Below are 144179 nucleotides of genomic sequence, written 5' to 3'. Positions count from 1 at the left end.
GGAAGAAACAAATTTAGATCTGTACGAAACCATCTTCAGAAGTAACAACCATGATTTTGAATGCACAAATAATGAAGTTTGATATATCGTAAGATGGGTTTTGGATTGCCAATCGAAATTTGATGCTTCGCTGAGAAACCCAGGGCTCCCGGGAACTGACTGGCAGTGTAAAATCTCAAAAATCATATGTGCTTGTCTTTCAAATCATGAGTTGGACATGCCCCAAAAATGGTTTCGATGCTATTCGAAGTTTGTCCGGCCCTGAGGGAATCAGGCTCGGGAACACTTCCGGATGTGGTAAATGTCAAACTCAACTCATATTAGCATGTCTTCAAAATCATGGAGTTTATATGTCGCAATGGGTTCGTGCTAATCAAATTTGTTCCTGAGGGATCAGGCTCCGGAAACTTCGATGTGGCCATGTCCAAAGTCTAAAAACCATCATCTATTGAGCTTGTCTTTCAAAATCATGGGTTTGATATAACGCAAGATGGGTTTCTGGTGCTAATCGAAATTGTCCACTTCCTGAGGGAACCAGCTGCTACGACGAGAGCAAAGTGTCCAGAACCCTCAAAACATGTGTCTAGTTGATATGTCAGAGGTTGGAATTTGCCGCTTTAAACACGACATCGCATGATGTGCAACTCACCATTAGGTATTTCAAACGGATGATTAGTCGCAATGTTTCGTGCTAATCAGATTTGACCGCTTCTCTGAGGAACCAGGCTCGGAACACTTACGGACGAGGGCCAATGTGTCCAAACCTTAAAAACGAACAGTGGGTAGTCTGTGACATAACCGCTAAGTGGACGTAGGACGACTGACCATGCCTTTAAGATACATAATATGTCCAAATTTCTCATCAAGATTTTGATAAATAATCGGCGTTGCATACCATTCCTTGGCAAAATCTTCTCATCAAAACACAGAAATCAAATCTACCTCGAACAAAAAATCATTAAAAAAATCGAAGTATCTGTCGGTCACGAAATATTAGGCCTGAAGTCAGTGGCAACCTTCCCACTGAAGGACTGCCTGAAATAACCCAAGTTGGCTAAGCAGGGATGTAGACGGTATCTCAGCCCCTTCCACTGAAGGGCCTTCTAATCCAGGATAGCGACTGAAGGAGAACATTATTTTTAACTCTTAGAGCCTTGAAAGGCTGTTCGTTTCGGCTAAGTGCAAGAAGTAGAAAAAACGATCTTTTCAAATAACCGCAATTTCTAGTGATGGTATAAAAAGACTGAATGCGAGCTAATGCACTTTTTCTTTTATACTGGGCTAAGTGTACCAGTTGGCTATATACAGTTGTCGCACTAGTGCTTTATATGCGTGAAATGACCAATCAAATCACGCAAACCAAGTTCAATCGATAAAGCATATTCATATGATACGATAATACCTTTGATTTCCTCCCAAAGCAAAGCATAATTGTAAAAATTGATTTTGTAATTTTTGACGTCCGACCAGTTGTGTGCATAGTGGTCCCTATTTGGCCAGTCCAAGAAAACAATGGGATTTGCCAAATAAGAAACAAAATTAAGAATATCCCAACTGGTGATACGTTCTAGTTATTATGGATTAATCAATTTGAGGATAATAACAAATTTTATTGTGGTTTTCACAGCTGTACTAAGGAACAGAAAGTAAAATCTTTCGCTTGATATATAAAGTCCACCCACATGCCTTTTACTTATAAAAAATGTTGCATTCTATGTAGCGGAACAATTGGTACACCCAATCTACTTAATTTTGAATCTTTCTCTGCTTCCCACTAAGGGCCAATCAGCTAGTGTCTTCGTATCCCGCTTTCTCTCCAGCCAAAGCGTATCATCATCAACGCGTTCGAGAAGCTTCTTCTTTTATGCTTGTTGCTCGCTGCTGGCGTCTATTTCTTAACGGACTTTCGCAAGAGCTTGAGAATTGCAGTTCAGGTGGAAGGAGGGTGTTCTTTCTCTGAGACAACATTGTTAGAATAGAAGGAAGGAAACACACCGGGCATGGATTTCGGGTGATAAGATTTAGAATTCATAACATGGACGATCATTCAGTCACGTTCGCTTTGTGCGGTCAGTATCAAACATTTTTTTCTACATATTTTTTTTATCAATGTCAAAATCCAACATGATGAAAAATCGATTGATAGTTTATTAACGTTTGACTATATCGGTGGTTTTTATCCAAATGAAGATTATGTGAAGATTTGACTCTTATGAATCTTTAAAGAGCGTGTCAATTATCCACTGTTAGTTTAACGTCATTTTCAGAAACACGTACAAAATTTTATCTCTAGAATATTGGATTTGGCACAGGATTCAATTTCAGGTTGTTACGATCTAAGCTGGATTTCACGATTTTCACAGGTTTTACGGTGGTTTCTTGGATTCGGCGCGGATTTACATAACGATTTTAGGAATTTTGTGTGGATTTTAGTTTTAGGAGTATTTAAACAAATGAAATTCTATATCTAAGGGACGTTTATTTGAAAATTAGTTTTATGTCTATCCTAGATTGGCTTTATTTCGTTAGCAAATGTTTTCGAGAACAAAAATTAACTTTTGTAGTTATTTACTAACATCAATTTCGGATATTACAAACCCTGTTTGAATTCTATGGTTACACTCTTTGAGCATTGATTAAACAAATGTTAGAGTGAGAGGGCGCCACTTGTTGTCATTTTTAAAGCCATTCTGGAAGCATGGCGCATTCAAGCATGTTTGATTTGAAGGACATGCAACATCTCGTCTTTTAAGTGCTTCCACGCAGAAATTTTTGTTTGTAGTTTTGAAAAAAAAAAATTGTTGGAAATTTTTGATTATTTCCGAAGAGTTTTTGCAGAGAATCCCGAAATTCGCAAATTACGTTGCGATTTCTTCTAGAAAGTTTATTTAGTCTATGAGTCATCAAACTTTGAAAAATCTGAAAATTTAACAACAGATTTTTCGGACGTTTTTCAGCAGGAGTTTTTGTCTTTATTAGGAGACTTTTAGCCGAGGCTGGCTCGATCGTCATCAACTTTTCAGCAGTTGGTTGGTGACTACCAATTCTTTGAGAATTTCCGCCGAGTTTCGAGAATTCATTAGGTGTCCACACAGGTTTCCGAAAATTTCCCCAGTTTTATTTGACGAATTCCACAAAATGTATGAAAAAATGAAATTCCGCATAATATTACGGGAGAACCTTTTGCAAAAATGGAGAATTTCACAGATGTTCACGAGAAAGCTACCGCAGACATTGGCGACTTTAGAAATTCAAAGTGACCATAATCAAATGAGAGTTAAGTTATATCAACTCTCTTTTTCCTTAATCCTTCTATTTCAATTTTGTACAAACATGTGTAACGTTAAAGTTAAAACAATACTTAAATCAGTAATATTATAAAAATCGAACTCGAAAAAGACGTTCACAAAATTGTTGGTAATGTTCAGCGTAATGTAAACATTGATATTTAACGGTATTTGCTAGAATTTAGGTTTTGGGTCCTCGGTTTGGCGCAGAATTGGATTTTCATGTCGCGCGGAAATCGTGGATTTGATTTTAGTGTCGCGGAATCATTTCAGGATCTCCGTAACAGCCCTGCTTTCTATCGAAGGGAATTAAAGCTTTGATATTGATCTCACATTGGCTCTCTGAAGAACCGTTTGTTTTTGGACATACATGCTGCATCATGCTGGCTTTTCTTCAGCCTGCCTCGAGCTCATCACCGATGCCGGCCGGTCTCGCTCGACTCTGCTGCTGCTGCGGTATCTGCTCTGCATTGCTGCTTATGAGGTCTCAGAGTTGGACTGCTGCTGTACAGCTAGGTTCGGCTGATGATGGTGGCTTGATGACTTCATTCCCTAAACGGTGTAGTCTGTTCGAATCGATGATGCAGTTGCTTCGCTTGTCCCGTCAGAATGAAAGGAAAAGTAGTAGTAAAAGTAGTAAAATTCTTCTTTATTGTTTCATTTTCTGTTCTACCAATTATTTTTCATGTACAGTGCTCGAGCCGGCTTGGTCTCCAACTTCAATTTTAAATTTTTATGTTTACATTGTTATTTAAGTGATTATATGATATATCATGACGGCGGCGCGCTGGAGGAGGGCTGGTGTGTTTTTTTAATTTGATAACCTAACACTATGTAACTTAATATTTACAAATCCGAAATTTGATTAACCTAGATTGGAACTAGCCACTAATTGGAGCCTGATCCGAATGCAAGCAACGGACTCCTTAAACTTTTTTTACACTCACCAAAGCGTTCATGTAAGGTTTTATTCCGGCCACGGACTCGGATGTTCTTGTCCTGGAGGTAGTGGAGGATCATCCTCAGGAATTTGTTTTGGACCCGTTGAAGTTTGAGGTGTGGGTTTTAGCGCAACTCTCCCAGACCGGCATGCCATATTCGATCCTGGGAGGATGAGTGCTTGTAGACAGCAACTATTTTTCAGGGACAATGACGACCGGCGGCTTGATCGAAAGGGCAGATAGTTTCATAAGACGTTACACTTTGTCACCGTTTATTCAACCTGTTGCCCTGAAAATAAACTGCTGTCGAGGGTCAGCCGGTAGTGTAAGCCTCATTGGCCCATTCCACGAGTCGTGCCATTGAGGGATGATTTTACGGTCCCCAGGCGGAAAAGTTTGGGATTTGGAGTGGGGGAGAAATGACGACCTGGAGTCTTCGCCGCGTTGATACAGATCTTCCAGCTGGTGAGGGGGGTACTCTGTCAGGCATCTCAGGCCCGTTGGAGTTTTGCGCTACTAGCGCTCTTGATCACTCTCCGTCTGGGTGAGACGATGGATGTGTCATCTGCCGACAGAGACAGAATGCCGCCTTCTGGAGGTTCTGGCAGCTCGGGGTGAAAGATTAAAATGGGCTGAGGTATGCACCTGGAGGAACGCTCGACGATGTTGTGCGTAGCCATTATTGCTCTAGTGGGATCAAAGGTGGAATGGGCCGAGGCTTGGATTTTAGAATTTTAGTCATTTTCCAGAATCGGCTTAGCATAATCTGGGAGAAGTGCGGATCTTATTCGAGAAGTCGTTATTTTTGAGGTCCACCATTCTGGCTCTTGATATTTTGTGGATTCGATTGCAGCGTGCCTTAAGCTCAGACAGTCCAGTACGCTGAAAACTGCCTGCGAGTGGACATTCCGCAAATCGAATCAAATCTTTGGTGAGTGTATCGATGTTTAAGGAGTTGCTTACCTGCCGAGCCGTCGGTACGTGTTGCTCTCCGGGCCGCCGTGATCGCCTCCTCGATAGCGCCAGCTGGCGGCGGTCGATACTTTCCGGCGTCTCCGGACGCACCTCGTAAGTCGACGGTGTTATCGACGCACTGCTGGAAACGCTGCCAGTTCACTCGGTGGTAGTTCCGCTGTAACTGCTGGTGCTGATTGACCGAGGGAGCCCAGTTCCGCCACCACCGGATAGTGATCCGAACTGAGCTCCCTGGTATACAACCGGCTGCGAGACGTGGTCACCAGGGTTTGTTACGTAGAGGTCGAGCGTTGCGTGGGCACCGGACCGACTCAGCTGAGTCGGGGAATCCGGGCCCAGGATCGTGTAGTGGCCTTCCTCCATGTCGTTGCTCCAGATGGTGCTGCTTCGATTGCTGCGACTGTTGCCCCAGGTTTGATGTTTGGCATTCAAGTCGCCGGCAATGGATATACTGGCCTTGCTCTCCGCGTCAGCTTGACGATGTCCCTCCGAAGGGCAGCCGATGATCCATCGCCGGCTTTGGCTTGCGTTGGACAGTACGCCGCGATGAGCGCGATAGTGCCGACCGAAGTGGTGATTTCGACACCGATGGCCTCAATGACACTGAGCTGGAAACTTGGAAGCAGACGACAGTTGATGTTGTAGCGAAGAGCGATGGCCACACCACCTCCCCTGGTCGGCCGGTCGAGTCGCACGATGCGGAAGTCCGGGATGTTGATGTTCACCTCCGGTTTTAGGTGCGTTTCGGTGATGAACGCCACGTCTATTTCCCTTCTCCTCAAGGAAATCCTTCAGCTCGGATTGTTTTGCTCTTTAGCGAGCAAAGCGTTCCAGCTGACCAGGCCCACCCTAGCAGCCATTTTCAATGATGAACATGCCAAGTGTGAAGACCTTGGTCGAATCGGGAGCCTTTGCAGCCGCGCAGTCGAGTGGCGAGCTGCGCGAAGATCGGCATCAGCTGCTCCGGAGTGTACAGCGGGGCAGATTCTTCCGGTGGGACGGCTTCGTTCTCCGACTGCCGACGGAACCCAGGAGGAGGGAAGCGGGGGCCATTCGCTGGTGGATGGTGCCGACGATGCTGGAGCTTGGACCGATGCAGCTGCCGCTGCCAGTCGCTTGTGCGGCTGTAGCGGTGGGAGTATTGGAATCACACGACGGGGAGCCGGGATAACTGGAAAATTCACCTCGTTGATTACAGGAACACGGTTCTTCTTCGGAATGGTCCTGGTGGAAGCCTTCTTCCGGATTTCCAGGAACTCGGCTCGCTTTGGGCAGCCCTTTGTGGTGGCCCGATGTTTGTCGCCACAGTTGGCGCACTTGGGATCGGCCACCTCCAATTTGTCGCACTCGTCAGGCGGATGGGGTTCGCCACACTTGTTGCAGCGCGGCTTCATGTGGCAGTTTCTGGTGCCGTGCCCGAAATTGAAGCAGTTGGTGCATTGCGTGACATCGCGGTGCACTGGCCGATATCGCTCCCAGTCAACGACGGTGTAATTTATAACGCCAACCAGCTTCAGGTCCTTCCAGGTAGTGGAGCCGTGCTCCAGATGGATCAGGTAATGCTGGTCGCGATATTTCCTCGCCTTGTCGTGACGAGCGATCTTGTGGACGGCTACTGGCTTCAGTCCGCAACTTTCAAGCTCTGCTTGGAGCTCTTCCTCCTTCATGTCGTGAAGTCCTCGCAGCAAAGCCTGAGCGGCTTCTGTGCCGGGGTGGTCATAGCGAGTGTAGTACTCATACTTGTGGACCCTCGAGGAACTCCACGACGGATTGATGATGGTCCCTGTTGGCCGGCATCACTTTCACGCCCTCGCTGCAGAGCCGAAAAGTACATTTCAGCCCCTTAGCGATCAGCTGGCGAATTTTTGGGCGTAAATCTGGCGGATCGCCCTTCACAAACACGGGCGGGCACTTCTCCTTCCGCTCCGGTTGCACCTGCGGCAGCTGCGATTGCTGCTTCTTTCCCTCTTTTCGGCGGATTGCCGGCGTCATCAAGCGGCAACGGCGAGAACACGTTGCTCTGCAAAAGCTGCGTTTGAGGGGTTACCTGCGCCTTCCAAGAGCAGTGCGCTTAGGCACTTTTCCAGCGACCGAATCGGCCACCGAGTCTCCCATGACGGGTCCGGGAGAAAATAACGCCAACGCGACAAGCGAAAACGTAAACAGCGAAAGAACGAGAAAAAACACTTCGAAAAAATGCGCGAGCAAAAAACACGTCCGTACGTGTTGCTGTCTCGAACTGGAATGATGGCCGACCAGGGGAGGGAAACAGTTTTCTTATAATCAATAAAGATAGCTCATTAGTCCCGCCTCTTTGTTGTCCGGTATGAGTGCAAATATTGTGTAACCGTAACGCTCGCCAAAGGGGCGTGGCTACAGGTTTAACTTGATTGATTACAAGAAATCAGCTCTTCCGCGCGCGCGAGCCATTTCGTTCGGGATGTCGCGAAAAGCAGTCCCACCATCGGCATCGGCGGAACTCCTACTGGAAATCTTAATCTCAATGATGGTGTGGGCTGTGCTGTCGTCGTCATCAACATCAGCGCTCAAATTAAATTTTCTTGTCTGAAGTACTAACGATGGGCTACCATCAATGAAAGTGGTTCTTAAGGAGCGTCCACAAATTACGCAATGCTAAGAGGGGCAGGGGGTGTTGGGCGAGGGGTGACGCCCAATACATATTTTTTAGCTGCTTCATGCTACAAAAGTGTGCCATAGGTAGGTGGGGGGTTGAAAATGCCCAATTTTTGCGTTACGTAATTAATGGATCTTCCCTAAGGTGACTCGGGGAGGCACTACACACCGTGTTATTTTTCCTTTCTTTTGTCTCTTTCTAACATTGTCACCTCGTAATTTTGGAGTGGCGTATTTCGGTTTTAATTTGTTTGATGTAACTGTAAATGTATCAGCATGTAGATTGCAAGTAAGCACGCGCCGGTGATACTTTTTCAAAATCATATTTGTTGCAGAAAAAAAAATTAAGCATTTATGATAATCAATAGTATCAAAAGAATTGGAAAATTGCTGAAGGGTTTCCGAATCGATTGATAAGCAAATGTCGAAAATCCATAGAAAGATAAAGTCGCTATTAGCGTTTGAAATCTATCCTAATTTTTGTGACGGTCCCGAATTTGGAAATTTCCGTTTTACACCCTGTATCTTAGTCTTCCCCTTAGATGTAGTTTAAGTTGCAAAAATCTGCAGCAAACATCAATACTGACGCCATACAATTTTCTTCAGTCATAATGCGAATCAATTCTTTGTGTGGTCTCCTTCCGATACTTGCTTGGGATTCAATTATCAGACGTTGGCGTTGCGCTTTGAATAAAGTTCATTTCGGAACCGATTTCTTTTTGAATCATCAACAGGAAAAATACAAAGTTAGAGTCTCGCGGGAAAATTTCATGTTGTGCCGACAATATCCGAAACGTTGCAAACGCCACATAAGTGAATAAATTGCTGTAGCAATCTTCTGCTGACAGCCTATGCTCGGATCGGCACTAATGCTATGATTCCGCTACCGATGCCAAACAATTATGCTTTGTTCTATGAAGAAAGTTCGTCTAATATCAACATTTTCAATCACTAAAATCATATAACTCTGAATTACGCTAGAAAATTTCACCGAAGAATTTTCTAGTTCCTAACGGTTTCACTTTAGGAAAATTATTTCAACTTAACCTTCCTCCCAAATATAATGATGGTCCTGAAAAGAACCAATTAATTGCCACTTATGTGCCTTATCAGCAGCCACTGAGCTGCGCGACCGCCATCCGATGATTCGGCTCAACGAACGCCGTCGATTGCCAGATCCGCCGAAGATGGGACACGGATGAAAATGATGTGCTGCTGCTTCCACGACCGCCAGCACCACCGGCCGAAAAAAATTCATCCGCACCACCACACCGCTGAGACAGCCGTTGTCACTGGGACCGCCATGGTCCGCTCACCGTGACATCCAGAATGAAAATGACGCGCGCACGTAGTAGTGTAGTAAAATTCTTCTTTATTTACACATTTTTTGTTTTACAATTATTTTTAACATGTACAGTGATCGGCCGGCTTGGCCCTCCAACTTCAATTTTAATTATTATTATTATTATTATTTATATGTTTCTACTTAATTTTTAAAATATAATGTATCATGACGGCCTTCAGGAGGCGCTGTGTTTTTTAAAATTTGATAACCTAACTACTATGTACACTAATATTTACAATAAAAATTTGATAACCTAGATTGGAACTAGCGCCCTAAGCGCTTCTTGGTCCGAGTGCAAGCAACGGACCCTAAACTTTTCTTTACACTCACCAAAGCGTTCATGTAAGGTTTTTATTCCGGCCAGACGGTGAACCTCGGATGTTCTTGTCCTGGGAGGGGTGTTGAGGATCATCCTCAGGAATTTGTTTTGGACCCGTTGAAGTTTGAGGTGGTGGGTTTTAGCGCAGCTCTCCCAGACCGGCATGCCATATTCGATCACAGGGAGGATGATTTGCTTATAGACAGCAAGCTTATTTTTCAGGGACAATGACGACCGGCGGTTGATCAAAGGGTACAGTAGTTTCAACAAGACGTTACACTTTGTCACCGTTTTGTCAACCTGTTGCCTGAAAATAAGCTTGCTGTCGAGGGTCAAGCCAAGGTAGTCGGCCTCATTGGCCCATTCCACAGTCGTGCCATTGAGGATGATTTTACAGTCCCCAGGCGGAACAAGTTTAGGGATTTGGAGTGGGGAAAATAATGACCTGGGTCTTCGCCGCGTTGATACAGATCTTCCAGCTGGTGAGGTACCTCAGAGGGCATCCAGGCCTCAAGTTGGAGTTTTGCCACTAGCGCTCTGATCACTCTACCGTTGTAGACGATGGAGGTGTCATCTGCGAACAGAGACAGAATGCCGCCTTCTGGAGGTTCTGGCATGTCGGAGGTGAAACAGATTGAAAAGCAGGGGCCCGAGGATACTACTCCTGGGGACGCCTGCGACGATGTTGTGCGCATTGAACTCGCTCCGCTGATTGAGACCCGGAATGTCCTTGCCGACAGGTAATTGTTGATGATTTTGACCAGGTAGCTGGGAAGATTGTAGCGTTGTAGTTTGTACACCAGGCCATCATGCCATACATTGTCAAATGCCTTCTCGACATCGAGTAAGGCCATGGCGGATGTTTTTGAGACAAACTTGTTCCGTCTGAGGACGTTGGTAACTCGAGTCAGTTGGTGTACAGTTGACCGACCGCGACGGAAACCAAAACTGTTCCTCGTGCAAGATGTTGAGATTTTCGGCAGACCCAAGTAACTGATGATGAATACCTTGTTCGAATAGCTTGGATACCCCTGAGAGAAGGCTGCTGGGTCGATACCTTTTGGGGGAGGAAGGATCCTTCCCAGGCTTCCGGATGGGGATGACTTTCGCTGACTTCCAGGACGATGGGGAAGTAGCTGAGCCGGAGACACTGATTGAAAGATCAGCGAGAGGTGCTCAAAGAACGGCGCACTCATGTGTTTGAGCTCGAGATTCAGGATGCTATCGAAGCCTGGGGCCTTCATGTTCTTCGACGATTTGATATAGGCCGTCAATTCGTCAGCTGAGATCTCCAACTCCTACGAGAAGTCGTTGGGAATCAAATGGATGTTGTTAGCATGCTCGTTGACGGCTGCTTCGTGTGGACTGACGATGTTCTGCCCAAGATTGTGTGAACTGACGAAGTGACGACCTATTTCAGCGACCTTCTGCAGGAGTTATCAAGCTGATCCTTAGAGCCATTATTGTCTAGCGGGATCAAAGGTGGAATGGGCCGAGGCTTGGATTTTAGAATTTTGGCCATTTTCCAGAACGGCTTAGCAAAATCTGGGAGAGTGCGGATCTTATTCGAGAAGTCGTTATTTTTGAGGTCCACCATTCTGGCCTTGATATTTTGAGATTCGATTGCAGCGTGCCTTAATCTCAGGCAGCCCAGTACGCTGAAACTGCCTGCGAGTGACATTCCGCAATCGAATCAAATCTTTGGTGAGTGTATCAATGTTTAAGGAGTTGCTTACCTGCCGAGCCGTCGGGACATGCTGCTCTCTGGCCACCGAGATTGCCTCTTCGATGGCGCACAGTTGGCGGTCGATACTTTCCGGCGTCTCCGGACGCACCTCGTAATCGACGGTGTTATCGACGCACTGCTTGAACCGCTGCCAATTCACTCGGTGATAGTTCCGCCGTAACTGCTGGTGACGATTGACCGAGGAGCCCAGTTCCGCCACCACCGGATAGTGATCCGAACTGAGCTCCTGGTATACAACCGGCTGCGAGACGTGGTCACTCAGGTTTGTTATGTAGAGGTCGAGGGTTGCGTGGACACCGGACCGACTCCGGAGGGGGGGGGGGGAATCCGGGCTCAAGATCGTGTAGTGACCTACCTCCATATCGTTGCTCTAGATCGTTGCCGTTTCGATTGCCGCGACTGTTGCCCCAGGCTTGATGCTTGGCATTCAAGTCGCCGGCAATGATATACTGGCCTTTGCCTCCGCGTCAGCTTGACGATGTCCCTCCGAAGGGCAGCCGATGATCCATCGCCGGCTTTGGCTTGCGTTGGACAGTACGCCGCGATGAGCGCGATCAAAGCCGACCGAAGTGGTGATTTCGACACCGATGGCCTCGATGACACTGAGCTGGAAGCTTGGAAGCAGACGACAGTTGATGTTGTAGCGAAGAGCGATGGCCACACCACCTCCCTGGTCGGCCGGTCCAGTCGCACGATGCGGAAGTCCGGGATGTTGACGTTCACCTCCGGTTTTAGGTGCGTTTCGGTGATGAACGTCACGTCTATTTCCTTCTCCTCAAGGTAATCCTTCAGCTCGATTGTTTTGCTCTTTAGCGAGCAAGCGTTCCAGTTGACCAGGCCCACCCTAGCAGCCATTTTCAATGATGAACATGCCAAGTGTGAATACCTGGTCGAATCGGGTTTTGCAGCCGCGCAGTCGAGTGGCGAGCTGCGCGAAGATCGGCATCAGTTGCTCCGGAGTGTACAGCGGGGCAGATTCCTCCGGTGGGACGGCTTCGTTCTCCGACTGCCGACGAAACCCAGGAGGAGGGAGCGGGGGCCATTCGCTGGTGGATGGTGCCGACGATGTTGGAGCTTGGACCGATGCAGCTGCCGCTGCCAGTCGCTTGTGCGGCTGTAGCGGTGGGAGTATTGGAATCACACGACGGGGAGCAGGGATGGCTGGATAGTTCACCTCGTTGATTACAGGAACACGGTTCTTCTTCGGCATGGTCCTGGTGGAAGCCTTCTTCCGGATTTCCAGGAACTCGGCTCGCTTTGGGCAGCCCTTTGTGGTGGCCCGATGTTTGTCGCCACAGTTGGCGCACTTGGGATCGGCCACCTCCATTTTGTCGCACTCGTCAGTCGGATGGGGTTCGCCACACTTGTTGCAGCGCGGCTTCATGCGGCAGTTCCTGGTGCCGTGCCCGGAAATTGAAGCAGTTGGTGCATTGCGTGACATCGCGGTGCACTGGCCGATATCGCTCCCAGTCAACGACGGTGTAATTTATAACGCCAACCAGCTTCAGGTCCTTCCAGGTAGTGGAGCCGTGCTCCAGATGGATCAGGTAAAGCTGGTCGCGATATTTCCTCGCCTTGTCGTGACGAGCGATCTTGTGGACGGCTACTGGCTTCAGTCCGCAACTTTCAAGCTCTGCTTGAGCTCTTCCTCCTTCATGTCGTGAAGTCCTCGCAGCAAAGCCTTGAGCGGCTTCGTGCCGGGGTGGTCATGAGTGTAGTACTCATACTTGTGGACCTCGAGGCACTCCACGACGGATTGATGATGGTCCCGGTTGGCCGGCATCACTTTCACGCCCTCGCTGCAGAGCCGAAAAGTACATTTCAGCCCCTTAGCGATCAGCTGGCGAATTTCTGGCGTAAATCCGGCGGATCGCCCTTCACAAACACGGGCGGGCACTTCTCCTTCAGCTCCGGTTGCACAGCTGCGATTGCTGCTTCTTCCTCTTTTTCGGCGGATTGCCGGCGTCATCAAGCGGCAACGGCGAGAACACGTTGCTCTGCAAAAGCTGCTTGGAGGGGTTACCCGCGCCTCCAAGAGCAGTGCGCTTAGGCACTTTTCCAGCGACCGAATCGGCCACCGAGTCTCCCATGACGGGTCCGGGAGAAAATAACGCCAACGCGACAAGCGAAAACGTAAACAGCGAACGAACGAGAAAAAACACTTCGAAAAAATGCGCGAGCAAAAAACACGTCCGTACGTGTTGCTGTCTCGAACTGGAATGATCTTGACGCGCGCACGCGAAACATGGGGCTTTTTATACACAGGGAAAACGAAGCAGTGGATCAAAAGGCCCGTACCTTACTGCAATCTGATGTCCGTGTTGGGGATTTATGAACGGAATTGAATTTTTCACCCGGTTTGGAAAGAAACAACATTTTCAATAGTTTAACGTTTATAATCAATAGTATCAATATAATTGGCAAATTGCTGGAGAGTTTCTGAATCGATTGATAAGCAAATGTCGAAAATCCATCGAAAGATAGAGACGCTATTAGCGTTTGAAATCTATCCTAATTTCGTGACGGTCTCGAATTTGGAAATTTCGGTTTTACACCCTGTATCTGAGTCTTCCCCTTAGACGTAGTTTACGTCAAAAAACGAATAGGGGAAACCGCCAAATGTTGAACGGCTAATTTTGTCGCCTATTGTTGAACTCCCATAAGAAATGCACGTGCGTTCAACAATAGGCGAAGAAATTAGCCGTTCAACATTTGGCGAATTACCCTATTGAATTTAGTTACAGGCAATCGGAGAAAAAAGACACACAATAACAGGGAACAGACGTTATCTTTGTTTAAATCCTCGATAAACAATTTGTATTGCTTATTATGAAAAACAGGAGAGAAAATCTTCAATATACTGAGCTGGGTGTAATGAATTACTTTGCCTAAAAGATAAAACCATATTCTACGAATATCATGAGATATTATATACCAAAATGATGCCTTATTTTTGCACGTTTAACTGGTTTAACTGGCGAGTCTCGATCCGAGCCGGACAAAACAACACGTTTCACGAACAAAGTTAAACTGCTCTTCACGGAGATTGGTAAATACACCTGCATAATTAAAAACGGTTTGCTGTGTTGTTGTCACTATTCACATGAAATAAACGATATTGTTACGATTTACATTACCATTGGTTTACAATGTTATTATATGTTTACCCGAAAACAGTATTATACATAATTGTTAATCTTCAATATCATATGCAATAATTTTAAAGCATATTGCATCTTTACAATTTCTTATGGTCCATCATGACAAAGGAAACGATAGATAACTGTAAATGACTTACAATTAATATTGTAACAATATGGAATATAGCTTTGAAATAATCATGTATTGTTCAAGTCTAGCTTGCTACTTCACACTGCCGTGAAAATTAATATCTCCCAATGATAAAAATGCAATAATCGTTGGAGTTCTGTGATGAGTGTGTGTTTATTTTTTATAAAACGAAAATAAAAAAGTTTTCCGTGTGTTTGATTTCTGAGGCCTGATATCTCGCTTAACTTTTCAAAAGGTCCTAAGTAACATTTTTTTCATGAATTAATTTGAGTACTGCAATCAAAAGCTTTCATGTTTTTCTGTTGTTTGCGCTATTCAAATTAAATCATGAAAAAAATGTTACTTAGGTCCTTTGAAAAGATTAAGCGAGATATATTTACTGATGGTTGGATTAGTTAGTTTTGATTGTGATTTGTGTTAAAAATATAATAGTTCTGCATTAAAAACAAAGGTTAGTCATAAAATTTATTCATATCAAATTGAATTGAATTGAAATAATCAAAATACATATATGTATTTAATATCTATTTTCAGTTTCTCCGCACATATCGGCAGCTCAGATTTTCAAACCAAGGAATTGTTTAATGGCTGATTATTGGTATGTACTACGAGCATTATTCAATGCTTTAAGTTTTTAAGCTTTTATAAAGGTAGGTAGCTTTTATTTAAGTAGTTTTTCTTTTGCATTTTTGCAGTTACCGATGCGGCTTCTCCCTATATTCAACACCCGTTATGAGCTTCTGTACCGAGAAAATAAAGTGAAGTTTTTCGATTTTTGTGTAAAAGTGAAATATGTGTATTATCTAATGCAAACATTCGGCAATATTTCAAAGTGGCTCTTATCAATAAACAGAAATGAAATATAACTGTTGTGTTTGTTATTTATGAAGCTAGAAAATAACCAATTATGCTCGTTCAACTAGTGAAGATACGGGATACGGTGCGTGGTTTTTGGTTCATATCGTTCTACTGTTTTTAAACTGCATACCATACTGTTTTTGTCCGAAAAAACATATTATACCTGAACAGTAACACATACTGTGTAGCGAAAAAAATGTATTGAAAAATTTCCTGTTTTGTATGTTAATTATACTTAACCGCCTATTACTCATATGGTACAATTGCCAATAACAGCATGACATATTGTGAAAACGGTATATGGTGATGTTAGTTTATCATACATATGAACAACAAACAGAATAGTGAGTTTAATATAATTTACTGTTATGACCTATCTGTGAAATGGTCCAATTATGGTTCAAGATTATGCGGGACATTTTATGGTTTAAAATCACCCACATTTAGAAGCTATATGAAGCTGTCAAAAAAGTGAGGGATTTTGAAATTTGCTAAATGGGTGGAAAATACCCACCTTGAGACAGCGCTGTTTTGAGCAGCATATGGGTGTTATTCACTCGTTTACGGTTGAAAAAATACTTAGCCGTTTTTTTAAAACTTATGCAGTCAGAGTTAAGAATAATTAAATAGAATAAATACGTAATTAACGAGGTAATTAATTAACCAATTAATTTCAAATAAAGCGTTTAAGTTAGTGCTTATTTCCAACTAATTGTTCGCCTGAATCTGCCGTTGTCGACAAGCTTGAAGGCAAGTGTTTTTGAATCTCATCCAAATATGTAGTCTGATACCAAATATTACTATATAGATAAAATTAAATTTAAACTTTCCGTAGATTATACCATTCCGGACCAGTTTTTTCAACGGCATCACAACCCATCAGGAAACAAGAATGATGACGGAATGCAACTGGATATCAAAAGACATCAAACTGAATTACCAGCATCCAGTCCAGAAGGGCTTGAAGAGTCAGCGGTTTTAGTAAAGAGATGTTTTCCATTAGCTAATTTAGAACTTAAATATGTATATTTTACTATTATGAAATGATAAATAAATTACGTTTTGTGTTATGAAATTTAAATATATCGATTCAATATTTGGTACACCTCAGAACCTCAGAACCGCTAAATCATTTGGCCAAATGGGTATTTTTCACCCATATGGATCGATTTTGCTTTGGAGAAAGTGGGTAAAAAGTAAACATCACTTTTGACGTACAAACCTCCTACCCACTTATGGGTAAAGGCTGGGACGGGACTTGCAAAGAGGAAAAAATGTAACTTCAGCTGCTGCCAGTCAACTGCTGTCACTGAACTGTCAGGTGCAGCCAGCACCTTTTGAGTGAAAGTATTGGTATCCCAAATAAAATATTCCGCATTATTTTTGTTTTACGAAGACTTTTTACTTTAACTAGTATTCCAAACCATCCGTTTAGCTTGTTAATAATCAGTAATAAACCTGTGTTTTGTTCCCGGTATAAAAATCCTTATGAAAATGAATTTACTAATTCGTTAATTGGATACACTTTTATTGTGCTCAGAAGGGTCCACTTGGGGCTTAGGTGGAATAGTCAAGTAAACAAAGTTGAAGCTCGATGGTCAACTGTGATGAAAAGAAGAACAAGTGTCAAAACAAGAGAAAAGAAGCAGCGTCTTTGCAGGTCTCGTCTCAGGGTAAAGGCTCTTTACTCACCTTATGGGTTAGTCCAGTTATCTCCAAGATGGGTGAAAAAACACCCATTTCTGGGTCTTCCCATTTCTCCGTCTGCAGCAGCAGCAGTGCATGCAGTATGCAGATCCAAATAGAAACAACGATCGATGGAAACACTAGATCTGCAAACTAAAATTACAGAAAGTGACTGCTCATGCACTCTGCACTGAACTGAAACTGAATTGACCCTCATGAGAAGTCAAGCCCTAACTGAACGCGGGTAAAAAAAAGTAAACAATGCTCTCATATATTGGTACGTTGACGGTGCACTCATCCCGTGTCGTCACCCAGTTCGTTTACTTTCCCATCTTCTTTCTGAAATCGTAAAATCCCAGCGATTGGGCAATATTTGATTGAATTCGAAATTTCCACACGGGAAGAAAACAATTTTTTTTTTGATAATCGTTTCAATAATCGAGGGCAAATAATCGATTATGTAGATTATTAAACACCGTTTAATCGATTCAATATCGCTCGATTTTTTTAGCAACTAATCGATTAATCGATTAATCGATCGATAATCGGACATCTCTAGTCGCAAATTAATCGATTATTTGTTGTGATAATCGATAAATTTTTAAATCGATTACTTCCCAACGATTAATCGATTCAGTAATCGACAAGAATCGAGAGTAATTGATTAATCTGGATTTTACGACAACTATTAGATTTCGATTACTTCAATTAATCGATTCATCGTTATGATAATTGATTAATTTTGCTTCGATTACTACTCAACGATGAATCAATTCAATAATCGTTCAGAATCGAGAGTAATCGATTAGTTACTAATCGATTAATCGAGATTTTACGACATCTCTAAGCATCGGCGGAGTTGCTGAGCAAATTTTATTCCAAATACATATGGGATATTGGAAAAATCGGTTCTTTTCAGGGCTTCCATTCTATACAAAGGAAGATTGAGGCGAGGCGAACTTTTTTCAAAGTGCAAATTATCCGCTTTGAGACGCCATAAAGTTGCCTGGCGTCCGTAGCAGAATCACGAGCGCGCGTCGGAGGGAGATGCTACAAATATGTATTCGCATGGATGGCTTCAGTGGCAGTCAAGTTTAATTCTTTCAAGATTCTTATTTGCTTTTGTTATTCCAGCCTATGGCGTGGGTCGTGTGGTCGTTAGTGATTCGAAATATGCATTATTGGGAATTAATCGATTCTTCTCGTGGACACCATTTTAAACATAGGGAGATTGAGGCGAGACGAATTTGTTCAAAGTACGACGTCGTAGCAGAATTACGTTGCCGTTCGTAGCAGAACAACGAGCGCGTATTGTAGAGAGCTGCTGCAAACATGTATTCTTGCACTGCACTGGCACTAGATTCTTCATTTCACCAAACTGTTTTACGTAGTTTACGTCGGGCGGTCGTGTCTTGTACACAACCCTTATGATTTTTCGTACTTTTAAAGGAACTTTTGGTTACTTGGGATGGCACGGTAGACTTTCATTCATAATTTACAATTCGAATATAAGATTCTATATATTTCATCTATTAGATAAGTATTTTTTCAATTTTTGACGTAAACTACGTCTAAGGGGAAGACTCGGATACAGGGTGACAAATGAAAATTTCCAAATTCGAGACCGTCACGAAATCATGTAAGATTTCAAACGTTAATAACTCCTTTATCTTTCAATGGATTTTCGAGATTTTATTATCAATCCAATCGGAAACTCTCCAGCAATTTTTAAAGCCCATTGGAACTATTGATTATCCATGTAAAAACATTGAAAATTCTAATTCTTTACCAACCCAGTAAACTTTCAGAGTTTCGTTACGATCGCCGTCTGGTGCCGTTGGTTCTTGTGCTCTACTTTTGTGCGGTGATTCGCACAAAAGTATAACAATAGAACCAGAGTAATGACCGCGGTCGGAGCAAAAAGTAGGGTAAAATGCCCAATAGTGGACCCCTAGTAGCGGAATTTTGCTTTTCCTGTCATAAGGAGTAGAAATTTTCAACATATTAATTCTTCTTGATATCGAACAATAAGCTCTGCATCTCCTCTTCTCGATACATACATAAAACACTCAAATACGCGACGTTATTTGTTAAAAATAACATTTTAAATTCTGACTGAATTTGCCATATAGTAGACCCCCTTGGGGTTCCATAATAGGAAATTGCTTCCCTATAGTCGACACTTCATTTGATTTTCATGTCCCGTTTCAGGACGTTCTTCTTCCTATTATGGACCCTCCAAAATATTCCTATAATGGACACTCTCGTGTTTATTTTTATAGAATTGTAAAAATCATCTAATTTTACTTTCCATAGCATTTCCAATGCATGTAATCAAATCATAGGACTGTAAGGTAGGTTCTCCTGATGGAATTTCATAGGAAAATGTTGACATTGTGCTGTAATAATGCAAAATGGCTGGAGGGTCCACTATTGGTTAGGGTCCACTATTGGGCATTTTACCCTAGTGTTTATGAAAAAGTACTACAGATGCTGGACATGTTGATGTAAGCAAGAGGTGATCATTAAAATTGATTATAAACTATAAGCAAGATTATTTTACTATTTAGGCAGCACCCCTTAAAATAACACTTCAAAAGTCACACAACAGTCGGAGAAAGTAAAGGCATCATCACCACTGCGGAATAATAAATTTGGGGTTTTTAAATGAAAATTTTAAATTGTCATATCCATCCATTTTCATATATTGAATTACGCTAAATTTGTTCGAAACATAAATGAATTGGTGTGCAATCGATCATGATTTGCGAAAAAACTACACACACTTTACCAAAACGAACCTCGCTACCTCCCGACCCCATATATCCAACGATGGTTACTCGTGGAAGTGCAGATAACTCGTCGGCTTCTATTAATGCAAGTATCACGTCAACATATTCCTACCCATTCATTAATTGGTTCGCATTCGGACACGGGCGGCGCCGGTATTACTTAAATTTGGGTCACCGTGTGTACACATTGAAGGTTATATTATTCTCAAATATCATCTGTTGGTTATCTTTGTAATTACATCTGGCCTGGCAGAAACAGAGTAACAACCGTGGCAGTCAATCATGCTCATAAGATTAGTTCAAATTTTGAATTTTTCGCTCCCCTATGCATAAACGGTGGCATCAGTTGTCTTTATAGAACTTTCCTAATTTTTAGCAGATTTGGTTGTAATTTTACTTAGCACACGCGATTTGAAGTATGAGAATTACTATGAATGGAAAACCGTTTTGCAATGTTGCTCATTAATATATAAAAATATATGAGTACGTTGGCAACACAGAAAATTTAGCGAGTGAATATATCGTTTTTGTAGCGAAACAATTTGCTGCTTGCAACAAAAATTATTAAGTAAATACTAAATCGTGGAAATTGAATTGAGCACGTAAAAGAATAACATATCAATAATGAGCATTTCTGTTTTCATTCACACTTAATTTTTTTCACCGATCTCGGCTGTGCGATTCTCGGTTTAAGTTCGTTTGCTGGAATATCAGCTGAATGGACGTATGATTACGGCGGCTTCTTCGAGTGCCGCAGTAAACAAATGACTTTTTCAGCTGAGTTATCAGCAAAAAGTCAGGAACCGAGTGGTCGGCTGTGCGGATCTCGGCAAAAGAATAAAAAAATGCCGAGCTGAACTGAGTGTGTTATATCTTTTCTTACGAAATCGATCGGTTCTCAACAACAACCGTCTAGCAGATTAGGAAATATTCTTCGATGTCTTCGGGCTGATTATATTTAGGGGGAGATCCTCCAGTGCCGGACACATAAGCCATTTGACAAAAAAACTCTAACTATCCGGATTATGTTTCCTATTATACCTTATACATAAAATATAACCATTGATGATTCATACAAGCTATATTTGATCCTTTTGAACACGTTTTACGTCGATGAATTTTGGAGAATAATTTCACGGTTTAGAAAAAATATCTCCTAGTACCGGACACTATAGTATCAAATGTGCAAATATTGTTCAAATGTGACTATGTTCCTGTTACATGAGTAAAGACATCATTCAGAATAATCATATTTTTACGTGCTTCAAGCTGTAAATTTTAAAAATTGTTAGTAGACCAAATTCAAATCCAAATTCTCACCTTTTGAATGTGTTCTTTCAATTTTAATTTCTGTGGCTTTCCCAGCAAGAAGAAACAATTGAATTGAAGTAAGTGTAACAAAACAGTTGTAAAAAATGGCTATGAAAAATCTCAATGTCTGAACACTACAATTACATGGTAGATGTACCAAATCATCATCATTATTTAAAATATGGCTAATATGGACCATCTTCCTTCACATAATCAGAATGCATTAGATTGATTTTAATATTGTTGGTTAAAACCATTTAAGGGAACATCCATAAGCTACGTAACGCTTAGAGGGGGGAGGGGGTTGCCCAAAATGTGACAATCCATTCAAAAAAATTAGCTGCTGCATACAAAAAGTATGAAAATGGCCAGTTTTTGCGTTACGTAATTAATGGATCTTCCCTAAAATAACGCGAAACATCAAAATTTTAAGCATTTTTATTCAATTTCAAATTTTGTACAAAGCTTACCAAAAAGCCTTTTCAATAGCTTCCTTTTGTACTTAATAAGTTGAAGGAGGGAGCTCTGCAAGTATCGTTTAAAGAAGTGTCAGGTATTGGGAGGTGTCGTGCGCTGGGAGATCTCCCACTAAATAGTTAATGAGCCGCCTCACAAAACGATCTTTCACATACGGGGCGATTTCCATACAAACTTCAAACTGATCGTACTCAGTTAAATTACAACCAACTCAAATGAAAATTTAGGAGGTTCATCAAAACAGCAAATGTTATCGTTCACTATAGGGGAGCGAAAAAAACAAAATTTTAATCACTCTAAGCTCTAAGCAAATAAATTATTATCTTATGATCTGCTTTACGTAGTTTATGTCGGGCGGTCGTATCTTGTATATAACCCTTCTGATTTTTAATTAAAACCGATAGCGCCTCAATTGTTAAACATGTTTTGACGCCCTTGGAAGAATAACTTACAATCCCTTTTTTGCCGTGATTCGCACAATGTCAATATTGAACGATTTTCATTTTCTTTCAGAAACAAGCCAAATTGCATAATCAGATTACGCCATTTATGATAATAAACTGTAATAAAGCCTGACATCACATGAAAAACTTCGTTATCTGGGTAGGCTAAAAAATTAGGCCATATTAAGGATTCCACATTTCTCAGTTATTATTTGAAAGCTTTTCTATGCCCGCCAATTGCTTGGATATGTATCTTATGTGGCTAGTACATTGGGCCCAGGGCAAATAAGTTTGAAAGTTTGAAAAAATTAACAGCAAGTTGTAGATAGCTGACATAGGACTCTTATGCGATTAGAAGCATTATTGCTTTTATTCATCATTGTTAATTATTACAGATGGTTTTTATGGAACACTAAATGCAAACGTTGCAAGTCGAGAGATAACGCTGCAGCTATCGGAAACCGTTGGTGAGTGTTTTGTGACAGCCCGGTCAGCTACGATCGTGGATCTGGCTATCAGCGATACGGTGCTGCAGAGTACTGATGTGCACATAAAATGTGATCAACTTGAGGTTGATCCTGAATTTCCGAAGACCTATCCGCCCATTCGAACGAAACGGGTCAGGTAAGTTTTGGTAAGAAAGGTTCAGACAATAAACTGACTATAGATGCTACAGGAAGAGTAACGATGAAGAAAATGTCCTGGGCAGATTCTTTGGGATTTTCACTCAAATTAGACGAATGAGATACATATTTATTGTTAATTAATTAGCTAATTAAACATATTTAAAATTGAAGTATGTATGTATTATCATTATAATCCGAATTTTCATTCATACGGAAACGTTAATTGTACCGTGATGCGCCCTAATTTCGCGCGCGCCCTAACTTCGCGCATTATAAAATCATTTATTTTTTCAATTTTTAGGTACCAGTCAAAATTGAAAAATCTGGAGGATTACAAAATATCATTGTTGTTGAATGTTTTTCACGAAAGAATTTGAAAAACAAACTTGGTTTAGTACACCAAATACAATTATTTCAATTTGATCCTCCTCCTCCGAAGCGTACGTACTATCGAAGCAAAAAATAGCGAACAAAATTTTTTTTTTGCCTTTCTATTTATTTAATGAGTGGTGTAATGTCTATAAAACCGCTCGGAAGCCAGAATTTTGATAGAAGGCTCTGTATTCTAAGCAAATTTACATTTGTTATAGTACACAACGGACCAGCATGACTAAGATTTTTCTTGAAATGGTGCCTACATGTAGCATTGAGCAAAATTATCGTCCTTGCAAATGTGAGACTATTGTTTTTAAGAAATATTGTTATTAATGCTTCGGAACATCCATAAATTACGTGATATTCGTAACGTTTTAAGGATATGTTACACATCATGCATAATTATGCATGTAACTACAAAAAGTGACGATTGGGGATGGATCACAACATTTTTACGTGACGTATTTTATGGATTCCACCTATAGATTTTATGTAAATGAAAAGCTTTAAGGTTGTCCTTAACTGTCACCGTCGTTGTGATTCTATTGGCTCTATTGACGCTTCCTTACCAAAGCAAGAAACTGTTAGCTATAGCAACAAACACATCGCGTCGATTTGGAGGAATCTTCATTATGATTCGTAATTTTATACATAAGTACATTACACTAAGATTAGTATAAAGATAACAAAAAAACTGATTTCTAACTTTCTAAGTTATATTAATTTTCTTGTATGTAGAATCGTTTATGCCTTTCTCGTACAACAATATGTAACGAAAAGGCTATAAACTCCAAAAACGATTTTTTTAGTAGGAGGCCTGGAGGGTCGACTTTTATATACTTGATCGGTATCAGCTTGATGAATTGAGGTGGTGTCTGTCGATAAAGCATTTAAATCTAAATCATTGGATGTTGATCTACTGAACTAGTTGAACTAGCGTGGATCTCTGGCCAAAAAGTGCGACGTGGGATAATTTTTGGCAACATGGCCACTATTCAACACATTCTCGGCCATACATAAAGATACTTTTTCTGAAAATGCTGGTTTGTTCTTCAGGAAACGAAAGAATTACTCCAAGAACACCCCCTGAAATTCTACTAGAATTTTTCCGTATTTTGGTTCGAAATTATTTCAAAACTTTATTTGAATTTTTTTTTGACATTCATAAATATTTTCCTCTGAAAATTCATTAAAAAAAACTTCTTATTTTCAAATTTCTCCTAGATTTGTTTCAGATATTCTTCTAGGATTTTTTTTTCCGAGGATATCTCCAGGAAATCCATAGGTAAATCCATCAAGATTTTTCGAAACTCAAACTAAAACCAAAAAAACCATCGCGATTTTTTGACGTAGGACTTACGTCTCTCTTTACTATACCGGGTGTCAATTCAAAATTTCTAAATCGGCCGCGTTACGCTGTGTTGAAAGATTTCAAACGTTAATAGCTTTTACCCTAGTGAACAGATTTCTGCAGTTAACCCCTCAATCGACAGCTTTCAAGTATGCCTTTCATATTAATGCTTGATAATATCCGAAAACTTGTTTCAATAGGCCTAAAACTGTTTTCAAAGCATAGCATTGAATTCACGAAAACCTATAAATTATGGGTACCGCATCATTCTTGCACCATTCCATTACCACGTTCTGATTGGTGCAGACGTCAACGAATGAGCTCACGCTAGGTCTGCTAAGAAGGCATAAAATAGCGCAGCGCGAATTTTTCCTCTCAATCTGACCGAAAAAAGCAAAGCAATAACAGCATCGCATCGTCGGAATTTTTGAACGATTGCATCATCGTCTCAGCCACGCATTCGCAAACCGAAGCCTTTTTAATACCAAGGCAGAACCGTCAGCATTCTTAGGTCAGCATCATCGGCATTTTCAGCCCGGCATTGTCGAGAAGCCAACAGTAAGCACGGCACGGCGGTGTGTGACGATAGAGTGTCGACGACAACACTACTGATCAAGTTTTCTTGGCCGATGGCAGCAGCGGTTAAGCGTTTGGTATTCCTTCAGACATCGATTCATAATGTTTTAAATAATCATAAACTCCCAGTTGAACCGCTCAAGAGTCTAGCGTATTGTAGGGTCATGGGTTCGAGTCCCATCGAAAGGAAAGTGGTTACCTCCAATACATTTTCCAAATCAATATATTCCACATAACGTACATATTCACATATGGGTTTCATAACATTGTAAATTAACGTCCAAGTCAAGTGATTTAATCCCCGGAAATAAGCAATTAAATTTGATTGAACTGAACCTATAACAGCTCAAATATTAATAAACTATCAATCGATGTTTCATCAAATGTTGGATTTTTTGGCATTGATCAAGAAATATTTAGATAAACATTTGATACTGACCGCAAACAAAGCGAACGTGACTGAATGATCGTCCCATGTTACCAATTTTAAATCTTATAACCCGAAATCCCATGTCCGGGTGTTTTCTTCCATCTACTACTAACAATCTTGTCTCAGAAAAGAACACGTACTTCTCACCTGAACTGCAATTCTAAGCTCGCTTGCCCGGCTTATTGGCCTGTATCAAGCGAAAAGTCCCGTTAGGAAATAGACGCCAGCAGCGAGCAACAAGCGTAAAAAAGAAGAAGCCCTTCTCGAACGCGTTGATGATGATGACGCTTTGGCTGACAAAGAAGCGGGATACAAGACACTAGCTGATTGGCCCACCAATTGGGAAGCAGAGAAGATTCAAAATAAGGTATAAAAGAAAAGTTAATTCGCTCGCAGAGCATTCAGTCTTTTTATACCACCACTTGAAATTCGCGGTTATTTGAAAAGATCGTTTTCTTACTTTTTGGACTTAGCCGAAGCAAACAGCCTTTTTCAAGGCTTCTTCTTCTTCTTCTTATTGGAATTACATCCCCACACTGGAACAGAGTAGACTTGCAAATTAGTGTTCTTTTAGCACTTCCACAGTTCTTAACTGCGCGGATTCTATGCCAGGTTACCATTTTGCATTCGTATATCATGAGGCTAACCACGATGATACTTTTGTGCCCAGGGAAGTCGAGATGGTTTCCACTCCGAAAACTGCCTAGACCGGCACCGGGAATCGAACCCAGCCACCCTCAGCATGGTCTTGTTTTGTCGCCGTGCGTCTTACCTCACGGCTAAGGAGGGCCCCTTTTTCAAGGCTCTAACAGTTAAAAATAGTGTTCTCCTTCAGTCGCTATCGCACGGATTAAGAAGCCCTACATCCCCTGCTGGGCCAACTTGTGTCTTATTTCAGGCAGTTCTATAGTGGGAAGATTGCCACTGTCGAGGCTAATATTCCGTGACCGGACAGATACTTCCTGAATTGTTTTTGATGATTCTTGTTCGAGGTAGATTTGATTTCTGTGTAGGTTTGATGACAAGATTTTGCCAAGGAATGGTATGCAACGCCGATTATTTATCCAAAATAGTTGATGTGAGAAATTTGGACATATTATGTATCGTAAAGGCATGGTCAAGTCAAGTCCTACGTCCACTTAGCGGTTATGTCACAGACATTACCCACTGTTCGTTTTTTGAAGCAGTTTCTAGAACAAATCTAATACATTTCAATTCATGCGTTTTAATTCGCCATAATAATCATTAGGCGATAACAATACTTCCACCTTACCAACAAGCGTTTGTTTACTTTGCTCGATAGGTAGACGGTTTGACAGTTCAATAGGTAGATTTGGCTTCACTCTTTGCGTAACTCTATATATAATAGACTCTGATCCATGCGAATACATATTTGTAGCATCTCCCTCCGACGCGCGCTCGTGATTCTGCTACGGACGCCAGGCAGCTTTATGGCGTCTCCAAGCGGATAATTTGCACTTTGAAAAAAATTCACCTCGCCTCAATCTTCCTTTGTACAGAATGGAAGCCCTGAAAAGAACCGATATTTCCAATATCCCATATGTATTTGGAATAAAATTTGCTCAGCAACTCCGCCGAAGCTTAGAGATGTCGTAAAATCTCGATTAATCGATTAGTAACTAATCGATTACTCTCGATTCTTGACGATTATTGAATCGACTCATCGTTAAGTAGTAATCGAATCAAAATTAATCGATTATCATAACGATGAATCGATTAATTGAAGTAATCCAATTCTAATAGTTGTCGTAAAATCCCGATTAATCGATTACTCTCGATTCTTGTCGATTATTGAATCGATTAATCGTTGAGAAGTAATCGATTTCAAAATTAATCGATTATCACAACAAATAATCGATTAATCGAAGTAATCGATTAATTTGCGACATCTCTACCGATGCTGGGACCGCTCTCCGCGATATTTCAAATGAAATGCCACGCGCGCGGTAGTAGTAGTAGTAAAATTCTTCTTTATTTCATCATTTTCTGTTCTACAATTATTTTTTACATGTACAGTGCTCGGCCGGCTTGGCCCTCCAACTTCAATTTTAAATTTTCATGTTTATATTGTTATTTAAGTGTTAATATGATATATCATGACGGCCTTCAGGAGGCGCTGTGTTTTTTAAAATTTGATAACCTAACTACTATGTACACTAATATTTACAATAAAAAATTTGATAACCTAGATTGGAACTAGCGCCCTAATTGGAGCCTGATCCGAATGCAAGCAACGGACCCTAAACTTTTCTTTACACTCACCAAAGCGTTCATGTAAGGTTTTATTCCGGCCAGACGATGGACCTCGGATGTTCTTGTCCTGGGAGGGGTGTTGAGGATCATCCTCAGGAATTTGTTTTGGACCCGTTGAAGTTTGAGGTGGTGGGTTTTAGCGCAGCTCTCCCAGACCGGCATGCCATATTCGATCACAGGGAGGATGATTTGCTTGTAGACAGCAAGCTTATTTTTCAGGGACAATGACGACCGGCGGTTGATCAAAGGGTACAGTAGTTTCAACAAGACGTTACACTTTGTCACCGTTTTGTCAACCTGTTGCCTGAAAATAATCTTGCTGTCGAGGATCAAGCCAAGGTAGTCGGCCTCATTGGCCCATTCCACAGTCGTGCCATTGAGGATGATTTTACAGTCCCCAGGCGGAACAAGTTTAAGGGGATTTAGAGTGGAGGAAAATGATGACCTGGGTCTTCGCCGCGTTGATACAGATCTTCTAACTAGTGAGGTACTCTGTCTGGGCATCCAGGCTTCGTTGGAGTCTTGCCACTAGCGCTCTGATCACTCTACCGTGGTAGACGATGGATGTGTCATCTGCGAACAGAGACAGAGTGCCGCCTTCCGGTGGTTCGGGCATCGCGGAGGAGAACAGATTCGAAAGCAGGGCCCGAGGATACTGCCCTGAGAACGCCTGCGACGATGTTGTGCGCATTAGTAATCGCTCCGCTGATTGAGACCCGGAATGTCCTTGCCGACAGATAATTGTTGATAATTTTCACCAGGTAGCTGGGAAGATTGTAGCGTGGTAGTTTGTACACCAGGCCATCATGCCATACATTGTCAAATGCCTACTCGACATCGTGTAAGGCCATGGGGGATGTTTCGAGACAAACTTGTTCCGTCTGAGGACGTTGGTAACTCGAGTCAGTTGGTGTGATTGGTGCAGACGTCAGCGAATGAGCTCTCGCTAGGTCAGGAAGGCATAAAAAAGCGCAGCAAGATTTTTTTCCTCTCAATCTGACCCTGAGATCTGACAAGAACAGGCAAAGCAACCGCATCACCAGAACTTTTGAAGTGTTGCTCCATCGTCTCAGCTACGCAATCGCAAACTTAAGCTTTCTCAAGAGCAAGGCAGAATCGTCAGCATCATCGGCATTTTCGGTCCGGCATTGTCGAGGCCACCGCACAAAGGAGAAGCCTACCGGACAGTAAGCGCGGCTCGGCGGTGTGACGATAGACTGTCAATGACAACACTGATCAAGATGAATTATTGACAGTGGCTGATTTTCTACCCGCCACTTTCACAGCCAGGCGTTATCGTATATACGCAAATAGCCGGCATGAGTTAACCTCCAGAAATTGATATGGCGAAAGACATCTAACGCGGGTTTTCTCAAAATTAGGAACTTTTCATGAAAAACTATATGGTACCGGTTATGATGGATGGTGTTCGCTAGTACGCCTACCAAATATTTTTGACGTAGGACTTACGTCTCTCTTACTATACCGGATGTCATTTTAAAATATTCAAATCGACCGCGTTACGCTGTGTTGAAATAGCGTTCGCCTCAGTGGACGAATTTCTGCGGTAAGCCTCAATCGACAGATTTCAAGTATGCCTTTCATGTCCATGCTTGATAAGACCCGAAAAACTTGTTTCAATAGGCATGAAACTGTTTTCAATGAAAAACATTGAGATCAAGGGAACCTATAAATATGGGTACCGCATAATTCTTGCATCATTCCGTTACCGTGGAATGGTTACCACCTTGCATCATTACCTGATTGGTGCAGACACCAGCTAATGAGCAACCTGGGTCTGCCGAGAAGCCATAAAATAGCGCAACGCGATTTTTTCCTTTCATTCTGACCGGGACAAGCGAAGCAACCGCATCATTGATTGAACAGCACTTTTAATAGGAATGAAGTCTGCACCGACCGCTTTTTCGGCTCGTCACCATCGAAGCGACCATCATCATCCGAAACCTAGCCAGCACATCAGCAGTCCACCCTACAGACCCGACAAAGCAGCAATGCTGAGCAGAGTCGAGCCGAGACCGGCCGGCATCGGTGCTGAGCCGAGACAGTCTGAAGAAAAGCCACATGATGCAGCATGTATGTCCAAAAATCAAACGGTTCTTCAGAGAGCCAATAATAGAGATCAATATCAATGCTTTCAATACCCTTCGGGATAGAAATTGTACTTGGGTGCCAAATCCAATATTCTAGAGAGAAAATTTTATGCGTGATTTTCATAAATAGCGTCAAAACTAACAGTGGATAATTTTTCTGATTTAACCGCGAAGTGGACGAAGGACTTCGCTTGACCATGCCTTTAAAGATTCATAAGATGTCCAAATCTCTCACATAATCTTATTTGGATGAAGAAAACACCGATTACAGCTAAAACATTAATAAACTATCAATCGATTTTTCATCAAATGTTGGATTTTTTGGCATTGATCAAGAAATATTTAGATAAACATTGTTTGCTACTGACCGCACACAAAGCGAACGTGACTGAATGATCGTCCCATGTTACCAATTCTAAATCTTATCACCCGAAATCCCATGTCCGGGTGTTTCCTTCCATCTACTACTAACAATGTTGTCTCAGAAAAGAACACGTACTTCTCACCTGAACTGCAATTCTAAGCTCGCTTGCCCGGCTTATTGGCCTGTATCAAGCGAAAAGTCCCGTTAGGAAATAGCCGCCAGCAGCGAGCAACAAGCGTAAAAAAGAAGAAGCCCTTCTCGAACGCGTTGATGATGATGACGCTTTGGCTGACAAAGAAGCGGGATACAAGACACTAGCTGATTGGCCCACCAATTGGGAAGCAGAGAAGATTCAAAATAAGGTATAAAAGAAAAGTTAATTCGCTCGCAGAGCATTCAGTCTTTTTATACCACCACTTGAAATTCGCGGTTATTTGAAAAGATCGTTTTCTTACTTTTTGGACTTAGCCGAAGCAAACAGCCTTTTTCAAGGCTTCTTCTTCTTCTTCTTATTGGAATTACATCCCCACACTGGAACAGAGCCGCCTCGCAGCTTAGTGTTCATTAAGCACTTCCACAGTTGTTAACTGCGAGGATTCTAAGCCAAGTTACCATTTTTGCATTCGTATATCATGAGGCTAAACACGATGATACTTTTATGCCCAGGGAAGTCGCGATAATTTCCAATCCGAAAACTGCCTAGACCGGCACCGGGAATCGAACCCAGCCACCCTCAGCATGGTCTTGCTTTGTCACCGTGCATCTTACCTCACGGCTAAGGAGGGCCCCTTTTTCAAGGCTCTAACAGTTAAAAATAGTGTTCTCCTTCAGTCGCTATCGCACGGATTAGGAAGCCCTACATCCCCTGCTGGGCCAACTTGTGTCTTATTTCAGGCAGTTCTATAGTGGGAAGATTGCCACTGTCGAGGCTAATATTCCGTGACCGGACAGATACTTCCTGAATTGTTTTTGATGATTCTTGTTCGAGGTAGATTTGATTTCTGTGTAGGTTTGATGACAAGATTTTGCCAAGGAATGGTATGCAACGCCGATTATTTATCCAAAATAGTTGATGTGAGAAATTTGGACATATTATGTATCGTAAAGGCATGGTCAAGTCAAGTCCTACGTCCACTTAGCGGTTATGTCACAGACATTACCCACTGTTCGTTTTTCACGCAAAACTTCGTCTAAGGGGAAGACTCAGATACAGGGTTTAAAATGGAAATTTCCAAATTCGAGACTGTCACAAAAATTAGGATTTCAAACGCTAACAGCGTCTTTATCTTTCGATGGATTTTCGACATTTGCTTATCAATCGATTCGGAAACCCTTCAGCAATTTGCCAATTCTATTGATACTATTGATTATCATTAATGCTTAATTTTTTGACGTAAACTACGTCTAAGGGGAAGACTCTGATACAGGGTGTAAAACGGAAATTTCCAAATTCGAGACCGTCACGAAATTAGGATAGATTTCAAACGCTAATAGCTCCTTTATCTTTCTATGGATTTTCGAGATTTTATTATCAATCGAATCGGCAACTCTCCAGCAATTTTTTAAGCCTATTGGAACTATTAATTATCAACGTAAAAACATTAAAAAATCCAAATCTTTACCAAACCAGTAAAATTTTACGGTTTCGTTACGACCGCCGTCTGCGGTTGGTTTTTGCGCTCTACTTTTGTGCGGTGATTCGCACAAAAAGTACAAAATAGAACCAGAGCAATGACCGCGGTCGGAGCAAAAAAGTAGTGTTTATGAAAAAGTGCTACAGATGCTGGACATGTTCATGTTAGCAAGAGGTGAATATTAAAATTGATTATCAACGTTAAACAAGGTTACACTCTAACTGTTTTGACGGGAATTGAGTAAAATTTCTGTGGGATAGATAGATAGAGCAATGCGATTTTACTCAGTCACTGAGTAGGTGTAAGCTAGCGTGTATCCTACTATTTCGGCAGCATCCCTTTAAAATAACACTTCAAAAGCATTAATAGGCAATTAATCACTCTAAGTCGAATAACAATCGGAGAAAGGCATAATCACCACTGTGGAATAATAAATTTGGCGTTTTTAAATGAAAATTCTGAATTGTCATATCCAACCATTTTCATATATAGTAAGTTAGGCCAATTTATAACCGTTTCAAAAGGACCTCTTCGAATTTTTTAAGAAACACAGCGGCTTATGCGCCACCCCCAACGATTGAGGGACCACTGGTCGTGTGATGTTACGTTGCCCGACTAAGCTAATTTAGCATGAGTTTAATTCTCGGGGAGTTCTGAACGGTTGGAGAGTAATTGTAACGATGGCTATGATTTTGAATGAAATCCAACTGAAGCGGACGAAAACGAAAGAGTGAATCAATTCGCACGTGCTCAGAAAAACGAAGTGGAACGGAAAGAAAACGTAACCCGGGCGAACTAATATACCACAGGGCTCAGGTAGCATAAATGAATGTAGAAAGGTAAGTTTAGCTTAAATTCATTTTAATTATATTATGTTCTTTTTTCGTTAAACATAGTTGGGTGTCAGTGTGTGTGTTGTGTGTTGTGTGTTCATGGCCATGAGTGACATACCTGCGCAGGGTTTTAGCAAACGACGACTGCTGGTTCACCGGAGGTTCGCAGATTCATGCGATGATCTGCCGTCGCAGAGGCGGGACTAGGCCTATCTCCGGGGGGCACCAAGATGTTGGGCACCAGCGTCGTTAGGGCGTGCTCGAAAAAAAACCAACGGCCGATCTATAGTTGCGGGGGAGGACGTCGGCAACTCCAGTACGCTGCCCGATCGTACGTAAACCGCACGCAGGTAGGCCGGAGGATGTCTTCTCTACCCCGTTTGTCTGCCAGAAACTGGCGGGCCGGAACGAGCTGTCGCCACAGAAAACGCGCCACGCGGGCGGGAGCCGAATCAAGATGGCGGATGTCTAGATCCACGGATTCTAGGTCCAAACAAAAAACTCACAAGAGCAGAGTTTTCGCCACTTGTGGTATATATATAAACCGGAACTAAATAAATATGAAAAGCAAAAAAAAATAGTTTTAAATCACTTCACTTCGCTGGTTATATTAATTAGGAATTATTTTAGGCACTTTTAATTTTAATTTACTAGTATTACTTTAAATTTAATCACCTTGAATAAAAAAACGAAAAGGCTAGGAACCACGGTGACTAACTTCTGTACTCTAGCCGACGGATTTTGGAAATGAGCGAGAAGAATGGAATTGCAGTAAATGTCCAACAAAATCAAAAAATGTCAGTATTAATACTAACACACTTAAATTTATACGAGCCCAAAGTTTATTATTTCCACATTCATATGACATCTTTCCATAATCCGAGAACCTATCAAACTGATATTCAAGCTTAATTGGGAATGGTTCATGAAATAATATTTTATTGTGCTACAACTTAGTTATTTATTTTAGAGTTTTAAGTTTATTTGTGTTAATCAAAGAATATTACCTACAGACCCTAACAATATACAGACAACGTTACATCACAGCACGCTCTTTTATGAAAATTTGATCAATTTGAGATTAATCAAATTTTCATAACCCTATATTTAATAATTTCATGGAATATTGTCTAACCCAACATATAAATGCAATACCAATTGCTCCAATTTTTTTTGACACCAATACTGTAACATATAAATTTATAGTGAAGCGCAGCTGTCGGTAAATGACCGTACGATAAACAACATCTACTCTATTGGATAATAATCCAACGAAGTTGTAGATAGAAAAGACTTTAATAACACTGAAATGTAACGTTAACAAAGCCTGGTGTATATTACTCAACATCGATGTGTCTCGACCAATAGTACCTAAAACACCAGCTTCAAAATCAGCATTCAATCAACCTTATCAACATACGTGCCATTGACCAACTTGTTGACTTTCCGCTCTTTAACGTAAACAAACTTTAAATCATAACATTCTACCACATCAACATTGTGTTGACTAATACTATAAAATGTTACATACATATTGAATATATTGCGAAATATTTCAAAAACATCGCATGCCTACCGACAGCCATGCGTTCAGCCCTGCTGATGAAGTTGACAAATCAATGAACATATGTTCATTATTATGACAGAAGTAAAGTGAATTCAACATGGAAATGGACGAAGCGTGCTTTTCAACGGAGCTGTAGATTTCTTCGAAAAACTGTGGATTAACATATCAAAACCCGGGGAGTATACGATTAACTTGTTTGTTTTTATTCTACTAAATAATTTATTTTCTTTTTCAGATGGATAACCACCGAAAACAGACGAAAAACCTGCTTAACTTTGCTGTCATTATGCTCGAGATTGCGCTGAAAGATGGCAGTTTATGCAATGCTTACACCTTACGCACACCTACATCTACTAGTGAACACGTTATATTGAATTGTTTTCCTGTTTACCTACGCGCATCATACCTATGAATCAACGGAGTAATTACCTGAGTGGAGTTCATTCCGACCATTGAAATGATTATTTACACCTGATGTGATTATGTGAATTATGCTGTACTATTATGAATGAAAGTGAATTGTTTACTAATATAAGGTCTAAGAGTGAATTTATACAAGATTATTTACAAATACATGTAAACTAACATTTTAGTTTATATTCTGCCGTTTTGATTTCGTACGTGTTTTTATAGGTGTTTTTTTTCCTTTAGTAATTTTCATAGAGATAAATTCATAGCTTTTTCGCGTGTTTTATTTACATTTTTTTGAGAAAGGTTGCGTGATAGATGCCTAATCGTTTCCCTGAGCTATCTATCAATTCATAGCTATCTCCCAGTACTTTTGCAACTTCTGCTTCTGTGTATCTAGGAGCCAACTTGGCACAGAAATTCTTGCCTTTATCTGACAAGAACATGGTCTTTTTGAGAACTTTTTCCCCAACCTGATACCTCGGTGCGTTTGAATTGGATCTCAGGTTGTAATATTTTGCTTGTTTCATATACGCATCTTGTAAGTTTTTACGCACCTGTTCGTATAGACGGTTTCTATCCTCATCTGATAGTGTGTGAGATTGATTAGATTGGTTTAATGTTTCGTATTCTCGGCCATCAGAAATAATGTTCCGACCGAACGTGAGAAAATACGGAGTATGTTTTGTGGAATCATGGCTCGCATTTCTGATAGCATTGGCAATGCTATGAATGTTATCTGCCCAGGTCTTGTGATTTTCTTTAATTGTGGCTCGTATTGCCGCTGTTATCACCCGATTAACCCTTTCTGAGTTGTTGACCTGGGGGTGATATGCAGGCGTTAGCCAATGAGTTATCCCATAATGCGCCAACAAGTCTTTGAATAATTTTGAAGTGAATTGGCTGCCATTGTCCGTTAGCACTACTTGAGGTGTCCCGAACAGTAGGAAAATAGACTGTTCCAAAAATTTTACCAAAGACGAAGCTGTTGCTTGTGTGAATGGCTGTATTAAAACAAACTTTGTGAACACGTCTGTAACAACTAGAAGGCATGTGTTCCGCGCCTTACCAGACGGTGGGAATGGTCCTAAGTAGTCTAGTGTCAAGAATTGGAACGGGTGACTACAGTGCTGTTTTTGGGAACCCATAGGCGGCACATTATTGATATTGGTACTTTTAGAAGTTTTGCAAGGCATACATGTTTTACAAAACTTTTTAGTATCGAGAGACATTCCTGGCCAATAAGGGTCTGTTCACAAATTACGTAACGCAAAAATCCGAGTTTTAGACCCCCTCCCTCCCCCTTGTAACAAAAAGTAACATATTTAGTACCCCCTGCCTCCCCCATGTAACGCGTAACTGTGAAAATTTTAAAGACAGATTTGTTTTCCTTCACCGAAACATGTGGGTTTTGCTATTTTTCAACAGGTTTTAAGTGGTTGAGCTAAAATGCAACTGCTTTGAATGAAAACTCTCTGGGTTTCCTCTGTTGAGTTTGGCTTAGTTTGGAAGATCGAATCATGAAACACAATACCAATCAAAGTTCGACGTTCCCGAGGTCGTTCCATCAAATAATATAATCTGTAAAAATCGTGAATATTCTTCGCGATACAAAAAATTCTCGAAATGTAGCAACAATTTTTCGAACAAAAGTCAATGTCTTTAAGAATTTAAAAAAAAAAACATCAAAATATCCAGCTCTGAGCTAAAAAGTTAAAAACAACAAAGACTAACATGGGACAATTATGATTAGTATGGTTTTGAAGAGGATAGGTTGATTTATCGTATTTATCGTCTTGATCATGACAGTCAACATCATGACATGATCAGATCATTACATGTCAGCAATTACTTCAATAAGTGTTAAAAAATATTTGAAATATTTTTCGCGTTATGCGTAACATTTAGTAGTACCCACCCCTCCCCCACCTTTTAGTGTAACAAAGTATAACACAAGTTGGACCTCCCCCCTCCCCCCAAAAGCGTTACGTAATTTGTGAACAGACCCTAAAAGCGTTCTTTTAATTTAATTATAGTTTTTTCATAGCCCAGATGAGCTGGTTCGTGAGCTGCTTGGATAATGCCAATCCGGTTGTGTTTGGGCGGATAGTGCTTCCAAATGAATCGTTTATCTTCAATTTTCGAAGTGTTTTGAACTAATTTGTAGATATTATTTCCTACTATTTTGAAATCAGTGAAATTTCCTGGATTCTTTGTAATTTTATCGTGTAATATTGCATAATCGTCAACAATCTGAACAACTTCGATCCTCGAAAGACAATCAGCAAGGACGTTTTCCTTGCCCTTCCTATACACAATAGTGAAATCATATGATTGAAGTTTTAGAGACCAGCGCAGGAGCCTAGAGTTTCCATTCGCAGCCGTGATTGTGAACAACCAGGTAATACTTTTGCGTCGGTAACTACTTTGAAAGTTGTACCTTCTATGTAGTGTCGAAAGTTTTCGATAGCTAATAACACTGCCAAGCATTCTTTTTCTGTCGCAGCATACTTGCGTTGCGTGCTTGACAACTTTTTGCTAAAATAAGCAATAATTCGTTTATCTTCAGGGTGGTCTTGCAGCAATGCCGCCCCGACTGCAAGCTGGGATGCATCAGTCTCAATGACGAAAGGCAGATCGTATCGCGGGTTAGCGAGCACTGGCGAGGAAGTCAATACTGATTTCAGCTGTTCTAGTGCCTGGTCTGCTTCCTCTGTCCATTTAAATCTCTTTGATTTTTTAAGAAGGTCTGTTATTGGGGTTGTCAGATGACTGTAATTGTTAATAAACTTTTGATAAAAGCCCATTAGGCCCATGAGTCTACGAACATCTCTGATTGATTTGGGACGAGGATAGTTGAGGATTGGCTCTAATTTTGAACTATCGATGGCCAATCCGTTTTCAGTTAATAGGTATCCTAAATATTTTACTTGTCGTCTACAAAAACGACTTTTTTCAACGGATATTGTTAAGCCTGCTTTAGCTAATCGCTTGGCCACCTCTTTTAACAGACGGAAGTGGTCATCTAAGGTTTCTGTCGCTATAACGATGTCATCTAAATATATGAATACGTAAGGTTCCAAATCGAATCCCATAGCCTTATTCATTAATCGGCTCATAGTGAAGGGAGCGTTTTTAAGGCCGAAAGGGACAACTTTAAATCTGAAGAGCCCTTTTGGCGTTCGAAAAGCAGTATAGTTTTTAGAAGTTTCTTTCAATGGGACTTGGAAATATGCGTCCTTTAAATCGATAATACTAAAGTATTTGGCCTTTTGCAACCTGTGAAAATTTCGTTCATGTTGCGCATGGGGTAGGCATCTTTTTTGTAATAGAGTTAATCTTTTCTCGAATCGAGGCAGACACGAATTTTCCCATTTGGCTTTTTTACAGGTACTAACGGACTAGCAAATTCGCTAGTACATTCTTCGATTACGTCCAGTTTCTCATATCGTTCTAGTTCCTTTTCTATGTTCTCCCATACTTTAGGCGAGTATCTATACATCGGGAGGTCTCGCATTTTCGCGCCTTCTACAATTTCAATTTCATGTTCTATTAATTTTGTGCGACCTAGCTTATTCTCACTGGTCCACTGAAAGCCCTTTAGAGTTTCTATTAGTTGTTTTCTTTGTTCAGTACTTAATTCATGTTCTGTTTCTATATTGTCTATTCCTTGTTCTGGGTCAGCTGGCAAGTCTAGCGATGGAAGTTCTAATGACTCATCTTCTTCGGGTTTTGCCTTGTGAGTTATACCCGTTTCATTTTCAGTTAGTTCAAGTGCGCATATTTTTAGACAAATTTCGGGTTCTAAATTGTTGTCGGTTAATTCTGAATGGGAATCATGGCTAATAAAATTAATCATTGGCTGGCCGTTGACGTTCAACAAATCAATATCGGTCAATCCATTGTCGCACCTTATCATTGGCCTAATACCGAAAGCGTTCCAAAAATCCATACCCAATATTAAAGTTTTCGAAAGCTGGGGCACAATAATCGTTGGAATAACCTTTGTAATACCTGCAAAAGTATACGGTATGTTGGCATAACCAACGCATTCGTGTGTCGTATTGTCGGCGGTGCTTATTAAAACGGTTGCATTCAAGAGTTTAAGTCCATGCTTACGGATCAATTTAGTTGAATTCAATACACTTATGCTAGCTCCCGAGTCAAGTAAAGCCATGATAGGTGTATCTAATATTGCGACTCGAATTTTTGGGCATAAATTAGGGTTGACTTTAACAAGCATCGTTTCTTGATATTTTTGAAAATTATCAGAGTGTTTTGGGACCACTTGAATCGTTTGCGAGATGGACGGGCTCCCACTAGTGCATCCCGCATCTAGTTTAACGATTGTTGTTGTGTGTTTGGTAAGGTTTGAGTATTTGGCCGTGTTTGTGGGTGATTTCGTTCGCATGTTTTTGTAGTGCGACCGAGATTACCACACGCATAGCAGAAAATCAATTTAGCCTCGTTGCAGGTTCTCCAATGGTGTCCTGCTTTCTGGCAGTTCCAACATTTAACTGTGGACGTGTCAATTACTTGTGAATTTTGAGTGTTAGAAGAAGCGTTTGGTTTTTGAACATTGTTTGAAATTTTCAATTTCCTTTGAAGCGCATTTATGAAATAATCGTCTGTTGACGAATACTCATTCTCTGAACCGCCTTGAGCATCGATATTTTGGATTTCGTTTCGAGTGGTTTGGCCAGATCGATATAGATTTGGATCAGTTGCATCGATGCGATGATTAAGATCCAATAAGTGTTCCAGGTTTTTAACACGTGTGGTGGCCAACTTAGATTTATAATGGGGCCGCATATTCTCCCACACGATTTCGAAAACGGTTCGTGAAGAATGTGGGTGTTTAAGACATTGGTTCAACTTTTCTACTTCCGTAACGAATGCCACAAACGTTTCCCCTTTTTGGCGTAGCTCTCTCAATTGAGCGCGTATACCACGGTCACGGTTGGGATTTCAAACCTAAACTGAATTTCGTTTCAAAGGTTTCCATGTCCTACAATGGTCTTCTCTAGTGAACCACCAGTCACTTGCCTCACCTTTCAATTTATAATGTATTTTATCAAGCAATTCTCTTTTCCTACTCTTTCGTGTTTTGCTAGTTTTTAGCCCTATTCAAGAAATCCTCTACCTGCATAGATCTAGTGTCTCCGGTAAAAACGATATCCCAGTTTTCCACTCTCGATCTTGATGATCGATAATAGTTATCATAATCGTCCCTATAACGCCTTGGAGGCGTTATCGATCTACGAAAACGTCTGTATCTGTTTAATCTTCTGTGGTTGTCGTGTTCTGTGCTGCTATCACTTGTAGAAGCTGTGGAGCATTTACCCCTTGACCTATATGCTACTTCTCTGTGTTTATCTTTTCGTTCATGTTCCCACATTTCACTCTCATGCGAGTCAGAATTTTCAGCTGACGAATAAAATGTCCTAGTTTTATACAGCCGCTTTTCTCTTTCACTTGTTTGTTTCCTTTTTTTTGTCATGCTTATCAGCCCGTGTTTCTCCTTTTCTTTCCTCCTGTTTCTCCTTCTCGGACCTTTTTGATTTTTTTTCATTGTTTGTATCAGCTTCACTATCTTCATTCTCACATTTATTATCTATTGTTGGATCTGACCTCATGTTTCTATTATCTTCTTCTCTTCCTTTTCTCTCTTTCGGCCAAGTTCCTGTCCTACTTTTTCTTCTGTTTTTGATTTAAACATAAGTGTATTCAATTAGCATTTCCTTGTACTAGTGCTTTAGGGTTCGGATTTCTCCATGAATCCTTCAGTCCTTTGCTCCTTCTCCTAATCCTAGATCGAGATCTGTATCATCATTAAGATGCTCAGGGTCATAAGTTACCCTTTGCCTGTATGCTCTTAAAATTTCTTCGATCTGTTTACAACAGTCACTTTTTATTTCCTTTTCCTCCTCATCTGTAGCATTTGAATATGATAACCTAATTAAGTAGTGTCTAAGCCTAGAAACGATTCCATAATCGAATGATTCACGTAAACTTCTCTTTAGCGTTTTTAAAACATTTTCAAGATTAGTTGCTTCATCTTTAATTTTGAGACCGGTATCATACAGCTTCGGTTCTGTTCTTTCTGTTTTGTACGCGTACCTCAAAGCTCTTCTTTTATCCTCCAATTTAGCATCAACTTCAACATTCACATTTCGAAGCGTTATTTCGAAATTTAGCTCATCTTCTGTCAAATGATCAGCGTTAGGTAGAATGTAGAATCTTACCATTTTTGTTATCAGCCTATCAAATTATCAGCAAAAAATAAATAAACTCAGTTCAATCTATTTAATTCGAACTAACTGTTCTGGAATTCAAATAATAACAAAAAAAAAAAATCAAATCAAATAAACAAAATAAAGTAACGAAAATTCAATTCAACTTATTTTAACTTCAAATTCAAATTCAAATGATATAGATTATTATAAAAAGACTTAAATTTAGAATAAACTTTATAAAATAATAAGAAATATGACTGAAAAAATATTGAACGTATAGTAAAAAAAAAGAGTGGAAAGTGAAAGTTGTTTTAATTATGTTGGAAACTAATTTTAAATAAATTCAAGCAATTGGATTTTATTTTACGTGGGCGCCACTATAACCGTTTCAAAAGGACCTCTTAGAGTTTTTATGAAATACAGCGGCTTATGCGATTGAGGGACCACTGGTCGTGTGATGTAACGTTGCCCGACTAAGCTAATTTAGCATGAGTTTAATTCTCCGGGAGTTCTGCACGATTGGAGAGTAATTGTAACGATGGCTATGATTTTGAATAAAATCCAACTGAAGCGGACGAAAACGAAAGAGTGAATCAATTCGCACGTGCTCAGAAAAACGAAGTGGAACGGAAAGCAAACGTAACCCGGGCGAATTAATATACCACAGGGCTCAGGTAGCATAAATGAATGTAGAAAGGTAAGTTTAGCTTAAATTTATTTTAATTATATTATGTTTTTTTTTTGTTAAACATAGTTGTGTGTCAATGTGTGTGTTGCGTGTTGTGTGTTCATGGCCATGAGTGACATACCTGCGCGGGGTTTTAGAAAACGACGACTGCTGGTTCACTGGAGGTTCGCAGATTCATGCGATGATCTTCCGTCGCAGAGACGGGACTAGGCCTATCTCCGGGGCACCAAGATGTTGGTCACCAGCGTCGTTAGGGCGTGCTCGAAAAAAAAAAACCAACGGCCGATCTATAGTTGCGGGGGAGGACGTCGGCAACTCCAGTACGCTGCCCGATCGCAAGTGAACCGCACGCAGATAGGCCGGAGGATGTCTTCTCTACCCCGTTTCTCTGCCAGGAACTGGCGGGCCGGAACGAGCTGTCGCCACAGAAAACGCGCCACGCGGGCGGGAGCCGAATCAAGATGGCGGATGTCTAGATCCACGGATTCTAGGTCCAAACAAAAGCGCCTGTTGGACGCTATTGTCCAACGTTAAAAGAATTAAATAATATACTCAAATGAATTTTAAAAGCATTATTACCTTTTATAAAGAAGGAAAACTCACAAGAGCAGCGTTTTCGCCACTTGTGGTATATATATAAACCGGAACTAAATAAATATGAAAAGCAAAAAAAAATAGTTTTAAATCACTTCACTTCGCTGGTTATATTAATTAGGAATTATTTTAGGCACTTTTAATTTTAATTTACTAGTATTACTTTAAATTTAATCACCTTGAATAAAAAAACGAAAAGGCTAGGAACCACGGTGACTAACTTCTGTACTCTAGCCGACGGATTTTGGAAATGAGCGAGAAGAATGGAATTGCAGTAAATGTCCAACAAAAATCAAAAAAATGTCAGTATTAATACTAACACACTTAAATTTATACGAGTCCACAGTTTATTATTTTCAAATTCATATGCCATCTTTACATAATCCGAGAACTTATAAAAATGTTATTTAAGCTTAATTGGGAATGGTTCATGAAATAATATTTTATTGTGCTACAACTTAGTTATTTATTTTAGAGTTTTAAGTTTATTTGTGTTAATCAAAGAATATTACCTACAGACCCTAACAATATACAGACAACGTTACAAATTTTGTTACGCCAATCCCAATACGAATCGATTAGTGAGGAAATCTCGCAAATCGGTCATCCTCTTCGTGAGTTATATTGCTTCAAAGGAAGAATAGATAGAAGAAAAAAACACAAAATATGACTATTGACCATTGATGATTCATACAAAATATATTTGATCATTTGAACACGTTTTTCAACGATGAATTTTACGATTCAGAAAAATGTCTCCTAGTACCGGACACTATTGCATCATGTTCAAATGAACCGCTCAAGAGGAAATTTACATCTAACATTGTGAATGGATCTTTTCAGAACCACTAATATACTTAGTAAAGAGTTTTTCGCAATAGAATCTGAGGTGAACCGGTCAAGGGCCGAAAACCTCATTAATAAAGACAATAAAAAAGCAATAGAATCATTTTGAAAATGTAGTACAATCAACTAATTAGCGAGCGTTTGCGTGACAATTTTATTAATTCGCGTTCCTGGCGATGAATTGTTACAAAATTCTGTCCTCCTCGCTCACGACAAAAGAAAATGCGTTTCTTATTCCAAGATTTCAACAACAAATTTTGAAATTTCTCCATTAGAATTCCAAAATTGTCACTTTTTGAGTCTAAATATTTCAATTTAGAATTTGATTTATTTGTTGATGTGAATAGGTAAATAGCTACTGAATTTTGACTTAGGACTTACGTCTCTCTTTACTATACCGGGTGTCATTTCAAAATATTCAAATCGATCGCGTTACGCTGTGTTGAAAGATTTTAAACGTTAATCTCAGTTCGTCTCAGTGGACGAATTTCTGCGGTAGGCCCTCAATCGACAGATTTCAAGTACGTTTAATAGTTCATCAAATAGCAGCGCTGTTTATCGCGCTACCAAATTTGATCACCTGTCAGCTGCGCTACTGTTTTAGCAGCGCGTTTAGTAGCGATCGGTAAAGTGTCAAGTAATGATACTGCGCTGCCAAACGGCTTATACTGACCACGGCATCTTGTTCTAAGTTAATGTATTGAAACTGTATATTTTAATAACCAACGAGAAAAATTAATATTTTCTTTTCTCAATCCATTAATACTTCCAGTATAGGAAACGATACCCTGGCAGGATGAATTCTGTTGCTTATAGAGGCAATGAATATATGCCCCATTGGATGATTTATATTTGTACGTATCTTCTCACACGTTATGTGTATCGATAGTACAGTGGTGTAGTAACCGCTTCCCGTTTCAGAGGTCACGAGTTCGAATCCAGAGTATAGCGTTTTGCTTTTTTGACGTAAACTACGTCTAAGGGGAAGACTCTGATACAGGGTGTAAAACCGAAATTTCCAAATTCGAGACCGTCACGAAATTAGGATAGATTTCAAACGCTAATAGCGTCTTTATCTCTCGATGGATTTTCGACATTTGCTTATCAATCGATTCAGAAACTCTTCAGCAATTTGTTAATTCTATTGATACTATTGATTATCAACGTTAAACTATTGAAAATGTTGTTTCTTTCCAAACCGGGTGAAAAATTCAATTCCGTTCATAAATCCCCAACACGGACATCAGATTGCAGTAAGGTACGGGCCTTTTGATCCACTGCTTCGTTTTCCCTGTGTATAAAAAGCCCCGTGTTTCGCGTGCGCGCGTCATTTTCATTCTGGATTTCATGGAAAGCGGACCAGGGCGTTCAGCGGCGGTCCTAGCGACAACGGCTGTGCGAGACAGCAACACGTACGGACGTGTTTTTTGCTCGCGCTTTTTTTCGAAGTGTTTTTTCTCGTTCTTTCGCTGTTTACGTTTTCGCTTGTCGCGTTGGCGTTATTTTCTCCCGGACCCGTCATGGGAGACTCGGTGGCCGATTCGGTCGCTGGAAAAGTGCCTAAGCGCACTGCTCTTGGAGGCGCGGGTAACCCCTCCAAGCAGCTTTTGCAGAGCAACGTGTTCTCGCCGTTGCCGCTTGATGACGCCGGCAATCCGCCGAAAAAGAGGAAGAAGCAGCAATCGCAGCTGCCGCAGGTGCAACCGGAGCGGAAGGAGAAGTGCCCGCCCGTGTTTGTGAAGGGCGATCCGCCGGATTTACGCCCAAAAATTCGCCAGCTGATCGCTAAGGGGCTGAAATGTACTTTTCGGCTCTGCAGCGATGGCGTGAAAGTGATGCCGGCAAACAGGGACCATCATCAATCCTTTGTTGAGTTCCTCGAGGTCCACAAGTATGAGTACTACACTCATGACCACCCGGCACGAAGCCGCTCAAGGCTTTGCTGCGAGGACTTCACGACATGAAGGAGGAAGAGCTCCAAGCAGAGCTTGAAAGTTGCGGACTGAAGCCAGTAGCCGTCCACAAGATCGCTCGTCACGACAAGGCGAGGAAATATCGCGACCAGCTTTACCTGATCCATCTGGAGCACGGCTCCACTACCTGGAAGGACCTGAAGCTGGTTGGCGTTATAAATTACACCGTCGTTGACTGGGAGAGATATCGGCCAGTGCACCGCGATGTCACGCAATGCACCAACTGCTTCAATTTCGGGCACGGCACCAGAAACTGCCGCATGAAGCCGCGCTGCAACAAGTGTGGCGAACCCCATCCGACTGACGAGTGCGACAAAATGGAGGTGGCCGATCCCAAGTGCGCCAACTGTGGCGACAAACATCGGGCCACCACAAAGGGCTGCCCAAAGCGAGCCGAGTTCCTGGAAATCCGGAAGAAGGCTTCCACCAGGACCATTCCGAAGAAGAACCGTGTTCCTGTAATCAACGAGGTGAACTTTCCAGCCATCCCGGCTCCCCGTCGTGTGATTCCAATACTCCCACCGCTACAGCCGCACAAGCGACTGGCAGCGGCAGCTGCATCGGTCCAAGCTCCAGCATCGTCGGCACCATCCACCAGCGAATGGCCCCGCTTCCTCCTCCTGGGTTCCGTCGGCAGTCGGAGAACGAAGCCGTCCCACCGGAAGAATCTGCCCGCTGTACACTCCGGAGCAACTGATGCCGATCTTCGCGCAGCTCGCCACTCGACTGCGCGGCTGCAAACCCGATTCGACCAGGTCTTCACACTTGGCATGTTCATCATTGAAAATGGCTGCTAGCCTGGGCCTGGTCAACTGGAACGCTTGCTCGCTAAAGAGCAAAACAATCGAGCTGAAGGATTTCCTTGAGGAGAAGGAAATAGACGTGGCGTTCATCACCGAAACGCACCTAAAACCGGAGGTGAACATCAACATCCCGGACTTCCGCATCGTGCGACTCGACCGGCCGACCAGGGGAGGTGGTGTGGCCATCGCTCTTCGCTACAACATCAACTGTCGTCTGCTTCCAAGCTTCCAGCTCAGTGTCATCGAGGCCATCGGTGTCGAAATCACCACTTCGGTCGGCACAATCGCGCTCATCGCGGCGTACTGTCCAACACAAGCCAAAGCCGGCGATGGATCATCGGCTGCCCTTCCGAGGGACATCGTCAAGCTGACGCGGAGGCAAGGCCAGTATATCATTGCCGGCGACTTGAATGCCAAACATCAAGCCTGGGGCAACAGTCGCGGCAATCGAAACGGCACCATCTGGAGCAACGTCATGGAGGAAGGCCACTACACGATCCTGAGCCCGGATCCCCCACTCGGCTGAGTCGGTCCGGTGCCCACGCAACGCTCGATCTCTACGTAACAAACCTGAGTGACCACGTCTCGCAGCCGGTTGTATACCAGGAGCTCAGTTCGGATCACTATCCGGTGGTGGCGGAACTGGGCTCCTCGGTCAATCGGCACCAGCAGTTACGGCGGAACTACCACCGAGTGAACTGGCAGCGTTTCCAGCAGTGCGTCGATAACACCGTCGACTACGAGGTGCGTCCGGAGACGCCGGAAAGTATCGACCGCCAGCTGTGCGCTATCGAGGAGGCGATCACGGCGGCCCGAGAGCAACACGTACCGACGGCTCGGCAGGTAAGCAACTCCTTAAACATCGATACACTCACCAAAGATTTGATTCGATTGCGGAATGTCACTCGCAGGCAGTTTCAGCGTACTGGACTTCCTGAGCTTAAGGCACGCTGCAATCGAATCACAAAATTATCAAGGCCAGAATGGTGGACCTCAAAATAACGACTTCTCGAATAAGATCCGCACTCTCCCAGATTATGCTAAGCCGTTCTGGAAAATGACCAAAATTCTAAAATCCAAGCCTCGGCCCATTCCACCTTTGATCCCACTAGACAATAATGGCTCTAAGGATCGCTTGATAACTCCTGCAGAGAAGGTCGCTGAAATAGGTCGTCACTTCGTCAGCTCACACAATCTTGGACAGAACATCGTCAGTCCACACGAAGCAGCCGTCAACGAGCATGCTAACAACATCCATTTGATTCCCAACGACTTCTCGGAGGAGTTGGAGATCTCAGCTGAAGAATTGACGGCCTATATCAAATCGTCGAAGAACATGAAGGCCCCAGGCTTCGACAGCATCCTGAATCTCGAGCTCAAACACATGAGTGCTCCGTTCTTTGAGCACCTCTCGCTGATCTTTAATCATTGTCTCCGGCTTAGCTACTTCCCATCGTCCTGGAAGTCAGCGAAAGTCATCCCCATCCGGAAGCCTGGGAAGGATCCTTCCTCCCCCAAAAGTTATCGACCCATCAGCCTTCTCTCAGGGTTATCCAAGCTATTCGAAAAAGCTGTTCATCACCGGTTACTTGAGTCTGCCGAAAATCTCAACATCTTGCTCGAGGAACAGTTTGGTTTCCGACGCGGTCGGTCAACTGTACACCAACTGACCCGAGTTACCAACGTCCTCAGACGGAACAAGTTTGTCTCGAAAACATCCGCCATTGCCTTACTCGATGTCGAGAAGGCATTTGACAATGTATGGCATGATGGCCTGGTGTACAAACTACAACGCTACAATCTTCCCAGCTACCTGGTGAAAATCATCAACAATTACCTGTCGGCAAGGACATTCCGGGTCTCAATCAGCGGAGCGAGTTCCAATGCGCACAACATCGTTGCAGGCGTTCCCCAGGGCAGTATCCTCGGGCCCCTGCTTTTCAATCTGTTCACCTCCGACATGCCAGAACCTCCAGAAGGCGGCATTCTGTCTCTGTTCGCAGATGACACATCCATCGTCTACAACGGTAGAGTGATCAGAGCGCTAGTGGCAAAACTCCAACGAGGCCTGGATGCCCTGACAGAGTACCTCACCAGCTGGAAGATCTGTATCAACGCGGCGAAGACCCAGGTCATCATTTTCCCCCACTCTAAATCCCCTAAACATGCATGGGGGCCTGCAAAATCATCCTCAATGACACGACTGTGGAATGAACCAATGAGGCCGACTACCTTGGCTTGACCACGACAGCAAGTTCATTTTCAGGCAACAGGTTGACAAGACGGGTGACAAAGTGTAACGTCTTGTTGAAACTACTGTACCCTTTGATCAACCGCCGGTCGTCATTGTCCCTGAAAAATAAGCTTGCTGTCTACAAGCAAATCATCCTCCCTGTGATCGAATATGGCATGCCGGTCTGGGAGAGCTGCGCTAAAACCCACCACCTCAAACTTCAACGGGTCCAAAACAAATTCCTGAGGATGATCCTCAACACCCCTCCCAGGACAAGAACATCCGAGGTCCACCGTCTGGCCGGAATTAAAACCTTACATGAACGCTTTGGTGAGTGTAAAGAAAAGTTTAGGGTCCGTTGCTTGCATTCGGATCAGGCACCAATTAGGGCGCTAGTTCCAATCTAGGTTATCAAATTTTTTTTATTGTAAATATTAGTGTACATAGTAGTTAGGTTATCAAATTTTAAAAAACGAACAGTGGGTAATGTCTGTGACATAACCGCTAAGTGGACGTAGGACTTGACTTGACCATGCCTTTAAGATACATAATATGTCCAAATTTCTCACATCAACTATTTTGGATAAATAATCGGCGTTGCATACCATTCCTTGGCAAAATCTTCTCATCAAACCGACACAGAAATCAAATCTACCTCGAACAAAAATCATTAAAAAAATCGGGAAGTATCTGTCCGGTCACGAAATATTAGCCTCGACAGTCAGTGGCAACCTTCCCACTGAAGGACTGCCTGAAATAAACCACAAGTTGGCTAAGCAGGGGATGTAGACTGTATCTCAGCCCTTCCACTGAAGGGCCTTCTAATCCGTGCGATAGCGACTGAAGGAGAACATTATTTTTAACTCTTAGAGCCTTGAAAAAGGCTGTTCGTTTCGGCTAAGTGCAAGAAGTAAGAAAACGATCTTTTCAAATAACCGCGAATTTCTAGTGATGGTATAAAAAAGACTGAATGCTCTGCGAGCTAATGCACTTTTCTTTTATACTAGGACTTAATTTTGAATCTTCTCTGCTTCCCAATTGGTGGGCCAATCAGCTAGTGTCTTGTATCCCGCTTCTTTGTCAGCCAAAGCGTCATCATCATCAACGCGTTCGAGAAGGGCTTCTTCTTTTTATGCTTGTTGCTCGCTGCTGGCGTCTATTTCTTAACGGGACTTTTCGCTTAGCGAGCTTAGAATTGCAGTTCAGGTGGAAAGTAGGGTGTTCTTTTCTGAGACAACATTGTTAGTAGTAGAAGGAAGGAAACACCCGGGCATGGGATTTCGGGTGATAAGATTTAGAATTCATAACATGGGACGATCATTCAGTCACGTTCGCTTTGTGTGCGGTCAGTATCAAACAATGTTTTTCTACATATTTTTTTATCAATGTCAAAAAATCCAACATTTGATGAAAAATCGATTGATAGTTTATTAATGTTTGAGCTGTTATCGGTGGTTTTTATCCAAATAAGATTATGTGAAAGATTTGAACATCTTATGAATCTTTAAAGGCATGGTCAATTATCCACTGTTAGTTTTAACGCTATTTATGAAAACCACGCATAAAATTTTATCTCTAGAATATTGGATTTGGCACCCAAGTTCAATTTCAGGGTTGTTACGACTAAGCGGATTTCACGATTTTCACGGGTTTTACGGTTTTCGCGGATTCGGCGCGGATTTACATAACGATTTTAGGACTTTGTGCGGATTTAGTTTTAGGAGTATTTAAACAAATGAAATTCTATATCTAAGGACGTTTATTTGAAAATTAGTTTTATGTCTATCTAGATTGGCTTTATTCTCGTTAGCAAATGTTTTCGAGAACAAAATTAACTTTTGTAGTTATTTACTAACATCAATTTTCGGATATTAACAAACCCTGTTTGAATTCTATGGTTACACTCTTGAGCATTGATTAAACAAATGTTATGAGGAGAGGGGCGCCACTTGTTGTCATTTTTAAACCATTCTGAAGCATGGCGCATTCAAAACATGTTTGTTGAAGGACATGAACACTCGTCTTTTAAGTGCTTCCGCAAAAATTGTTTTGATGTTGATTTTGAAAAAAATTGTTGAAAATTTTTGAAAATGTTTTCCCGGAAGAGTTTTTGCAGAGAATCCCGAGAAATTCCCGCAAGAATTCACGTTGCGATTTCCTTCGAAGTTTATTTAGCTATGATCACAAGAATTTCTGTGAAAAATCCTGAAAATTTAACAACAGATTTTTCGGACGTTTTTCAGCAGGATTTTTTTTTTTGTCTTTATTAAGGAGACTTTTAGCCCGAGGCTGGCTCGATCGTCTCCAACTTTTCAGCAGTTGGTTGGTGACTACCAATTTCTGTTAGAATTTCCCAAGCGATTTCTGTAGGAATTAATTAGGGGTGTCCACATACAGTTTCCGAAAATTTCCTGCATGTTGTTTTTGAGGAATTCACAAAAATGTATGAAAAAATGAAATTCCGCATAAATTTACGGGGAACCTTTTGCAAAAATGGAGAAATTTCCACAGATGTTCACGGAGAAACACCCGCAGACAATTTTGGAGCGACTTCTTCAGAAATTCCAAGACGGACCATCTAGATGAGTTGTTATATCAACTGCTTTTTCCTTAATCCTATTTTCAATTTTGTACAAACATGTGTAACGTTGAAGTTAAAACATATACTTCAAATCAGTAATATTATAAAAACGAACTCGAAAAAACGAACAGTGGGTAATGTCTGTGACATAACCGCTAAGTGGACGTAGGACTTGACTTGACCATGCCTTTACGATACATAATATGTCCAAATTTCTCACATCAACTATTTTGGATAAATAATCGGCGTTGCATACCATTCCTTGGCAAAATCTTGTCATCAAACCTACACAGAAATCAAATCTACCTCGAACAAGAATCATCAAAAACAATTCAGGAAGTATCTGTCCGGTCACGGAATATTAGCCTCGACAGTGGCAATCTTCCCACTATAGAACTGCCTGAAATAAGACACAAGTTGGCCCAGCAGGGGATGTAGGGCTTCTTAATCCGTGCGATAGCGACTGAAGGAGGACACTATTTTTAACTGTTAGAGCCTTGAAAAGGGGCCCTCCTTAGCTGTGAGGTAAGACGCACGGCGACAAAGCAAGACCATGCTGAGGGTGGCTGGGTTCGATTCCCGGTGCCGGTCTAGGCAGTTTTCGGATTGGAAATTATCTCGACTTCCCTGGGCATAAAAGTATCATCGTGTTTAGCCTCATGATATACGAATGCAAAAATGGTAACCTGGCTTAGAATCCTCGCAGTTAACAACTGTGGAAGTGCTTAATGAACACTAAGCTGCGAGGCGGCTCTGTTCCAGTGTGGGGATGTAATTCCAATAAGAAGAAGAAGAAGAAGCCTTGGAAAAGGCTGTTTGCTTCGGCTAAGTCCAAAAAGTAAGAAAACGATCTTTTCAAATAACCGCGAATTTCAAGTGGTGGTATAAAAAGACTGAATGCTCTGCGAGCGAATTAACTTTTCTTTTATACCTTATTTTGAATCTTCTCTGCTTCCCAATTGGTGGGCCAATCAGCTAGTGTCTTGTATCCCGCTTCTTTGTCAGCCAAAGCGTCATCATCATCAACGCGTTCGAGAAGGGCTTCTTCTTTTTTACGCTTGTTGCTCGCTGCTGGCGTCTATTTCCTAACGGGACTTTTCGCTTGATACAGGCCAATAAGCCGGGCAAGCGAGCTTAGAATTGCAGTTCAGGTGAGAAGTACGTGTTCTTTTCTGAGACAACATTGTTAGTAGTAGATGGAAGGAAACACCCGGACATGGGATTTCGGGTGATAAGATTTAAAATTGGTAACATGGGACGATCATTCAGTCACGTTCGCTTTGTGTGCGGTCAGTATCAAACAATGTTTATCTAAATATTTCTTGATCAATGCCAAAAAATCCAACATTTGATGAAACATCGATTGATAGTTTATTAATATTTGAGCTGTTATAGGTTCAGTTCAATCAAATTTAATTGCTTATTTCCGGGGATTAAATCACTTGACTTGGACGTTAATTTACAATGTTATGAAACTCATATGTGAATATGTACGTTATGTGGAATATATTGATTTGGAAAATGTATTGGAGGTAACCACTTTCCTTTCGATGGGACTCGAACCCATGACCCTACAGTACGCTAGACTCTTGAGCGGTTCAACTGGGAGTTTATGATTATTTAAAACATTATGAATCGATGTCTGAAGGAATACCAAACGCTTAACCGCTGCTGCCATCGGCCAAGAAAACTTGATCAGTAGTGTTGTCGTCGACACTCTATCGTCACACACCGCCGTGCCGCGCTTACTGTTGGCTTCTCGACAATGCCGGGCTGAAAATGCCGATGATGCTGACCTAAGAATGCTGACGGTTCTGCCTTGGTATTAAAAAGGCTTCGGTTTGCGAATGCGTGGCTGAGACGATGATGCAATCGTTCAAAAATTCCGACGATGCGATGCTGTTATTGCTTTGCTTTTTTCGGTCAGATTGAGAGGAAAAATTCGCGCTGCGCTATTTTATGCCTTCTTAGCAGACCTAGCGTGAGCTCATTCGTTGACGTCTGCACCAATCAGAACGTGGTAATGGAATGGTGCAAGAATGATGCGGTACCCATATTTATAGGTTTTCGTGAATTCAATGCTATGCTTTGAAAACAGTTTTAGGCCTATTGAAACAAGTTTTCGGATATTATCAAGCATTAATATGAAAGGCATACTTGAAAGCTGTCGATTGAGGGGTTAACTGCAGAAATCTGTTCACTAGGGTAAAAGCTATTAACGTTTGAAATCTTTCAACACAGCGTAACGCGGCCGATTTAGAAATTTTGAATTGACACCCGGTATAGTAAAGAGAGACGTAAGTCCTACGTCAAAAAATCGCGATGGTTTTTTTGGTTTTAGTTTGAGTTTCGAAAAATCTTGATGGATTTACCTATGGATTTCCTGGAGATATCCTCGGAAAAAAAAATCCTAGAAGAATATCTGAAACAAATCTAGGAGAAATTTGAAAATAAGAAGTTTTTTTTAATGAATTTTCAGAGGAAAATATTTATGAATGTCAAAAAAAAATTCAAATAAAGTTTTGAAATAATTTCAAACCAAAATACGGAAAAATTCTAGTAGAATTTCAGGGGGTGTTCTTGGAGTAATTCTTTCGTTTCCTGAAGAACAAACCAGCATTTTCAGAAAAAGTATCTTTATGTATGGCCGAGAATGTGTTGAATAGTGGCCATGTTGCCAAAAATTATCCCACGTCGCACTTTTTGGCCAGAGATCCACGCTAGTTCAACTAGTTCAGTAGATCAACATCCAATGATTTAGATTTAAATGCTTTATCGACAGACACCACCTCAATTCATCAAGCTGATACCGATCAAGTATATAAAAGTCGACCCTCCAGGCCTCCTACTAAAAAAATCGTTTTTGGAGTTTATAGCCTTTTCGTTACATATTGTTGTACGAGAAAGGCATAAACGATTCTACATACAAGAAAATTAATATAACTTAGAAAGTTAGAAATCAGTTTTTTTGTTATCTTTATACTAATCTTAGTGTAATGTACTTATGTATAAAATTACGAATCATAATGAAGATTCCTCCAAATCGACGCGATGTGTTTGTTGCTATAGCTAACAGTTTCTTGCTTTGGTAAGGAAGCGTCAATAGAGCCAATAGAATCACAACGACGGTGACAGTTAAGGACAACCTTAAAGCTTTTCATTTACATAAAATCTATAGGTGGAATCCATAAAATACGTCACGTAAAAATGTTGTGATCCATCCCCAATCGTCACTTTTTGTAGTTACATGCATAATTATGCATGATGTGTAACATATCCTTAAAACGTTACGAATATCACGTAATTTATGGATGTTCCGAAGCATTAATAACAATATTTCTTAAAAACAATAGTCTCACATTTGCAAGGACGATAATTTTGCTCAATGCTACATGTAGGCACCATTTCAAGAAAAATCTTAGTCATGCTGGTCCGTTGTGTACTATAACAAATGTAAATTTGCTTAGAATACAGAGCCTTCTATCAAAATTCTGGCTTCCGAGCGGTTTTATAGACATTACACCACTCATTAAATAAATAGAAAGGCAAAAAAAAAATTTTGTTCGCTATTTTTTGCTTCGATAGTACGTACGCTTCGGAGGAGGAGGATCAAATTGAAATAATTGTATTTGGTGTACTAAACCAAGTTTGTTTTTCAAATTCTTTCGTCAAAAACATTCAACAACAATGATATTTTGTAACCTTCCAGATTTTTCAATTTTGACTGGTACCTAAAAATTAAAAAAAAATGATTTTATAATGCGCGAAGTTAGGGCGCGCGCGAAATTAGGGCGCATCACGGTACAATTAACGTTTCCGTATGAATGAAAATTCGGATTATAATGATAATACATACATACTTCAATTTTAAATATGTTTAATTAGCTAATTAATTAACAATAAATATGTATCTCATTCGTCTAATTTGAGTGAAAATCCCAAAGAATCTGCCCAGGACATTTTCTTCATCGTTACTCTTCCTGTAGCATCTATAGTCAGTTTATTGTCTGAACCTTTCTTACCAAAACTTACCTGACCCGTTTCGTTCGAATGGGCGGATAGGTCTTCCGGAAATTCAGGATCAACCTCAAGTTGATCACATTTTATGTGCACATCAGTACTCTGCAGCACCGTATCGCTGATAGCCAGATCCACGATCGTAGCTGACCGGGCTGTCACAAAACACTCACCAACGGTTTCCGATAGCTGCAGCGTTATCTCTCGACTTGCAACGTTTGCATTTAGTGTTCCATAAAAACCATCTGTAATAATTAACAATGATGAATAAAAGCAATAATGCTTCTAATCGCATAAGAGTCCTATGTCAGCTATCTACAACTTGCTGTTAATTTTTTCAAACTTTCAAACTTATTTGCCCTGGGCCCAATGTACTAGCCACATAAGATACATATCCAAGCAATTGGCGGGCATAGAAAAGCTTTCAAATAATAACTGAGAAATGTGGAATCCTTAATATGGCCTAATTTTTTAGCCTATCCAGATAACGAAGTTTTTCATGTGATGTCAGGCTTTATTACAGTTTATTATCATAAATGGCGTAATCTGATTATGCAATTTGGCTTGTTTCTGAAAGAAAATGAAAATCGTTCAATATTGACATTGTGCGAATCACGGCAAAAAAGGGATTGTAAGTTATTCTTCCAAGGGCGTCAAAACATGTTTAACAATTGAGGCGCTATCGGTTTTAATTAAAAATCAGAAGGGTTATATACAAGATACGACCGCCCGACATAAACTACGTAAAGCAGATCATAAGATAATAATTTATTTGCTTAGAGCTTAGAGTGATTAAAATTTTGATTTTTTCGCTCCCCTATGCTTGAACGATAACATTTGCTGTTTTGATGAACCTCCTAAATTTTCATTTGAGTTGGTTGTAATTTAACTGAGTACGATCAGTTTGAAGTTTGTATGGAAATCGCCCCGTATGTGAAAGATCGTTTCGTGAGGCGGCTCATTAACTATTTAGTGGGAGATCTCCCAGCGCACGACACCTCCCAATACCGGACACTTCTTAAAACGATACTTGCAGAGCTCCCTCCTTCAACTTATTAAGTACAAAAGGAAGCTATTGAAAAGGCTTTTAACGGCATGGGATATCAGATCTTCATGTGGTAAGCTTTGTACAAAATTTGAAATTGAATAAAAATGCTTAAAATTTTGATGTTTCGCGTTATTTTAGGGAAGATCCATTAATTACGTAACGCAAAAACTGGCCATTTTCATACTTTTTGTATGCAGCAGCTAATTTTTTTGAATGGATTGTCACATTTTGGGCAACCCCCTCCCCCCTCTAAGCGTTACGTAGCTTATGGATGTTCCCTTAAATGGTTTTAACCAACAATATTAAAATCAATCTAATGCATTCTGATTATGTGAAGATGGTCCATATTAGCCATATTTTAAATAATGATGATGATTTGGTACATCTACCATGTAATTGTAGTGTTCAGACATTGAAATTTTTCATAGCCATTTTTTACAACTGTTTTGTTACACTTACTTCAATTCAATTGTTTCTTCTTGCTGGGAAAGCCACAGAAATTAAAATTGAAGAACACATTCAAAAAGGTGAGAATTTGGATTTGAATTTGGTCTACTAACAATTTTTAAATTTACAGCTTGAAGCACGTAAAAATATGATTATTCTGAATGATGTCTTTACTCATGTAACAGGAACATAGTCACATTTGAACAATATTTGCACATTTGATACTATAGTGTCCGGTACTAGGAGATATTTTTCTAAACCGTGAAATTATTCTCCAAAATTCATCGACGTAAAACGTGTTCAAAGGATCAAATATAGCTTGTATGAATCATCAATGGTTATATTTTATGTATAAGGTATAAAAGGAAACATAATCCGGATAGTTAGAGTTTTTTGTCAAATGGCTTATGTGTCCGGCACTGGAGGATCCCCCCTAAATATAATCAGCCCGAAGACATCGAAGAATATTTCCTAATCTGCTAGACGGTTGTTGTTGAGAACCGATCGATTTCGTAAGAAAAGATATAACACACTCAGTTCAGCTCGGCATTTTTTTATTCTTTTGCCGAGATCCGCACAGCCGACCACTCGGTTCCTGACTTTTTGCTGATAACTCAGCTGAAAAAGTCATTTGTTTACTGCGGCACTCGAAGAAGCCGCCGTAATCATACGTCCATTCAGCTGATATTCCAGCAAACGAACTTAAACCGAGAATCGCACAGCCGAGATCGGTGAAAAAAATTAAGTGTGAATGAAAACAGAAATGCTCATTATTGATATGTTATTCTTTTACGTGCTCAATTCAATTTCCACGATTTAGTATTTACTTAATAATTTTTGTTGCAAGCAGCAAATTGTTTCGCTACAAAAACGATATATTCACTCGCTAAATTTTCTGTGTTGCCAACGTACTCATATATTTTTATATATTAATGAGCAACATTGCAAAACGGTTTTCCATTCATAGTAATTCTCATACTTCAAATCGCGTGTGCTAAGTAAAATTACAACCAAATCTGCTAAAAATTAGGAAAGTTCTATAAAGACAACTGATGCCACCGTTTATGCATAGGGAGCGAAAAATTCAAAATTTGAACTAATCTTATGAGCATGATTGACTGCCACGGTTGTTACTCTGTTTCTGCCAGGCCAGATGTAATTACAAAGATAACCAACAGATGATATTTGAGAATAATATAACCTTCAATGTGTACACACGGGTGACCCAAATTTAAGTAATACCGGCGCCGCCAGTGTCCGAATGCGAACCAATTAATGAATGGGTAGGAATATGTTGACGTGATACTTGCATTAATAGAAGCCGACGAGTTATCTGCACTTCCACGAGTAACCATCGTTGGATATATGGGGTCGGGAGGTAGCGAGGTTCGTTTTGGTAAAGTGTGTGTAGTTTTTCGCAAATCATGATCGATTGCACACCAATTCATTTATGTTTCGAACAAATTTAGCGTAATTCAATATATGAAAATGGATGGACATGACAATTTAAAATTTTCATTTAAAACCCCAAATTTATTATTCCGCAGTGGTGATGATGCCTTTACTTTCTCCGACTGTTGTGTGACTTTTGAAGTGTTATTTTAAAGGGGTGCTGCCTAAATAGTAAAGTAATCTTGCTTATAGTTTATAATCAATTTTAATATTCACCTCTTGCTTACATGAACATGTTCAGCATCTGTAGCCCTTTTTATAAACACTAGGGTAAAATGCCCAATAGTGGACCCCTAACCAATAGTGGACCCTCCAGCCATTTTTGCATTATTACAGCACAATGTCAACATTTTCCTATGAAATTCCATCGGGAGAACCTACCTTACAGTCCTATGATTTGATTACATGCATTGGAAATGCTATGGAAAGTAAAATTAGATGCTTTTTACAATTATATAAAAAATAAACACGAGAGTGTCCATTATAGGAATATTTTGGAGGGTCCATAATAGGAAGAAGAACGTCCCGAAACGGGACATGAAAATCAAATGAAGTGTCGACTATAGGGAAGCAATTTCCTATTATGGACCCCCAAGGGGTCTACTATAGGACGAATTCAGTTAGACTTTAAAATGATAATTTTGACGAATAACGTCGTGTATTTGGGTGTTTTATGTATGTATCGAGAAGAGGAGATGCAGAGCTTATTGTTCGATATCAAGAAGAATTAATATGTTGAAAATTTCTACTCCTTATGACAGGAAAAGCAAAATTCCGCTACTAGGGGGTCCACTATTGGGCATTTTACCCTACTTTTTTGCTCCGACCGCGGTCATTGCTCTGGTTCTATTGTTGTACTTTTTGTGCGAATCACCGCACAAAAGTAGAGCACAAGAACCAACGGCACCAGACGGCGATCGTAACGAAACTCTGAAAGTTTACTGGGTTGGTAAAGAATTAGAATTTTCAATGTTTTTACATGGATAATCAATAGTTCCAATGGGCTTTAAAAATTGCTGGAGAGTTTCCGATTGGATTGATAATAAAATCTCGAAAATCCATTGAAAGATAAAGGAGTTATTAACGTTTGAAATCTTACATGATTTCGTGACGGTCTCGAATTTGGAAATTTTCATTTGTCACCCTGTATCCGAGTCTTCCCCTTAGACGTAGTTTACGTCAAAAATTGAAAAAATACTTATCTAATAGATGAAATATATAGAATCTTATATTCGAATTGTAAATTATGAATGAAAGTCTACCGTGCCATCCCAAGTAACCAAAAGTTCCTTTAAAAGTACGAAAATCATAAGGGTTGTGTACAAGACACGACCGCCCGACGTAAACTACGTAAAACAGTTTGGTGAAATGAAGAATCTAGTGCCAGTGCAGTGCAAGAATACATGTTTGCAGCAGCTCTCTACAATACGCGCTCGTTGTTCTGCTACGAACGGCAACGTAATTCTGCTACGACGTCGTACTTTGAACAAATTCGTCTCGCCTCAATCTCCCTATGTTTAAAATGGTGTCCACGAGAAGAATCGATTAATTCCCAATAATGCATATTTCGAATCACTAACGACCACACGACCCACGCCATAGGCTGGAATAACAAAAGCAAATAAGAATCTTGAAAGAATTAAACTTGACTGCCACTGAAGCCATCCATGCGAATACATATTTGTAGCATCTCCCTCCGACGCGCGCTCGTGATTCTGCTACGGATGCCAGGCAACTTTATGGCGTCTCAAAGCGGATAATTTGCACTTTGAAAAAAGTTCGTCTCGCCTCAATCTTCCTTTGTATAGAATGGAAGCCCTGAAAAGAACCGATTTTTCCAATATCCCATATGTATTTGGAATAAAATTTGCTCAGCAACTCCGCCGATGCTTAGAGATGTCGTAAAATCTCGATTAATCGATTAGTAACTAATCGATTACTCTCGATTCTGAACGATTATTGAATTGATTCATCGTTGAGTAGTAATCGAAGCAAAATTAATCAATTATCATAACGATGAATCGATTAATTGAAGTAATCGAAATCTAATAGTTGTCGTAAAATCCAGATTAATCAATTACTCTCGATTCTTGTCGATTACTGAATCGATTAATCGTTGGGAAGTAATCGATTTAAAAATTCATCGATTATCACAACAAATAATCGATTAATTTGCGACTAGAGATGTCCGATTATCGATCGATTAATCGATTAATCGATTAGTTGCTAAAAAAATCGAGCGATATTGAATCGATTAAACGGTGTTTAATAATCTACATAATCGATTATTTGCCCTCGATTATTGAAACGATTATCAAAAAAAAAAATTGTTTTCTTCCCGTGTGGAAATTTCGAATTCAATCAAATATTGCCCAATCGCTGGGATTTTACGATTTCAGAAAGAAGATGGGAAAGTAAACGAACTGGGTGACGACACGGGATGAGTGCACCGTCAACGTACCAATATATGAGAGCATTGTTTACTTTTTTTACCCGCGTTCAGTTAGGGCTTGACTTCTCATGAGGGTCAATTCAGTTTCAGTTCAGTGCAGAGTGCATGAGCAGTCACTTTCTGTAATTTTAGTTTGCAGATCTAGTGTTTCCGTCGATCGTTGTTTCTATTTGGATCTGCATACTGCATGCACTGCTGCTGCTGCAGACGGAGAAATGGGAAGACCCAGAAATGGGTGTTTTTTCACCCATCTTGGAGATAACTGGACTAACCCATAATATGAGTAAAAAGCCTTTACCCTGAGACAGAGACCTGCAAAGACGCTGCTTCTTTTCTCTTGTTTTGACACTTGTTCTTCTTTTCATCACAGTTGACCATCGAGCTTCAACTGTTTACTTGACTGTTCCACCTAAGCCCCAAGTGGACCCTTCTGAGCACAATAAAAGTGTATCCAATTAACGAATTAGTAAATTCATTTTCATAAGGATTTTTATACCGGGAACAAAACACAGGTTTATTACTGATTATTAACAAGCTAAACGGATGGTTTGGAATACTAGTTAAAGTAAAAAAGTCTTCGTAAAACAAAAATGATGCGGAATATTTTATTTGGGATACCAATACTTTCACTCAAAAAGGTGCTGGCTGCACCTGACAGTTCGTGACAGCAGTTGACTGGCAGCAGCTGAAGTTACATTTTTTCCTCTTTGCAAGTCCCGTCCCAGCCTTTACCCATAAGTGGGTAGGAGGTTTGTACGTCAAAAGTGATGTTTACTTTTTACCCACTTTCTCCAAAGCAAAATCGATCCATATGGGTGAAAAATACCCATTTGGCCAAATGATTTAGCGGTTCTGAGGTTCTGAGGTGTACCAAATATTGAATCGATATATTTAAATTTCATAACACAAAACGTAAGTTATTTATCATTTCATAATAGTAAAATATACATATTTAAGTTCTAAATTAGCTAATGGAAAACATCTCTTTACTAAAACCGCTGACTCTTCAAGCCCTTCTGGACTGGATGCTGGTAATTCAGTTTGATGTCTTTTGATATCCAGTTGCATTCCGTCATCATTCTTGTTTCCTGATGGGTTGTGATGCCGTTGAAAAAACTGGTCCGGAATGGTATAATCTACGGAAAGTTTAAATTTAATTTTATCTATATAGTAATATTTGGTATCAGACTACATATTTGGATGAGATTCAAAAACACTTGCCTTCAAGCTTGTCGACAACGGCAGATTCAGGCGAACAATTAGTTGGAAATAAGCACTAACTTAAACGCTTTATTTGAAATTAATTGGTTAATTAATTACCTCGTTAATTACGTATTTCATTTTCATTTATTTAGTTAACATCTAAACAGATAACACTGAATCAACAATTTGACGCCACAATGCACGGTTCGAGGCCGCATCTCTCCATCCTCGGATACGCCCCACGCTCGCCAAGTCGTTCTGCACCTGGTCTGCCCATCTCGCTCGCTGCGCTCCACGCCGTCTCGTACCTGCCGGATCCGAAGCGAACACCATCTTTGCAGGGTTGCTGTCCGGCATTCTTGCAACATGCCCTGCCCATCGTACCCTTCCGGCTTTAGCTACCTTCTGGATACTGGGTTCGCCGTAGAGTTGGGCGAGCTCATGGTTCATTCTTCGCCGCCACACACCGTCTTCTTGCACACCGCCAAAGATGGTCCTAAGCACCCGTCTCTCGAATACTCCGAGTGCTTGCAAGTCCTCCTCGAGCATTGTCCATGTTTCATGTCCGTAGAGGACAACCGGTCTTATAAGCGTCTTGTACATGACACATTTGGTGCGGTGGCGAATCTTTTTCGACCGCAGTTTCTTCTGGAGCCCGTAGTAGGCCCGACTTCCACAGATGATGCGCCTTCGTATTTCACGACTAACGTTGTTGTCAGCCGTTAGCAAGGATCCGAGGTAGACGAATTCCTCGACCACCTCGAAGGTATCCCCGTCTATCGTAACACTGCTTCCCAGGCGGGCCCTGTCGCGCTCGGTTCCGCCCACAAGCATGTACTTTGTCTTTGACGCATTCACCACCAGTCCAACTTTTGATGCTTCACGTTTCAGGCGGGTGTACAGTTCTGCCACCTTTGCAAATGTTCGGCCGACAATGTCCATGTCATCCGCGAAGCAAATAAATTGACTGGATCTGTTGAAAATCGTACCCCGGCTGTTACACCCGGCTCTCCGCATGACACCTTCTAGCGCAATGTTGAATAACAGGCACGAAAGTCCATCACCTTGTCTTAGTCCCCGGCGCGATTCGAACGAACTGGAGTGTTCGCCCGAAATCTTCACACAGTTTTTCACACCATCCACCGTTGCTTTGATCAGTCTGGTAAGCTTCCCAGGGAAGCTGTTCTCGTCCATAATTTTCCATAGCTCTACGCGGTCTATACTGTCGTATGCCGCCTTGAAATCAACGAACAGATGGTGCGTTGGGACCTGGTATTCACGGCATTTTTGAAGGATTTGCCGTACAGTAAAGATCTGGTCCGTTGTCGAGCGGCCGTCAACGAAGCCGGCTTGATAACTTCCCACGAACTCGTTCACTAATGGTGACAGACGACGGAAGATGATCTGGGATATCACTTTGTAGGCGGCATTAAGGATGGTGATCGCTCGAAAGTTCTCACACTCCAGCTTGTCGCCTTTCTTGTAGATGGGGCATATAACCCCTTCCTTCCACTCCTCCGGTAGCTGTTCGGTTTCCCAGATTCTGACTATCAGTTTGTGCAGGCAAGTGGCCAGCTTTTCCGGGCCCATCTTGATGAGCTCAGCTCCGATACCATCCTTACCAGCTGCTTTATTGGTCTTTAGCTGTTGAATGGCATCCTTAACTTCCCTCAAGGTGGGGGCTGGTTGGCTTCCATCGTCCGCTGAACTGACGTAGTCATCTCCTCCGCTGCCTTGACTTTCACTGCCTGTACTCTCAGCGCCATTCAGATGTTCCTCGTAGTGCTGCTTCCACCTTTCGATCACCACACGTTCGTCCGTCAAGATGCTCCCATCCTTATCCCGGCACATTTCGGCTCGCGGCACGAAGCCTTTGCGGGATGCGTTGAGCTTCTGATAGAACTTGCGTGTATCTTGAGAACGGCACAGCTGTTCCATCTCCTCGCACTCCGCTTCTTCCAGGCACTCCGCTTCTTCCAATTACGTATTTATTCTATTTAATTATTCTTAACTCTGACTGCATAAGTTTTAAAAAAACGGCTAAGTATTTTTTCAACCGTAAACGAGTGAATAACACCCATATGCTGCTCAAAACAGCGCTGTCTCAAGGTGGGTATTTTCCACCCATTTAGCAAATTTCAAAATCCCTCACTTTTTTGACAGCTTCATATAGCTTCTAAATGTGGGTGATTTTAAACCATAAAATGTCCCTGCATAATCTTGAACCATAATTGGACCATTTCACAGATAGGTCATAACAGTAAATTATATTAAACTCACTATTCTGTTTGTTGTTCATATGTATGATAAACTAACATCACCATATACCGTTTTCACAATATGTCATGCTGTTATTGGCAATTGTACCATATGAGTAATAGGCGGTTAAGTATAATTAACATACAAAACAGGAAATTTTTCAATACATTTTTTTCGCTACACAGTATGTGTTACTGTTCAAGTATAATATGTTTTTCGGACAAAAACAGTATGGTATGCAGTTTAAAAACAGTAGAACGATATGAACCAAAAACCACGCACCGTATCCCGTATCTTCACTAGTTGAACGAGCATAATTGGTTATTTTTCTAGCTTCATAAATAACAAACACAACAGTTATATTTCATTTCTGTTTATTGATAAGAGCCACTTTGAAATATTGCCGAATGTTTGCATTAGATAATACACATATTTCGCACACACAAAAATCGAAAAACTTCACTTTATTTTCTCGGTACAGAAGCTCATAACGGGTGTTGAATATAGGGAGAAGCCGCATCGGTAACTGCAAAAAATGCAAAAGAAAAACTACTTAAATAAAAGCTACCTACCTTTATAAAGCTTAAAAACTTAAAGCATTGAATAATGCTCGTAGTACATACCAATAATCAGCCATTAAACAATTCGCTTGGTTTGAAAATCTGAGCTGCCGATATGTGCGGAGAAACTGAAAATAGATATTAAATACATATATGTATTTTGATTATTTCAATTCAATTCAATTTGATATGAATAAATTTTATGACTAACCTTTGTTTTTAATGCAGAACTATTATATTTTTAACACAAATCACAATCAAAACTAACTAATCCAACCATCAGTAAATATATCTCGCTTAACTTTTCAAAAGGATCTAAGTAACATTTTTTTCATGATTTAATTTGAATAGCGCAAACAACAGAAAAACATGAAAGCTTTTGATTGCAGTACTCAAATTAATTCATGAAAAAAATGTTACTTAGGACCTTTTGAAAAGTTAAGCGAGATATCAGGCCTCAGAAATCAAACACACGGAAAACTTTTTTATTTTCGTTTTATAAAAAATAAACACACACTCATCACAGAACTCCAACGATTATTGCATTTTTATCATTGGGAGATATTAATTTTCACGGCAGTGTGAAGTAGCAAGCTAGACTTGAACAATACATGATTATTTCAAAGCTATATTCCATATTGTTACAATATTAATTGTAAGTCATTTACAGTTATCTATCGTTTCCTTTGTCATGATGGACCATAAGAAATTGTAAAGATGCAATATGCTTTAAAATTATTGCATATGATATTGAAGATTAACAATTATGTATAATAATTAATTATTTTAGAGCGTCTTAGGGGAAATGCTACAAGGTTAAAATACTATTATTCTTCCATTTACTTCCACTATTAACTTAATAGTGGAAGTAAATGGAAGAATAATAGTATTTTAATTATGTATAATACTGTTTTCGGGTAAACATATAATAACATTGTAAACCAATGGTAATGTAAATCGTAACAATATCGTTTATTTCATGTGAATAGTGACAACAACACAGCAAATCGTTTTCAATTATGCGGGGTGTATTTACCAATCTCCGTGAAGAGCAGTTTAACTTTGTTCGTGAAACGTGTTGTTTTGTCCGGCTCGGATCGAGACTCGCCAGTTAAACCAGTTAAACGTGCAAAAATAAGGCATCATTTTGGTATATAATATCTCATGATATTCGTAGAATATGGTTTTATCTTTTAGGCAAAGTAATTCATTACACCCAGCTCAGTATATTGAAGATTTTCTCTCCTGTTTTTCATAATAAGCAATACAAATTGTTTATCGAGGATTTAAACAAAGATAACGTCTGTTCCCTGTTATTGTGTGTCTTTTTTCTCCGATTGCCTGTAACTAAATTGAAATAGGGTAATTCGCCAAATGTTGAACGGCTAATTTCTTCGCCTATTGTTGAACGCACGTGCATTTCTTATGGGAGTTCAACAATAGGCGACAAAATTAGCCGTTCAACATTTGGCGGTTTCCCCTATTCGTTTTTTGACGTAAACTACGTCTAAGGGGAAGACTCAGATACAGGGTGTAAAACCGAAATTTCCAAATTCGAGACCGTCACGAAATTAGGATAGATTTCAAACGCTAATAGCGTCTCTATCTTTCGATGGATTTTCGACATTTGCTTATCAATCGATTCAGAAACTCTCCAGCAATTTGCCAATTATATTGATACTATTGATTATAAACGTTAAACTATTGAAAATGTTGTTTCTTTCCAAACCGGGTGAAAAATTCAATTCCGTTCATAAATCCCCAACACGGACATCAGATTGCAGTAAGGTACGGGCCTTTTGATCCACTGCTTCGTTTTCCCTGTGTATAAAAAGCCCCATGTTTCGCGTGCGCGCGTCAAGATCATTCCAGTTCGAGACAGCAACACGTACGGACGTGTTTTTTGCTCGCGCATTTTTTCGAAGTGTTTTTCTCGTTCGTTCGCTGTTTACGTTTTCGCTTGTCGCGTTGGCGTTATTTTCTCCCGGACCCGTCATGGGAGACTCGGTGGCCGATTCGGTCGCTGGAAAAGTGCCTAAGCGCACTGCTCTTGGAGGCGCAGGTAACCCCTCAAGCAGCTTTGCAGAGCAACGTGTTCTCGCCGTTACCGCTTGATGATGCCGACAATCCGCCGAAAAGAGGAAGAAGCAGCAATCGCAGCTGCCGCAGGTGCAACCGGAGCGGAAGGAGAAGTGCCCGCCCGTGTTTGTGAAGGGCGATCCGCCGGATTTACGCCCAAAAATTCGCCAGCTGATCGCTAAGGGGCTGAAATGTACTTTTCGGCTCTGCAGCGAGGGCGTGAAAGTGATGCCGGCCAACCGGGACCATCATCAATCCGTCGTGGAGTTCCTCGAGGTCCACAAGTATGAGTACTACACTCATGACCACCCCGGCACGAAGCCGCTCAAGGCTTTGCTGCGAGGACTTCACGACATGAAGGAGGAAGAGCTCCAAGCAGAGCTTGAAAGTTGCGGACTGAAGCCAGTAGCCGTCCACAAGATCGCTCGTCACGACAAGGCGAGGAAATATCGCGACCAGCTTTACCTGATCCATCTGGAGCACGGCTCCACTACCTGGAAGGACCTGAAGCTGGTTGGCGTTATAAATTACACCGTCGTTGACTGGGAGCGATATCGGCCAGTGCACCGCGATGTCACGCAATGCACCAACTGCTTCAATTTCGGGCACGGCACCAGGAACTGCCGCATGAAGCCGCGCTGCAACAAGTGTGGCGAACCCCATCCGACTGACGAGTGCGACAAAATGGAGGTGGCCGATCCCAAGTGCGCCAACTGTGGCGACAAACATCGGGCCACCACAAAGGGCTGCCCAAAGCGAGCCGAGTTCCTGGAAATCCGGAAGAAGGCTTCCACCAGGACCATGCCGAAGAAGAACCGTGTTCCTGTAATCAACGAGGTGAACTATCCAGCCATCCCTGCTCCCCGTCGTGTGATTCCAATACTCCCACCGCTACAGCCGCACAAGCGACTGGCAGCGGCAGCTGCATCGGTCCAAGCTCCAACATCGTCGGCACCATCCACCAGCGAATGGCCCCCGCTCCCTCCTCCTGGGTTTCGTCGGCAGTCGGAGAACGAAGCCGTCCCACCGGAGGAATCTGCCCCGCTGTACACTCCGGAGCAACTGATGCCGATCTTCGCGCAGCTCGCCACTCGACTGCGCGGCTGCAAAACCCGATTCGACCAGGTATTCACACTTGGCATGTTCATCATTGAAAATGGCTGCTAGGGTGGGCCTGGTCAACTGGAACGCTTGCTCGCTAAAGAGCAAAACAATCGAGCTGAAGGATTACCTTGAGGAGAAGGAAATAGACGTGACGTTCATCACCGAAACGCACCTAAAACCGGAGGTGAACGTCAACATCCCGGACTTCCGCATCGTGCGACTGGACCGGCCGACCAGGGGAGGTGGTGTGGCCATCGCTCTTCGCTACAACATCAACTGTCGTCTGCTTCCAAGCTTCCAGCTCAGTGTCATCGAGGCCATCGGTGTCGAAATCACCACTTCGGTCGGCACGATCGCGCTCATCGCGGCGTACTGTCCAACGCAAGCCAAAGCCGGCGATGGATCATCGGCTGCCCTTCGGAGGGACATCGTCAAGCTGACGCGGAGGCAAGGCCAGTATATCATTGCCGGCGACTTGAATGCCAAGCATCAAGCCTGGGGCAACAGTCGCGGCAATCGAAACGGCACCATCTGGAGCAACGACATGGAGGAAGGCCACTACACGATCTTGAGCCCGGATTCCCCACTCGGCTGAGTCGGTCCGGTGTCCACGCAACCCTCGACCTCTACATAACAAACCTGAGTGACCACGTCTCGCAGCCGGTTGTCTACCAGGAGCTCAGTTCGGATCACTATCCGGTGGTGGCGGAACTGGGCTCCTCGGTCAATCGGCACCAGCAGTTACGGCGGAACTATCACCGAGTGAACTGGCAGCGGTTCCAGCAGTGCGTCGATAACACCGTCGACTACGAGGTGCGTCCGGAGACGCCGGAAAGTATCGACCGCCAGCTGTGCGCCATCGAAGAGGCAATCTCGGTGGCCAGAGAGCAGCATGTCCCGACGGCTCGGCAGGTAAGCAACTCCTTAAACATCGATACACTCACCAAAGATTTGATTCGATTGCGGAATGTCACTCGCAGGCAGTTTCAGCGTACTGGACTGCCTGAGCTTAAGGCACGCTGCAATCGAATCTCAAAAATTATCAAGGCCAGAATGGTGGACCTCAAAAATAACGACTTCTCGAATAAGATCCGCACTCTCCCAGATTTTGCTAAGCCGTTCTGGAAAATGACCAAAATTCTAAAATCCAAGCCTCGGCCCATTCCACCTTTGATCCCGCTAGACAATAATGGCTCTAAGGATCGCTTCATAACTCCTGCAGAGAAGGTCGCTGAAATAGGTCGTCACTTCGTCAGTTCACACAATCTTGGGCAGAACATCGTCAGTCCACACGAAGCAGCCGTCAACGAGCATGCTAACAACATCCATTTGATTCCCAACGACTTCTCGGAGGAGTTGGAGATCTCAGCTGACGAATTGACGGCCTATATCAAATCGTCGAAGAACATGAAGGCCCCAGGCTTCGATAGCATCCTGAATCTCGAGCTCAAACACATGAGTGCGCCGTTCTTTGAGCACCTCTCGCTGATCTTCAATCAGTGTCTCCGGCTCAGCTACTTCCCATCGTCCTGGAAGTCAGCGAAAGTCATCCCCATCCGGAAGCCTGGGAAGGATCCTTCCTCCCCCAAAAGTTATCGACCCATCAGCCTTCTCTCAGGGGTATCCAAGCTATTCGAAAAAGCTATTCATCATCGGTTACTTGAGTCTGCCGAAAATCTCAACATCTTGCTCGAGGAACAGTTTGGTTTCCGACGCGGTCGGTCAACTGTACACCAACTGACTCGAGTTACCAACGTCCTCAGACGGAACAAGTTTGTCTCAAAAACATCCGCCATGGCCTTACTCGATGTCGAGAAGGCATTTGACAATGTATGGCATGATGGCCTGGTGTACAAACTACAACGCTACAATCTTCCCAGCTACCTGGTCAAAATCATCAACAATTACCTGTCGGCAAGGACATTCCGGGTCTCAATCAGCGGAGCGAGTTCCAATGCGCACAACATCGTCGCAGGCGTCCCCCAGGGTAGTATCCTCGGGCCCCTGCTTTTCAATCTGTTCACCTCCGACATGCCAGAACCTCCAGAAGGCGGCATTCTGTCTCTGTTCGCAGATGACACCTCCATCGTCTACAACGGTAGAGTGATCAGAGCGCTAGTGGCAAAACTCCAACGAGGCCTGGATGCCCTCACAGAGTACCTCACCAGCTGGAAGATCTGTATCAACGCGGCGAAGACCCAGGTCATTATTTTCCCCCACTCCAAATCCCCTAAACTTGTTCCGCCTGGGGACTGTAAAATCATCCTCAATGGCACGACTGTGGAATGGGCCAATGAGGCCGACTACCTTGGCTTGACCCTCGACAGCAAGCTTATTTTCAGGCAACAGGTTGACAAAACGGTGACAAAGTGTAACGTCTTGTTGAAACTACTGTACCCTTTGATCAACCGCCGGTCGTCATTGTCCCTGAAAAATAAGCTTGCTGTCTACAAGCAAATCATCCTCCTGTGATCGAATATGGCATGCCGGTCTGGGAGAGCTGCGCTAAAACCCACCACCTCAAACTTCAACGGGTCCAAAACAAATTCCTGAGGATGATCCTCAACACCCCTCCCAGGACAAGAACATCCGAGGTCCACCGTCTGGCCGGAATAAAAACCTTACATGAACGCTTTGGTGAGTGTAAAGAAAAGTTTAGGGTCCGTTGCTTGCATTCGGATCAGGCTCCAATTAGGGCGCTAGTTCCAATCTAGGTTATCAAATTTCTTATTGTAAATATTAGTGTACATAGTAGTTAGGTTATCAAATTTAAAAAAACACACCAGCGCCTCCTAAAGGCCGTCATGATATATCATATTAACACTTAAATAACAATATAAACATGAAAATTTAAAATTGAAGTTGGAGGGCCAAGCCGGCCGAGCACTGTACATGTAAAAAATAATTGTAGAACAGAAAATGAAACAATAAAGAAGAATTTTACTACTACTACCCTGGTCGGCCGGTCGAGTCGCACGATGCGGAAGTCCGGGATGTTGATGTTCACCTCCGGTTTTAGGTGCGTTTCGGTGATGAACGCCACGTCTATTTCCTTCTCCTCAAGGAAATCCTTCAGCTCGATTGTTTTGCTCTTTAGCGAGCAAGCGTTCCAGTTGACCAGGCCCACCCTAGCAGCCATTTTCAATGATGAACATGCCAAGTGTGAAGACCTGGTCGAATCGGGTTTTGCAGCCGCGCAGTCGAGTGGCGAGCTGCGCGAAGATCGGCATCAGTTGCTCCGGAGTGTACAGCGGGGCAGATTCCTCCGGTGGGACGGCTTCGTTCTCCGACTGCCGACGGAACCCAGGAGGAGGGAGCGGGGGCCATTCGCTGGTGGATGGTGCCGACGATGTTGGAGCTTGGACCGATGCAGCTGCCGCTGCCAGTCGCTTATGCGGCTGTAGCGGTGGGAGTATTGGAATCACACGACGGGGAGCAGGGATGGCTGGAAAGTTCACCTCGTTGATTACAGGAACACGGTTCTTCTTCGGCATGGTCCTGGTGGAAGCCTTCTTCCGGATTTCCAGGAACTCGGCTCGCTTTGGGCAGCCCTTTGTGGTGGCCCGATGTTTGTCGCCACAGTTGGCGCACTTGGGATCTGCCACCTCCATTTTGTCGCACTCGTCAGTCGGATGGGGTTCGCCACACTTGTTGCAGCGCGGCTTCATGCGGCAGTTCCTGGTGCCGTGCCCGAAATTGAAGCAGTTGGTGCATTGCGTTACATCGCGGTGCACTGGCCGATATCGCTCCCCAGTCAACGACGGTGTAATTTATAACGCCAACCAGCTTCAGGTCCTTCCAGGTAGTGGAGCCGTGCTCCAGATGGATCAGGTAAAGCTGGTCGCGATATTTCCTCGCCTTGTCGTGACGAGCGATCTTGTGGACGGCTACTGGCTTCAGTCCGCAACTTTCAAGCTCTGCTTGGAGCTCTTCCTCCTTCATGTCGTGAAGTCCTCGCAGCAAAGCCTTGAGCGGCTTCGTGCCGGGATGGTCATGAGTGTAGTACTCATACTTGTGGACCTCGAGGAACTCCACGACGGATTGATGATGGTCCCGGTTGGCCGGCATCACTTTCACGCCCTCGCTGCAGAGCCGAAAAGTACATTTCAGCCCCTTAGCGATCAGCTGGCGAATTTTTGGGCGTAAATCCGGCGGATCGCCCTTCACAAACACGGGCGGGCACTTCTCCTTCCGCTCCGGTTGCACCTGCGGCAGCTGCGATTTCTGCTTCTTCCTCTTTTTCGGCGAATTGCCGGCGTCATCAAGTGGCAACGGAGAGAACACGTTGCTCTGCAACGTTGCTCCGCTGCTTTGAGGGGTTACCCGCGCCTCCAAGAGCAGTGCGCTTAGGCACTTTTCCAGCGACCGAATCGGCCACCGAGTCTCCCATGACGGGTCCGGGAGAAAATAACGCCAACGCGACAAGCGAAAACGTAAACAGCGAACGAACGAGAAAAAACACTTCGAAAAAATGCGCGAGCAAAAAACACGTCCGTACGTGTTGCTGTCTCGAACTGGAATGATAGCGCATCCCGCGCGTAGTAGTAGTAAAAGTAGTAAAATTCTTCTTTATTGTTTCATTTTCTGTTCTACAATTATTTTTTACATGTACAGTGCTCGGCCGGCTTGGCCATCCAACTTCAATTTTAAATTTTTATTTTTACATTGTTATTTAAGTGTTAATATGATATATCATGACGGCCTTTAGGAGGCGCTGGTGTGTTTTTTAAAATTTGATAACCTAACTACTATGTACTCTAATATTTACAATAAGAAATTTGATAACCTAGATTGGAACTAGCGCCCTAATTGGAGCCTGATCCGAATGCAAGCAACGGACCCTAAACTTTTCTTTACACTCACCAAAGCGTTCATGTAAGGTTTTATTCCGGCCAGACGGTGGACCTCGGATGTTCTTGTCCTGGGAGGTGTTGAGGATCATCCTCAGGAATTTGTTTTGGACCCGTTGAAGTTTGAGGTGGTGGGTTTTAGCGCAGCTCTCCCAGACCGGCATGCCATATTCGATCACAGGGAGGATGATTTGCTTGTAGACAGCAAGCTTATTTTTCAGGGACAATGACGACCGGCGGTTGATCAAAGGGTACAGTAGTTTCAACAAGACGTTACACTTTGTCACCGTTGTGTCAACCTGCTGCCTGAAAATAAGCTTGCTGTCGAGGGTCAAGCCAAGGTAGTCGGCCTCATTGGCCCATTCCACAGTCGTGCCATTGAGGATGATTTTACAGTCCCCAGGCGGAACAAGTTTAGGGGATTTGGAGTGGGGGGAAAAGATGACCTGGGTCTTCGCCGCGTTGATACAGATCTTCCAGCTGGTGAGGTACTCTGTCAGGGCATCCAGGCCTCGTTGGAGTTTTGCCACTAGCGCTCTGATCACTCTACCGTTGTAGACGATGGATGTGTCATCTGCGAACAGAGACAGGATGCCGCCTTCTGGAGGTGCTGGCATGTCGGAGGTGAACAGATTGAAAAGCAGGGGCCGAGGATACTGCCCTGGGGAACGCCTGCGACGATGTTGTGCGCATTGGAACTCGCTCCGCTGATTGAGACCCGGAATGTCCTTGCCGACAGGTAATTGTTGATGATTTTCACCAGGTAGCTGGGAAGATTGTAGCGTTGTAGTTTGTACACCAGGCCATCATGCCATACATTGTCAAATGCCTTCTCGACATCGAGTAAGGCCATGGCGGATGTTTTCGAGACAAACTTGTTCCGTCTGAGGACGTTGGTAACTCGGGTCAGTTGGTGTACAGTTGACCGCCCGCGTCGGAAACCAAACTGTTCCTCGAGCAAGATGTTGAGATTTTCGGCAGACTCAAGTAACCGATGATGAATAGCTTTTTCGAATAGCTTGGATAACCCTGAGAGAAGGCTGATGGGTCGATAACTTTTGGGGGAGGAAGGATCCTTCCCAGGCTTCCGGATGGGGATGACTTTCGCTGACTTCCAGGACGATGGGAAGTAGCTGAGCCGGAGACACTGATTAAAGATCAGCGAGAGGTGCTCAAAGAACGGATCACTCATGTGTTTGAGCTCGAGATTCAGGATGCTGTCGAAGCCTGGGGCCTTCATGTTCTTCGACGATTTGATATAGGCCGTCAATTCGTCAGCTGAGATCTCCAACTCCTCCGAGAAGTCGTTGGGAATCAAATGGATGTTGTTAGCATGCTCGTTGACGGCTGCTTCGTGTGGACTGACGATGTTCTGCCCAAGATTGTGTGAGCTGACGAAGTGACGACCTATTTCAGCGACCTTCTCTGCAGGAGTTATCAAGCGATCCTTAGAGCCATTATTGTCTAGTGGGATCCAAGGTGGAATGGGCCGAGGCTTGGATTTTAGAATTTTGTTCATTTTCCAGAACGGCTTAGCATAATCTGGGAGAGTGCGGATCTTATTCGAGAAGTCGTTATTTTTGAGGTCCACCTTTCTGGCCTTGATAATTTTTGTGATTCGATTGCAGCGTGCCTTAAGCTCAGGCAGTCCAGTACGCTGAAACTGCCTGCGAGTGACATTCCGCAATCGAATCAAATCTTTGGTGAGTGTATCGATGTTTAAGGAGTTGCTTACCTGCCGAGCCGTCGGTACGTGTTGCTCTCGGGCCGCCGTGATCGCCTCCTCCATAGCGCACAGCTGGCGGTCGATACTTTCCGGCGTCTCCGGACGCACCTTGTAGTCGACGGTGTTATCGACGCACTGCTGGAAACGCTGCCAGTTCACTCGGTGATAGTTCCGCCGTAACTGCTGGTGCCGATTGACCGAGGAGCCCAGTTCCGCCACCACCGGATAGTGATCCGAACTGAGCTCCTGGTATACAACCGGCTGCGAGACGTGGTCACTCAGGTTTGTTACGTAGAGGTCGAGCGTTGCGTGGGCACCGGACCGACTCAGCCGAGTGGGGGAATCCGGGCTCAGGATCGTGTAGTGGCCTTCCTCCATGTCGTTGCTCCAGATGGTCCCGTTTCGATTGCCGCGACTGTTGCCCCAGGCTTGATGTTTGGCATTCAAGTCGCCGGCAATGATATATGTCCCTCCGAAGGGCAGCCGATGATCCATCGCCGGCTTTGGCTTGCGTTGGACAGTACGCCGCGATGAGCGCGATTGTGCCGACCGAAGTGGTGATTTCGACACCGATGGCCTCGATGACACTGAGCTGGAAGCTTGGAAGCAGACGACAGTTGATGTTGTAGCGAAGAGCGATGGCCACACCACCTCCCCTGGTCGGCCGGTCGAGTCGCACGATGCGGAAGTCCGGGATGTTGATGTTCACCTCCGGTTTTAGGTGCGTTTCGGTGATGAACGCCACGTCTATTTCCTTCTCCTCAAGGAAATCCTTCAGCTCGATTGTTTTGCTCTTTAGCGAGCAAGCGTTCCAGTTGACCAGGCCCAGGCTAGCAGCCATTTTCAATGATGAACATGCCAAGTGTGAAGACCTGGTCGAATCGGTTTTGCAGCCGCGCAGTCGAGTGGCGAGCTGCGCGAAGATCGGCATCAGTTGCTCCGGAGTGTACAGCGGGGCAGATTCTTCCGGTGGGACGGCTTCGTTCTCCGACTGCCGACGGAACCCAGGAGGAGGAAGCGGGGCCATTCGCTGGTGGATGGTGCCGACGATGCTGGAGCTTGGACCGATGCAGCTGCCGCTGCCAGTCGCTTGTGCGGCTGTAGCGGTGGGAGTATTGGAATCACACGACGGGGAGCCGGGATAGCTGGAAAGTTCACCTCGTTGATTACAGGAACACGGTTCTTCTTCGGAATGGTCCTAGTGGAAGCCTTCTTCCGGATTTCCAGGAACTCGGCTCGCTTTGGGCAGCCCTTTGTGGTGGCCCGATGTTTGTCGCCACAGTTGGCGCACTTGGGATCGGCCACCTCCATTTTGTCGCACTCGTCAGTCGGATGGGGTTCGCCACACTTGTTGCAGCGCGGCTTCATGCGGCAGTTCCTGGTGCCGTGCCCGAAATTGAAGCAGTTGGTGCATTGCGTGACATCGCGGTGCACTGGCCGATATCGCTCCCAGTCAACGACGGTGTAATTTATAACGCCAACCAGCTTCAGGTCCTTCCAGGTAGTGGAGCCGTGCGCCAGATGGATCAGGTAAAGCTGGTCGCGGTATTTCCTCGCCTTGTCGTGACGAGCGATCTTGTGGACGGCTACTGGCTTCAGTCCGCAACTTTCAAGCTCTGCTTGGAGCTCTTCCTCCTTCATGTCGTGAAGTCCTCGCAGCAAAGCCTTGAGCGGCTTCGTGCCGGGGTGGTCATGAGTGTAGTACTCATACTTGTGGACCTCGAGGAACTCCACGACGGATTGATGATGGTCCCTGTTGGCCGGCATCACTTTCACGCCCTCGCTGCAGAGCCGAAAAGTACATTTCAGCCCCTTAGCGATCAGCTGGCGAATTTTTGGGCGTAAATCCGGCGGATCGCCCTTCACAAACACGGGCGGGCACTTCTCCTTCCGCTCCGGTTGCACCTGCGGCAGCTGCGATTGCTGCTTCTTCCTCTTTTTCGGCGAATTGCCGGCGTCATCAAGCGGCAACGGCGAGAACACGTTGCTCTGCAAAAGCTGCTTGGAGGGGTTACCCGCGCCTCCAAGAGCAGTGCGCTTAGGCACTTTTCCAGCGACCGAATCGGCCACCGAGTCTCCCATGACGGGTCCGGGAGAAAATAACGCCAACGCGACAAGCGAAAACGTAAACAGCGAAAGAACGAGAAAAAACACTTCGAAAAAATGCGCGAGCAAAAAACACGTCCGTACGTGTTGCTGTCTCGAACTGGAATGATAGCGAGACGCGCGCACGCGAAACACGGGGCTTTTTATACACAGGGAAAACGAAGCAGTGGATCAAAAGAACCGTACCTTACTGCAATCTGATGTCCGTGTTAGGAATTTATGAACGGAATTGAATTTTTCACCCGGTTTGGAAAGAAACAACATTTTCAATAGTTTAACGTTGATAATCAATAGTATCAATTTAATGTGCAAATTGCTGGAGAGTTTCTGAATCGATTGATAAGCAAATGTCGAAAATCCATCGAAAGATAAAGACGCTATTAGCGTTTGAAATCTATCCAAATTTCGTGACGGTCTCGAATTTAGAAATTTTGGTTTTACACCATGTATCTGAGTCTTCCCCTTAGACGTAGTTTACGTCAAAATCGCGTTGCGCTATTTTATGGCTTCTCGGCAGACCCAGCGGCTGCTCATTCGCTGGTGTCTGCACCAATCAGAACGTGGTAATGGAATGATGCAAGAATTATGCGGTACCCATATTTATAGGTTTCCTTGAGCTCAATGTTTTTCATTGAAAACAGTTTCATGCCTATTGAAACAAGTTTTTCGGGTCTTATCAAGCATGGACATGAAAGGCATACTTGAAATCTGTCGATTGAGGGGCTTACCGCAGAAATTCGTCCACTGAGACGAACGCTATTAACGTTTAAAATCTTTCAACACAGCGTAACGCGGTCGATTTGAATATTTTAAAATGACATCCGGTATAGTAAAGAGAGACGTAAGTCCTACGTCAAAACGCGCAAGCAAAAAGCACGCCAGTACGCGCTGCTGTCACAGATTGTAATGACTCGCACACGTCACGCACTGCTTCTTTTATACACAAAGAAAATATTCCGGTGGACCCGAAGGCCCGTGACAAAACGCATTCTGATGTCCGTGTTAGGAATGCACAAAATTGGTTACATATGAATTTTTTACTGCCTTTGACAAGAATTGAATTTTTCAATAGTTTATCGTTGAAAATCTCAAATTTCAATGAAATATGCAAAATGGTGGAGAGTATCCGAGTCGATTGATATATAAATCTTAAAAATCCATCGAAAGATAAAAGCGCTAGTAACGTTCAAAATCTTCCCTTCCAGCGTAACGCTCTCGATTTCCAAAAATCTAAATGACACCCAGTATAGTGAAGAAAGACGTAAGTCCTACGTCAAAATTATCCACTGTTAGTTTTGACGCTATTTATGAAAATCACGCATAAAATTTTCTCTCTAGAATATTGGATTTGGCACCCAAGTACAATTTCTATCCCGAAGGGTATTGAAAGCATTGATATTGATCTCTATTATTGGCTCTCTGAAGAACCGTTTGATTTTTGGACATACATGCTGCATCATGTGGCTTTTCTTCAGACTGTCTCGGCTCAGCACCGATGCCGGCCGGTCTCGGCTCGACTCTGCTCAGCATTGCTGCTTTGTCGGGTCTGTAGGGTGGACTGCTGATGTGCTGGCTAGGTTTCGGATGATGATGGTCGCTTCGATGGTGACGAGCCGAAAAAGCGGTCGGTGCAGACTTCATTCCCTATTAAAAGTGCTGTTCAATCAATGATGCAGTTGCTTCGCTTGTCCCGGTCAGAATGAAAGGAAAAAATCGCGTTGCGCTATTTTATGGCTTCTCGGCAGACCCAGCGGCTGCTCATTCGCTGGTGTCTGCACCAATCAGAACGTGGTAATGGAATGATGCAAGAATTATGCGGTACCCATATTTATAGGTTTCCTTGAGCTCTATGTGTTTCATTGAAAACAGTTTCATGCCTATTGAAACAAGTTTTTCGGGTCTTATCAAGCATGGACATGAAAGGCATACTTGAAATCTGTCGATTGAGGGGCTTACCGCAGAAATTCGTCCACTGAGACGAACGCTATTAACGATTAAAATCTTTCAACACAGCGTAACGCGGTCGATTTGAATATTTGAAAATGACATCCGGTATAGTAAAGAGAGACGTAAGTCCTACGCCAAAAATATTTGGTAGGCGTACTAGCGAACACCATCCATCATAACCGGTACCATATAGTTTTTCATGAAAAGTTCCTAATTTTGAGAAAACCCGCGTTAGATGTCTTTCGCCATATCAATTTCTGGAGGTTAACTCATGCCGGCTATTTGCGTATATACGATAACGCCTGGCTGTGAAAGTGGCGTGTAGAAAATCAGCCACTGTCAATAATTCATCTTGATCAGTGTTGTCATTGACAGTCTATCGTCACACCGCCGAGCCGCGCTTACTGTCCGGTAGGCTTCTCCTTTGTGCGGTGGCCTCGACAATGCCAGACCGAAAATGCCGATGATGCTGACGATTCTGCCTTGCTCTTGAGAAAGCTTAAGTTTGCGATTGCGTAGCTGAGACGATGGAGCAACACTTCAAAAGTTCTGGTGATGCGGTTGCTTTGCCTGTTCTTGTCAGATCTCAGGGTCAGGTGGAGGGGAGAGATATCTTGCTGCGCTTTTTTATGCCTTCCTGACCTAGCGAGAGCTCATTCGCTGACGTCTGCACCAATCAGAGCGTGGCAATGGAATGATGCAAGAATGATGCGGTACTCATATTTATAGGTTCTCGTGAAGTCAATATTTTGCTTTGAAAACAGTTTTGGGCCTATTGAAACAAGTTTTTCGGGTCTTATCAAGCATGGACATGAAAGGCATACTTGAAATCTGTCGATTGAGGGGCTTACCGCAGAAATTTGTCCACTGAGACGAACGCTATTAACGTTTAAAATCTTTCAACACAGCGTAACGCGGTCGATTTGAATATTTCGAAATGACACCCGGTATAGTAAAGAGAGACGTAAGTCCTACGTCAAAAGAACCGATTAACATAATGTGCAATTCCAATCCCCAACAGCAAAAATGAAAATTTTAGTTGTCTGCTACTGATATCATCCATGCATTTATCCCTAATAGGAGCGCTGGGCGAAAAGGACCGTAACTTATAACAACCTGATGTCCGTGTTGGGGATGCAGGATTTTTAATTGGGTCTGAATTTTTTGCTGAATTTGGAAAGAATATAAATTTCCACTAGTCTAACGTTGATAATCAAAAGTTTCAATAAAATTTGCAAATTGGTGGAGAATTTCCGATGCGTTTGATATATAAACCTCAAAAATTCATCAAAAGATAAAGATAATATTATAAAATCGTACATGACTACGTGACGATCCCCAATTTTGAAATATCCATCTTACACCCTGTATCAGAGTAGTTCACGTCAAAATGCGATCACATTACCAATTTACCATTTATATGAATAAATTTACACCAGCTACTCCTTGTGACGCACGCATGTGATTGCACTTCCGACATCAAACTTCTGCATCGCCATGCGATTATATTTTGTGCTTTTGAGATGCAATTTTTGAGATTGAGATCCTTTAGATGCCATCTTTATGATTGAATTTTCGGATGTGTTTCGCTCTTTGTACATAATTACAAATAACAGCAACCAAATGATTGCTCGAATTTTACTTGCTGCTGACAATAACAACTGGATGATTTCCTACAAAAGTACAGACGTCATCGTTGCGTCCCATCGATGATTTTGTTTTTCAAACGAATTTACTCTCAGTCAAACCAACTTCCTCTCATGTAAAATTTATTGCCCTTAAAAGGACCGTTTGATCTGATCGATGATCGATCATACGGATTTCAAACCACTAGCTCAACAGAAGCTAGTGATCTTTCGATCGATTGTAAATGATCCGCCTTCCCAATCACAAACTGCAACAAAACCTAATAAGAATATTGAGAAGAATTTCACTTGGCTGCCACTGATGCCATTCATACGAATTCATATTGTATAGAATCTCTCCGGGGCGCACTCGTGATTTTGCTACGGACGGCAACATTATGGCGTCGCCAATTGGTTAATTTGCTCTTTGAATAATATTCGCCTCGCCTCTTCCTTTGTATAGAATGGTGGTCCTGAGAAGAACCGATTAATTCGCTCAGCAACTCCGCCGATGCTGGGACTGCTTTCCGCGACATTTCAAATGAAATGCACCCGCGCGCGGGCGGGAGAGCAGTTTTCTTATAATCAATAAAGATGGCCCATTAGTCCCACCTCTTTGTTGTCCGGTATGGCTGCGAATATTGTGTAATCGTCACACACTCACGAAAGGGGCGTGGCTACAGGTTCAACTTTATTGATTACAAGAAAGCAGCTCCTCCGCAGCTCCTCCGCAGCCGAAAGCAGCTCAGACCGTGGTACCACCTTCGGCATCGGCGGAGCTCCAACCGGAAATTTTATTCCCGGCGATGGTGTGGGTCGCGCGGTCGTCGTCATCAACAGCAGCGCTCAGATTAAATTTTCTTGTCTGAAGTACCTACTAACGATTGGCTACCACCAACGAAAGTAACTCTTAAGTCACAACTTGAGGCGAGATAAATTTTGATCAAAGTAAATCTTAATTGCTTGATGATAAAAGATTGTTTTCCGTCGGTAGTAGAATCACGAGAGCAAGATTCAGAGAAAGACTTATAATTTTAGTAGATAGTTATCCATACGAATACATTTTTGCAGCTTCTCCGTTTGACGCGCGCTCGTGATTCTACTACCGATGGCAACATTTTGCTGTCACCAAGCGATTATAATTTGCATTTTAGAAAAAAAATAGTCTCGGATTAAACTTCGCTTCCACAAAATTGTAATCTTTCGATTGATTGTTTATAATACAAATTCTTATTTCTAGCATCTCCCCCAGGGGCGCACTCGTGATTCTGCTGCGGACGGCAACATTATGGCGTCGCCAAATGGTTAATTTGATCTTTGAATAATTTTCGCCTCGCCTCTTCCTTTGAATAAAATGGTGGCCCTGAAAAGAACCGATAAATTTCAAATGATGCAACGATTCACACCACAAATGAAATGCATCGCGCGCGTTTTTTTTTTTTTTTTTTTTCGTTCAATCTCATATTTATTTTCATTCTTTAACATTTCTATTCATTTTACATTTTAATTGATTGCCTACGCTTACATCTTTAGTTCTATTTGCTGTTGATTTGTTATTGTTTCTACATTTTACTGTTTTACATTTTCAATGATATTATCACTGGTAGACTGTTATAATCCTTAACCTAATCTTAACTAACTAATACTACAGTGGAAACAATCCACGTATTGTTTCATACTCTGAAAGTCGCGATTTTTCTATAAATTTTTGTTTCGTGTGAATAAGTTGTTCTTCTATTGTTTTTACTTCTGCTATTTCATGAATAGTTGTTATTCTGGTAAACCTTGATAGGTTATAGATAAGTCTCAAAAATTTGTTCTGAATTATTTGAAGTTTTCTTTTGTGTGTTTTAGCACAGCAGTCCCATATGGGAGAACCGTACATTATTGCTTGTAATGCAATCTGGTTATAAACTGCTGCCTTGTTGATAATTGAAAGTTTTGAATTTCTGTTAATCAAGGGATTCAATTTTTAAAGTAAAATTTGACATTTTGTTCTAATTTTATCTATATGTCTGCGAAAGATGAGTTTCTCATCGAAAGTAAGTCCTAAATATACTACTTCTTTTTCCCATTAAACTGGATTGCCATTTATTGTTATTTGACAATTATTGGGCGGATTTAATCTTGGTGAGTTTTTATAAGGGAATAATATTGCCTGCGTTTTTGTATAGTTAATTTTGATTTTCCATGTCTGCATGTATGCCGTGTATGAATTTAGATAATTTTGTAATTTTTTGATAGTGCTTTTGGTGTTACGGCCTTTGGCCATTATTGAAGTGTCGTCTGCATACAAAGACATATGACAATCATCTGGAGGTTGTGGAACATCGGAGGTATAGATATTGTACAAAACAGGACCTAGTAAGCTCCCTTGCGGAACTCCTGCTGGGATTGAGAGAGTATGTGAGGGGACATTATTTATTACAACCCTAAAGCTCCTATCGGCAAGGTAATTTTGGATAATTTTAGTCAGGTATATTGGAAAGTTGTACCTATACAGTTTATAGAGAAGGCCTTCGTGCCACACGTTGTCGAAGGCCTTCTCTATGTCGAGTAGAACCATGACCGTGGATTTGGCTACCGTCTTATTTTTTTGGATAAATTGAGCAACACGTTGTAGTTGATGTGAGGTGGAGTGGTTTTTTCTAAAGCCAAATTGTTGATCTGGGATTATTCTATTATTACTAATGTGTTCTAGTAACCGATTTAGTATAAGTTTTTCAAATAATTTACTAATTGACGACAAGAGGCTGATCGGTCTGTAACTGGAAGGCGATGTGGGATCTTTCCCCGGTTTTTGTATAGGAATAACCTTGGCGCATTTCCATATGGACGGGAAGTACTGAACGTCCATACATTTATTTAGAATGCAGGTCAGGTGGGTCAAGGTACGGGTGCTGAGGTTTTGACGTAGGACTTACGTCTCTCTTTACTATACCGGGTGTTATTTCGAAATATTCAAATCGACCGCGTTACGCTGTGTTGAAAGATTTTAAACGTTAATAGCGTTCGTCTCAGTGGACATATTTCTGCGGTAAGCCCCTCAATCGACAGATTTCAAGTATGCCTTTCATGTCCATGCTTGATAAGACCCGAAAAACTTGTTTCAATAGGCCCAAAACTGTTTTCAAAGCAAAATATTGAATTCACGAGAACCTATAAATATGAGTACCGCATCATTCTTGCATCATTCCATGGCCACGCTCTGATTGGTGCAGACGTCAGCGAATGAGCTCTCGCTAGGTCAGGAAGGCATAAAAAAGCGCAGCAAGATTTTTTTCCTCTCAATCTGACCCTGAGATCTGACAAGAACAGGCAAAGCAACCGCATCACCAGAACTTTTGAAGTGTTGCTCCATCGTCTCAGCTACGCAATCGCAAACTTAAGCTTTCTCAAGAGCAAGGCAGAATCGTCAGCATCATCGGCATTTTCGGTCCGGCATTGTCGAGGCCACCGCACAAAGGAGAAGCCTACCGGACAGTAAGCGCGGCTCGGCGGTGTGACGATAGACTGTCAATGACAACACTGATCAAGATGAATTATTGACAGTGGCTGATTTTCTACCCGCCACTTTCACAGCCAGGCGTTATCGTATATACGCAAATAGCCGGCATGAGTTAACCTCCAGAAATTGATATGGCGAAAGACATCTAACGCGGGTTTTCTCAAAATTAGGAACTTTTCATGAAAAACTATATGGTACCGGTTATGATGGATGGTGTTCGCTAGTACGCCTACCAAATATTTTTGACGTAGGACTTACGTCTCTCTTTACTATACCGGATGTCATTTTAAAATATTCAAATCGACCGCGTTACGCTGTGTTGAAATAGCGTTCGCCTCAGTGGACGAATTTCTGCGGTAAGCCCCTCAATCGACAGATTTCAAGTATGCCTTTCATGTCCATGCTTGATAAGACCCGAAAAACTTGTTTCAATAGGCATGAAACTGTTTTCAATGAAAAACGAACAGTGGGTAATGTCTGTGACATAACCGCTAAGTGGACGTAGGACTTGACTTGACCATGCCTTTACGATACATAATATGTCCAAATTTCTCACATCAACTATTTTGGATAAATAATCGGCGTTGCATACCATTCCTTGGCAAAATCTTGTCATCAAACCTACACAGAAATCAAATCTACCTCGAACAAGAATCATCAAAAACAATTCAGGAAGTATCTGTCCGGTCACGGAATATTAGCCTCGACAGTGGCAATCTTCCCACTATAGAACTGCCTGAAATAAGACACAAGTTGGCCCAGCAGGGGATGTAGGGCTTCCTAATCCGTGCGATAGCGACTGAAGGAGGACACTATTTTTAACTGTTAGAGCCTTGAAAAAGGGGCCCTCCTTAGCCGTGAGGTAAGACGCACGGCGACAAAGCAAGACCATGCTGAGGGTGGCTGGGTTCGATTCCCGGTGCCGGTCTAGGCAGTTTTCGGATTGGAAATTATCTCGACTTCCCTGGGCATAAAAGTATCATCGTGTTTAGCCTCATGATATACGAATGCAAAAATGGTAACCTGGCTTAGAATCCTCGCAGTTAACAACTGTGGAAGTGCTTAATGAACACTAAGCTGCGAGGCGGCTCTGTTCCAGTGTGGGGATGTAATTCCAATAAGAAGAAGAAGAAGAAGCCTTGAAAAAGGCTGTTTGCTTCGGCTAAGTCCAAAAAGTAAGAAAACGATCTTTTCAAATAACCGCGAATTTCAAGTGGTGGTATAAAAAGACTGAATGCTCTGCGAGCGAATTAACTTTTCTTTTATACCTTATTTTGAATCTTCTCTGCTTCCCAATTGGTGGGCCAATCAGCTAGTGTCTTGTATCCCGCTTCTTTGTCAGCCAAAGCGTCATCATCATCAACGCGTTCGAGAAGGGCTTCTTCTTTTTTACGCTTGTTGCTCGCTGCTGGCGTCTATTTCCTAACGGGACTTTTCGCTTGATACAGGCCAATAAGCCGGGCAAGCGAGCTTAGAATTGCAGTTCAGGTGAGAAGTACGTGTTCTTTTCTGAGACAACATTGTTAGTAGTAGATGGAAGGAAACACCCGGACATGGGATTTCGGGTGATAAGATTTAGAATTTGTAACATGGGACGATCATTCAGTCACGTTCGCTTTGTGTGCGGTCAGTATCAAACAATGTTTATCTAAATATTTCTTGATCAATGCCAAAAATCCAACATTTGATGAAAAATCGATTGATAGTTTATTAATGTTTTAGCTGTAATCGGTGTTTTCTTTATCCAAATAAGATTATGTGAGAGATTTGGACATCTTATGAATCTTTAAAGGCATGGTCAAGCGAAGTCCTTCGTCCACTTCGCGGTTAAATCAGAAAAATTATCCACTGTTAGTTTTGACGCTATTTATGAAAATCACGCATAAAATTTTCTCTCTAGAATATTGGATTTGGCACCCAAGTACAATTTCTATCCCGAAGGGTATTGAAAGCATTGATATTGATCTCTATTATTGGCTCTCTGAAGAACCGTTTGATTTTGGACATACATGCTGCATCATGTGGCTTTTCTTCAGACTGTCTCGGCTCAGCACCGATGCCGGCCGGTCTCGGCTCGACTCTGCTCAGCATTGCTGCTTTGTCGGGTCTGTAGGGTGGACTGCTGATGTGCTGGCTAGGTTTCGGATGATGATGGTCGCTTCGATGGTGACGAGCCGAAAAAGCGGTCGGTGCAGACTTCATTCCCTATTAAAAGTGCTGTTCAATCAATGATGCAGTTGCTTCGCTTGTCCCGGTCAGAATGAAAGGAAAAAATCGCGTTCCGCTATTTTATGGCTTCTCGGCAGACCCAGCGGCTGCTCATTCGCTGGTGTCTGCACCAATCAGAACGTGGTAATGGAATGATGCAAGAATTATGCGGTACCCATATTTATAGGTTCCCTTGAGCTCAATGTTTTTCATTGAAAACAGTTTCATGCCTATTGAAACAAGTTTTTCGGGTCTTATCAAGCATGGACATGAAAGGCATACTTGAAATCTGTCGATTGAGGGGCTTACCGCAGAAATTCGTCCACTGAGGCGAACGCTATTTCAACACAGCGTAACGCGGTCGATTTGAATATTTTAAAATGACATCCGGTATAGTAAAGAGAGACGTAAGTCCTACGTCAAAAATATTTGGTAGGCGTACTAGCGAACACCATCCATCATAACCGGTACCATATAGTTTTTCATGAAAAGTTCCTAATTTTGAGAAAACCCGCGTTAGATGTCTTTCGCCATATCAATTTCTGGAGGTTAACTCATGCCGGCTATTTGCGTATATACGATAACGCCTGGCTGTGAAAGTGGCGGGTAGAAAATCAGCCACTGTCAATAATTCATCTTGATCAGTGTTGTCATTGACAGTCTATCGTCACACCGCCGAGCCGCGCTTACTGTCCGGTAGGCTTCTCCTTTGTGCGGTGGCCTCGACAATGCCGGACCGAAAATGCCGATGATGCTGACGATTCTGCCTTGCTCTTGAGAAAGCTTAAGTTTGCGATTGCGTAGCTGAGACGATGGAGCAACACTTCAAAAGTTCTGGTGATGCGGTTGCTTTGCCTGTTCTTGTCAGATCTCAGGGTCAGATTGAGAGGAAAAAATCTTGCTGCGCTTTTTTATGCCTTCCTGACCTAGCGAGAGCTCATTCGCTGACGTCTGCACCAATCAGAGCGTGGCCATGGAATGATGCAAGAATGATGCGGTACTCATATTTATAGGTTCTCGTGAATTCAATATTTTGCTTTGAAAACAGTTTTGGGCCTATTGAAACAAGTTTTTCGGGTCTTATCAAGCATGGACATGAAAGGCATACTTGAAATCTGTCGATTGAGGGGCTTACCGCAGAAATATGTCCACTGAGACGAACGCTATTAACGTTTAAAATCTTTCAACACAGCGTAACGCGGTCGATTTGAATATTTCGAAATAACACCCGGTATAGTAAAGAGAGACGTAAGTCCTACGTCAAAACATTGAGCTCAAGGGAACCTATAAATATGGGTACCGCATAATTCTTGCATCATTCCATTACCACGTTCTGATTGGTGCAGACACCAGCGAATGAGCAGCCGCTGGGTCTGCCGAGAAGCCATAAAATAGCGGAACGCGATTTTTTCCTTTCATTCTGACCGGGACAAGCGAAGCAACTGCATCATTGATTGAACAGCACTTTTAATAGGGAATGAAGTCTGCACCGACCGCTTTTTCGGCTCGTCACCATCGAAGCGACCATCATCATCCGAAACCTAGCCAGCACATCAGCAGTCCACCCTACAGACCCGACAAAGCAGCAATGCTGAGCAGAGTCGAGCCGAGACCGGCCGGCATCGGTGCTGAGCCGAGACAGTCTGAAGAAAAGCCACATGATGCAGCATGTATGTCCAAAAATCAAACGGTTCTTCAGAGAGCCAATAATAGAGATCAATATCAATGCTTTCAATACCCTTCGGATAGAAATTGTACTTGGGTGCCAAATCCAATATTCTAGAGAGAAAATTTTATGCGTGATTTTCATAAATAGCGTCAAAACTAACAGTGGATAATTTTTCTGATTTAACCGCGAAGTGGACGAAGGACTTCGCTTGACCATGCCTTTAAAGATTCATAAGATGTCCAAATCTCTCACATAATCTTATTTGGATAAAGAAAACACCGATTACAGCTAAAACATTAATAAACTATCAATCGATTTTTCATCAAATGCTGAATGACTTGGCATTGATCAAGAAATATTTAGATAAACATTGTTTGATACTGACCGCACACAAAGCGAACGTGACTGAATGATCGTCCCATGTTACAAATTCTAAATCTTATCACCCGAAATCCCATGTCCGGGTGTTTCCTTCCATCTACTACTAACAATGTTGTCTCAGAAAAGAACACGTACTTCTCACCTGAACTGCAATTCTAAGCTCGCTTGCCCGGCTTATTGGCCTGTATCAAGCGAAAAGTCCCGTTAGGAAATAGCCGCCAGCAGCGAGCAACAAGCGTAAAAAAGAAGAAGCCCTTCTCGAACGCGTTGATGATGATGACGCTTTGGCTGACAAAGAAGCGGGATACAAGACACTAGCTGATTGGCCCACCAATTGGGAAGCAGAGAAGATTCAAAATAAGGTATAAAAGAAAAGTTAATTCGCTCGCAGAGCATTCAGTCTTTTTATACCACCACTTGAAATTCGCGGTTATTTGAAAAGATCGTTTTCTTACTTTTTGGACTTAGCCGAAGCAAAACAGCCTTTTCAAGGCTTCTTCTTCTTCTTCTTATTGGAATTACCTCCCCACACTGGAACAGAGCCGCCTCGCAGCTTAGTGTTCATTAAGCACTTCCACAGTTGTTAACTGCGAGGATTCTAAGCCAGGTTACCATTTTTGCATTCGTATATCATGAGGCTAAACACGATGATACTTTTATGCCCAGGGAAGTCGAGATAATTTCCAATCCGAAAACTGCCTAGACCGGCACCGGGAATCGAACCCAGCCACCCTCAGCATGGTCTTGCTTTGTCGCCGTGCATCTTACCTCACGGCTAAGGAGGGCCCCTTTTTCAAGGCTCTAACAGTTAAAAATAGTGTTCTCCTTCAGTCGCTATCGCACGGATTAGGAAGCCCTACATCCCCTGCTGGGCCAACTTGTGTCTTATTTCAGGCAGTTCTATAGTGGGAAGATTGCCACTGTCGAGGCTAATATTCCGTGACCGGACAGATACTTCCTGAATTGTTTTTGATGATTCTTGTTCGAGGTAGATTTGATTTCTGTGTAGGTTTGATGACAAGATTTTGCCAAGGAATGGTATGCAACGCCGATTATTTATCCAAAATAGTTGATGTGAGAAATTTGGACATATTATGTATCGTAAAGGCATGGTCAAGTCAAGTCCTACGTCCACTTAGCGGTTATGTCACAGACATTACCCACTGTTCGTTTTTCAATACAAGGTTAAATATGGTATCGAACCCTGGGGCCTTCATATTTTTGGTATTTTTGAGAACTAACCGGACTTCGTCTAGAGTTATCTTCTTATTATTTGGGACATAGCACTGTGTATTTCTTAGTGTGATCATTGTTTCCTGCACTACTGTTTCCATGGGGCTGATTATGTTACTTCCTAATTTATGTGATGTTAAAAACTGTTGTGCAATGGCATCTGATTTTTCAGAGGGAGAAACCAGTAAGGTATCACTCACTTTAAGTGGAGGGATTTGTTGAGGTTTGGATTTTAAGATTTTTGTAAGTTTCCAGAAAGGATTGGAACGAGAGTCTAACTTATATAAATCTTGTAGGAACTTGTGGTTTTTAAGCCTAGTTATCCTATCACGGATCAAATCTGTCAGCTTTGCTGCGAGAATTTTGTCGTTGAGATTACCTGCCCGATGGAATCTCCTTTTGACTGTGTTTCGTTTGGAAATAAGGATCTTCGTTACTGCGTCAATTTCGATGGAGTTACTTACATTCGCAGGAACTTGGCGCATACATCTTCCTTCGGCAGTTGAGATGGCGGCTTGAAGATTCGCTAGTTCTCGATCGATGTCTTCGGTGGTTTCCAGGCGAGGCTGCGTATCGATGTATTGGTCGACACTGCGTTGAAACTCGATCCAGTTTACGTTGTGATAATCTTTTCTGCTTGGTCTCGTCCGGGGTGTCGATGAAGAATCGATTTGGATTACAACAGGGTAATGGTCCGAACTCAGTTCGTGGATGGTCACCGGGTCACCGATATGGGAAGCATTCGTCAGGAAAATATCGAGTGTCGAAGGTACGCCGGCTGGCGAGAAGAAAGTTGGGTCTTGGGGTGCATTGACAGTGTAGAGTCCCAGTTGCGAGTCATTGAAGAGTAGTTCCCCATTTCTGTTACGCCTGTGGTTCCACCAAGCCTCATGACGAGCATTCAGGTCACAACCGATGATGAACTTCTTTCTTATCCTCGTTAATTTTGCTAGATCTTCTTTGAAGTGTTTGCTAGTCCCGTTGGAGTTTGAACACTGCTTTGGGCAATAGGCTGCAATGATGAGTAGTGCGCCGTTGTTCGTTGTGATTTCGATTCCCAGCGCTTCGATGATGGTGGTCTTGTAATGCGGCTGGATGGTAAACTTGATGTTGTTTTTAACAGAGATCAGCACTCCACCCCCGTTCGATTGAGTGCGATCCAACCGGATGGTGACATAACCCGGAAGATTAAATTTCATACCAGGTTTTAGGTGGGTTTCAGTTGCTACTAAGATGTCAATGCTGTGACGCGTCATCAAGTCTAGCAGCTCGGTGTTTTTCCGCGCAATTGCACGGGCGTTCCAAAGGAGTGCTTTCAAATCATCAGTAGCCATAGGTCAGGACGAGATTACCAATCAAGCGGACTTGTTCCAATCGGGTGGAACATTGCTGAAGCTTGTCGCACATCTCATTCAGAATATGCTGCAGATCAGCAGCCGTGTAGAGGTGTGCCCAAGTAACACGGTTTGTCGTATGAAAGTAAAAAATACACGTTTCAAACATATAGGTTGATTCATGTTGGTATATAAACTTGTTTTATTACCTTTACACGACCGAAACAGCGCAAAAATTGTTCACATTTTCAACATCTTTCAGTCACAAGAAAGTAATCGTAATACACTCACAAGACTAAAGTTAAGTTTGAATTAAGTATTCAATAACATTTTCTCAACATGATGTGATCTGTCAAATCGAGTACTAAAAAAAGTTGTTGGCAATTTTTGCCAAGCAAATTGAACAATAAACAAAACCGAATGAAAATATGCATGCATAAAATCAACTACGAATTCCTATTTCTATAAAATTATTGGAGTTTGAATTTTGTGTCGATGCATGAGTTTGAAATTTATGCGACTCATGATTCATCGTGCAACTTTTCATTTTATTTCTTCCAAATTCAAGCGCCGTTGATTGGAGAAATATATGCGCTATACCAAAAACATATAATTTAGGAATTCAAATGTAAACACATGTTTGAGTTTGCGAAATAGCAATATGGCGTTTTCTCGATAAACGACAGAGTCGATAAAAAATATTCACAGCTGAGTTACGACAAGATGTTGAAATTGAGTCCATAATACTGATTTGAACTGAGCATACATCATAACTACACATCTTCTGTGTGAACAAATGTCAAAAAATGAAAATGTTATTTGTATGTTCGTGAAATCATCCTGACAACATGTTTTATGTCGTGAGAATGTAAAACAAAACATCTTGAAAAACCAAACAAATGTCAAAATATGGCATGTTATCAGTAAGTTGTGAGAATGTAGTCCAAAACATCTTTTAAGATCAAACAGATGTATGTTTGGCAAACACCTTTTCACAGCTTTTTTCAAACATAACATGTTTTCTATTTCATCTTTTTAACCGTCATACAACAAGTTTATAAGTTCTCCGCTAGAAAAGATGTTTTCGGTGTTACTTGGGTGGGGTGTCGTTGGGGGACCCGCTACCCAGCGGTGCAGCAACATGAGGCTGAGCTGTTCGCTGGAAACCCGGGGGAGGTCCAGACGAGGTAGGTCTCGAACTTTGTGCTTCTCTGGATGGAAGCGTTTGCCATACAGCCGGTGGGGCCTGCTGATTAGTGTTTTGAAGAAGCGCAGGAAAGTCTTCCAGATCGGGTGGCGCAGCTCGTTCTCTTCTTCTGCCGGGTTGGTTGGAGGAGGAGGCATGTTGTCTGATTTGTTTGCATTCAGCACGTTTCGGGCAAGTGCGATCCGACGAGCGATGTTTGCCACCGCAATTGACGCATTTGGCTTCAAAATCCACAGTGTCCTAGGAGGGGCAGGAGTCCGTTTGATGGTCTAGCGAACATAGGTTGCACCTAGCTCTGAGGCGACAGTTGCGTGTGCCGTGCCCAAAGTTCAGGCACCGTATGCATTGTGTGACGTCCTTATTCGCCCCACGATATGCTTCCCACGAAACGATGACGTCTAGGATCACACGAGCAGCCTTGAGTGCACCTAGTGTTACCGAGCCTTTGGGAAAGTGAACGAGATACAGGCAATCCCGGTATTCCACATCTTGGTTGTGTCGAGCCATAGGAAATACTGCCAGGGGCCGAAGCTTGTAGCGATATTCCAGGTCCGTCTTGATGTCATCCTTGTCAATGATGGGCAGACCGCGAACCACTGCCTTGAATGGCTTTTCCGACGGGATGTCGAAGGTGTAAAATTCCGCTTTGCATCTTTCCAGGTAATTTTTGGCTTTCTGATAGTCCTCTTTGGAGGCAAGGACCACCTTGATACCGACTCTGCAGAGTTTGTAAACAGCACTCACACTGATTGCTTTCATTGTTGCTTGGAGTTTGGCTAGGCCGACGGACTTTACCATCAGCGGGGGGATTTTTTCTGCAGTCAAGCGCTGCTGCTGTTGTTGTCCTTCTTCTTCTTCTTCGTTATCCGGTACATCAGCAAAATCACCGAGATCGCTGTCGTTGATTGCTGTGCCGCCGGTAGAGTACCGGTTGTTAGAAAGGATCGTGTTGAGGATGGATTGATTACCGTCTTTCCGAATTTTCTTCGCAGTTTTGAGGTCTGGTGTGCTGGCCGTGGTGTTGGCTGATTGATTGGCAGATGCCATCTTTTTTCGCCGGTGTGGCATTTTGCGACCGGCTGTTTCTTTCGCACGATGTTTTGCCACTACTTTTTCGCTCGCGTTCGTTTTTCCGTCACGATCAAACCGCGTCCGTCTCAGTTAAGGGACAAAAGTGAACTCCTAGCCCTAGCCATGCATCGCGCGCGGAGGAAAACAGTTTTCTTATAATCAATAAAGATAGCTCATTAGTCCCGCCTCTTTGTTGTCCGGTATGAGTGCAAATATTGTGTAACCGTAACGCTCGCCAAAGGGGCGTGGCTACAGGTTTAACTTGATTGATTACAAGAAATCAGCTCTTCCGCGCGCGCGAGCCAGGCGCTAGCAGACACGCAGCATCATCGTTTTCGCGTTTTGCATCGAGCGGACCTTTTTTTTCGAGTACAGTTTTCGCGTATACTTTTCGTTCGGTGATCGCAGTCGGCTAGAAATGCCTCGCCGACGCAAGAAGGCAGATTCGCTGCCAATTGACACAACAACCAGCACTCCTGAAGTGTCTGTTGCTAAAAAGCAACGAAAGCGAGATGAAGATCTCATCCTGGAATCGATTCTCTCAAACAACCGGTACAGCACCGGCGGAACAGCGATTAATGACAGCGATGTGGGCGATTTTGGTGAAGATCCAAATGAGCAGCAGCCACAACAACTTCAGCGTGTGATCAGCACAAAAATCCCTCCACTGATGGTGAAGTTGGTCAGCTTAGCCAAGCTGCAAGCCATGATGAAAACCATCGACATCAAGGCAGTGTATAAGCTCTGTCGTATCGGCATCAAAGTAGTCATCTCCTCCAAAGAGGACTACCTGAAAGCAAAGTCGCTCTTGAGCAAGAAAAGGTGGAATTTTTCACGTTTGACATGCCGTCGGAAAAGCCCTTCAAAGCGGTCATTCGTGGTCTGCCGGTTATGGATACCGACGAAGTGAAGGAGGACCTGGAACGTCGCTACAAGCTACATCCTCTGGCGGTGTTTCCAATGTCACGACACGACAAACAAAAAGAGTACCGGGACTGCCTGTACCTGGTCCATTTCAAGAAAGGTACAGTGACTCTTGGTGGCCTGAAAGCTGCTAAAGTTATCCTCGACATTATCATCTCCTGGGAAGCGTACCGTGGCGCCAACAGGGACGTTACCCAATGCATGCGATGTTTGCATTTTGGTCATGGAGCAAGGAACTGTGGTGTGAAACCGCGTTGCAGCGTATGCACCCAGCAGCATGAAACGAAGGAATGCCCCATTGAAGAGGTGGCGGAAGTGAAGTGTGCAAATTGCGGTGGGGTCACCGTGCGACCGATCGTTCATGTGCTAAACGTGAGGAGTACAAGCGCATTCGATCCCAAGCAGCAAGTCGGAATCAGCCTCGTCGTCGCCCCAACGGGGCTCGCTTGCTTCAACATGGAAAACTTTCCAAGTATTTCTCCAAACTCGGCTCAGTCAATCGATCGCCTCCCTGCACCAAGTGCTCCTCCTCCAGGACTCTCCTACCGGGATCAACTACGTCAGGACCCAACTGCCCAACAATCCAAAACGTGGCACCGAAATCGTTCCCAACCAACGGATGGTGATGACCCTCTTCTCACCCCAGAGCAACTACTACCTATCTTCAGGGAAATGTGGTCTCAATTACAACAGTGTCATACGCGTGCTGACCAAATACTTTGTCTTGGAGAATTCATCATTCGCCATGGCTAACGGAGTGAACTTGCTTCTCTGGAACGCCCACGCCGTCAAAGACAAGACCGTGGAACTGCTTGACCTAGTAATGCGAGAGGATATAGATGTTATTGTGCTAACTGAGACACATCTTAAGCCTGGAATCAACTTGTCTCTTCCTGGCTATTCTATCGTGAGATTGGATCGGATGCTTGCCAAAGGAGGAGGGTAGCCATCGCGATCAAACAACCAATCAAATTCTCGGCACTACCACACTTTCGAACAACAATAATAGAAGCAATTGGAATCGAACTGGAAACAACTAATGGACCTCTCCTGGTGATTGCTGCTTACTGCCCACATCAGTGCTATGAAGGTCAAGGCAAGGCACGTCAATTTAAAACGACTTGGTGAAGCTGACTCGTCACAACAGAAAGTTCATCATGGCATGTGACCTAAATGCAAAGCATGAAGCATGGCTCAACCACCGACGCAACAAGAATGGCAATCTACTATTCGACGAGTCGCAATTAGGATATTTTACAGTCTATGCTCCGAAAGATCCAACGTACCTATCGCCGGCGGGTGTCCCGTCCTATCTGGATATCTTCTTGACGAACGTGAACGTACCATCACCGATGACAATCAACGACCTAAGCTCCGACCACTTCCCTGTTAGCATACGGGTTGGTGGCGAAACCGTGTGTGGACAGCGCCGCACCAGGAAGGATTATCACCATGTCAACTGGATGGAGTTCCAACGTAGAGTCGACAGCCGAATCCAAACAGAATGGCCTCTGGAATCCAGGGACGACATCGACCGTGCGGTGGACAACCTGCAGCAAGCAATTACGACAGCGGAAGATGAATGCATCTCTAGAGTATCGATTGTAAGTAATCAGCTTCAATTAGATCCAGAAACGAAAAGTGTCATTAGAGCTAGGAACGTGTTTAGGCGACAATTCCAACGTACAGGAGATTTGTCAAAAAAGTATAAGATGAACTACCTAACCAAAATCATTGCTTTCCATGTTCAGCAAATCAAAAATGACAAGTTCAACAAAGATATTCAGAAGATGAGCCCATTTGCAAAACCTTTCTGGAAAGTAGCTAAGATCCTAAAGACTAAAACACACCAAGTACCACCCCTTAAGTGCAACGACAATCTACTAGTTTCTTCTAGCGAAAAGTCAAATACAATCGCGTCGCATTTTATGAAATCACACTTGTTAGGCAGCAACATGGATAGTCCTATGGAGCAGCCGGTCTCAGATACACTTTCCACCTTGCGCAATACTCCATGCTATGTCCCTGAAAATAAAAGATCCAAGTTGAAGAAGTCACCGCCGCTCTCAAAGGTGCCAAAATATGAAAGCTCCAGGATTTGACTCAATATTCAACTTGGTTCTTAAAACCTGAGTATAACCGCTCTGACCCAAATCACAAAAGTCTTCAACTGTTGTCTCAATCTCAACTATTTCCCATCCTGCTGGAAGGTGGCAAAGGTCGTTCCGATACTGAAACCTGGGAAAGATCCCAGCAGCCCCACCAGCTACAGACCTATCAGCCTTCTGTCGTCGCTTAGCAAGCTGTTAGAAAAGCTCATACTCAACCGTGTCCAAGACCATGTCCTAAATAATGATATATTGCTACAGGAACAATTCGGGTTTCGCAAGGGACACTCGACGTCTCATCAACTATATCGTAACCAGCATAATCAAACGAAACAAATCAGTCGCAAAGTCCACTGTCATGGGTCTCCTTGACGTAGAGAAGGCCTTTGACAATGTGTGGCATGATGGGCTTGTATTTAAACTTTATCGTTATAATTTTCCGAACTATCTTATAAAAATAATACAAAACTACTTAAACGAAAGACAATTTCGGGTGTCCCTCTGTGGTGCGCTATCGGACAGCTTTCCGATCCCAGCTGGTGTACCGCAGGGTAGCTTGCTTGGCCCAATCCTGTACAGCATATATACTTCTGACGTCCCCCAGCTTCCAGAGGGCTGCTACTTGTCATTGTTTGCTGACGATACTGGCATAATGGTGAAGCATCGTATTACAAAATGTGCAGTACGGAAGCTCCAAGAGTGCCTAGACTCATTCCAACGTTACGCGTCACTGTGGAAAATAAAACTAAATGCAGCTAAGACCCAGGTTATAGTCTTCCCCTACAATCGTTCCCCAAGGCTACTTCCCCCTGAAAATTGTAAAATAGTCATGGATGGTTCTCCACTTGAATGGTCTGCTGAAGTTGTGTATCTGGGACTTACGCTTGATAAGAAGCTTCTCTTTAGTTCTCATGTAGAGAAAACTAAAACGAAATGTAACAAATTAGTAAGAGCCCTTATCAATCGAAGATCACAACTTTGTTTAAAAACTAAATTAGCCATCTGCAAACAAATAATAGCCCCAGTGATAGAATATGCAATGCCGGTATGGCAAACAACCGCAATGTGTCATAGAAAATCTCTTCAAGTTATACAAAACAAAGCTTTAAGAATGATTCTCAATGTGCCATTTAATGTTAGAAATACGGTGGTACATGAGCTAGCAGGTGTTCAGACAATCGATCAAAAAATAGAAACAGTATTTCAGAAATTTAAGGAAAAGGGGTTACAATCAGAACATGTAATGATCAGAACACTATTCCAGCAAAATTAGGTTAAGTTAGTATTAAGATGTAGTTAGATAGTAGTTAGGAAAAATCCAAAATCAATATTTGCAATTTAAAGCAAGCAAAAATAATGTTTCTGGATCCTATGGAAATGAAAGCTAAACAATTTCTAGAAAAAGGTCAAAGCTGAAATGTCGAAGAACAACATCACTTAAAATGTAAATCATACAAAAATGTAAAAAGAACATGAAATAAAGTATATTGAACGTAAAAAAAAAAAAAAAAAAAAAAAACGCGCGCGAGCCATTTCGTTCGGGATGTCGCGAAAAGCAGTCCCACCATCGGCATCGGCGGAACTCCTACCGGAAATCTTAATCTCACCGATGGTGTGGGCCGTGCGGTCGTCATCAACATCAGCGCTCAAATTAAATTTTCTTGTCTGAAGTACTAACGATGGGCTACCATCAATGAAAGTGGTTCTTAAGGAGCGTCCACAAATTACGCAATGCTAAGAGGGGCAGGGGGGGGGGGGTGTTGGGCGAAGTGTGACGACCCATACATAATTTTTAGATGCTTCATACAAAAAGTGTGCCATAGGTAGGTGGGGGGGGGGGTTGAAAATGCCCATTTTTTGCGTTACGTAATTAATGGATCTTCCCTAAGGTGACTCGGGGAGGCACTACACACCGTGTTATTTTTCCTTTCTTTTGTCTCTTTCTAACATTGTCACCTCGTAATTTTGGAGTGGCGTATTTCGGTTTTCATTTGTTTGATGTAACTGTAAATGTATCAGCATGTAGATTGCAAGTAAGCACGCGCCGGTGATACTTTTTCAAAATCATATTTGTTGCAGAAAAAAAAATTAAGCATTTATGATAATCAATAGTATCAAAAGAATTGGAAAATTGCTGAAGGGTTTCCGAATCGATTGATAAGCAAATGTCGAAAATCCATAGAAAGATAAAGTCGCTATTAGCGTTTGAAATCTATCCTAGTTTTTGTGACGGTCCCGAATTTGGAAATTTCCGTTTTACACCCTGTATCTTAGTCTTCCCCTTAGATGTAGTTTAAGTCAAAAATCTGCAGCAAACATCAATACTGACGCCATACAATTTTCTTCAGTCATAATGCGAATCAATTCTTTGCATGGTCTCCTTCCGATACTTGCTTGGGATTCAATTACCGACGTTAGCGTTGCGCTTTGAATAAAGTTCATCTCGGAACCGATTTCTTTTTCAATCATCAACAGAAAAAATACAAAGTTAGAGTCTCGCGGGAAAATTTCATGTTGTGCCGACAACATCCAAATCGTTGCAAACGCCACATTAGTGAATAAATTGCTGTAGCAATCTTCCGCTGACAGCCTATGCTCGGACCGGCACTAATGCTATGATTCCGCTACCAATGCCAAACAGTTATGCTTTGTTCTATGAAGAAAGTTCGTCTAATATCAACATTTTCAATCACTAAAATCATATAACTCTGAATTACGCTAGAAAATTTCACCGAAGAATTTTCTAGTTCCTAACGGTTTCACTTTAGGAAAATTATTTCAACTTAACCTTCCTCCCAAATATAATGATGGTCCTGAAAAGAACCAATTAATTGCCACTTATGTGCCTTATCAGCAGCCACTGAGCTGCGCGACCGCCATCCGATGATTCGGCTCAACGAACGCCGTCGATTGCCAGATCCGCCGAAGATGGGACACGGATGAAAATGATGTGCTGCTGCTTCCACGACCGCCAGCACCACCGGCCGAAAAAAATTCATCCGCACCACCACACCGCTGAGACAGCCGTTGTCACTGGGACCGCCATGGTCCGCTCACCATGACATCCAGAATGAAATGACGCGCGCACGCGAAACATGGGCTTTTTATACACAGGAAAAACGAAGCAGTGGATCAAAAGGCCCGTACCTGCTACAATCTGATGTCCGTGTTGAGATTTAGGAACGGAATTGAATTTTTCACCCGGTTTGGAAAGAAACAACATTTTCAATAGTTTAACGTTTATAATCAATAGTATCAATATAATTGGCAAATTGCTGGAGAGTTTCTGAATCGATTGATAAGCAAATGTCGAAAATCCATCGAAAGATAGAGACGCTATTAGCGTTTGAAATCTATCCTAATTTCGTGACGGTCTCGAATTTGGAAATTTCGGTTTTACACCCTGTATCTGAGTCTTCCCCTTAGACGTAGTTTACGTCAAAAACATCGATTCGGCAGTATCGATATTTTTCCGAAAAACGCTCATTCCTAATTTCAAATGAAATGCCACGCGCGCGGGGGAAAGCAGTTTTCTTATAATCAATAAAGATGGCCCATTAGTCCCGCCTCTTTGTTGTCCGGTATGACTGCAAATATTGTGTACCCGTCACACACTTACTAAAGGGGCGTGACTACAGATTTAACTTTATTGATTACAAGAAAGCAGCTCTTCCGCGCGCGCGAGCCATTTCGCTCGAGATGTCGCGAAAAGCAGATCGTAGTCCCACGGCTTCGGCGGAGCTGCTACCGGAAATTTCATTCTCATCGATGGTGTGGTTCATGCGGTCGTTCGCGCTCAGATTAAATTTTCTTGTCTGAAGTACTAATGATTGGCTACCATCAGAGAAAGTAGCTCTTAAGTCACAACTTGAGGCGAGATGAATTTTGCTCAAAGTAAAACTTAACTGCTTGGTGATGGCAGATTGCTTTCCATCGGTAGCAGAATCACAAGCGCGCGTTATAAAAAGACGCTGACGATAATTATTCGCGTGGATAGCAGTAACAGTCAAGTGAAATTTCCCATCAAGATTATAATTCTAGTAGGTAGCCTGCTACTTGTTTAAGGATTTATTTCCATCCATACGAATACATATTTGCAGCTTCTCCTTCTGACGCGCGCTCGGACCGGCAGTAATGCTATGATTCCGCTACCGATACCAAACAATTATGCTTTGTTATATGAAAAAAGTTCGTCTTATATCAACTTTCTCAATCACTTAATGTTCAAAATTAAATCCAAAAAATTTTCTAGTTCCTAGCGGTTGCACTATAGACAGATTATTTCAACTTAACCTTCCTCCCAAACATAATGGTGCTTCTGAAAAGATCCGATTCATTCCCAATTATATGCCTCACCAACAAAAACTACTGGACTGCGCGACAGCCATCTGATGATTCGGCTCTACGCACGCCGTTAATTGCCAGATCCAAAAATGCTGCTTGTAACACGGATGTGAAGATGTACTGCTGTTGCCACGACCGCCACCACTATCGAACGAAAAATTTTCATCCGCACAGCCGTTGTCGCTAGGACCGCCGCTGAACGCCCTGGTCCGCTTTCCATGAAATCCAGAATGAAAATGACGCGCGCACGCGAAACACAGGAAAAACGAAGCAGTGGATCAAAAGGCCCGTACCTTACTGCAATCGGATGTCCGTGTTGGGGATTTATGAACGGGATTGATTATTTTTGAATTTTTCACCCGGCTGGGAAAGAAATAATATTTTCAATAGTTTGCCGTTGACAATGAATAGTTTTAACACAGACAAACAGACATAACACTCGTCAAATTTGCATGGTTCACTGATTTACTGGTCAATTCAAATAATTATTAGTTGGCCAATCGATCACTCGTGGCGCGTGCATCGTTTTTGCTCGAGTTTGACGTTTGCTCACTACCGCCATCTGGTTCGTGATTTGCCCAACTAACTGAAATCAACAGATGTCGTTAGTGTTTGAACGACGATGATTTTGATGAGTAAATGTTCAATGTGTTATGTCTGTTTGTCTGTGGTTTTAATACAATTAGCAAATTGGTGGAAAGTTTCCGAATCTATTAATAACAAAATTTCAAAAATCCGTCGAAAGATAAAGTCACCATTACCGTTTGAAATCTTACATGATTTCGTGACGGTCCCCAATTTGGAAATTTTCATTTTGCACCCTGTATCAGAGGCTTCCCCTTAGACGTAGTTAATGTCAAAATGCGCGAACAAAAAACACGTCCGTGGTATTGCAAGCTGTCTCGAACTGGAATGGGCCACGCGCGCGCGGAGAGCAGTTTTCTTATAATCAATAAAGATGGCTCATTAGTCCCGCCTCTTTGTTGTTCGGTATGACTGCAAATATTGTGTAACCGTCACACACCCCCCAAAGGGGCGTGGCAAAAGATTCAACTTTATTGATTACAAGAAAGCAGCTCTTCCGCGCGCGCGAGCCATTTCGTTCGAGATGTCGCGGAGAGCAGACCGTGGTACCACCTTCGGCATCGGCGAAGCTCCTACCCCTACCGGAAATTTTATTCCCGGCGATGGTGTGGGTCGAATGGGTGAAAATGCCCAATTTTTGCGTTACGTAATTAAAGGATCTTCCCTTAAGGTGACTCGGGGAGGCACTACACACCGTGTTATTTTTCCTATCTTTTGTCTCTTTCTAACATTGTCACCTCGTAATTTTGGAGTGGCGTATTTCGGTTTTCAGTTGTTTGATGTAACTGTAAATGTATCAGCATGTAGAGTGCGAGTAAGCACGCGCCGGTGATACTTTTTTTAACTTGTTATATTTGTTAATTGTTTGATATGTCTTTCGCAATACTGTTATGCCTGAAATGCTTATCGTCAGATCCCAACACGACCACAAGGCTGAAGAGAGATCGCCATATAGGCAATTAACTTTGAAATGTACTGATCTCGAGTGGCGATCTCTTCGCTTGTGTGGTCGTGTTGGGATCTGACGACCAAACTGGTACAACCTCACACAACCCTACTTCATTGAGCGCCGTTGCTGATGAAGCAAGTGTGTAGGAGCCGGACAATACTAAATACTAATCCTACTTGGTTGACATGATGTGTACAAAATACATTTGAGAGAGTTAGTTCTGAAATGTATTTGAGAGATCGGCTGGTACCTGGTGCTGGGAATTTGGTTTCATCAGTACCCGCTAAGTTGCGGTGGACGACGGAGGTCCTTCTTAGCTTAGTCGGGTAAGCACCTCTCATGCTAACCGGGGACGCTCGATCAAACCCCACCGAAGGGGCGGTTACCCTCCAACACCTTTTCCGAACTAAATCTATCACATGTTGTACATATGCATAATCAAGTTTCAGACCTAGTAATTAATTTCCACCCGGGTGGCTTAATACCCGGCATATAGGCAATTAACTTTGAATGTACTGATCTCGAGTGGCGATCTCTCTTCGCTTGTGTGGTCGTGTTGGGATCTGACGACCAAACTGGCACAACCTCACACAACCCTACTTCATTGAGCGCCGTTGCTGATGAAGCAAGTGTGTAGGAGCCGGACAATACTAAATACTCATCCTACTTGGTTGACATGATGTGTACAAAAATACATTTGAGAGAGTTAGTTCTGAAAATGTATTGCGAGAGATCGGCTGGTACCTGGTGCTGGGAATTTGGTTTCATCAGTACCCGCTAAGCTGCGGTGGACGACGGAGGTCCTTCGTAGCTTAGTAGGGAAAGCACCTGTCATGCGAACTGGGGTCGTGGGATCAAACCCCACCGAAGGGGCGGTTACCCTCCAATACCTTTTCCGAACTAAATCTATCACATGTTGTACATATGCATAATCAAGTTTCAGACATAGTAATCATATTTGTTGTAGAAAAAAAAATAAGCATTAATGATAATCAATAGTATCAATAGAATTGGCAAACATCAATACTGACGCCATACATTTTTTTCAGTCATAATGCGAATCAATTGTTTGTATGGTCTCCTTCCGATACTTGCTTGGGATTCAACTACCGACGTTAGCGTTGCGCTTTGAATAAAGTTCATCTCGGAACCGATTTCTTTTTCAACCAACAGGAAAAATACAAAATTAGTCTCGCGGGAAAATTTCATGTTGTGCCGACAACATCCAAATCGTTGCAAACGCCACATTAGTGAATAAATTGCTGTAGCAATCTTCCGATGACAGTCTATGCTCGGACCGGCACTAATGCTATGATTCCGCTACCGATGCCAAACAATTATGCTTTGTTCTATGAAGACAGTTCGTCTAATATCAACATTCTCAATCACTAAAATCATACAACTCCGAATTACGCTAGAAAATTTCACCGAAGAATTTTACAGTTCCTAACGGTTGCACTTTATGAAAATTATTTCAACTTAACCTTCCTCCCAAATATAATGATGGTCCTGAAAAGAACCGATTTGCCGAATTGCCACTTATGTACCGTATCCAGCAGCCACTGGGCTGCGCGACCGCCATCCGATGATTCGGCTCAACGAACGCCGTCGACTGCCAGATCCGCCGAAGATGGGACACGAATGTAAATGATGTGCTGCTGCTTCCACGACCGCCACCACCACCGACCGAAAAAATTTCATCCGCACCACCACCGCTGAAACAGCCGTTGTCACTGGGACCGCTTCTAGACGCCCTGGTCCACTCGCCGTGACATCCAGAATGAAAATGACGCGCGCACGTAGTAGTAAAATTCTTCTTTATTTAAAACATGTTTTGTTCTACAATCATTTTTATACATGTACAGTGATCGGCCGGCTTGGCCCTCCAACTTCAATTTCAATTATTGTTATTATTATTATTATTATTATGCTATTACTTAATTTTTAAAATATAATGTATCATGACGGCCTTTAGGAGGCGCTGGTGTGTTTTTTTAAAATTTGATAACCTAACTACTATGTACACTAATATTTACAATAAAAAAATTTGATAACCTAGATTGGAACTAGCGCCCTAATTGGTGCCTGATCCGAATGCAAGCAACGGACCCTAAACTTTTCTTTACACTCACCAAAGCGTTCATGTAAGGTTTTATTCCGGCCAGACGGTGGACCTCGGATGTTCTTGTCCTGGGAGGTGTTGAGGATCATCCTCAGGAATTTGTTTTGGACCCGTTGAAGTTTGAGGTGGTGGGTTTTAGCGCAGCTCTCCCAGACCGGCATGCCATATTCGATCACAGGGAGGATGATTTGCTTGTAGACAGCAAGCTTATTTTTCAGGGACAATGACGACCGGCGGTTGATCAAAGGGTACAGTAGTTTCAACAAGACGTTACACTTTGTCACCGTTTTGTCAACCTGCTGCCTGAAAATAAGCTTGCTGTCGAGGGTCAAGCCAAGGTAGTCGGCCTCATTGGCCCATTCCACAGTCGTGCCATTGAGGATGATTTTACAGTCCCCAGGCGGAACAAGTTTAGGGATTTGGAGTGGGGAAAATGATGACCTGGGTCTTCGCCGCGTTGATACAGATCTTCCAGCTGGTGAGGTACTCTGTCAGGGCATCCAGGCCTCGTTGGAGTTTTGCCACTAGCGCTTTGATCACTCTACCGTTGTAGACGATGGAGGTGTCATCTGCGAACAGAGACAGAATGCCGCCTTCTGGAGGTTCTGGCATGTCGGAGGTGAACAGATTGAAAAGCAGGGGCCGAGGATACTGCCCTGGAGACGCCTGTGATGATGTTGTGTACATTGGAACTTGCTCCGCTGATTGAGACCCGGAATGTCCTTGCCGACAGGTAATTGTTGATGATATTCACCAGGTAGCTGGGAAGATTGTAGCGTTGTAGTTTGTACACCAGGCCATTATGCCATATATTGTCGAATGCCTTCTCAAAATCGAGTAAGGCCATGGCGGATGTTTTGGAGGCAAACTTGTTCCGTTTGAGGACGTTGATAACTTGAGTCACTTGATGTATGCTTGACCGACCGCGTCGGAAACCAAACTGTTCTTCGAGCAAGATTTTCGGCAGACTCAAGTAACCGGTGATGAATAGCTTTTTCGAATAACTTGGATAACCCTGATAGAAGGCTTGATGGAACGATAACTTTTGGGGTAGGAAGGATCCTTCCCAAGCTTACGGATGGTGATGACTTTGGCTGACTTCAGGACGATTGGAGTAGCTGAGCCGGAGACAATGATTAAAGATCAGCGAAATATCCTCGAAGAACGGAGCACTCAAGTGTTTGAGCTCGAGAATCAGAATGTTATCGAAGCCTGGGGCCTTCATGTTTTTCGACGATGTGATATAGGCCGTCATTTCGCCAGCTGAGATCTCCAACTCCTCCGAGAAGTCGTTGGGAATCAAATGGATGTTGTTAGCATGCTCGTTGACGGCTGCTTCGTGTGGACTGACGATGTTCTGTCCAAGATTGTGTGAGCTGACGAAGTGACGACCTATTTCAGCGACCTTCTCTGCAGGAGTTATCAAGCGATCCTTAGAGCCATTATTGTCTAGTGGGATCAAAGGTGGAATGGGCCGAGGCTTGGATTTTAGAATTTTGGTCATTTTCCAGAACGGCTTAGCATAATCTGGGAGAGTGCGGATCTTATTCGAGAAGTCGTTATTTTGAGGTCCACCATTCTGGCCTTGATAATTTTGTGATTCGATTGCAGCGTGCCTTAAGCTCAGGCAGTCCAGTACGCTGAAACTGCCTGCGAGTGACATTCCGCAATCGAATCAAATCTTTGGTGAGTGTATCGATGTTTAAGGAGTTGCTTACCTGCCGAGCCGTCGGTACGTGTTGCTCTCGGGCCGCCGTGATCGCCTCCTCGATAGCGCACAGCTGGCGGTCGATACTTTCCGGCGTCTCCGGACGCACCTCGTAGTCGACGGTGTTATCGACGCACTGCTGGAAACGCTGCCAGTTCACTCGGTGGTAGTTCCGCCGTAACTGCTGGTGCCGATTGACCGAGGAGCCCAGTTCCGCCACCACCGGATAGTGATCCGAACTGAGCTCCTGGTATACAACCGGCTGCGAGACGTGGTCACTCAGGTTTGTTACGTAGAGGTCGAGCGTTGCGTGGGCACCGGACCGACTCAGCCGAGTGGGGAATCCGGGCTCAGGATCGTGTAGTGGCCTTCCTCCATGTCGTTGCTCCAGATGGTGCCGTTTCGATTGCCGCGACTGTTGCCCCAGGCTTGATGTTTGGCATTCAAGTCGCCGGCAATGATATACTGGCCTTGCCTCCGCGTCAGCTTGACGATGTCCCTCCGAAGGGCAGCCGATGATCCATCGCCGGCTTTGGCTTGCGTTGGACAGTACGCCGCGATGAGCGCGATTGTGCCGACCGAAGTGGTGATTTCGACACCGATGGCCTCAATGACACTGAGCTGGAAACTTGGAAGCAGACGACAGTTGATGTTGTAGCGAAGAGCGATGGCCACACCACCTCCCTGGTCGGCCGGTCGAGTCGCACGATGCGGAAGTCCGGGATGCTGATGTTCACCTCCGATTTTAAATGCGTTTCGGTGATAAACGCCACGTCTATTTCCGCAAGAAAATCCTTCAGCTCGATCGTTTTACTCTTGAGCGTTCCAGTTGACCAGGGCCACCCTAGCAGCAATTTTTAATGATGAACATGCCAAGTGTGAAGACCTGGTCGAATCGGTTTTGCAGCCGCGCAGTCGAGTGGCGAGCTGCGCGAAGATCGGCATCAGTTGCTCCGGAGTGTACAGCGGGCAGATTCTTCCGGTGGGACGGCTTCGTTCTCCGACTGCCGACGGAACCCAGGAGGAGGAAGCGGGGCCATTCGCTGGTGGATGGTGCCGACGATGCTGGAGCTTGGACCGATGCAGCTGCCGCTGCCAGTCGCTTGTGCGGCTGTAGCGGTGGGAGTATTGGAATCACACGACGGGGAGCCGGGATAGCTGGAAAGTTCACCTCGTTGATTACAGGAACACGGTTCTTCTTCGGAATGGTCCTGGTGGAAGCCTTCTTCCGGATTTCCAGGAACTCGGCTCGCTTTGGGCAGCCCTTTGTGGTGGCCTGATGTTTGTCGCCACAGTTGGCGCACTTGGGATCGGCCACCTCCATTTTGTCGCACTCGTCAGTCGGATGGGGTTCGCCACACTTGTTGCAGCGCGGCTTCATGCGGCAGTTCCTGGTGCCGTGCCCGAAATTGAAGCAGTTGGTGCATTGCGTGACATCGCGGTGCACTGGCCGATATCGCTCCCAGTCAACGACGGTGTAATTTATAACGCCAACCAGCTTCAGGTCCTTCCAGGTAGTGGAACCGTGCTCCAGATGGATCAGGTAAAGCTGGTCGCGATATTTCCTCGCCTTGTCGTGACGAGCGATCTTGTGGACGGCTACTGGCTTCAGTCCGCAACTTTCAAGCTCTGCTTGGAGCTCTTCCTCCTTCATGTCGTGAAGTCCTCGCAGCAAGGCCTTGAGCGGCTTCGTGCCGGGGTGGTCATGAGTGTAGTACTCATACTTGTGGACCTCGAGGAACTCCACGACGGATTGATGATGGTCCCTGCTGGCCGGCATCACTTTCACGCCCTTGCTGCAGAGCCGAAAAGTACATTTCAGCCCCTTAGCGATCAGCTGGCGAATTTTCGGTCGTAAATCCGGCGGATCGCCCTTCACAAACACGGGCGGGCACTTCTCCTTCAGCTCCGGTTGCACCTGCGGCAGCTGCGATTGCTGCTTCTTCCTCTTTTCGGCGGATTGCCGGCGTCATCAAGCGGCAACGGCGAGAACACGTTGCTCTGCAAAAGCTGCTTGGAGGGTTACCCGCGCCTCCAAGAGCAGTGCGCTTAGGCACTTTTCCAGCGACCGAATCGGCCACCGAGTCTCCCATGACGGGTCCGGGAGAAAATAACGCCAACGCGACAAGCGAAAACGTAAACAGCGAAAGAACGAGAAAAAACACTTCGAAAAAATGCGCGAGCAAAAAACACGTCCGTACGTGTTGCTGTCTCGAACTGGAATGCATGTGCGTGTGTGCGTGGCCACACGCGCGCGGGAGAGCAGTTTTCTTATAATCAATAAAGATGGCTAATTAGTCCCGCCTCTTTGTTGTCCGGTATGACGGCAAATATTGTGTAACCGTCACACACCCCCCAAAGGGGCGTGGCTACAGGTTCAACTTTATTGATTACAAGAAAGCAGCTCTTCCGCGCGCGCGAGCCATTTCGTTCGAGATGTCGCGGAGAGCAGACCGTGGTACCACCTTCGGCATCGGCGGAGCTCCTACCGGAAATTTTATTCCCGGCGATAGTGTGGGTCGCGCGGTCGTCGTCATTAACATTAGCAGCGCTCAGTTTAAATTTTCTTGTATGATGTAGGAGGAATGACGGCTTTGGCAGGTTTTGTTCTATTATTGTCAGGGGGGTTTTTGTTGACCAAATTTTATGAAATTTGGCCACAATATTCTTTGATATGCTATGATATGATATTTGATATGAAGTACTAACGATCGGCTACCATCAATGAAAGTGGCTATTGGGAGCGTCCACAAATTACGTAACGCAACGCTAAAAGAGGGGAGGGGGGGTTGGGCGAAGTGTGACGACCCATACATATTTTTTAGATGCTCCATACAAAAAGTGCGACATAGGGGGGAGGGGGGGGGGCTGAAAATGCCTAATTTTTGTGTTACGTAATTAAAGGATCTTCCCTTAAGATGAATCGGGGAGGCACTACACACCGTGTTATTGACGTAAACTACGTCTAAGGGGAAGACTCAGATACAGGGTGTAAAACCGAAATTTCCAAATTCGAGACCGTCACGAAATTAGGATAGATTTCAAACGCTAATAGCGTCTCTATCTTTCGATGGATTTTCGACATTTGCTTATCAATCGATTCAGAAACTCTCCAGCAATTTGCCAATTCTATTGATACTATTGATTATCAACGTCAAACTATTGAAAATGTTGTTACTTTCCAAACCGGGGGAAAAATTCAATTCCGTTCATAAATCCCCAACACGGACATCAGATTGCAGTAAGGTACGGGCCTTTTGATCCACTGCTTCGTTTTCCCTGTGTATAAAAAGCCCCATGTTTCGCGTGCGCGCGTCATTTTCATTCTGGATGTCACGGTGAGCGGACCATGGCGGTCCCAGTGACAACGGCTGTCTCAGCGGTGTGGTGGTGCGGATGATTTTTTTTCGGCCGGTGGTGCTGGCGGTCGTGGAAGCAGCAGCACATCATTTTCATCCGTGTCCCATCTTCGGCGGATCTGGCAATCGACGGCGTTCGTTGAGCCGAATCATCGGATGGCGGTCGCGCAGCTCAGTGGCTGCTGATAAGGCACATAAGTGGCAATTAATTGGTTCTTTTCAGGACCATCATTATATTTGGGAGGAAGGTTAAGTTGAAATAATTTTCCTAAAGTGCAACCGTTAGGAACTGGAAAATTCTTCGGTGAAATTTTCTAGCGTAATTCAGAGTTATATGATTTTAGTGATTGAAAATGTTGATATTAGACGAACTTTCTTCATAGAACAAAGCATAACTGTTTGGCATCGGTAGCGGAATCATAGCATTAGTGCCGGTCCGAGCATAGGCTGTCAGCGGAAGATTGCTACAGCAATTTATTCACTAATGTGGCGTTTGCAACGATTTGGATGTTGTCGGCACAACATGAAATTTTCCCGCGAGACTCTAACTTTGTATTTTTTCTGTTGATGATTGAAAAAGAAATCGGTTCCGAGATGAACTTTATTCAAAGGGCAACGCTAACGTCGGTAGTTGAATCCCAAGCAAGTATCGGAAGGAGACCATGCAAAGAATTGATTCGCACTATGACTGAAGAAAATTGTATGGCGTCAGTATTGATGTTTGCTGCAGATTTTTGACTTAAACTACATCTAAGGGGAAGACTAAGATGCAGGGTGTAAAACGGAAATTTCCAAATTCGGGACCGTCACAAAAACTAGGATAGATTTCAAACGCTAATAGCGACTTTATCTTTCTATGGATTTTCGACATTTGCTTATCAATCGATTCGGAAACCCTTCAGCAATTTTCCAATTCTTTTGATACTATTGATTATCATAAATGCTTAATTTTTTTTTCTGCAACAAATATGATTTTGAAAAAGTATCACCGGCGCGTGCTTACTTGCAATCTACATGCTGATACATTTACAGTTACATCAAACAAATGAAAACCGAAATACGCCACTCCAAAATTACGAGGTGACAATGTTAGAAAGAGACAAAGATAGGAAAAATAACACGGTGTGTAGTGCCTCCCCGGGTCACCTTAGGAAGATCCATTAATTACGTAACGCAAAAATTGGGCATTTTCAACCCCCCCCCCACCTCCCCATTGCACAACTTTTGTATGAAGCATCTAAAAATTATGTATGGGTCGTCACACTTCGCCCAACACCCCCCCCCTGCCCCTCTTAGCATTGCGTAATTTGTGGACGCTCCTTAAGAACCACTTTCATTGATGGTAGCCCATCGTTAGTACTTCAGACAAGAAAATTTAATTTGAGCGCTGATGTTGATGACGACGACCGCACGGCCCACACCATCGGTGAGATTAAGATTTCCGGTAGGAGTTCCGCCGATGCCGATGGTGGGACTGCTTTTCGCGACATCCCGAACGAAATGGCTCGCGCGCGCGGAAGAGCTGATTTCTTGTAATCAATCAAGTTAAACCTGTAGCCACGCCCTTTGGCGAGCGTTACGGTTACACAATATTTGCACTCATACCGGACAACAAAGAGGCGGGACTAATGAGCTATCTTTATTGATTATAAGAAAACTGTTTTCCTCCGCGCGCGATGCATTTCATTTGTGGTGTGAATCGTTGCATCATTTGAAATTTATCGGTTCTTTTCAGGGCCACCATTTTATTCAAAGGAAGAGGCGAGGCGAAAATTATTCAAAGATCAAATTAACCATTTGGCGACGCCATAATGTTGCCGTCCGCAGCAGAATCACGAGTGCGCCCTGGGGGGAGATGCTAGAAACATGTATTTGTATTATAAACAATCAATCGAAAGATTACAATTTTGTGGAAGCGAAGTTAAATCCGAGACTATTTTTTCTAAAATGCAAATTATAATCGCTTGGTGACAGCAAAATGTTGCCATCGGTAGTAGAATCACGAGCGCGCGTCAAACGGAGAAGCTGCAAAAATGTATTCGTATGGATAACTATCTACTAAAATTATAAGTCTTTCTCTGAATCTTGCTCTCGTGATTCTACTACCGACGGAAAACAATCTTTTATCATCAAGCAATTAAGATTTACTTTGATCAAAATTTATCTCGCCTCAAGTTGGGACTTAAGAGTTACTTTCGTTGGTGGTAGCCAATCGTTAGTAGGTACTTCAGACAAGAAAATTTAATCTGAGCGCTGCTGTTGATGACGACGACCGCGCGACCCACACCATCGCCGGGAATAAAATTTCCGGTTGGAGCTCCGCCGATGCCGAAGGTGGTACCACGGTCTGCTCTCCGCGACATCTCGAACGAAATGGCTCGCGCGCGGAGGAGCTGCTTTCTTGTAATCAATAAAGCTGAACCTGTAGCCACGCCCTTTCGTGAGTGTGTGACGATTACACAATATTCGCAGCCATACCGGACAACAAAGAGGTGGGACTAATGGGCCATCTTTATTGATTATAAGAAAACTGCTCTCCCGCCCGCGCGCGGGTGCATTTCATTTGAAATGTCGCGGAAAGCAGTCCCAGCATCGGCGGAGTTGCTGAGCGAATTAATCGGTTCTTCTCAGGACCACCATTCTATACAAAGGAAGAGGCGAGGCGAATATTATTCAAAGAGCAAATTAACCAATTGGCGACGCCATAATGTTGCCGTCCGTAGCAAAATCACGAGTGCGCCCCGGAGGGAGATTCTATACAATATGAATTCGTATGAATGGCATCAGTGGCAGCCAAGTGAAATTCTTCTCAATATTCTTATTAGGTTTTGTTGCAGTTTGTGATTGGGAAGGCGGATCATTTACAATCGATCGAAAGATCACTAGCTTCTGTTGAGCTAGTGGTTTGAAATCCGTATGATCGATCATCGATCAGATCAAACGGTCCTTTTAAGGGCAATAAATTTTACATGAGAGAAATGGGGTTTGACTGAGAGTAAATTCGTTTGAAAAATCAAAATCATCGATGGGACGCAACGATGACGTCTGTACTTTTGTAGGAAATCATCCAGTTGTTATTGTCAGCAGCAAGTAAAATTCGAGCAATCATTTGGTTGCTGTTATTTGTAATTATGTACAAAGAGCGGAACACATCCGAAAATTCAATCATAAAGATGGCATCTAAAGGATCTCAATCTCAAAAATTGCATCTCAAAAGCACAAAATATAATCGCATGGCGATGCAGAAGTTTGATGTCGGAAGTGCAATCACATGCGTGCGTCACAAGGAGTAGCTGGTGTAAATTTATTCATATAAATGGTAAATTGGTAATGTGATCGCATTTTGACGTGAACTACTCTGATACAGGGTGTAAGATGGATATTTCAAAATTGGGGATCGTCACGTAGTCATGTACGATTTTATAATATTATCTTTATCTTTTGATGAATTTTTGAGGTTTATATATCAAACGCATCGGAAATTCTCCACCAATTTGCAAATTTTATTGAAACTTTTGATTATCAACGTTAGACTAGTGGAAATTTATATTCTTTCCAAATTCAGCAAAAAATTCAGACCCAATTAAAAATCCTGCATCCCCAACACGGACATCAGGTTGTTATAAGTTACGGTCCGTTTCGCCCAGCGCTCCTATTAGGGATAAATGCATGGATGATATCAGTAGCAGACAACTAAAATTTTCATTTTTGCTGTTGGGGATTGGAATTGCACATTATGTTAATCGGTTCTTTTTGGAACCAAAATTTTATATAAGAGAATATTTATCCGAAGCTAATATTATTCAAAGTGCAAATGGCGATGGCGACGGTTCAATCAAAACAATGCCGTCAGTAGCAAAATCGCGAGTGCGCTTTGTTCACCGAGATGCGCTTTCAGCGATTTGACGGCAATTATCCTTAATTACTGACATTTTATTGGTTAAATACAGTAAAGATTGCAATTTTTATTTGCAAAAGAAATACCCAAATTTCGTTAAGCTCATTTAGAAGATTTTTCGAAAAATAAGAAAAAACAACAATGAAATTGAATTTTTCCAAGTGAAAACCCTAACAAATTAAACAAACAAAACTAAACTTCTCATGTTATATAAAATTCGAAAATTTAACATTTTTTACTTAATTACATAAATATATCAGTTACTTTCAAAATGTTAATTTTTAATTGTCGTATCCAAATTTTATGTTTTGAATATTGCTCGAAACCAGTGTTTTGTAATATTCATGAATGATGGGACTTGCTAGGTTCTTCATTTCACCAAACGGTTTTACGTAGTTTACGTCGGGCGGTCGTGTCTTGTACACAACCCTTATGATTTTTTCCTTTCTTTTGTCTCTTTCTAACATTGTCACCTCGTAATTTTGGAGTGGCGTATTTCGGTTTTCAGTTGTTTGTTGTAACTGTAAATGTATCAGCATGTAGATTGCGAGTAAGCACGCGCGGGTGATACTTTTTCAAAATCATATTTGTGTTGGAAAAAAAATTAAGCATTAATGATAATCAATAGTCTCGCGGGAAAATTTCATGTTGTGCCGACAACATCCAAATCGTTGCAAACGCCACATTAGTGAATAAATTGCTGTAGCAATCTTCCGATGACAGCCTATGCTCGGACCGGCACTAATGCTTTGATTCCGCTACCGATGCCAAACAATTATGCTTTGTTATATGAAGAAAGTTCGTCTAATATCAACATTCTCAATCACTAAAATCATATAACTCCGAATTACACTAGAAAATTTCACCGAAGAATTTTCCAGTTCCTAACGGTTGCACTTTAGGAAAATTATGTCAACTTAACTTTCCTCCCAAATATAATGATGGTCCTGAAAAGAACCGATTAATTGTCACTTATGTGCCTTATCAGCAGCCACTGGGCTGCGCGACCGCCATCCGATGATTCGGCTCAACGAACGCCGTCGATTGCCAGATCCGCCGAAGATGGGACACGGATGAAAATGATATGCTGCTGCTTCCACGACCGCCACCACCACCAACCGAAAAAATTTCATCCGCACCACCCGCTGAGACAGCCGTTGTCACTGGGACCGCTTCTTGACGCCCTGGTCCGCTCGCCGTGACATCTAGAATGAAAATGACGCGAGCACGCGAAACACAGGGCTTTTTATACACAGGGAAAACGAAGCAGTGGATCAAAAGGCCCGTACCTTACTGCAATCTGATGTCCGTGTTGGGGATTTATGAACGGAATTAAATTTTTCCCCCGGTTTGGAAAGTAACAACATTTTCAATAGTTTGACGTTGATAATCAATAGTATCAATAGAATTGGCAAATTGCTGGAGAGTTTCTGAATCGATTGATAAGCAAATGTCGAAAATCCATCGAAAGATAAAGACGCTATTAGCGTTTGAAATCTATCCTAATTTCGTGACGGTCTCGAATTTGGAAATTTCGGTTTTACACCCTGTATCTGAGTCTTCCCCTTAGACGTAGTTTACGTCAAAAACTTTTGGTTACTTAGGATGCTATAGCATGTTAACATATACTTATAGGTAGGTACTTACTCATTATCAAGTTTCCTGGCCCACTTGATACCACCTGGCAGTTCTTGTGGACGCTTTTTAAAAGCAAATTGCCTTGGCCAGTTCTGAAACTGCAATTGTTGGAATAACTAGAGTTGACAGTGATGTCCCCCGCATTCGTTTCGACTTCCACTTCACCACCTTGGAGTTTATCCAGCACCACGTTACCCTTTCCGGTAGTTACCACTTTGACGATTTGAGCCAACGTTATTCCCGCACAGGAAATATTTCCATCCGAACTCCTGAGATCGATCAACGTGCTGCGCAAGTTTTTGGCATCCACATTGCCACCAGACTCCACCCGGATTTCGTCACTGTATAAATCAGAAACTGCCGTGCTGCCATTGTTCAGTACCTCAAGATCCGCTTTTATAGGAACTTCCAAGATACAGCTTGCCGGAGTGACTGAAGGGTTGCTGTCGGTGATGGACACTTCGTTGCCATTCACTTCTACGTTCAGATGGTGGTCCTGGGCGCTGCTGAGCGATGCCTTGAGAAGGTTTGAATCGGGGCAGTCAAGCAAGTCATAGGGCACTATCTTGAGGGCGCAGTTACAACGAATTTTGATTTTTGAGTATGGATCCACGATTTTCAACACTTCCTTTGCCTGCTGAAGGGTTACGTAGTTCACGTGCGTTGTAAGTTTAATAGTTCTGATGTGTTTGAACAACATAAATACTGGTTTTGGAGCGAACATTTTTACTGCTTCTGTAGACAAATTTATAGTAAAATTTTTAGTTTAGTTGTGTATTATCGGTATTATATTAAATATAATTCTTGTATACCTACTGCAAACTCATTTTATTTTTGATTAAATTTTTTTGTCTATTTTTATGCAAACGACCATAAGTACTGACAATATCATGTTTTCAATCTTTATCAATCTTCATTTAATATTGAACCAATGGTCACTGCTAAGTGCTACAAAAACATGTTTTCACCTTTTTCTTCTAATTAGGCAGTGATAACATGTGATAAAGTAAAAAGATCACTCACCGAACTGGACTGACTGGACAATCGAAATTCATAACTGGCGACATATGAATGACTGTTTATTCCTTCATTGCTTCAGTGCTTCATTTATGTCAATAGTATGAATATATTGCCAATTTTTTAGTCCGTGTAAAGGCTGGCTACCAAAATGTGACAGATCTTGGTAGCGCTCGTAAAAAAAATAAAAACCGAATAAGGTATTTTATGAGACGTTTCGCGGTGGCCCGATTATTTACTTTTGATGTTTTGTTTTGATATGATTCTGCGTGCACATTCCGTTAGGTCCGAACACAAAATAATGTTTAAAACGTTTTACTTTTCATTCGTGTTTTCTTCAGCTTTTCATGCTTAAGCTTAGTATGCAGTTCTCAAGGAAAATGCTCAAGGAAAATTTGATCAAATTACCGAAGTAATTTTGGTGATTGAAAGCAATCGTAAAAGTAGGCGAGAAATATATGGTGCCTATTCGTCAATCAATTTGGCAAAATGTCATCAATCAAGGTTAGTAAGTGGTCTTATAAATTGCTGGACCTTTTTTCAAAATAATCTAGTTGCTTTAATTCTAGATTGAGTCACCGGTTCTAATGCAGATGTTTTCTAGCAGTTTGGACAAGTGAATGTCCGGTCGGAATCCGCTATTCTGGACGACGCAACGGTGTTGGTATTTCGCGCCAAGAGCTACAGTTCAGAAACCGCAATTCAACGTCCGTTCATTATCGACCTTCTTGCAGGCCAGGCTGTGGGGATTGGTACTTCGGGCACTACTTCCGTAGACGAGTGAAATGGATGCAAGTCAAAAGTTTTAAATCTTTATTATTAAATGGTTCATCATCACTTTCATTTGTCTTCATTCAAACTTCCTGCAGACCCAGCAAATGTATAATTATACAAGATTTGCTGTAGACACAGATTGAATCTAGAGTAGACTTAATTATCATATAGCAATGGTGTGATAGATCATTTCCAGTCGATTTATGGCATCACGCCATCCAATATCGGCGGTGGCGGAGCGGTATCATAGATAGGAATAAATTTGATAAAAACCTGGAAAATCCTCTGGCAAATCATCAAGAAATGTTTCCATCTTCTAGAAATTGCCCCGGAATCTTATCCATTAATTCCTCCGGAATAATCCCAGGAAACTGAAAGAAATCTTTTGAAAGTTCCCGTAAGATCTTATCCCAGGAATTAAATTCCCTTGGAAATTTACCATGAGGTTTCTCCGAAGTGTCTTCTAAGAATTGCTCAAAGCTCTATCCCGAAATTCTTTCGAAGATGTCATATGGAATTCCTCCGGGAAAATTCTACCACATTTTTTTTTTGAATTTCCTAGACAAATTCTAAACTCTTTCAAGAATTCCTCGGAGAATTGTTTTAAAAATTCAATCAAAAATTCTACCACAAAACTATTTGAAATTCCCAGCATGGCAAAAAACGGCAATTCCATCAAGAATTCGTTCGAAGGTTCCTCTAGGAAATCCTCTTGAAATTTGCCAAGGAGTTCCTCCGGAGATTCTACAAGTAATTTTCCCAGAAATCTCACCAGAAATATCGCTGGAGATTCGTCTGGTAGATTCTCTGTAGGCTCTCTAGGAATACACCAGTACGCCTATTGAAATTTTACAGATGGTCGCTTGAGAGAAAATTATAAGCTAGCGGCAGAGACGTGACGCCAGTGGCGCGACGGCGTAAACCTATTTCATAATTTAAAAAATCCGAAATTTCTCAAAAACGCCTTCAAAAATGTATTCAAGAAATTTATCTCTGGAAGTTCTATTGGAAATTCCTTCAGAAGTCCTATCAAGACTATCCCAAAAAGTTCTTCCAGGAATTCCTTCCGCAAATTCCTACAAGAAGTCCTCCGGTTTCCACCAAAAATTCCCAACGAAGTTTCTTCAGAAATTCTTGCGGAAATTCCCACTGAAATTATTCTGAGAGTTCCTCCAAGACTTATTTCGGAAGTTTTATCAGTAGTACGAAAAGTATTCTCGGAAAGTTCTATTACGAATCCTTTCGAAAATTCCTCTTGGAATCACTCCAGATGTTCCTCCAGGAAGTCAACCAGAAGCTCTATCAGGAATTTCCTCGAAATTTCTTTCACGAAATTCCTCCGGGAATGCTTCAGAAAGTTCCTACTAGTTTTCCTTTCCTTTTCGTCAGGGAATGGCTCCTCCGGATGTTCCTCCAGGAATTTCTCCGAAAGTTCCACAAGAATTTCTCCGAAAGTTCCTCCAGGAATTCCTTCGGAAGTTCGTCCAGGAATTCCACCGGAAGTTCCTCCAGTAATTCCTCCGGAAGTTCCTCCAGGAATTCCTCCGGAAGTTCCTCCAGGAATTCCTTTAGAAGTTCCTACAGAAATTCCTCCAGAAGTTCCTACAGAAATTCCTCCAGAAGTTCTTACAGAAATTCCTCCAGAAGTTCCTCCAGGAATTCCTCCGGAAGTTCCTCCAGGAATTCCTCCGGAAGTTCCTCAAGAAATTCCTCCGGAAGTTCCTCAAGGAATTCCTCCGGAAGTTCCTCCAGGAATTCCTCCGGAAGTTCCTCCAGGAATACCTCCGGAAGTTCCTCCAGGAATTCCTCCGGAAGTTCCTCCAGGAATTCCTCCGGAAGTTCCTCCAGGAATTCCTTCGGAAGTTCCTACAGAAATTCCTCCGGAAGTTCCTCCAGGAATTCCTCCGGAAGTTCCTCCAGGAATTCCTCCGGAAGTTCCTCCAGGAATTCCTCCGGAAGTTCCTCAAGGAATTCCTCCGGAAGATCCTCAAGGAATTCCTCCGGAAGTTCCTCAAGGAATTCCTCCGGAAGTTCCTCAAGGAATTCCTCCGGAAGTTCCTCAAGGAATTCCTCCGGAAGTTCCTCCAGGAATTCCTTAGGAATTTCCTCCAGGAATTCCTCTGGAAGTTCCTCCAGGAATTCCTCCGGAAGTTCCTCCAGAAATTTTTCTGGTAGTTCTTCCAGGAATTCCTCCGAAAGTTCCTCCACACATTTCTCCGGGAGTTCCTGTGGAAGTTCATCCAGGAATTCCTCCGGAGGTTCCTTCAAAATTCCTTCGGAAGTTCCTCCACGAATTCCTTCGGAAGCTCCTCCAGGAATTCCTTCGGAAATTCTCTCAGTAATTCCTTCCGAAGTTCCTCCAGGATTTCCTGCCGAAGTTCCCCCAAGACTTCCTTCAGAAGTTCATCCAGGGATTCATACGGAAGTTCATCCAGGGATTCATACGGAAGTTCCTCCAGGAATTCCTTCGGAAGCTCCTCCAGGAATTCCTCCGGAAGTTCCTTCAGGAATTCCTTCGGAAGTTCCTCAAAGGATTCCTTCGGAAATTCCTCCAGGGATTTCTTCGGAAGTTCCTCCAGGAATTACTTCGGAAGTTCTCCGAGGAATTCCTCCGAAAGTTCCCAAAGGAATTCCTCCAGAAGTTCCCGAAGGAATTCCTCCAGAAGTTCTCCAAGGATTTTCTTCGGAGTTTTCTCCAGTAATTCCTTCGCAAGTTCCTCCAGGAATTCCTTCGGAAGTTCCTCAAAGGATTCTTTCGGAAATTCCTCCAGGGATTCCTTCGGAAGTTCCTCCAGGCATTACTTCGGAAGTTCCCCAAGGAATTCCTCCGAAAGTCCCCAAAGGAATTCCTCCAGAAGTTCCCGATGGAATTCCTCCAGATGATCCCAAAGGAATTCCTCTGAAAGTTCCCCAAGGAATTCCTCCAAAAGTTCCCCAAGGAATTTCTCCGGGAGTTCCCCAAGGAATTCCTCCGAAAGTTCCCCAAGGAATTTCTCCGAAAGTTCCCCAAGGAATTCCTCTGGAAAATCTTTAAGGATTTCCCCCGGAAGTCCCCCAAGGAATTCCTCCGGTAGTTCCCCAAGGAATTCCCTCGAGAATTCCTCTAGGAATTCTTCCAGGAATTTCTCAAGGAATTCCTTCGAGAATTCCTCTAAGAATTCTTCCAGGAATTCCTCAAGGAATTCCTTCGGGAATTCCTCCGTGAGTTACTCCAGGAATTCATCAAGGAATTCCTCCGAAAATCCTTCCAGGAATTCCTCCATTGGTTCCTCAAGGAATTCCTCCGGAAATTTCTCAAGAAATTCCTTTTAGAATTCCTGGAAAAATTCCATGATGAATTCGCGGATAAATGTCATAAAAAAATCTTTGTGGAATTCCTGGCGTTATTTCTTGAGGTATTCGTGAATGAATTCCTGGAGAAATTACCGGAAAAACTCTCTCAGAGCATCATGAAGGAATCTCTGGGAGATTTCTGAAGGAATTCCCAAAAAATTCCATAAGAAATTTTTTGACCAAACCCGGATTAATTCCATGAGAAACTTCTGGAGAAATTTATGGAAGAAATCTTGAAGGAATTCCTTGAGGAATTAATGAAGGAATTCTTTAAGGAACTAACGAAAGAATTCCTGGAAGAATTCCAGGAGGAATTCCTAAAAAATTCTCTGGGAAATTGCTTTAGAAACTCCTAGAGGAATTCCTTGAGAAACTCACGGATGAATTCTTTCTCGTACCTCGCGAAATTCCTGCGGGAATTTCTCAAGGATTTTTTCTGGGAGCTACTCATGAAATTTCTCCAGGAAATCCTCCGGGAATTCCACAAAGAGTTTCTCAGAGAATTCCTTCCGGAAGGAGTTCCTGGAGGAACTTCCGAAGGAATTCCTGGAGGAACTTCCCAAGGAATTCCTGAAGGAACTTCCGAAGGAATTCCTGGAGGAACTTCCGAAGGAATTCCTGGAGGAACTTCCGGAGGAATTCTTGGAGGAACTTCCGAAGGAATTCCTGGAGGAACTTCCCAAGGAATTCCTGGAGGAACTTCCGGAGGAATTCCTGGAGGAACTTTCCAAGGAATTCCTGGAGGTACTTCCGAAGGAATTCCTGGAGGAACTTCCGAAGGAATTCCTGGAGCAACTTCCGAAGGAATTCCTGGAGGAGCTTCCCAAGAAATTCCTGGAGGAACTTCCGAAGGAATTCCTGGAGAAACTTCCAAGGGACTCCTGGAGGAACTTCCGAAGGAACTCCTGGGGGAAATTCCGAAGGAATTCCTGGGGGAACTTCCGAAGGAATCCTGGGGGAACTTCCGAAGGAATTCCTGGAGGAACTTCCGAAGGAATTCCTGGAGGAACTTCCGAAGGAATTCTTGGAGGAACTTCGGGAGGGGAATTCCTGTAGGAACTTCCAAAGGAATTCCTGTAGGAACTTCCAAAGAAATTCCTGTAGGAACTTCCGAAGGAATTCCTGTAGGAACTTCCGAAGGAATTCCTGTAGGAACTTCCGAAGGAATTCCTGAGGGAACTTCCGAAGGTTTTCCTGGAGGAACTTCCCAAAAAATTCCTGGAGGAACTTCCGGAGGAACTCCTGAAGGAATTTCCGAAGGAATTTTTGGAGGAGCTTTCGAAGGAAATCCTGGAGGAACTTCCGAAAGAATTCTTGGAGGAACTTCCGAAGGAATTCCTGGAGGAACATCCGAAGGAATTCCTGGAGGAACTTCCGAAGGAATTCCTGGAGGAACATCCGAAGGAATTCCTGGAGGATCTTCCGAAGGAATTGCTGGAGGAACTACCGAAGAAACTCCTGGAGAAACTTCCGGAGGAACTCCTGGAGGAACTTCCGGAGGAATTCCTGGAGGAACTTCCGGAGGAATTCCTGGAGGAACTTCAGGAGAACTGTCTGGAGGAATTTCCAAAGAAATTCCTGGATGAACTTCTGGACGAATTCCTGAAGGAACTTCCTGAAAAATTTCTAGTGGAACTTTCAAAGCAATTTGGAGAGGTCTCCGGAGGAATTCCTGGAGGATCTTTCGAAGGAATTCCTGGAGGAACTTTCGAAGGAATCCCTGGTGGAAGTTCCGAAGGAATTCCTGGAAGAACTTCCGAAAGAATTCCTGGAGGAACTTCCGGGGAAATTCTTGAAGGAACTTTGGGAGGAGAATTCCTGGACGAACTTTCGAAGGAATTCCTGGAGGAACTTCCGAAGGAATTCCTGGAGGAACTTCCGAAGGAATTCCTGGAGGAACTTCCGAAGGAATTCCTGGAGGAACTTCCGAAGGAATTCCTGGAGGAACTTCCGAAGGAATTCCTGGAGGAACTTCCGAAGGAATTCCTGGAGGAACTTCCGAAGGAATTCCTGGAGGAACTTCCGAAGGAATTCCTGGAGGAACTTCCGAAGGAATTCCTGGAGGAACTTCCCAAGGATTTCCTGGAGGAACTTCCGAAAGAATTTCTGGAGGAACTTCCGAAGGAATTCCTGGAGCAACTTCCGAAGGAATTCCTGGAGAAACTTTCCAAGGAATTCCTGGAGGAACTTCCCAAGAAATTCCTGGAGGAACTTCCGAAGGAACTCCATGAGGAACTTCCGAAGGAATTCCTGGAGGAACTTCTGAAGGAAATCCTGGAGGAACTTCCGAAGGAAATCCTGGGGGAACTACCGAAAGAATTCCTGGAGGAACTTCCGAAGGAATTCCTGTAGGAACTTCCAAAGGAATTCCTGGAGGATCTTCCGAAGGAATTCCTGGAGGAACTACCGAAGGAACTCCTGGAGAAACTTCCGGAGGAACTCCTGGAGGAACTTCCGGAGGAATTGCTGGAGGAACTTCAGGAGAACTGTCTGGAGGAACTTCCAAAGAAATTCCTGGATGAACTTCTGGACGAATTCCTGAAGGAACTTCCTGAGAAATTTCTAGTGGAACTTTCAAAGCAATTTGGAGAGGTCTCCGGAGGAATTCCTGGAGGATCTTTCGAAGGAATCCCTGGTGGAAGTTCCGAAGGAATTGCTGGAAGAACTTCCGAAAGAATTGCTGGAGGAACTTCCGGGGAAATTCCAGAAGGAACTTCGGGAAGGAATTCCTGGAGGAACTTCCGATGGAATTCGTGAAGGAATTCATGGAGGAACTTCCGAAAGAATTCCTGGAGGAACTGCGGTAGGAATTTCTGGAGGAACTTTCAAATGATGTCCTGTAGGAAGTTTCAAACGAAGAGCTGTCGGAGAATGTTTCGAAGGAATTTCTGGAGGAACTTTCGAAGGATTTCTTGGAGGATCTTCCGAAGGAATCTGTGGAGGAAGTTCCGAAGGAATCCTTGGAAGAACTTCCGAAGAAAATCCTGGACTTGCGAAGAAATTATTGGAAGACTTTCTGGAAGAATTCCTGCAAGAACTTCCGAAGGAATTCCTGGAATAACTTCCCGAGGAATTCCAGGAAGAACTTCCGGAGATATTCCCGAAGGAATCTCTGGAGGATCTTTCGAAGGAATTTCTGGAGGATCTGTCAAAGGAATTCCTGGGGGAACTTCCGGAAAACTGTCTGGAGGAACTTCCAAAGAAATTCCTGGATAAACCGTTCCAATTCCTGGTCCCTAATGGAACATCCTGAGAAATTTCTGGAGGAATTTCCGAAGCAATCAATCCATAGGAATTCCTAGGAGATTTTTCGAAAGAATTCCTGGAGGAACTTTCAGAGGAATCCCTGGAGAAAGTTCCGATGGAATTGCTGGAGAAATTCCCCAAGGAATTCCTGGAGGATCTTTAGAAAAACTCGTGAAGGAACTTTTTGAAGGAATTCCTGGAGGAACTTTCGAAGGAATTCTTAGTGGAACTACCTATTTTTTGGAAGTTAATTTTTTGAATTTTGGATTTTCATTTATCCATTCAGAGGTTTTTTTTTTTAGTTTCAGGAGGTTTTCCTTTGATATTTAAGAGGAATTCTCTTGGTATTTCGTTTTGAAATTCAAAGGAATTTTCCGTTAAAAATCAGAGGAATTCCCTTGCAAATTCAGAATAATTATCCAGCAAAAGTCAAGTTAATTTTCATGCTAAATTCGAAGAAAATTTTCCATGGAATTTTCTCGGCCATGCAGTGGTATTTTACTTGGAAAGTACAAGGGATCTGGAAACTTAGAGTCTTTTGTTTTTTGAAATCAAATGAATTTCCCTGTCAAATTCTTGGAAATGTGCTTTTGAAATTCAGTGGATTTTCCATTGGCAACTCAAGGAATTTCAATTGAAATACTAGTTTTTTAATTTGGAAGAATAAGGGATGTTCTCTTGAAATTGGATTGAATTGTTGGGCAAAGCCGATTTTATGATTAATGTAATCTTTAATGTTTATTAAAGTTTATCTCAATTTCCATAAATAGTTTAATTCATTTCCAGCATCCCCGATTAATCCCAGTTTCTCTCCGCAATAACGCTGTCGCATTTTTTGATTTTTTTAATAATGCAATTTTAGTAGTTCCGGTATGCTGCCGTGTATTCAAAAGTGACAGCTGCCGCATCCTTCCGTTGCCGCACTCCATTGCGATTCTCACTTTATTTTTAATTGATCTTTAGCCTCATGCTAAGCACTGTTATTCCTCAATCCTTGAGATGCAGATCGATTGGCTAACCAACCCTGGTATGAGCTTTCGTCGTTTGCTGTCAGGGGAGGGGGATTAATTTCTTTCCGGAGTTGAAAATCTGATCGGACATCTGTTCACTAAGAAGGTGCTGTGCGATCAAACCTCTTGTTAGGGGCGGCTGAACATCGTCCGAAGGCCTGGGAGGGATTGTTAGCAAAACTATCGACATTGTGCATGGCAGGAAGTATCTGGAAAGGAATCAATGCTGCAAACGATTACCAGTACTGTGTCATCGCATATGAGCAGCGATTTACTGAGGTCCAGATGCACTGTGGAAGCACTGATGACGATCACCCATTATACACGCACCTCAAACGCGAGTACCACAGCTGTTCGAACTACGCCATCAGAATCTTCTTGGGGTTTATAGGAACGCTCATATGTGCCAGGAGGAATGGTTTAAAACAACTTGTTTCAAAGTTCGATTCCGAGCATGGTCCTTGGCAGCATCTTCTTACCAACATGACCTTTCGTATCGGTACACCACAACTGAAAAAAATACAGTGCATATAAAATTATTCACAAAAAATAAATAAAAGCAATGTAGAGAAAACTTCACAAAACGTCACTTTACTTGCGGAATAATGCACTGGTGCATTATTTCGCAAGGGAAGACGTCAGTATGTGTTTTCCTCACTGCAATACGCCTGCTATTGCCTAATTATTCCTTTTCCTTGCCAGCTCCGTACTGTTCAAGGAACGTCAGCAGCAAAATCATTCCTTGACCGCTACTTGTCCTATCTATTTGCACAGTACTTTAGAAGTGCATACTACCCTTTAGAATGCAATGGTATGAATAAACTAACGACACGTTTTAAGAATCATATGAAAAACTTTTTTCTAAAGCCCTGGTAGCCGAAAAGTAAAATAGGTAGAATTGATGATGGGACCCATCGAAATGTTATGCCCGAAATTACCAAACAAACAAGCTCCCACTAATTGTCAAAGTACACGCTTAGATCAGTTTACCTATTTATGGGTAATCATTTTACCCATATTTGAGTATTGTATACTTCACTCATATTATCGGTAAAATTTACTAATAAAGTTGGTAGATTTCACCCATATTATTCGTACACCGCGCTTTACTTATTTATGGGTAAATGAGTTTACCCATATTTGGATGAAAAAAAAAGTTTTATTTGGATCCTTCAAAGCAAAAAAAAATCAGGAGGGTTGTGTACAAGACACGACCGCTCGACGTAAACTACGTAAAACCGCTTAGTGCAATAAGAATCGTAATATCATATGAAAATTAGGTTGTATACATGATACAATAGCGAATTTCAACAAAAAATTATCTTAAACTGTTTTCAGAACAAACATTTTTCTCAATCATCACCGACGACCATACAGATGTTACTTGGACCGCTACCGGCGCAGCCATCGTCTCAAGTCAATTCAAAAAGCTGCTCTCACGCGCGCGTTTGCGGTTTTGCTTGAAATCATCGTGCGGTTGTCATCAGCATCAGCAGCGTTCAATAGAATTTGTTTAAATTTTTTGTAGAACAGATTTGTCGACAGCGAGTTAAAATGAGGAGAAAATTGCTGCAACAACTACCCGTCGACGGCCGCCAATCCGCAAGACACGACTATGCACAGGAAAAATGAAGCGGTGGGCCAAAAGGTGCGTGCGTTACAGCAATCTGATGTCCGTGTTGGGGATGCATGAAAGAAGTTGGTTAGTTCTGAATCTTTTACCAGACGTGAAAGAACTAAAATTTTCAATAGTTTTTCGTTGATAATCAATAGTTTTAAAACAATTAACGAATTGGTAGAAAATTTCAGAATCATTGATAATAAAATCTCGAAAATTTATCGAGGCGCACTCGTGATTCTGCTACGGACGGCAACATTATGGCGTCACCAAGTGGTTAATTGGCACTTTGAATAATATTCGCCTCGTCTCTTCCTTTATATAGAATGGTGGCCCTGAGAAGAACCGATTAATTTGCTCAGCAGCTCCGCCGATGTTGGGACCGCTCTCCGCGACATTTCAAATTAAATGCCACGCGCGCGGGGAAGAGCAGTTTTCTTATAATCAATAAAAATGGCTCATTTGTCCCGCCTCTTTGTTGTCCGGTATTACTGCAAATATTGTGTAACCGTCAAACACTCACCAAAGGGGCGTGGCTACAGATTTAACTTTATTGATTACAAGAAAGCAGCTCTTCCGCGCGCGCGGTCCTCGAGATCATCTCATTCCAGTTCGAGACAGCAACACGTACGGACGTGTTTTTTGCTCGCGCATTTTTTCGAAGTGTTTTCTCTCGTTCTTTCGCTGTTTACGTTTTCGCTTGTCGCGTTGGCGTTATTTTCTCCCGGACCCGTCATGGGAGACTCGGTGGCCGATTCGGTCGCTGGAAAAGTGCCTAAGAGCAAGATTACCAGTGGTGAGTTTAAGCCGTTTGGCAGCGCAGTATCATTACTTGACACTTTACCGATTGCTACTAAACGCGCTGCTATAACAGTAGCGCGACTGACAGATGACCAAATTTGATAGCGCGATAAGAGCGCTGCTATTTGATGAACTGTCAACTGTCAAACGTCACCGGTACGGAATACAGCAACCAAATTGAGAGCCGAAAATAGTGACCGATACGGAAACGAGTGACGAAACTTAAATGAAAGCGCTGCGCGGGTGATTGAAATGCTCGCGACCGATAATGATGCTCTAAGCGCACTGCTCTTGGAGGCGCGGGTAACCCCTCCAAGCAGCTTTTGCAGAGCAACGTGTTCTCGCCGTTGCCGCTTGATGACGCCGGCAATCCGCCGAAAAAGAGGAAGAAGCAGCAATCGCAGCTGCCGCAGGTGCAACCGGAGCGGAAGGAGAAGTGCCCGCCCGTGTTTGTGAAGGGCGATCCGCCGGATTTACGCCCAAAAATTCGCCAGCTGATCGCTAAGGGGCTGAAATGTACTTTTCGGCTCTGCAGCGAGGGCGTGAAAGTGATGCCGGCCAACCGGGACCATCATCAATCCGTCGTGGAGTTCCTCGAGGTCCACAAGTATGAGTACTACACTCATGACCACCCCGGCACGAAGCCGCTCAAGGCTTTGCTGCGAGGACTTCACGACATGAAGGAGGAAGAGCTCCAAGCAGAGCTTGAAAGTTGCGGACTGAAGCCAGTAGCCGTCCACAAGATCGCTCGTCACGACAAGGCGAGGAAATATCGCGACCAGCTTTACCTGATCCATCTGGAGCACGGTTCCACTACCTGGAAGGACCTGAAGCTGGTTGGCGTTATAAATTACACCGTCGTTGACTGGGAGCGATATCGGCCAGTGCACCGCGATGTCACGCAATGCACCAACTGCTTCAATTTCAGGCACGGCACCAGGAACTGCCGCATGAAGCCGCGCTGCAACAAGTGTGGCGAACCCCATCCGACTGACGAGTGCGACAAAATGGAGGTGGCCGATCCCAAGTGCGCCAACTGTGGCGACAAACATCGGGCCACCACAAAGGGCTGCCCAAAGCGAGCCGAGTTCCTGGAAATCCGGAAGAAGGCTTCCACCAGGACCATTCCGAAGAAGAACCGTGTTCCTGTAATCAACGAGGTGAACTTTCCAGCTATCCCGGCTCCCCGTCGTGTGATTCCAATACTCCCACCGCTACAGCCGCACAAGCGACTGGCAGCGGCAGCTGCATCGGTCCAAGCTCCAGCATCGTCGGCACCATCCACCAGCGAATGGGCCCCGCTTCCTCCTCCTGGGTTCCGTCGGCAGTCGGAGAACGAAGCCGTCCCACCGGAAGAATCTGCCCCGCTGTACACTCCGGAGCAACTGATGCCGATCTTCGCGCAGCTCGCCACTCGACTGCGCGGCTGCAAAACCCGATTCGACCAGGTCTTCACACTTGGCATGTTCATCATTGAAAATGGCTGCTAGCCTGGGCCTGGTCAACTGGAACGCTTGCTCGCTAAAGAGCAAAACAATCGAGCTGAAGGATTTCCTTGAGGAGAAGGAAATAGACGTGGCGTTCATCACCGAAACGCACCTAAAACCGGAGGTGAACATCAACATCCCGGACTTCCGCATCGTGCGACTCGACCGGCCGACCAGGGAGGTGGTGTGGCCATCGCTCTTCGCTACAACATCAACTGTCGTCTTCTTCCAAGCTTCCAGCTCAGTGTCATCGAGGCCATCGGTGTCGAAATCACCACTTCGGTCGGCACAATCGCGCTCATCGCGGCGTACTGTCCAACGCAAGCCAAAGCCGGCGATGGATCATCGGCTGCCCTTCGGAGGGACATCGTCAAGCTGACGCGGAGGCAAGGCCAGTATATCATTGCCGGCGACTTGAATGCCAAACATCAAGCCTGGGGCAACAGTCGCGGCAATCGAAACGGCACCATCTGGAGCAACGACATGGAGGAAGGCCACTACACGATCCTGAGCCCGGATTCCCCACTCGGCTGAGTCGGTCCGGTGCCCACGCAACGCTCGACCTCTACGTAACAAACCTGAGTGACCACGTCTCGCAGCCGGTTGTATACCAGGAGCTCAGTTCGGATCACTATCCGGTGGTGGCGGAACTGGGCTCCTCGGTCAATCGGCACCAGCAGTTACGGCGGAACTACCACCGAGTGAACTGGCAGCGTTTCCAGCAGTGCGTCGATAACACCGTCGACTACGAGGTGCGTACGGAGACGCCGGAAAGTATCGACCGCCAGCTGTGCGCTATCGAGGAGGCGATCACGGCGGCCTGAGAGCAACACGTACCGACGGCTCGGCAGGTAAGCAACTCCTTAAACATCGATACACTCACCAAAGATTTGATTCGATTGCGGAATGTCACTCGCAGGCAGTTTCAGCGTACTGGACTGCCTGAGCTTAAGGCACGCTGCAATCGAATCACAAAATTATCAAGGCCAGAATGGTGGACCTCAAAATAACGACTTCTCGAATAAGATCCGCACTCTCCCAGATTATGCTAAGCCGTTCTGGAAAATGACCAAAATTCTAAAATCCAAGCCTCGGCCCATTCCACCTTTGATCCCACTAGACAATAATGGCTCTAAGGATCGCTTGATAACTCCTGCAGAGAAGGTCGCTGAAATAGGTCGTCACTTCGTCAGCTCACACAATCTTGGACAGAACATCGTCAGTCCACACGAAGCAGCCGTCAACGAGCATGCTAACAACATCCATTTGATTTCCAACGACTTCTCGGAGGAGTTGGAGATCTCAGCTGACGAATTGACGGCCTATATCAAATCGTCGAAGAACATGAAGGCCCCAGGCTTCGACAGCATCCTGAATCTCGAGCTCAAACACATGAGTGCTCCGTTCTTTGAGCACCTCTCGCTGATCTTTAATCATTGTCTCCGGCTTAGCTACTTCCCATCGTCCTGGAAGTCAGCGAAAGTCATCCCCATCCGGAAGCCTGGGAAGGATCCTTCCTCCCCCAAAAGTTATCGACCCATCAGCCTTCTCTCAGGGTTATCCAAGCTATTCGAAAAGCTATTCATCATCGGTTACTTGAGTCTGCCGAAAATCTCAACATCTTGCTCGAGGAACAGTTTGGTTTCCGACGCGGTCGGTCAACTGTACACCAACTGACCTGAGTTACCAACGTCCTCAGACGGAACAAGTTTGTCTCGAAAACATCCGCCATGGCCTTACTCGATGTCGAGAAGGCATTTGACAATGTATGGCATGATGGCCTGGTGTACAAACTACAACGCTACAATCTTCCCAGCTACCTGGTGAAAATCATCAACAATTACCTGTCGGCAAGGACATTCCGGGTCTCAATCAGCGGAGCGAGTTCCAATGCGCACAACATCGTCGCAGGCGTTCCCCAGGGCAGTATCCTCGGCCCCTGCTTTTCAATCTGTTCACCTCCGACATGCCAGAACCTCCAGAAGGCGGCATTCTGTCTCTGTTCGCAGATGACACATCCATCGTCTACAACGGTAGAGTGATCAGAGCGCTAGTGGCAAAACTCCAACGAGGCCTGGATGCCCTGACAGAGTACCTCACCAGCTGGAAGATCTGTATCAACGCGGCGAAGACCCAGGTCATCATTTTCCCCACTCCAAATCCCCTAAACTTGTTCCGCCTGGGGACTGTAAAATCATCCTCAATGGCACGACTGTGGAATGGGCCAATGAGGCCGGCCACCTTGAGCTTGACCCTCGACAGCAAGCTTATTTTCAGGCAACAGGTTGACAAAACGGTGACAAAGTGTAACGTCTTGTTGAAACTACTGTACCCTTTGATAAACCGCCGGTCGTCATTGTCCCTGAAAAATAAGCTTGCTGTCTACAAGCAAATCATCCTCCCTGTGATCGAATATGGCATGCCGGTCTGGGAGAGCTGCGCTAAAACCCACCACCTCAAACTTCAACGGGTCCAAAACAAATTCCTGAGGATGATCCTCAACACCCCTCCCAGGACAAGAACATCCGAGGTCCACCGTCTGGCCGGAATAAAAACCTTACATGAACGCTTTGGTGAGTGTAAAGAAAAGTTTAGGGTCCGTTGCTTGCATTCGGATCAGGCACCAATTAGGGCGCTAGTTCCAATCTAGGTTATCAAATTTTTGACGTAGGACTTACGTCTCTCTTTACTATACCGGGTGTCATTACAAAATTTCTAAATCGGCCGCGTTACGCTGTGTTGAAAGATTTCAAACGTTAATAGCTTTTATCCCAGTGAACAGATTTCAGCAGTTAACCCCTCAATCGACAGCTTTCAAGTATGCCTTTCATATTAATGCTTGATAATATCCGAAAACTTGTTTCAATAGGCCTAAAACTGTTTTCAAAGCATAACATTGAATTCACGAAAACCTATAAATATGGGTACCGCATCATTCTTGCATCATTCCATTACCACGCTCTGATTGGTGCAGACGTCAACGAATGAGCTCACGCTAGGTCTGCTAAGAAGGCATAAAACAGCGCAGCGCGAATTTTTCCTCTCAATCTGACCGAAACAGGCAAAGCAATAACAGCATCGCATCGTCCGAATTTTTGAAAGGTTGCATCATCGTATCAGCCACGCATTCGCAAACCTAAAGCCTTTTTAAGAGCAAGGCAGAATCGTCAGCATCATCGGCATTTTCAGCCCGGCATTGTCGAGAAGCCAACAGTAAGCGTGGCACGGCGGTGTGTGACGATAGAGTGTCGACAACAACACTACTGATCAAGTTTTCTCGGCCGATGGCAGCAGCGGTTAAGCGTTTGGTATTTCTGCAGACATCGATTCATAATGTTTTAAATAATCATAAACTCCCAGTTGAACCGCTCAAGAGGAAATTTACATCTAACATTGTGAATGGATCTTTTCAGAACCACTAATATACTTAGTAAAGAGTTTTTCGCAATAGAATCTGAGGTGAACCGGTCAAGGGCCGAAAACCTCATTAATAAAGACAATAAAAAAGCAATAGAATCATTTTGAAAATGTAGTACAATCAACTAATTAGCGAGCGTTTGCGTGACAATTTTATTAATTCGCGTTCCTGGCGATGAATTGTTACAAAATTCTGTCCTCCTCGCTCACGACAAAAGAAAATGCGTTCAACAACAAATTTTGAAATTTCTCCATTAGAATTCCAAAAATTGTCACTTTTTTGAGTCTAAATATTTCAATTTAGAATTTGATTTATTTGTTGATGTGAATAGGTAAATAGCTACTGAATTTTGACTTAGGACTTACGTCTCTCTTTACTATACCGGGTGTCATTTCAAAATATTCAAATCGATCGCGTTACGCTGTGTTGAAAGATTTTAAACGTTAATCTCAGTTCGTCTCAGTGGACGAATTTCTGCGGTAGGCCCCTCAATCGACAGATTTCAAGTACGTTTAATAGTTCATCAAATAGCAGCGCTGTTTATCGCGCTACCAAATTTGATCACCTGTCAGCTGCGCTACTGTTTTAGCAGCGCGTTTAGTAGCGATCGGTAAAGTGTCAAGTAATGATACTGCGCTGCCAAACGGCTTATACTGACCACGGCATCTTGTTCTAAGTTAATGTATTGAAACTGTATATTTTAATAACCAACGAGAAAAATTAATATTTTCTTTTCTCAATCCATTAATACTTCCAGTATAGGAAACGATACCCTGGCAGGATGAATTCTGTTGCTTATAGAGGCAATGAATATATGCCCCATTGGATGATTTATATTTGTACGTATCTTCTCACACGTTATGTGTATCGATAGTACAGTGGTGTAGTAACCGCTTCCCGTTTCAGAGGTCACGAGTTCGAATCCAGAGTATAGCGTTTTGCTTTTTTTTTGCACGTTAAAACAGTTTTTGGCCATAACTCCGAAACGCAAAGTTCGATCGATCTAATTTTAAATAGGAACCAATGGGACTGTATTCCGCGTCGAATGCAACTTGTTGCGAGTAATCGGATGATGTTAAATACCCAAAAACGTGTCTCACATTTTGTACACACACACACACACACACACACACACACACACACACACACACACACACACACACACACACACACACACACACACACACACACACACACACACACACACACACACACACACACACACACACACACACACACACACACACACACACACACACACACACACACACACACACACACACACACACACACACACACACACACACACACACACACACACACACACACACACACACACACACACACACACACACACACACACACACACACACACACACACACACACACACACACACACACACACACACACACACACACACACACACACACACACACACACACACACACACACACACACACACACACACACACACACACACACACACACACACACACACACACACACACACACACACACACACACACACACACACACACACACACACACACACACATATACAGACATCACCTCAATTCGTCGAGCTGAGTCGATTGGTATATAACACTATGGGTCTCCGAGCCTTCTATAAAAAGTTCGGTTTTGGAGCAGTTCTATAGCCTTTCCGTATACTTAGTATACGAGAAAGGCAAAACAAACGGTTCTTCAGAGAGCCAATAATAGAGATCAATATCAAAGCTTTCAATACCCTTCGGGATAGAAATTGTACTTGGGTGCCAAATCCAATATTATAGTGCTAAAATTTTATGCGTGATTTTCATAAATAACGAATGATCGTCCCATGTTACCAATTCTAAATCTTATCACCTGAAATCCCATGTCCGGGTGTTTCCTTCCTTCTACTACTAACAATGTTGTCTCAGAAAAGAACACGCACACGGCTTATTGGCTGTATCAAACGAAGTCCCGTTAGGAAATAGACGCCAGCAGCGAGCAACAAGCGTAAAAAAGAAGAAGCCCTTCTCGAACGCGTTGATGATGATGACGCTTTGTCTGACAAAGAAGCAATACAATACAAGACACAAGACACTAGCTGATTGGCCCACCAATTGGGAAGCAGAGAAGATTCAAAATTAAGTAGTATAAAAAAAAAGTGCATTCGCTCGCAGAGCATTCAGTCTTTTTTATACCATCACTAGAAATTCGCGGTTATTTGAAAAGATCGTTTTCTTACTTTTTGCACTTAGCCGAAGCAAACAGCCTTTTCAAGGCTCTAAGAGTTAAAAATAATGTTCTCCTTCAGTCGCTATCGACGGATTAGAAGGCCCTTCAGTGGAAGGGCTGAGATACAGTCTATATCCCCTGCTGAGCCAACTTGAGGTTTATTTCAGGCAGTCCTTCAGTGGGAAGGTTGCCACTGTCGAGGCTAATATTTCGTGACCGGACAGATACTTCCTGAATTGTTTTAGATGATTCTTGTTCGAGGTAGATTTGATTTCTGTGTCGGTTTGATGAGAAGATTTGGCCAAGGAATGGTATGCAACGCCGATTATGTATCCTAAATAGTTGAAGTGAGAAATTTGGACCTATTATGTATCTTAAAGGCATGGTCAAGTCAAGTCCTACGTCCACTTAGCGGTTATGTCACAGACATTACCCACTGTTCGTTTTTTTATTGTAAATATTAGTGTACATAGTAGTTAGGTTATCAAATTTTAAAAAAACACACCAGCGCCTCCTAAAGGCCGTCATGATACATTATATTTTAAAAATTAAGTAATAGCATAATAATAATAATAATAACAATAATTGAAATTGAAGTTGGAGGGCCAAGCTGGCCGATCACTGTACATGTATAAAAATGATTGTAGAACAAAACATGTTTTAAATAAAGAAGAATTTTACTACTACTACTACGCGCGCGGTCCATTTCGTTCGAGATGTCGCGGAGACCAGACCATGGTACCACCTTCGGCATCGGCGGAGCTCCCACCGGAAATTTCATTCCCGGCGATGGTGTAAGTCGCGCGGTCGTCGTCGTCGTCAGCATCAATAGCACTCAGATGGAATTTTCTTGCGTGTTTCTCTACGATGGTGGTGTATATTGCGAGAAGATAGAAAAAATCGAACGAGGGTCCGACGGTCGACCGTCGGAAAGCTGTTCCGCAAACGTCAAATCACATGAAGCACGGAAAATAATGTTGGTTGATTTTTTCGGTGTGAATGTTGATTATTGAAATCAAAGATAATATGTAACTTTAAACGAGTGTTATATGCCGCTATATATTTTAAATAAGCTTTATGGTACTTTCAAGGCATTTCGGAACGTATTTATGCGATTTTGAAACATTTTAGACTTCTCGAATATTCTTGATATCAAGGAATATCTACACTTTTCGCACAGTGCATGTCATTTGAAGTTTCCGACACTCAGTCTTCTTCTTTTTTGCTCCGCAAAATTAGAAGTTTTCTCTGTTCTCGCAATATTTCTGCAACGGTTGCGTCTGAAGTACCATTGATTATCTGTCATCAATGAAAGCAGCTCTTAAACCATAATTTGAGGCGAGACGATTTTTGATCAAAGTTCATATTAATCGCTTGGTGATGGCTGATAGTTTCCGTCGGTTGCGGAATCACGACCGTGCGTCAGGGACGCTACAAAAATTTATTCGCATGGATAGCATCAATACCAGTGAAAATTCCTCTTAAGATTATAATTTTAGTAGATAGACTGCTACTAGTTTCAGGTTTAATTTCTATCCATGCGAATACATTTTTGCAGCTTCTCCTTCTGACGCACGCTCTTCGTTCCCACCGATGGCGTAGGTAGCGCTCGTAATAGGATCGTTGCTACAGAGAATCCAACGATGGCAATCTGTCGCAGAGAAGCGGTAAAACCATAGAGCCAGCATCTGCATTTGAGTGAAATACTCTTGTGATATTCTGACTATCGAATGGTTGCTGTTGTGTTGGTGATTACGAATCCGCATGATCTGAAATCTGTCATTTTCAGGGCATTAAATTTTTCATTGGAGGAATTTGGTTTGACTGAGAGTAAATTTATGAGATTGTTGCGGTAAATCGGCAGCAGTAACGCAAAAATTCATAAGATTCAATCCATCATTTGACTTCTGCAGAGTTAGTGATTAAAAATCCATCGAAAGATAAAGACGCTATTAGCGTTTGAAATCTATCCTACTTTCGTGACGGTCTCGAATTTGGAAATTTCCGTTTTACACCATGTATCTGAGTCTTCCCCTTAGACGTAGTTTACGTCAAAAATCTGTAGCAAACATCAATACTGACGCCATACAATTTTCTTCAGTCATAATGCGAATTAATTGTTTGCATGGTCTCCTACCGATACTTGCTTGGGATTCAACTACCGACGTTAGCGTTGCGCTTTGAATAAAGTTCATCTCGGAACCGATTTCTTTTTCAATCATCAACAGGAAAAATACAAAGTTAGAGTCTCGCGGGAAAATTTCATGTTGTTCCGACAACTTCTAAATCGTTGCAAACGTCACATTAGTGAATAAATTGCTGTAGCAATCTTCCGCTGACAGCCTATGGTCGGACCGGCACTAAAGCTATGATTCCGCTACCGATGCCAAACAATTATGCTTTGTTCTATGAAGAAAGTTCGTCTCAACTTTCTCAATTACTAAAATCATATAACTCCGAAATACGCTAGAAAATTTCACCGAAGAATTTTCCAGTTCCTAGCGGTTGCACTTTAGAAAAATTATTTCAACTTAAACTTCCTCCCAAATATAATGATGGTCCTGAAAAGAACCGATTAATTTCCACTTATGTGCCTTATCAACAGCAGCCACTGGGCTGCGCGAGCGCCATCCAATGATTCGGTTCAATGAACGCCGTCGATTGCCAGATCCGCCGAAGATGGAACACGGATGCAAATGATTGTGCTACTGCTACCACGACCGCCACCACCACCGAGCGAAAAAATTTCATCCGCACCACAACCGCTGAGATAGCCGTTGTCACTAGGACCGCTTCTGGTCGCCCTGGTCCGCTCGCCGTGACATCCAAAATGAAAATGACGCGCACACGCGAAACACGGGGCTTTTAATACACAGGGAAAACGACGCAGTGGATCAAAAAGCCCGTACCTTACTGTAATCTGATGTCCGTGTTGGGGATTTATGAACGGGATTGATTATTTCTGAATTTTTCAACCGGTTTGGAAAGAAACAACATTTTCAATAGTTTAACGTTGATAATCAATAGTATCAATATAATTGGCAAATTGCTGGAGAGTTTCTGAATCGATTGATAAGCAAATGTCGAAAATCCATCGAAAGATAAAGACGCTATTAGCGTTTGAAATCTATCCTAATTTTGTGACGGTCTCGAATTTGTAAATTTCGGTTTTACACCCTGTATCTGAGTCTTCCCCTTAGACGTAGTATACGTCAAAAATTACCCATATTTCTTGCGAAGGCATTCGTTAACCATGGTTATTGCAATAATAGTTAGTAAAATACGACCTCTTATATCTATTATGTTTTCTGTACCGAGGATGTACCGCAGAATGTACTATCCAGCAACCCAACCCCGGAGCTGTGAATCCGCTAAGTACCGTTAAGGTAAGTTTTAATAAATTTCACTAACTTGAGCACCTTTGTTCCAATACGTATAATGGATCATTGAACCACAGCCGGAGGTTGACAGCATAATGTCGACCAGTACCAGCAGACCACCATTTAGCAGTCGGGTTGCCTAGCGGCCACAGGACAAGCCCAGGACTATTATACAATGACATGCGGTGGCTAACCGGCATCCAAATCTGCAGTAAATGAGTTCCCCGTATCTGGTAAGTTTGAATATAATTCACATCTATATTCTCACAGTAACAAATTTTCTCCTCGCAACAGTTGGTTCGACAATGAGGTCTCCGAAACAGCTGTTTTCATGCACCGTGGCAACCACCGATACCCAACTGTATCTGCTATTTCAACGCGTTCCAACGGGCGTTGATTTTTATGAACAAAATGCCCTGTATATGAATTATTGCTGGCGAGATTGTTGTTTTATGATCGAGCAGTGCTGGATTACGAGCACCCGAAAGGTAAGGTATTTCTTTATATCGAAAAATAACAATAATAGGTAACTTTAAACAATAATCCTCAGGTATTTGACGGAATGGTTCCATCATACCGGATTGTACTGAATCAGAGATAATGGCCGCTATAGAGATTCTGGAGCAATTATTTGTCAGTTCCTCCATCAGTTCAAGTTGCACCGACTGGTCCAGTACAACGCTAGCTGCCATTCCATTCTAGATTATATCTAGAGTGCTTTGAGAATAGGTCGTATGTGCAAAAGAGAGTCTCTCTTTGCCTCCATTCTCTTTCGATTATTACAGATCTACAATAAAGTTTACTTCAGATTTCTTGGCAGATATCTAAAGATTTTAGCTTTGTCTAGCGTTCTGAAATGAAAATGTGGCAAAATATGCAAAACTAGCTTATGTACAAGCGAAAGAGAGCGTGAACGAAGAGAGCCTCTCTTTTGCACATACGACCTATTCTCAAAGCAATCTAGATATCATGCTTAATTGTATTTATTTCATATATTGTAATAAATTTGTTTGTTTTGTGGTTCTAATACTGTTATTTATTATATATATATATATATATATATATATATATATATATATATATACGTTAGGAAAAGATATTCTAAACCTAGCCACCCAACATGCCACATCGACCGACCCAGCGGACGATGTACAGGAGAAGGAGGACAACGGAGGAGACAGGTAGCCACCCATCCGGCTAGCAACGAGGAAACAGCTGACGCGGACAACAACGGATCGAACGATATCGACGGGGACTTCGTACCGAGACCGATTGTGCTGACTAAGTAGATTTAATTAATAAAAGGTTCTTCGTTAGGGAAATTCAGTCAGTCTTAAGTGTGAATTTAAAGTGAAATCATTGTAATTAATTATCCAAAGTAAATAAATGTATTTTTTCAACACTCTGGCCTAACAGAGTATTATTGGCGCAGTCGATGGCAGTGTGTGGAAGTAGTGCAAATAAAACTTCTGAAGTGCAATAAAATACTTAGTGCAAAATCTGTGCTAATCAACAAAAAAAAATCCTAAGTATCTAGGAAAATCCAGACTTAGTTAAACCAGTGAACATCCAGTGATAGCACAAACCGGAGTGAGCTTAGTGAATATAAGCTCATCTACCTAAAGTGACAATCCAGTGATACAAAAGAAAAACCAGAAGAAAAACCTAGTGAATATAAGCGCAGCTTCGAGAAATAATTTGCGCTTGGAAGCATAGCAACGCACGAAACACCAACCCGAGCAGCATTCATTGTGAATAACCGGATCATCGGCGAAGCCACTGGGGAGCGCATATCATCCAGTTTGTGTGATTCGGAGCGAAGGAAGGACCCACCACATCAACCTACAACTAACCACACTATACACAGACTCCCTGATGAAACAACAAATCATCTTGTAAGTAACCAATTTAAAATTACTACATTACTTTATTAAAGTGCCAAACAGTGAGATTACCTGTGAGAGTGAGAGTGCATATTGATCTCGAACAAATTGCTCGCTAAATTATCATAGAGAAAATAAAAATTAAACGGACGTAGTCACTTTTCGCTCGTCTAAACATATTAAGTGCACGTTCACGTTCAGAAATATATCAAATTTAAACGTGATGACGGACTCAAACGCCGACTCAGCAGCGGTATCAAACGCTGACGCTCCGGCGGGACCACAGGTCGTCACACCCGAACAGCTGTTAGCACAAGTCGCTCAGCTTACAAATAACCAGAACAGCTTGATCGCAACGATGAATTCGATGCAACGGAAGATGCATAATCCTTTTATGAATTTTAAAATACCCGACCAAATCAATATAATATCTAATTTCAATGGAAACAAAAAAGAGACGCTAGCATGGGTCAAAGACACCCAAGAAGCTCTTGATTTGTTTGAAGACTTTGAACTTGAGCCCTCGTATAAACAGATTATGAGGGTGGTCAAGTCAAAAATTGTCGGCGAGGCTAGGGAAGTCCTTATAGCCGCGGGGAACCCAACAGAATGGGCAGATATCAAGGAAGTCCTCTTGAATGCCTTTGGGGACAGAAGAGACATAACGTCTCACATCCAATCTTTATTTTTTATTAAGCAGGGAAAATACACCCTCAATGAATATTTCCACAGAGTAAAATCTATCGACACCGCTATAAAATCAACAGCAGCACAGATGGAAGATTATAGATCTTCAACTGAAGCAGTCAATAAACTGATTAGCTTGATGTCTCTAACACGATACATCGACGGACTGAACGGCGAGAATTTGGCCATGTACGTCCGAAGTTATCGGCCAAAAACATTAGAGGAAGCTCATGAGATCACTACCCAACATTCAAATGCATCTTTTAGGCAAAAACTGGAGAATAGGCAAGGGACGGGTAACCCGAAAATTCAGAATTTCAACCAAAAAGCATTCAATCAAAATAGAACGGACAATCCAAATTTTCAACAAACAGGGCACCAAAATAAACCACAATTTAGTCCAAATAGAAGCGATAACCAGAAAAATAACCAATATTCAGACCATAACAAATCAAACTCAGGAAAATTTAGATACCAAAAACCTATTCAGGACGACGATGTCTCTATGAAAACAGCGAAATCCAGGATGGAAGTGAATAACCACGATGACGAAGAGGAATGTGAACACAGAAATTCGAACGCAAAAGAATCTGAAACCCAAACCCCTGTAAACAACCAGACGACTCGGTTTTGGAGTCAGATGATGATGAGTACTTTGTCGACGAGTTAAATTTTCACGTGGGCGAAGCACATCAAATAAAAAGATAAACAGCAACAACTTTATCCCTTACGTCGTCATACAAACATCGAAGAGGCGAAATGAAATTTTGATCGACACAGGTGCGAACAAAATTACCTTTCACCCGATCATGTGAACATAGAAAACTGTAAGGATGAACATGGAATAAAAGTAACGAACATAAGTGGAATGCACAATATCACGAAATCAGCTACCTTCGATCCATTCCAAATTAATAAAAAAATTAAATTTTACATATTTAAATTTCATAAATTCTTCGACGGGATAATTGGATATGAGTCTCTCAGAGACTTGAACGCTCAAATTGATATTCGGAAAAATTTACTGAAAGTGGGAAGGAAGACTATTCAGATGCAGAAAAGGTTTCCAGACAACGATAAAATAAATTTCACTGAGCAGGAATTTCAATTTGTTAAAGTAAAAACAGCAAAGAATGGGGAATTTCTAATCGAGGAGGAACAAACTCACGATAAGTTTACTATTTTACCAGGACTCTATAAAAGTTTGAATAATTCAGCTTACATAGCAGTACAAAATCACGCAAAAGCTCCAATCGAAATCAATTCCAATGAGCTTGATCTCGAAAAGGATAGTAAAACCAACGCAATAGCTACAAATGATCCGTTCGATTTGACCGAATCACTGGAACAAATCGACCTCACAAATTACGAGATTAGAGACGATCACATGAGTACATTAGAAAAAAATGCTTTGGAATGCTATCAAACGAAACAAAGATGTCTTGTTTATGGAAACGGACAAACTGTCCTTTACACACAAAATTAAACACCACATTCGTACAGTAGACAACATTCCAGTGCACTCAAAATCGTATAAATACCCGTATGTGTACGAAAAGGAGGTACAGGAGCAGGTTAAGAAAATGCTGAGGGACGGCATCGTAAAGGAATCAATTTCACCATACACATCCCCCGTATGGGTTGTTCCTAAGAAACCCGACGCATCTGGATTTAAAAAGTTTCGTTTAGTTATCGACTACCGAAAACTAAACGAAAAAACTATTAACGACAAATACCCCATCCCGGAAATCACAGATATCCTTGATAAACTGGGAAGGGCAAAATATTTCTCAACCATTGACTTAGTCTCTGGCTTCCACCAAATTCAATTGGAGGAAGGCGACATGGAAAAGACGGCCTTTTCAGTAAACGGCGGCAAATACGAATTCACCCGCATGCCGTTTGGTTTGAAAAACGCACCGGCTACTTTTCAAAGAGTCATGGATTGCATTATGAGAGATTTGATAGGAGTATGTTGCTTCGTCTACATGGACGATATTATCATATTCTCCAGTTCTCTCCAAGAGCATGAGAAACATTTAGCGATAGTTTTTCAGAAACTAAAAGACGCGAGATTGAAAATTCAGCTAAGCAAATGCGAGTTTTTCCGAAAGGAAACTCAATTTTTGGGACACACAGTATCGGAAGAAGGAGTACGGCCCAATAGTGATAAAATCAAAGTTATCAAAGAATGGCCAATCCCAACAACCGAGAAAGAAATCCGCCAGTTCCTTGGAATATTAGGATATTATAGGCGATTCATCAAAGATTTTGCTAAGATTGTAAAACCATTGACGAAACTCCTCAGAAAGGATACGGAATTTGTAATAACTCCAGAAGTAGAAGCATGCTTCATAAAATGCAAAGAACTCTTAACGCTAGATCCAGTATTGATTTATCCTGATTTTAGTAAAGAATTCATACTAACAACTGACGCAAGCAATTATGCAATAGGCGCAGTGCTGTCACAAGGCCCAGCGGGAAAAGACAGACCCATCGCATATGCTTCACGGACATTAAATAAAACTGAAGAACGGTATTCTACCACCGAAAAAGAATTTTTAGCAATTGTGTGGGCTGTCAACCATTTCAGACCATATCTTCATGGTAGAAAGTTCACAATGTTTACGGACCACAAACCACTAACATTTTCATTTACCAACGCAAATGACCGAATAATAAGAGGTAAACTTGCATTAGAAGAATTTAACTACGACCTGATTTATAAACCAGGAAGTCAAAACGTCGTGGCAGACGCTCTTTCTAGAATAGAGAAAAGCAAGAACTGAATGCGAATTCGCACGCATCTCTGGATGTAGAGCCCTCAGAGCAAGGGAATGATCCATCAGACGATGAAAGCGACGGTATGACAGTACATTCAGCGGATACAAGTGATGATTACTTTATTCCGTGTACCGAAAGACCAATAAACGTCTTTAGGAACCAAATAATCTTCAAATACGGAACCATAGAACTCACGGCCCACGAACAAGTGTTTCCAAAATACAATAGGCACATTATAGTCAAACAAAATTATACAGAAGAATCAATCTTGGATATTTTCAAACGCACCCTCAACCCTAAAGGAGTTAACTGTCTCAAAATCCCCATAACCCTTGTTCAAATGGTACAAGAAACCTACAAAAAACACATTTCACCTAATAGATCATTTAAGATTTTCATTTCAGAAATCCTCCTAGAAGACATACGACTTGACGAGCAGCAAGACGAAATCGTCAGGGAAACCCATAATCGAGGACATAGAGGAATCAAAGAAAATAAAAATCAGATTTTACTAACATTTTTCTTCCCCCAGCTCGAACGAAAGTTAAAAATTTTGATAAGCTCCTGTGACATCTGCAAGAAAGCCAAATATGACAGGAAGCCTCCAAAACTTATAAAAAAGAGTATTTTTGGCAACCATCTTTTCGATCGAGTTCACATAGATATCTTCTTTCTAAAAGGCCAGAAGTGGCTCACCATAGTTGACTCTTTTTCCAAATTCGCAAACGCCATACCTTTGGAATCGAGAACAATAGTAGATATTAAAAAAGCTATTACGGAACATATTAGGCAGTTTGGCAGACCAAACACAATCGTGAGTGACCAAGAACCATCTTTCAGGTCTTTGGATTTTATCGGATTTCTTGATGATTTAGGAATCGAATCCCATTTCGCGAGTAGTTCCAATTCAAACGGTATTGTGGAACGGTTTCACTCCACACTTATCGAAATATTCCGCACGAACAAATATAAATTCAATAGTCTGGCTACGCGAGAACAAGTAAATATCGCCGTAGATATTTATAATAATAGCTTCCATTTGGCAATCAAAAACCTTCCGCGCAAACTAGTTTTCAACCACTCCACAGATATGGAAGAAATTTCTGAAAAAATAAAAACTTGCAAACTGCAGCTCAAATTGAACCCAGTAAACGAAAAGCTAAATATGAAGAACTAAATAAAAATAATGATCAGCCTAAACAACTACAACCGGGAGATGCTAAATACATTAAAATCACCCAAAGAATAACCAAAGACATAAGCCCATACAAAATAACAACCATCAAAGAGGATAACGATTTAACATTTAAATACGCCAACGACGTCAAAACACATAAAATCGCATTAAAAATTAAAACTTATTTATAAATCAACAACGACGTTTAAAAGTAATAACGAAATTAAATCACATTCTTTTACAGATTAACCATCATCAACATGATAAACGCTACTACCTATAAAGAAATACCTAACAACAATGGACTTCTTGCCGTAAAACTAAAAACTACAAGGATAAAAACCGGATACGATCGTACCATACACAAAATTGACCTAATATCGATTGAAGATAACATAAAATATGTAGACAAAATCATGCATTCATTTAATTCCATAGAACATTTAGAACAAACACTTAAGGAGAAATTAGGAATAGCTAAAGAGAAGCTAGCAGGCTTAATACCAAACAGGACAAAACGAGCACTCGTTAACATTTTAGGATCAGCCATTAAATACATTGCAGGGTAACCCTGACGAAGAAGACCTAGAAATCATACATGAGAGCTTAGGAATTCTAAAGAATCAGGAGAACAAAATTATTCTAAACCAAAACAAACAAATCCAAATTAACGAACTTTTAAAAGCAAAATTAACAATATTACAGAATCCCTTAGGAAAATTAGTTCCCAAATTTCAAGAGAAGCAAATACTGTACAAAATATGAAATCAAGCTTAGAGTTCATCAACCTTATTTGGAACGTAGATAGAATCATCCACATATTAGAATCCATAGAAGAACAAATAGAATTCTCAAGAATAGGGCTCATAAACAAAAATATTCTTTCTATTGAAGAAAAACGGGCAATTTTAGGAAAACTAAGAGATCAGAAAATTGCTTAACTACCTTGATGAAATTTTTCAGTACTGCTCAGCAAGTATCGGTATCAGCGGAGGACAAGCAAGCATACTCATAAAGATCCCAATCCTAGACGAAACTTCATACGACCTGCTGGAACTACACACCCTGGGAATCAACAATACAAGAATAGACACGAACATCAAAATTGTGGCTAAACATGGCAGTCTTATCTACTCCCCAAACATCAAACTGTGACATATGCGAAGGCAACAAATTACTCGAAGACGAATGTATCTACAAAATTCTAACACAACAAAAACCGGAATGTACATTCAGAAAAACGAAACAAAGTTTTCAAGCAATAGAAACTATCAACGGAGTCATCTTAGTAGACACTACAGAAACTACAGAGGTATTTGACTCATGTGGAAGCTCCAGAATTATCAACGAACCCACAGTAATAGAGATGGGGAACTGTACTATCAGAGTACGCAATCTCACATTCTCCGGCAAAATAGATGTAATCCACATGGAGGAATATTTGATCCCGATCTACAGCAAACCCATTCAAAACACAAACTACAAACCAAAGCGAAGAAGATAACTTTATGCAGCGGATTCAAAACCTCGAAGTACTCAGCGAGACTCAGCTTTCTCTGAATAAGACACATCAAAGGGTAACATTCGGAGGCGCAATCCTCCTTGTTTTA

General features: G+C 42.8%; 1 protein-coding gene and 1 long non-coding RNA gene across 4 annotated transcripts; one reads left to right on the top strand and one right to left on the bottom strand.

Annotated features, from left to right (window-relative positions):
- Positions 1-54493: 54493 nt before the first annotated feature.
- On the bottom strand, positions 54494-114890 carry LOC134227715 (uncharacterized). Of its 3 annotated transcripts, none has more exons than XM_062709371.1 (3): positions 114754-114890; positions 113740-114465; positions 54494-54871 (listed from the first exon to the last, which is right to left on the bottom strand). In XM_062709371.1, exons 2-3 carry the CDS (start codon positions 114452-114454, stop codon positions 54522-54524), a joined length of 1065 nt encoding a protein of 354 aa, XP_062565355.1. In that variant the 5' UTR covers positions 114455-114465; positions 114754-114890; the 3' UTR covers positions 54494-54521. The 3 variants fall into 3 exon arrangements, with proteins under 3 accessions (XP_062565355.1, XP_062565354.1, XP_062565353.1); XM_062709370.1 differs by lacking the exon at positions 114754-114890 and adding an exon at positions 114543-114743; XM_062709369.1 differs by lacking the exon at positions 114754-114890 and adding an exon at positions 114547-114743.
- A 21014-nt stretch (positions 114891-135904) lies between these two features.
- LOC134226244 (uncharacterized) lies at positions 135905-136672 on the top strand. Its single transcript, XR_009983434.1, has 4 exons — positions 135905-136044; positions 136116-136271; positions 136333-136526; positions 136589-136672. It is a non-coding gene; the product is annotated as an uncharacterized LOC134226244 (long non-coding RNA).
- Positions 136673-144179: the final 7507 nt, after the last annotated feature.

Source organism: Armigeres subalbatus, chromosome 3 (genome assembly GCF_024139115.2).
Source record: "Armigeres subalbatus isolate Guangzhou_Male chromosome 3, GZ_Asu_2, whole genome shotgun sequence".
Classification (NCBI taxonomy): domain Eukaryota; kingdom Metazoa; phylum Arthropoda; class Insecta; order Diptera; family Culicidae; genus Armigeres; species Armigeres subalbatus.
Note: the sequence above shows the minus strand (reverse complement) of the source record. Positions and strands in the feature narration are given on the sequence as shown.

Bases quoted from the DNA above. Each gene is read 5' to 3' on its own strand.
- LOC134227715 (XM_062709371.1), bottom strand. From the start codon at position 114,454: ATGTTCGCTCCAAAACCAGTATTTATGTTGTTCAAACACATCAGAACT. The intron at 54,872-113,739 runs GTAAGTACCTAC...TAATTATTACAG, and splicing joins GCCAGGAAACTTGATAATGA to ATGGTTTTTATGGAACACTA.